General features: G+C 38.5%; 1 long non-coding RNA gene across 1 annotated transcript; it reads right to left on the bottom strand.

Annotated features, from left to right (window-relative positions):
- Positions 1–9,484: 9,484 nt before the first annotated feature.
- Positions 9,485–10,722, bottom strand: LOC111915786 (uncharacterized). Its single transcript, XR_002858283.2, has 4 exons — positions 10,562–10,722; positions 10,324–10,411; positions 10,065–10,224; positions 9,485–9,669 (listed from the first exon to the last, which is right to left on the bottom strand). It is a non-coding gene; the product is annotated as an uncharacterized LOC111915786 (long non-coding RNA).
- Positions 10,723–144,179: the final 133,457 nt, after the last annotated feature.

The following is a 144,179-nucleotide window of genomic DNA, read 5'->3' as shown; positions in this document are numbered from 1 at the left end:
GCGATGGTTTGGGAACCTTTATAACCTAGTTTAGTGAGGGGTTGTTGTGAATAAAAAGGTTTTGGGTGAATTACAAGTGTAAATCCTTGGATCTTGGGTTATGAGTAAAGTATCGAGTTGGTTCTTAGTGGGAAACCACGTTGGGAATCACAGGTATTTGTGTGCAAGGTCTTCATTTCAGTGGAATATGAATTAAGGAATATGTATACCAAGGGTTTCGGTTGAAGGGTTCAAGGTTAAAGGATGGTTTCAGTTTTGATAGTAGATCAGGCTCTTATGATTGTGTTTTGGTTTGGTTCTATCTGCGTGGGGATCAGGCTAGTATGGGGTTTCAGAATTTCAGCAGCAGTATGTTGGTTCGGCAGTTCAAGGAAGCAATTTCTTGTTCAGCACTAGAAGGTTTATCTTCCATTTTGTATTGCGTGCTGATTATAGTCATGGGATTGTTATCATCAGGATGAGCCTCTCTCAAAGGAATATCTAATCCCTTTTTTCAAGTGAAAGGTTGTCAACAGAAATGTATGATATGTGATTCTGTTTCTAGTGGGAACCTCAGGTAATCAGCAATTGAGTAACCAGTTGGGAGATAAGTGAAATGCAATTAGCAACGGTTTAGTGCGGGCGGTCTGTCAGGGAGTCAGACCAATTCAAGAATTCCGATTTTAGGTTTAATAGATGCTGCTCTTCTGCATGGGATTGATTTAGGCCAGGAAGGATTTGTTCATTTTCGAATTTTGAGAGCCCTGCTAGGGCTGGGCTTGGTTGCCTTAGGGAAGGGTGTTGTGTATTTGGAATTGTGGTTGTGTTGCTCAAGTCGTCTGGTGCCTGGGATAACAAGGAATGATTTCGAGGATGAAATATAATTTAAGTGAGGGAGAGTTATAACGCTCTGTCTCAAATCGTTTCCCATTTGGGTGTGGGTAATGTAATTTAGATGATCCGGGTGTTCGGTTTGCGTTTCGGAGCCAAGGGGTTTTTCAGTAATGTGTCAGCTCGGGCTCTTATGGAAACTAGATTTTTTCAGGAAATCTTAATGCGCGTAGGAGTTGATAAAGTCGTAGAGATGCTCGTTACCTTTTCATGGATATAAAGATCATTAAAAGCGGATTTATAATGAAGAAGTTATGGCCTTCAGAGTATTTTAGGGTTTAAGGGAAATTCTAGTACACGGGGAGTACATAGGGAGTACGCGGGGCTTACTAGTGCGATGCTGAGTATGCGGGTCATACACTAGTGTGCGCTAAGCATAACAAGAAGGATGGATCATGAAGCCTCGGCCTTGTACGTTGGGCATACGAGGAGTATGTGTTGGATTTGGTGTCTAAGCCCGTAACTATAACTGGGATGTACTTGACCCAATTGTAGCATGGTCCTTTTTGGGTTGCCTTCACCAGTGCAACTTGATAGGATGGATTTTGAGAATAAGGTTGTTTATGGTTTATTAATATATTACAAGTATAATATATTAATATGAAACCATATTATTTAATTAGTATCGATTAAGAATTGATTTGGAATTAATTTTGTGATCAAAAGAGACTAATTAAATATAGGGGTTGATTATGTAAATTAATCATTCTTGTAGTCTGGGCCAACGATCCATGATCATGTAGGTAGGCTAAACTAATCCATTGATATTCCATGGAGGTTAAACCCATGGAGCATGAGAATGTGGAAAGTCATGGGTTATTAGGGTTTGCAAAGTGTAACCCTAGCATGTGCAAACCTATAAATAGAGCCCCTCTAGAGCCAAAACCGGCTACACTATATCTTGGAGATAACCAACTTATTCTCTAAAGCCTCCTTTTGAATTTTGGTGTTTGTGAACCAATAGAGGCATCTCACTTGAGGTGCTAAAGCTTCCAAAGGTCAAGAACTCTACCCCTACTCCAGAGATAAGTATCCAAACTAAAGTTTTATATTATATAGCTTCAATTGTATGCTATCTAGGAGAATGCTTTGGAAAAAAAATGCATGTATAATTAGAGAAAACATAGATCCAAAGCATTTAGGGTTGCATGTGCACCATATGAGTGTTATAGTGCTCAAAACCCAACAGTGGTATTAGAGCCTACGATTGTTTTCTATTATATTTGATGCTTACTAGTTTCTCAAAGCTGAAAAATCGAATTTTTTGCATCTTACTGATGGACTCGCCGAGTCTACTCGCTGACTCACCGAGTCCACTCAGAAACAGCCCAACTCGGCGAGTCCAGTTCATGTAATCTACGAATTGGTGCCCCTGTGTGCAAAATTTTGAGTTTCTTGGCCTGGTTTGGATTGGGAACACCACCACAAACTGTTTTGGATCATTGGAAATGTTTTTAATGATATGGTGGTGCTTGTTCTCATCCAACCACAAGATAATTGTCAACGTTTTAAAATAATTGTTGTTTTTATATGATAAACAAAATTGCTTTCAAAATTGTTGACTTGAAATTATCTTGATTATGAGTTTAGTTAGATCATAAATTATGTGCTAATTCTAGTTGTTAGAAAATGATCTAAAAGAATTTTAATGACCTCCGTAACTTTTCCTCAAGTTATGGAAAATGAAAAGTCTCATACATTAAATTGACATTAAACTCATAAGTTTTGGAAATGAAAGGAAAATTGTCATATATTAAGATAATAGGTTAATTATTTGTATTATTTGATATGAATTGCCTTACTATATGAGTTAGATTATATCAGCAAAATATTATATGATAATTTTACTTGTTAGAATTGATCTAAATATTCTTTTATGAGTTCCCTAATTTTTCCTCAAGTTATGGAACATGAAAAGTCTTCTCATAAATGGTTTTAATGAACTCCATAACTTGTCCTCAAGTTATGGATTATCAAGAGTTTTTTCATAAAACCCACATTAACTCATATGTTAAAGAATTGAAGAGTTTTGACAAGGTTCAAAACTTGCCCTCAAGTTTTGGAATTTGTAAAGTCTCACTTTTGAATCATTTAAATTACAAACCTGAGAATTTTAAAAGTTAAAATTCAACCCTTATACTTTATAATATTAAAAGTTAATATATATATACATATATATATATATATATATATATATATATATATATATATATATATATATATATATATATATATATATATATATATATATATAAGACAAGTCTGTCTTACCGTTAGTAGGTCTCATTCACAAAGTTGGTCTATAAAGTGGGTATAAGGTTACTGCCTATAAAATGGAGGTTTAATGGGTGTCCACTCTCACCCACCGCTTCCTTGACTGGTGGAGGGTCGTTAGTCGAACGTGTAGGATACAGACATTAATTCTCCCTCATTAAAAGTATAATGATAAATATAAAGTAACTAAACTTTTATTAAATTCCCAATCTTAGTTACTTTAGGAAAAATATGAAAGATGTGAAAATCCATGAAATTACACTTTGCACAATTTTTAAGTCGTTAGTGGAGCGTGTGTGGTCAACCGTAACACTAATCCAGAACTGACAATGTGTGAAAAGGGTAACTTGGTGTTAATCATAGATCAATGGAGCGTGTGTGGTTAACCGGCACATTGATTAGGTGATTTGTAACATTAGGTGTACCAAGCTAATTTGCATGGTTATTCACACCTTGTTTATGATCCTCGGTGTCCCAATCAAAAGGATTGATGGATGTAGTACATGTTGATATGGACTATTCAGATCCACCACAAAGGACGATAATTCTATTCGTCATGATTTTCTGATGTTTCTGTAAATATGGTTGTGTTAATAAGATTAAGCATAATTTTGTTGCTTTGAAAAGATTCAAAGAGTAGTAGAACAAATAGAAGAATCGATTAGTCAGAAAGACAAAAGTTTCTCCAATATTTAAGGAAAGGAGAATACTTTAGTGTCATGTTTTATGACCGTCTTAATGATTTTGGAACTATATTCAATTGATCCTCGAAGAACATATTAGTGCGATTGTATGACTAAGAAGATGAATCAGATATTGTTGAAATTGTTCAATCAAGAAATGATTCATACTTCATTTCCAATCAAGTTTTAGAGTCATACTCTAGTAACTACAATTCATATAGTAAACTCCTTTCAAATTAATAAGGTTGAAAACACCTCGAAATGTGGAGTAAAATGTTTTCTTACTATAGCACATATAGAATTGGAGTTGTGATGTTTTTGTTAATCAAGAAACAAATGATAAATTGATACCTATTCTATGAAGTGTTTTCTTGTCGGGAATCTACACAAACTTTTGAATATTTGTTTTAGCTTTTCAAGGAATGTCCCTTGAGAGAAAACTCATATGTCAAGAATTTAGTGAGATTCGTATTGATCTTGAGACTTTCAAGAGTCAACCGACAATAAACCTTTTAGTTATCACTAGCATGCAACCTGAGGTTGATAACTTATCGTGTTTGGTTGACAAATTCTTATTTATATGAACCTTCTAGTTCAGTTGGCAATGCTTATGAGTTCTACGTTTTTCATTTAACTGCAAAAAGAAAATCATGTTGGTCAGTGAAAGTACATTGATCAATATGGGTGAGTTGCTTAATAACACAGAAGCACTAGCAGGCCCTTGTGCTATCAGAGGGAAAGAAATTTAGAATAACAAAGTTTAGTCCATGAAGGATGCACTAGTAGGCCCTTGTGCAATCGGATATAATGAGTCGATTCCTGTATGCTTCATGTATATGATCGATTACATATGCTATAATATTTACTTATTCTTATTTTTCCAATTGCCTTGAGCATTGAGAGGAAAAGGATTAGAATTTTTTTGTAACTAGAGTTGTTAAACAACTATCAAGACTAGTTTGATGTTTACTGAAAATTGGATGCTTATGGACAGTTGGAAGTATGGTTTTTTTGGGAGGACCATAGTGACATGTTTTAGATTGAGATGATTCTTGTTCAAAATTGACAGTCATGTGGGAATATGGAAACGTTTCCATAGTGTGAGTTGGTTATTAAGTCTACATCTAAATTAGAAACTTTAATGCAAGAGAAGTGTTCAAGGAGTGTACCTTCAATTTGAAACTTCATTATCATGGACTTGTATCTAGTAATGAAGTTCCAATGGAACATTCTGTAATATTATTGGCCCAGTCTCTGTGATTTTGTTGCCTCGACATCACAGAAGGTTAATGCATGTAAAGTTGGAATTCCAATACATTTTAGATATTGACAGGAATTTGGAATTGTGAATAAGCATCATTGGAATAATGTCCAATTGATCTGTTAATAAAGGAAGTAGCATAGAGAGGATAGTATGCATGTTCATAACATGACATGACATGACTGATGTTATTTAATTCAAGTGGTTGGTTGATTGCTCGAAACATTATACAATAAATAAAGTTGTAATTATTATGGTGATTATTTAATAGAGATTATTTATATTCAATAGGTTTGAGATCGTAGTTAATTAGTTTATTATTGTGTTTCACTTTGAATGTTTTACTTTCTGAATAATTTGATTATTTAAATTCCATAGTCGCTTATACTTTAAGAAGTAAGTAGTGAATTAAGAATGTCATGAATTGGATTGTAGAGTGTCTAAGGATTTTAGACATAGCAATCGTATTGCTACAACACTCATGAGTACTTAAAATGGAGATTTAAGTAACAGATAAATCCAGGCTTAGAGAATTACTTCATGGATTCTTTCACGGGAAATTCTGAAAGGATAATATCTTATATTCTTAAAGCAGAGACATGTTAGTTGTAATTTAGAATTTGGTTCTGCATTGGCATTGCAAAAATGCATCAGTAATGTGATGTTATAAAATGTAGTGTCATGCATGATTTAATGAGTAAATGATACATGCATATGATTCGAAGTTTATTCGTTCCTTTTGACTTAACAGTAAAAGGCGATATCTTTGGTCCCGTTGATGATTTGATATTGAAATTCATGTGCAAGGCCTTTCCTGGACTGTGTTTATTTGTTTAATTAGTAGTATGAATCTAGTCGTCATAAAACAGAAATCGAGAAATAGAATCTTGGATTAAGAGATTGATTATGATCCATGACTCACATCCATATGAAATCTTGCAGAACGAATGAATATTTGATCACTTATATTATAGTCCTAGCCCTAGGGTATATTCCAACCCAATATACAATCATGGGCCTAGCCTTCGAGTTTCTTTCAACCCATAATATACCATTGCGCCCAACCCTGGGGTTTATTTCAATCCAATCATAAAATAATGGGCCCAACCCTAGGTTCTATTTCAACCCAGTCATACAAACATGTATGAGTCACATAACATTTATCATTCTACATAAACAATTTGGTGGGCCTGTATTGGTGCCTTCGACCCACAGGCACAGTGAGAAGACTCACCTCTAACTTAAGATAATTGAATCACACACTCGAGTTGCTGCTATCACGGCTCCTCGCACTAATTAAAACCCAAAGACAACCCTAATTAATAACCAATGTTTAACAAATAATTAATGGTCAAACCCATATTTTATCTTACCAAGGGAAAAGACCAATTTTTCCCTTCCCATGCATGACTCAATAAACAAGGCCCAAAACCCCTAACGACCCAAGGCCCAAAAATGGCCCAAGTGGGTTCTCTGGAAGTACGCCCTGTATACTATTAATTACGCCCAACATACCACTTTCCCTTGAAGGATTACGGGGCAACAACCCTCTATGCCCAACGTACCTAGGGTTACGCCCAACGTGCCCTTCAAAAGGCCAAACTCTCTATTAAGATCTTAATGCTTAAAGACCTATCGGCTAAACTTTAGATCTACTCCTAATAAACTTCTAAAGTCATAAAGTTGAAACCTTTATGACTTTGCTTGGCTAGAAGGATATCAAAACTAAAACACTAACTTATATTGCCATCTAAAACCCCATAACTCTTGCATGGATGAATACAAAGGACCAAGCTTGCATTTTTATGTCAGCAAACACCAAAAATGTCTGAAAGGAAACCTCAAATGGTCACCAAACCTTGGTCTTGTTAGGTTGCTAGTTATGACCTTTTGTCCCAAAAACCTTGGTCTAATGAGTATGGTATGGAGTAGACCATACTCATTAGACCAAGGTTTTTTGGGATAAAAAGGTCAGAACTTGCAATCTAATAAGATCTCACAAGGCCAGCATCAAGATTTGAATTTTATACCTCCTGAAGATGCACAAAGATGAGTAGATTCTGGACCCCTGGAGTATAACACCACTTCTCCAAAGATCTTCCTTGACCACCAAGAATAACAAAATATCACTCAAGAGCCTCAAAACTCACAAACAAAAAATAGGGTTTCGAGATGGGGGTTAAGAGGGATGGAGGCTGGAGGTAAGGAAGGGTTTATGGCCATAAAGTCCTTTAAATAGGGTCCAAACCCTAAAATTTAGGGTTTTCCCTCTGCATGAGTATGCCCATAGTACACATGTGTACGTCCAACGTACGTGAGGAAACCTGCAATCATTCTTAATGACTTACGCCTGATGTACCTATCTTGTACGCCCAACGTAGGGACCAGCTTTGCAAACTTTTAATGAATCATGCTAAATATGAAAGATACCTAGAACACTGTCGTTACAATAACAAGAGGATACCTTAGGCCGGTCGACATATTGTATCCTCACGCTCTAGCACGAACTCTTTTATTTATAATATTGAGAACCATCTCCCTCTAGCTCTCTCTCTCTCTCTCTCTGATTTTAATTGGGGAATTACATCTTAACTAATAGACTGTCGCGCCGTGATAAATGTCGCATGTCTCACCTATATGCCAAATGCTATGTACTACTGCCATGTGTCCCACCCTCTTGACATGTGTCTTCCTGACTCAGCACGTTTCCAACATCAAACACCTCCTGATGCTGTGATATTTGCTACTCACACCATGAAGTCTCCTGCTGCCACGTGTCCCACCCTCTTGACACATGTCTTTCCCACTTAACACGTGTCCAACACCGGACACCTCATCACGTCGTGATATTTATTACTCGTGTGGCGGCATGATCATTGAAACATGTTGACCACAACTTCGTCCATTGCGTCATGCCATCTACACAGTCGATACTCTACATTCCAGAAATAACAACATACATTTCGAATGACCGTAACTTCTTCATACGAATTCCATTTTCGACAAACTTTATATCTAAAAAAATCTCTCCATGTGAACTAAAACTTTCTTTAAAAATATGCTGTTAAACATCAATACACAACTTAAGGCATCTACATGACTTATTTCACATACTTGTCTTATAAACAACTTAATACCCCTTTCGGGATAATACATGTTACAATAATGGGTATTACACATGCTTATGACATGTGAGTCTTGTCTTTATAGGGAGTTTTCGGCGGTGTCAGCAAGATCCTATATCGACGAGAAGTCTTTTCCGTTTTCTTCGATTTCGACTAGATGTCATAGCTTGGTGCCTATGAAGGTTATTGTGTTTGCATGGCGTATATCTTTGGATAGGCTTATTACTCAGAATAACCATGATTTTAGAGGTTTGGATGCCCCTTCCTTGTAGTGCCCTCTTTGTGATATGGAGATTAAAAACAATTACCATTTGTTTCTTACTTCTCGGTTTTCAATGGAACTTTGGTTGCGATTATTTAGATGACGGGAACTTAATGATCACTTTATTTCTTCTTATGAATACTAATTGGTTTGATTTTTCTCTCTTCATTACTATCGTATGGTGAAAGCTTGGTTGGAGGGTTTTTCTTTTCTCTTTGGTAGCACATTTGGAATTTCAGAAATATTTGGGTTTTTTCTTCTTCGATTCCAAGGGCGGCACACCTATTCAATACATTTGTTACTCAAACTTTTTTCTTGGTGTAATGCTAGGCTAAGAAAAGCATTAGCTAGGTTGGGTGGCTTGAAAACCTCCAGTTGGCTATTACCTGATGGTTATTTGTGTTGACTAGTTTCTTAGTAGTCTTTTTAGTTATGTTTTAATAAAATTTTGGGTTCTAAAATAAGATGAAAATCTATTTTATAACAAATAACATATTTTTTTTTAATATTTCGTTTTGTATAAAATTTTAGTTAGGACTTGTAACTTTAGCAACGACTTTAAAGGATTATTTATGCGATTTTACTTTATAATGGTAAAAATGAAAGCTAATAATTTTATTAATGTTTTTAGTTGAACAATATAATCAGGGCCGGTCCATTGATTTTTGATACCCAGGGCGAAATAATTTTTTTATGCCCTTATATAGAAAACTCATAAAGAAAAAATTTTATAAACAAAAATGCAATAAAACTTTATAATAAAACAAATTATTCAACAAAAACCTACAACTTATATCTTGTTTTATTAATATTAAACTTGATAATTAGTGGATTGGGTTTATAAAAAAAATCAAATCGGTTAGTTTTCTAAAATAACAATATGTTGTTCTTTTATGATCTCAACCGAAGAATAAGAAACTAACAACAAACTTTTGCTTTGCAGTTTTTTTAGGATTATAATATAAAAACTTATGTCTATTTTTTTACATAACTAATCAATCCACCAAAATCAAACAAAGTTGTTTTTAAAACAAAACAATCCTACATGGAATTAGATCACACCAAAGCAACCTTGACAACAAATACAAGCAACTAGGATCGAAAACAATGCCCCTTAAACTACATGTGATGGGGTGTCCCTAAATAGCTCCTTCAACTTTCTTTTACTTGTGAGATGCCCTTGAAACAAGTCCTCTACAATCAGATTCAGATTCAGATTCAGAAAGAATGTTTATCTTCACATCACATAAACAATAACATAAAATTTAGAAAGATTGTTTTATACAACAAATAATGAACAGTGAACACAAACAAATTTCAAAATTAAACTCATCAAATTCTTAAAATCTGATTTCTAAAACAATATATACAAATATGATTGTTGAAAGAATAAAGAAATCAGATACAAATCTGATTTCGGAGCTCAAACTTGGAGAAAACAATACAAAAATCACCTAAATCTGATTTCAAAACAATTGAGAAATTAGAGACAAAAACCAATAAGTCTTAGAGAAGAAATCAGATATATATGAAATTAATCAGATTTCTGAAAGAAACTTACATAAAAAAGATTTCGAGTTTAAACTTACCCAAATATGATTTGATGATTTCTGAAACAACAACATCGAGCACAAACACAAACACAAACAGAGGAGAAATTTGATTTGATTTCTGAAAGACTGAAACAGAAATATGACTTATGAAATAGAAAACTTAGAATGAACTCTTTGCGACTTTAACTATTTTTTCCTGTAATGAAATAGAGAAGAAATCAGATCATCAGATGAATAATAAATCAAGTAGATACTAAAACAAACCAAAATAAACACAAGTTTCGATTAAACTCACCTAAATCTGATTTCTTAAATAACCAACAAGAAACGAATCACACCCAAATCAGTGAACTACGAAATCAGAAATTCAGAATCACCTTTTGCTGTATCAAATTAGAGAAAACCAGACCAAATTAGAGAAATCGTTGCTTTATCGGACGAAAGGTCGACTGATGATGATTAAATTGATATTTGAGAGGTATATAATATCGATTATTCGATCGGAAGGAAACAAAAGAGAAATTCGTTCTTACTTTTTATTTATGAGAGACGTTCTAGGTAGGCATTGATTTCTAGCATCGACAGCAACACCAGCGGGATTTTAGCCTTCTAGGCACGGGCGATGTTTGATTTATCTATGAGCAAATCGATGATTGCTTGGAATTGGCATGTCTTCCCTAGCTTTCTTTCTCACGTCGGTAAACAGATCATCACCATAGGCTAAGTTTTTGAGCCAATTTTATATACATATACAACTAGCTGGACTATTTTTGATGCCCTCTGCCTGAGCCCAAGTCGCCCATGTATGGGGCCGGGTCTGAATATAATCGTAAGAGGAACATTGCCCACTGGCAGCTCATGAATTTCAACTAATCCCATCCATGAACACCGGCAGCTCATGAATTTCTAGTGATATCATTAATAGAGTATTTTTTTTCGGTTTTGCGATTATTTCGGTGTGGTTTCGGTTTTTAACCGCAAAATGAGTTGATACGGTTTTGCGGTAAAATGGTGCAGTTTTTAATGTCTAGATCAGATTTTTGTTGAATATAATTAAAAATTATAAATAATTTTGTTAACTTTCATTTATTGACTTTTGTTACAAATAATCACCATTTTGTTCCATTTTATTTTTCAACTTAGTCACTAATTTTCTAACTCAACTAAAGAAAGCATGTGGTTAAGTAGCAACTGGTTGTAGGCTAAAACAAGGCTTCATGCAACACTTTCTGTGTGATGCGCATATATGGAGCTATTGTAAATCATCCACCCTTTATATTCATTCACCGGTGATGTGGGACAAGTTCCCAACCTAAATGCTGGAAACCATTCTTCTTTCATTCTTTTTTCCCTTATCTATATTATTTATGTTTTTTTAATTAATTACACAAACATATATACATCACCTAATTAAATAATTACACAGAATCCTCCCATTTATATCTTTTAATTGGTTTTATGCTTTTAATCATAGCTATCCTTCAAGATAAAATATGTTATGGATTATTCAACAAAAGAATTTATACATTTATTAGTTTGAGATACTTATCATCTATTTCATTAATAAAAGAATAGTTTTATTTTTCTTTTAACATGTGTCATTTTATTAGGCCTTCTAATTAATTATATATTTTTTTGTCATGTGTCATCATCCTAATTAATACATACTACTTGTCAACCTATTGATTTTTCATTTCAAATTTCAAATTTCAAATTTCAGATTTTTCACTCTAATTACATTAAATTAATAACATTATAATAAAAATTAAAATAAAATTAATACAAATAATAAAGTGATATAGTTTCACATATTTATTTAAATCAATGATTATAATTTTATATAACTAAAAAATCTCTTAATTAATAATTTATTTAAAATAATTTATTAAATTTTTTTGAGATTTTACTATAAAAGTTTAATTAATTCTATAACCGTGATTCTCACAGATTATAAAATAGTTTTAGAATAAATAAACTAAATAAAGCATATATAAGGAGTTAAAATTATATATGGGGTGCGGTTCGGTTTTTTGCGGTTTTTGCAAAACTAAAAACCGCACCGCACAGAAAGTCAACGTCAGTTTTTCTTTCGGTTTCGGTTTTTCGATTTTAGTTAATGTGGTTTTTTCGGTTTGTGGTTACCCCTATTTATAGTTTACCTTATTATTATAAATAAGTAAATTACCGATCATAATAATATTATAATTTCAAATTACAAATAAAATTGTTGGATGAGGTAGATTTATAAATGGGCTAATATTCAAGGTAGTGGACATTTGGAATCAAGGTAGTGTGGTAGATTTATAAATGGTCCAATATTTAAAAACCAACAAAAATTGTAGGGTGAGGCAATGGGTGGACTTAGAAAAAAAAAACTAAAGGGTTGTACAGATTTTTTAGAGGTTGTATATTAACGGATACTTAATTCCATTATCATTTTTAAAAGGGTTTATAAACATTGCTCTGTGGCAAATTCATCCCTAAACCATTATTTATGGATTACCAACAAATTATCAAGGATTTATATTAAATTTTTATAACGAAAAATATTTGAAAGATGATTTGTGTTACTATGTGTGCTCTATATTAGGTACGTTCCATGCTACCGTCTCATGAAGTGTTGCACACTTGCCATCTAATTGCACATTGGCAACTCATGAACAATTGCACATTATCTTTTTATATAATGAGATTTTAAAATCACCTTTACATAATTACTATATCACTTTTGTTGAAAAATAAAGTCTTCCAAAATATCCATCACTAACCAATAATATGGTAGGGATCATCTGATCACAATACATACTACTAAAACACCACACATCATTATTTTAATTAAAGTTAAAAAAGTAAAATAAAAACATAGATTTTTTAAGAACTGTTTTGCATTCAACAAAAAACAAACTACATTAATTTAAAAAAAATACGTTAATAAAAAAAATTACCATAAAACATAAAAATTTCAAACATAAAACACTGCCCCTTATTCATATATTTTGCTCGGATGGATTCTTTCAGAGCAATTTTTTTTTCCAAATATTCGCCCTCGTAGTCGTCCACTTTTATTTTCAATATCTCAAAATTATTTTTTGTTTAAAACGTCATTTATGCCTCTTGAAATGATGTTTGTGCTTCTAGCATTTTTTGTTCTACCCGACTCATCATCACTGTCTTGCTCTCTTGTAGTTGGACATATCAACCAATTCTAATTTTTCCAAAATGATCGATAATGCTAGATCCCGAAGCGGACGAAGCCATTTTTGTTGTATTATTTCTTCCTATTGGACGACGAAGAGGTTGTTCATCTTCTAGACCTATCGGATCATCATTGATGTCGATGTGTGTTTGGTCGTCCAATTATTGTGACTTTCCATTGGGGTTATACTTGAACGCTTTGAATCGGAAGAGGTTTGTGAAGTCCCTTTCTGATAACTCTTCCCATTTTGGAGCATCCTTCTATTTTACCCAAGGTTTGAGGTATGGAAAAGGTTTGTGGGGTGCCTTTATTTTTTCAAATTGATCCATAACCGCCTTAAACACATTGAAATTGCTTGACTCGCTTTTGTGAAGGTTGCTAAGATTGTTGTAAATTCCACCAAGTTCACCACATTTTAGCCTCAAATCGCCGTACTTTGAATTGATTTGGTTCGTATTTCGACTTTCACTTCCCATTAAACCGTAGAACACACTTCAAACTTTCCCCCCTAAACAATTAAAGGTTTATCTATCTCCTTCTATGGAGTATTGGGAAGCTGAAACTCATGCTTGTGCTAACTTATCTTCTTCCTCTTTTGTCCAATTCACCCTTTCGCTTTGATTGGTATGAGTGGTTTTAACGAGTTTTTCCTTTCTTTTTTTTGGTTGGGGTGGTGACGAAGGCTGTGTTTCGGCTACAAAATCCAATGAATTATGGGGTGAAAAACACGGTTGTGAAGGTTGTAGTTGGAAAGGTTGTTGGTATACAAAAAGGTTTTGGAATTATTATGGAAAGAGTTGTTGATAGGATGGGAAAACTTGACAGGTTTGTTGAAAAAGTTAAGTTTGTTGGATATGTGAACCACTTTGGAGCAAATTCATAAAACCACCTTGAAGTGATTAAATGGTCGGGTATTTGCAAGGAGTTGTATCTAACGCATAAGTGTTACCGGGCTTGTAGTTTCGATAGTTTGGTGGGGTATTTTGATTAGGATCCATGGTATTCAGATTCTAAACAATATAAAGTTGTGTATGTAAATAGATGAAGAGAAGAATGGTGTGAAAAATATGGTTGTATATAGTGATATTTATAGGTAAATGTATTAAAATAATTAATTATTTGAAAGTGACTGTTCTACAACTAGTCTTCGAAGGTCAAAGAGTAGATGAAATTGATTGGTCGTTGTAACTTGTCGTTGGCACCACAAATCACCATGCCCACGGGTCACAACAAACACTCAGGGTGGTGTTTGTGTTAGTGGTTCGTGGCCAACTAGACTACGACGATATAAATTATCTATATATCGGATGGTCTAATATTCTCCACTCATACATTATCAATTATTCTATATTTTTTAAAAAATATTTTAATTACACATAAACAATGATTATCCATTAACATAATAATTATTACAATAAATTTAATAAAAAAATATATTAACTGAATAAAAAAGAAACTTAACGTTTAGAGAGGATGAGTTGAGCCCAACAGTGAGTAACATTTTGATTGGCCTTGCCTTGCTAATATTGTTGGAAGGGTCATGTCACACCCTAAAACCAAGAACAGCGGAAGCGTTCTAGGGCAGAGGACGTCGTGTATAGTATCACAACACATAAATATAGTAAACAAGCAAACAACATCATCCATTGCATTAATAATGTATTTTAATACAAGTGTGTTTTGTACAGTTATAGAAACCAAAAATATGAAGCAAAATAAAAGTTGAGTCTTGTAAATGCTCCATCTTCTCAAAAGCTAGCATCGGTACCTGTCTACTGATGATCTGAGAATACAAGTTATTTGAAAGAGTTTATCAGCATTAAAGCTGGTGAGTCCATAAGTATTTAGTGATATGTTTTGTATGAAAAATGTTTGTAAGTGTTAGAATGTAAGAGTATGTAAAATGTTTGTAGTGACTGTTTGTATTTCCTAGAAAACCCTATCTTTTCCATTAAAAGCAGCCTTCTACCAAGGCATCAAGTGTAATGTATGTTTGTTCATTGTAAAAGTGTGTATCCTTGCAAAATGTGACTATTATTAGAAACTATAGTTTTTACATTACCCTTTATGTGAGGAGATCACAAAGTAGATGTAAAGGGAAAATGATGAAGTACTGTAGTATTATGATATTATAACTACTATTGTACTAACTACCTTAATCCAATTGTTAATTAAGGTAAATGTGATGTAATTGTAACCATACTTGATCGACCTAGTGAAACACGACGCTCGAAGACGTCGAGATGTTATGACATTCATCACCTGAAGACCTGCAGGTCCCATTGTAGCTAGCAGCAAGGTGGAGGACGGTCAGTCCAGTATAGATCTATACACGAATTCACGCTCTCCCTTCAGAAGACTCTGGATACAAGACGAGCCATGACAAAGATGTCGTGCCCCAAAGTAGTGCCTCACATATTGCATAGTGTGTATATAGTGTATGTAATAGTGGAATGTATGTCTTTCCTGATCCCCATCATAGTGAGTTCTCTATTGTAGTATATAGTGTGTATGAATAGTATGTATTAGTGTATGTTCTCTCTGACTCTCATTATAATGTGTTCAGTTGTATAGTGTAGTGTATTGTTTACAGTATGTATTGACTCATGTATGTACTGACTCATTGTATGTTACATTGTACTAGAAGTAGTAAGTAGTATATCACCAAACTATACCTATTATAGTTTACTAGTAAGATCATTTGTATAGCTGAGTGTATTGAAATAAGACAGGAAGCTTTTATGTCTATACATATACACATGATATATAACTAAGGATCAAACGACACTCATACAAACAATAGGGGACTCTAAGTCCACAACCAAACAAGGAACATGAAATAGAGCGTATTATCAATCCCAAGTCCTTCAAACCTTACTTATATAACCATATATGTATTGGACATGATTTGATAGTATATAAGTTTAAACAGTTTTGAAAGTAATGAATTGGAAACTAAAACTAAGTTTTATAAAGAGTTTAATATGTAAAAGTGTTCGAAAATCATTTGAAACAGTTTTGTTGACAAGATAGTTTAAAGCATAGTAAATCCATTTGTAAGCTAGTTATTAATCACATGTGATTGATGTAATAACTAGTATAGTTGAATTTGTATACCCCCTGTAAAAGCATTTAAAAACATAATAAAGGTTAATTAAGGGGTATGAACTCACCTGTAGTGAGTGATTTGGATGAACGGATGGTATATGATGCTAAGTGTCAAGTGAAGACTTGAACACACACACACACAGATCCTAATTAACATATAAAAACACATGTATGTATCCAATTAGTTATTTAACAACTAATTAACTAAGTTAAGACAGCCTAGTACATGAAAACACTTTGATTCAAGTGCGATTGATACCAAAGGGTCGCATCTAAGGGTTGCATGGCATGGCATTGGAGTTTATGGCCTAAAGACCACTCCTTAAGGAGTTTACGGCCTAAGGTCATTTCCCCCATGAGTTTACGGTCATAAACTCATGGTACTTAGTGCCATTTGGTGGTTTAAGATCTTATAAGTCAAGATTGAGCATCCTACGATCAAGTCCATGCCTTAAAGACGCATTAGGGGAACAATATTACCTTATTATAGAGTTTACGGCCTACGGACCATTTCCATATGAGTTTACGGCCATAAAATATATTAGGACTTGGTTTATTTGATGTTTAAGGTCCTAAACACTTCAAGGAAGTGATCCAGACTAGTGTCCAAGGCTTAGGAAGGGACTAGGGTGCAGTTTACCCCACTTATAAGGGTTTACGGCCCAAGAACATTCATTGGCCGTAAACACCTTTGATCTTATGATTCATTGTGTTTTCTAGGTGTAAACAAGTTCATATCAAGTGTATAACAAGGTAGCATAAGTGTACTTACAATCTAGAAGCTTGATTGGGTGTTTAAGGTCCAAGAACACTAGTGTGTGTTCTTGGTGTTTTGAAGAACACTTGAAGATCTAAGTGAAAATCAAGAATGTATGGATGAAATGATGTATAACAACTAGATGTAAGGTTATAATAACAAATCAAGTGAAGAAACACTTACGTTTTCGGAAGGTCGGGAGAAGAGTGGGATGATATTTGAGAGAGAATGGTGAGAGTTCTTGAGGTGGGAAGTTGGGAAATGAAAGAATGGAGAGTAAACTCATGCCTAAGGCATGATTTTGCGGCCTTAAGGGAGTTCACGGCCCAAACCCTCTTTGTTTGGCCGTGAACACCTAACTAAGGTGTTGATTGTTCCATTTATACCCCGTTATCCTAGAAATTTCTTCCTTTTATCCATTCGTTTCAAGAATAATTATTAAAAATACTCAAACGGACTTTAAACCGGCTAAAAATTAGCAGAAAAGTATTTAATTTTTTATTGAAGTGCTTGACTGTAGAGTTTGTACGAATGAAAATTTCGGGTTGTCACAGTTCATGACCTTGCTAAATGTTGAGTTCGAATTTAGTAGTGAGGTGTCGAAGTCATTTGTAGGTTGTTAAGATTCAAAGTCTGTATGATAGATTCAAATGTATGTATTTCGTAAGGGTTGTTTAGATTTCTAAGCTTCCATGTTTACGCCCTTATGTATTTTTTGCTTACTTCTGTCATTCCTATAAATAAGGATAGGTACTAGAGATAAAGTAACTTTTGGGACTTCGTGTTCTTTACTCTACAACACTCTTGTATCTTTCAGAAGTATCAATTGAGCCAAACAGATTTTATTTACATCTGGTGTTTTAGATTCAACTCATACTCTGATTTCATTTCGTTTACTCGATTCGTATGAATTACATTTGGTATCAGAGTAGGATTCTAACAATTGATTTATGATTTTCTCTTTGTTTCAAAAGTTTTTGAGTCGCTATTCTAGATTCAAAAATATTCCACACTTTTGATCAAGAAAATCATTTCTATTCAATTGTTTTGATTTGATTCTGTTGTTCGTTTGATAAATTGAGTGTTCAGTGATTGATTTCTAAAAGATTCATTCCTTAGATTTCTTTTTCTGAAGCTTTTTGTCATTTGTATCCCTACAACAATGGCGAACTTCAACATGAACACGATGACTAGTTTTTCCATCTTCTTGCTTCTTCAACCAAAATTTCAATGTTGATACCTAGATGCTATGAACAACGGGCTGATATGATGGAAGATTATCTGAATGGGATTGATAAAGATCTATGGCGTTGTGTCAAGAGTGGAAACTTTCGTCCATCAATGCTTGTAGAAATTGGAACTGTTGGTTCATCTATTGATGTTACACATCAAGGAGACAAACAGAAAGCAAACAATAAGAGATGTTTGAGAGAACTTTGCGGTGCTCTTCCACCAGTGGTATATAATTACGTTCGTAGTTGTAAAACTGCTAAGGAGATATGGGGTACTTTGAAAGAGAAGTATCAAGGAAGTGAGAAGACTAGAAAAAGTTCTATTAAGAAATGTCTGCTTGAATTAGGTGAATTCAAACAGAAGGATATGGAGACCATTGAAATGTACTATGATCATCTGAATGAATTAATCTACAAGTGCAGTCATTATGGAGTTAATCATTTGACTATGGAGTACAATCTTTCCTAATGAGACTTCGAAAGGAATGGAGTAATATTAGTTTGATGATCAAGACGCAACAAAGCTTCGACAACTTTTCACGTGGTGATCTTTATAATGTTCCGAAAGCCCATGAGAATGAGATTAACGAGATTGCTGAAGAAGGAAAACTGAGTTTGGGCGGTCATGTTTCACTGGTTTAACAAGTCTCTGGAAAAGAAACTAAAATTGAATCTGTTGGTGTTGATGATTCTGATAATGAAGGTTTTATCATGAACTCAGATGATGAAGTTATGGCATATTATTCGAATAATAAAGTCAAGAAGTTTTACAAAAATCCATTCAATCTGAAGTTTAAAGGAAATGATTTCATGGGAAACTCATATGGGAAGAATGTGAGAGAGGAAATGAAGGTGGAGAAGAAAGAAAAAAAGTCTGAGGTTGAGAAGCTAGAAAAGAAATTAAAGGGCGATTCTGGTTTCGATTGTCATTACTGTAATGCTGCAAACCATATGGCAATCGATTGTATATTGAGGAAGAGAGAAGAGAAGAAGGAAAGAGTGAAGGAAGAAGCCTATTATGTTGAAAGGCTAGAAGACATGAGAGTTAGGAAAAAAGGATGTCTCTAGTTGCAAAAGGAAGTTGCGAAGGAGATGGTACTTACCAAATCTGGTCATCTGGATCAGATGATGAGGAAATGCGAAACCCCATACATGGAGCCATGTAGGGGTGCCAATTGATGACACGACACGAAAAAATACATGACACGAAACGAAATTGAGACGAAATTGAAATTTGAATATGTTTTCATGTCGTGTTCGTGTTAATTGTAAAAAAACACGACATCATGTTGTGTCATGTTCGTGTTTATAATTTGACACAAAATTGATGCGATTTAACATTTTTTTGTCGTGCTTTTCGTGTTATGTATGAATAAATATTAATTAAATACTTTCATTGTTATTTCATGTTATCTTTTCATGTCGTGTCGTGTTTGTCGTTTTTTAATTGGATCGTTTTCGTGTTAGATTAAAAAAAACCTAAGATCGTGTCGTGTCGTGTTCGTTTTACATAAAAATGTGTCGTGTCGTGTCATGTCAGACAAAAACACAAAACGCTGGCCCGATTTTCCACCCCTAGAGTCATGTATGCAAGATTTGAAGAGGGAAGTGGGGATGAGGAAAATGTGATAGGAAAGTGCTTCGTTTCTACTGGTGTTGACAAGTCCCCAATGACTTCGAAGGTACGTTCTCTTCTTGAATCCTTTAATATTCTTGCTAGTTTTTATGATTATGTTATATCTGATTTTGATGAGACTATTATGTATGTTAATGACTTGCTTATTTTTGTTAGCAATGATGCTAAGAAATCAAAATCTTTACTACTAGAATCACATAAAAGGTTGGAGTCGAAGCGTAGTAGAATAAATAATCTTGAATTATAGTTAACAAATGTTACTTGTGATAGGGATAATATGAGAATCGATATTTGTACTTTGTTAAAACAATGTAAAATTTACTGTGATTCATCCAAAAGACTTTATGCTAAATTGACATATTTACATCATTCATCTGAAATAAGTAAGGAACAGCATAAGAAACTTTTTCCCTTCTTGACATTCGAAAGGGAGAAAATAGATTTGACTTCCCATGACTGTGAGAAAAAGATTTATGAATTTGATAAGGTCCCAAATGTTTCATATGCATATGGTATTGTTAAACTAGATTAATGTTTGGATGCTAAGTATTTGGTTCATATTGTGAATGAGACCTTGACCAAAAATGAACAAATAAAGATTCTGAAATTGACTGAGAATTCGACATCTGACTCTCAACACAATTTTGCTAATATCGAAGATGATTCTGACAATATCAATGAAATCTAGGCTGAAGAAGTTGTTGATTATTCTCAATTATCTCTCATTAATGTCACTTCATTGGAAAAGGTTAATATTGACCAACCCTCAACTTCGAAAGTTCATGACCCTGATCATGTGATTATCAAAGATAGTCAAACTGATAGTGATAGTAATGATGAAGCAGACATTTTAAAAAGAACTCATCCAATTTTCAAAGGAAAAAACCAAAACGAAATTGGGAAGTTAATAAAGAAAAAGCAAATGTGGTTGAACAAACAAATCAATAAGTTTCTCAAAAACAAAACACAAAAGCTCAAATTTTCTATGAAAAAATTCAAAAGATTTCAAACGAAGAAGGAATTTCGACGTCGAAAGCCCGAAATAAGGTGTATTGGCAAAATGTCGAGTCTCGTAAGAAACAAAAAGTTTTGTCAACAAAATTGTCTAAAAAGAAAAAAGGCTGAACAAGTTAAGACTTCTTCACAAAATAAGTCTTTTGTTTAGAACAAAGCCGCCCAAAAACAAAATAATTTATCAAAAAGTCATTCAAGAGTTTCTATTCCAATTTAAAAAACCGAATGTTCAAAAACCAAGAAATGGGAATTTTGTTCAAAATCAACCACAAAAGAATTTTGTTCCTAATCATCAAAATACAAGGTTTTCACAAAACAATTTTCATCGAAATGGTTTTCATCAAAATGAGCAAATAAATTTTCATCAATTTCAATATCAAAGACGTTTTTCGAATGGACAACAAGTTTATAATCGAACATCTGCTGGTTATAACAAATTTATCCAAAATCGTTTTCAACCTCATATTAAACCATCATTTCCAAAAAGAGATTTTGAAAAATTGACTGTTTAAAGCACTAGAAAAGAATGTTTTACACCTAAACAACCTAAATTTCCTAATCCTGTTTCGAAGCAGCCAGTCAAAGCTTCATTCGTAAAAGGGAAGTCTGACACAAAGAACATCAATCATTGGGTTTAAGGAAAAGGAAACCCTTATCAATCTGGAAAGTTTTCTAAAGAGGAAATCAAGTCTACTTACGAAAGCTACTTGAATGAGTCCCAGACTGGAAGTTCTTCATCAAAGGAGTCGAATACTTATGTTCGACAGTGGAAAGCTTTTTCCTAAAGCAAAAGTAGAAGTCAAACGAACTTTTGAGGATAAAGGGAAAGTTAATGTCAAACCTAAACCAATGAATGATTTCATTTCGATAGCAAAGTCCATAGAAGTTGACTTCATCGATAGTTTGAAATCTAAAGTTCAGAATTAGGTGCTAGGTTCTTCATTCCATAATGCATTTCACTCTAATAACCAAGGACCCAAAAAGCCTTGCGGACCTAAATTCTTTAATTGATCACATGTGTTAAGTGACGAGAAATACAATGAACACTTGTACATCGACAGTGGTTGCTATTGTCACATGACAATTCGAAAGGAAAATATGCAAGATTATCGAAGTTTGAAAAATGTTGGAGTGGTAAAATTTGGAAATAATCAGAAGTGTAAGGTTAAAGGCTATGGGAAAGTTACAAATAAGAAAGTTCACAGTAAATCAAGTGGCACACATCGAAGGTCTTAAACACAACTTGGTAAGTGTTTCACAACTTGTTGTGGGCACTGGTAATCAAATCATTTTCGATGAGGAAGGAAGTGTCATTTTGAACAAAGAAACCAATGAATTTTTGCTCAAGTCTAAGAGGAAAGCAGATATGTTTAGCCTTGACATCAAGCCGATTGTTAGGGTTCCCACTGTCTGTTTATTTTCGAAGGTGTCATCTGATTTGAGTTGGCTATGGCATTGAAGGCTATCTCATTTGAATTTCAAATATTTGAACAAATTGGTGGTAAGTTATCTTGTTCGAGGCATGCCTGTTTTAAAATTTAATAAGGATTCGTTCTGTGCAGCGTGTGAACAGGGGAAGCAACATCATCAAGGTTATCCAATTGTTATCGATTCAAAGATCATTGAACCTTTGGAACTTCTTCACATTGACCTTTGTGGACATTCAACTGTTGAAACTCTCAAAAAGAAGAAATACATATTGGTTATTGTAGATGATTTTTTACGGTTTACTTGGATTTTCTTTCTTTGTCATAAGTCTGAAACAAATCTAGTAATGATTGATTTTATCAAGCACATTGAACTTAGTTTGAGGAAGAAAGTCAGAAAAATCAAAAGTGATAATAGATCTGAATTCAAGAATCATGTTCTTGATTCATTTTTGGCGGATCGTGGGATTACACAAAATTTGTCATCTCCCTACACACCACAACAAAATGGTGTTGTCGAAAGGAGAAACAAGTATTTATGCGAAGCAGCAAGGACAGTGCTCACTTATACGAATCTTCCACAGTATCTCTAGTTGAGGTTTCGACAACATGTTTCACTCAAAACCGATCATTTATTCATCATCGTTTTAATATCACCCCATATGAAATCATTAACAATCGAAAACCAAATGTGAATTTTTTTTTTGTGTTTTTGGTTGTAGGTGCTTCATAATTAATCTCAAAGATAACCTTTCAAAATTTCAGTCCAAAGCTGATGAGGGGATATTCGATCAACTCAGTTGCATATAGGGTGTTGAACAAGAGAACAAGGAAGTTTGAAGAAACTTTTTATCAAATGTTTGACGATCATTATGTCCAATGTGTCGAAAAGTCTTTTCAACAAAAGCTAATCATCACTAAAACGAATGATGAGTCACAAATTATGATTTTTTTGGATTTTGATTATGACTTAATCTTTAGTGTTCCTAACAGGGCAATAGATGTAGAAGTCAATGCTGATGTTAATCAGATTCCTGAAGCATCGAAGCATTCTAATGATTCGAAAATCACTCAGGACAATGCTGATTTACATTCTACATCAAACTCTCTGATACATGTTGACAAATAATCGAAGATGCAAGGTGAACAAGTTGAGGGGGAGCATCAAAATTTGAATGTTGATGTCGAGGGGGAGTATGGATGTTCGACTACTGATGTTGAGGGGAAGCATCAACATATCAATCCAATTGTCGAGGGGGGGGGGGGGGAATTGGATTTTGTTCCTTCTAATTCGAATGATCAAACTGATGTTTTTCATGATATGACTGATAATGTGTCTAATGCAGGTGAAGGTTCGGAAACAGATGAAATGTTTGAAGATCCACCTTTGGATTTCGATCGTGCATATCCACCAATGGACAGATGGACACGAAATCATCCAAAAGAACAAGTTCTAGGTGATCCTACAGCTAGAGTGTTGACAAGAGCTCATCTTCGTGCTAAAAATGAGGTATTGAATCTACATCAAGAATTTTGTATGTTTTAGTGTTTTCATTTCGACAATTGAACCAAAGTCAGTAAAGGTTTCTTTGGAAAATCCGTATTGGATTGTTTCCATGCAATCTGAACTTGCTGAATTAAAAAGAAACAAGGTTTGGAGACTAGTTCTAAAACCTGATGATGTTTCAGTTATAGGCTTAAAATGGATTTTTGAAAATTAAAACGATAAAGAAGGTAAGGTGGTTCGAAACATAGAAAGGTTGGTTATTAAGGGATATTCGCAACAATAAGGTATTTACTATGATGGAGCATTTGCCCCTATTGAAAGACTCGAGGTTGTTAGAATATTTCTTGCTTATGCAGTTGACAAAGACTTCGATGTTTATCAGATGGATGTCAAGTCTGCTTTTGTCAACGGAGAGTTAGAAGAGATTGTATATGTGGAACAACCACCAGGTTTCGTAAATGATAAATTTCTTCATCATTTCTATATTCTCGATAAAGTTGTTTATGGTTTAAAACAAGCACCTCGAGCCTAGTATGCAAGTCTTACCAATTTCTTAAAACTCTCAAAATTTAAACAAGGATCTTTTGATCCTACTCTATTTTGAAAGAAAGTGGGGGATGACTTGATGCTTGTTCAAATTTATGTTGATGATATTATTTTTGGTTCAACTGATCCTTTATTGTCTAGTAAATTTGAGAATATGATGAGAAGTCAATTCGAGATGAGTATAACGGGTAAGATCAATAATTTTCTAAGGTTAAATATTTGTCAAAGAAGAGATGGAATTTTAATAAATCAAGAGAAGTATTCTCATAATCTGCTTGAAAAGTTTGGAATGACGAATAGTTCAAAATTGCGAGTACCAATGGCTGTTGTCAAAGAAGAGTTGGACAAGCCTACTTTCGATATTACTTTGTACAGGAGCATGATCGGTCCGTTAGTATACTTAACTGCTATTCGAACTGACATTATATTTGTTGTTTGTAATTGTGCCAGGTATCAATCGAATCCCAGGGAACCACACCTAACATATGTAAAGAATATTTTTCGCCATCTCAAATGGACAGTTTCGATGGGCTTATGGTACCCTTCAAAAACAAGTTTCTTTATTCAAGCTTTTTCCGATGCAGAACTTGGTGGATGCCAACTTGACCAAAAAAGCACTAGTGGCGGATCCCAACTTTTGTACGGGAAGCTAGTTAGATGACAATCAAAGAAACAAACTTGTGTTTTAATTTCCATAGCAGAAGCAAAATATGTTGCTACTGCATCTTGCACTTCTCAAGTCATTTGGATACAAAGCCAACTTTGTGATTATGCTATTAATCAACATGCAAAAGATACCTTTATATTGCGATTCACAAAGTGCAATATGTATCTACCATAATTCGGTTCAACATTTGACTACCAAACATATTACACTTCGATATCATTTCATTAAGGATCATGTCGAGGATGGAAATATGGAGGTTCACTTAGTGTAAACAATAGATCAAATTGATGACATCTTTACCAAACCTTTGGATGAAAAGTCTTTTATTAGGATCTTGTCTGGATTAGGAATGATTGATGCAACTGATGTTCCCAATTTAACCTCGTCATGAAATAAAGAAGAATCAAAACATCGTTGAATGATTCAAAAGTTATTGTTCATGATTCAGAGTTTGACATGCTTCGTTTTCGACATTCCTCAGAATGGTTCAAAACACACTTTGTTGTATGAGCAGTCCTGATGTTTCAAAGTCCATGTCTCAATGTCGATGATCTTCATTTCGTTTGTTTGGTAACAATTTTTTTTTTATTTTCCTAATTTGTTCATCAAATCAAAATACCAAAAGGATTTTCTTATTTGGATACAAAGCCAACTTTGTGATTATGCTATTAATCAACATGCAAAAGATACCTTTATATTGCGATTCACAAAGTGCAATATGTATCTACCATAATTCGGTTCAACATTTGACTACCAAACATATTACACTTCGATATCATTTCATTAAGGATCATGTCGAGGATGGAAATATGGAGGTTCACTTAGTGTAAACAATAGATCAAATTGATGACATCTTTACCAAACCTTTGGATGAAAAGTCTTTTATTAGGATCTTGTCTGGATTAGGAATGATTGATGCAACTGATGTTCCCAATTTAACCTCGTCATGAAATAAAGAAGAATCAAAACATCGTTGAATGATTCAAAAGTTATTGTTCATGATTCAGAGTTTGACATGCTTCGTTTTCGACATTCCTCAGAATGGTTCAAAACACACTTTGTTGTATGAGCAGTCCTGATGTTTCAAAGTCCATGTCTCAATGTCGATGATCTTCATTTCGTTTGTTTGGTAACAATTTTTTTTTTTTTCCTAATTTGTTCATCAAATCAAAATACCAAAAGGATTTTCTTATTTTTGTCCTTTTCATTTCAAAATCAAAATTCCAAAAAGATTTTCTTATTTTCTTCTTCTCATTTCAAAAACAAAAATTCCAAAAAGATTTTCTTATTTTTGTACTTTTCATTTCAAAACAAAAATCCAAAAATATTTTTTTGTCATTTTGTGTGCTTACTAATTGTTTGTGTAGTGTTCAATCGACATACTTTGGTGGATTTTGCTTCGTGATAATGAAGGAGGTATGGTTTCGAATCTTTGCACTAGTTAGGTGTCCCTAGAAGCATGCTGCTGTATGTCGACCTAAGCCTCATAGACTTAATGTGTTTTGAAGTCTTAATGGATACCTCAATATGAGTCTTCCTTCCTAACTAGGCTATATTCGCATTAGTCGAAGAGCTAGCTTTCTCTTCTCATGTTAAGTTAAGAGATTTCTGCATAAGTCCTTATCATTTGCAGAGGCACACTTTGATTCTTAACCAATATTTTTCATCAACATAATTCTTCACGGTTCACATATTTCACTTGCGAATCCTCAACATCTCTGATATAAACCGATCAAAATGTAGATACTGCACAAGTCTGTTTTAATGATCTTGATTCATGAGTCTGTGATGATAGTGAAACCCGAAATTCCCAACTTGTGAGGGAATTAATGGTGAACTTTATGTTCAAGATTCTAATGAAACACTTGTTTTAATACCACACTTTGATACTCAAAATCATATTCTTTCGATTATGAGTGGTCTTGATAAAATGTTATATACCCAAGACATTTATGCCCAACAAGGTCCAGTGTTTCATTTTTTTTTATGAATATGATTTTCGTCTGAATACTCATTTGATCTTTAGGTACTTTTAAAGTTTGTCTAACCACACTTGTCTCTGACTACACTTGTCATACAAGTAATTTTCTTCACATTTACTCACACTTATGTTAAGTTGTGGTAATGAACAAAATTGTGCCTACCTTCGAAGCCTATATACAAGAAGCCCTTCGAGATTCCTTTATGAATATTCGATTGTAATTCACGGGATACCACATAAGCTTTTCGACATCTCTCTTGAAGTAGAACGAAGTTATCTTTGCCCGGGGCCTTACTCCTTTTATGTTAATTCTTTAATTGACATCACAAAACAATTTTTTTTTATTTGCTCTCATCTCATTCTTTGGCGCACATTTGCACAAGAAATCGAGTACTACCAACTTAAACCTAGATTTTGAAACTCTGGCCTTGCCTCGAAATGAAGGGTCAGTGCCAACTCTTATCCTCTTGGGGAAAGCGAAACAACTGATTGATGTGATGGTTTGGTTACTTCACAGTTTTCCAGGAAAAAGTGATGATTACTTTTCAGACATGGCGATTTTTACGACTATAGGCCCATTTTTCAAGGATACACATGGCATGATTTTATTGATAACCGATTCAAATTTAAAATGATATACCAAGTATAAAAGGATTTTGGGGGTAATGAATTCAAACTTTACGTATCTTGATTGTAGATTTTCCCTAAATTCTCTTTCCTAATACTTATATTTTGTCACACCCCAAAACCAAGAACGGCGGAAACGTTTTGGGGTGGAGGATGTCATGTAAAGTATCACAATACAGTATAACAGTAAATAAGCAAACAACATCATCCATTGCATTAAATATATAATTTTAATACAAGTGTTCTGAACAGTTATAGACACCAAAAAGTAAATCAAAATAATAAGATGAGTCTTGGATGCGCTCTATCTTCTCAAAAGCTGGCCTCGGTACCTGTCTACTGTCGACCTGAGAATACAAGTTATTTTGAAAGAGTTTATCAGCATTAAACTGGTGAATTCATAACTAATTTAGTGTTGGTGTTTGTATCAAAACGTTTGAACGTGGTTTTAAACATGAGTTTGTAAACATTGGTGATAAAAGTATGTAAGTGTTTGCAATAGTCTGAATCTCTCAGAAAAACCTATATTTTCTATTAAAAGTAGCCTAACTGTTTAGTACGTTCGTTTATCGTAAAAGTGTGAAATTTTCCCAAGTGTAACTATCATTAACAAATATAGTTTGTACATTAATGTTTAAGTGAAATGATCATTAAATGTATATAAAGGGTAAATTACTATAGTACTATAGTGTTCTATTATAGGAACTACTGCTGTACTAACTACCTTAAACCGGATTTATATTAAGGTATCATGTGATTAATTGTACTATACTATCGACTAGGTAACAACGACGAATGTAGGTCGTAAAAAGGTATGACGTTTGGCACCCGCAGACCTGCAGGTCCGGCTATAGCTAGCAGCAAGGTGTAGGATAGTCAATCCAGTATAGATCTATACACAAACTCACGCTCTCCCTCCAAGAGACTTTGGCTACAACTCGGGCCATGACGTTTAAGGCATGCTCCGATACAGTGGATCACAATTTTGTCAACGTATTTATATATATATGTAATGTATTGTTACTTGTTCTAGTATCGTTGTATATGTTCTCTCTCTAGTATAGTTGTATATGTTCTTCCTCTAGTATAGTTGTATATGTTCTTCTTCTAGTATAGTTGTATATATTCTTCCTCTAGTATAGTTGTATATGTTCTTCTCCTAGTATAGTTGTATATGTTCTCATAGTAATGTAATGTATATGTTCTCATAGTAATAAGTATCGACTCATGAATGAACTGACTCATTGATCTAGCAATAGTATAAGTATGATCCTGTGCTACCCCGATGGTAACTTACTTATGATGTAACTAGTACGCATGAATATGGAAGCACATTTATGTCTATATATGTACACATGATATATAATTAATATTGAAACGACTTTCGGACGACTACCCAATATCCCACCAGACCACATCTCAAGCGCGAAAAGGAAATAGGGCGGATGGCCTTCCTAAGCCTTTTAAACATTGCTTATATAACTATACATATACGGGCATGTAATTTATAATAAGTGTAACAAAGTTTAAGTAAAAGTATTTGATAAGTAAAAGAGTTTGTAAAGCAGTTTGAAGTAGAACTGTTTGAACAGTAAGAAAATCATTGGTTTTATAGTTATTAATCACATGTGATTGATGTAATAACTATAAGTATTCAACTTGTACCCCCCCCCCCCAATTAAAGCATTTAAAACATTTAAAAGTATTTCAAAGGTTAGTTAAGGGGTATGAACTCACTTGTGGTGAGTGGATTGGATTGAAGTGTCGGGTACGGTGCTAGGTGACAAATGAAGACTTGTACACACGTACGAGCCTAGTTATCATAAAATGAACATATATATATATATATATATATATATATATATATATAACTAATTAGCCAAATTATACAAATAAAATAAGTTGGGACACTCTAGAACTTGAAAACACTTTGATTCAAGTGTTAAAGATCACAAGGATTGCATCCAAGTGTTGGTAGGGCAAAGCTAGGGTGTTTAGGGTTCAAGGGTAAACTCCCTTGCAGTTTACGGTTATGATGGTCATAAGTCAAGGATTTTACAGCAGTAAACTCTAGAGTTTACAGTCATAAACTCTAGTCCTAATGACCAAGTGTTGTTTTGTGGTTTAACAAGCCCTTTGAAGCATTTCTACTAAGTGGTTTGGTCTTTGGAAGGAACTAGGGCAACAAAACAACTCCTTTGTGGAGTTTACGGCCTCATGGCATTTCCCTTTGGGTTTACTACCGTAAACCCTCATGGGGAAGGGTATTGCCATGTTTTCAAGTCCTTAACACAACAAGGTAATTATCTAAGCTAGTTTTTAAGCCTAAGGAAGGAAAATAACCCATTTATACACACTTTAGGTGTTTACGGTTTTGGGAGATCCCCAAACCGTAAACACCTAATAATGTTGGATTTTGGTGTTTTTCAAGGCTTAAATACATCAAAGGAAGGTTTAAACATACCAAGGAAGGCTTAGACATCAAACTAGGGCTTAGATAAGGACTTAGGCACACTTTGGTGCGCTTTATGGTGTTTACGGCCCAAGCATCTCCTTGGACCGTGAACACCTCAACCCTTGTGTTCTTGGCATAATTTCTTGATGTATAAATGTAATACTAGCTTAATAACACTCAAGGATGGAAGTACTTACTATAATGAAGCTTGATTTGAGCTAAAAGGCCAAGAACACTTAGTGTGTGTTCTTGGTGTTTTGGAAATCTAGACAAAATACATAAATGAATGGATGAATAGATGTACAAACACTAGATTAAGTGTTTTACTAACTTGACATGGTTAGAACACTTACAACTTTAAAGATTTTGAATTAAATCTAGGATGATACTTGAAAGAGTTTTTGGAGTTTACTCTTTTGTGAACTTGGGGAGTAAACACAAATGACTAACTTTTGGGGAGTAAACTCATACATAGGTATGAGTTCACGGTTTTTGGGTGATTTTTCAACCCAAACATAAAAGTTTGGTCGGGAATTTCTAAGACGCGAAGTGTTTGTTGTTTTTTTTTAAATTCAAAACACAAGACGACACTTTCTTTCACACGTTCGTTTAAAAATAATATTAAAATAATCAAACGAACTTTATATTTCTTAAAAATAAGAAATAATGACATTAATTTATGATACAAAGTGATTGACTTTTAGGGTTTGACCGAATGGAAATTTTGGGTTGTCACATCATCCCCCTGTTAAAGGGAATTTCCTCCCGAAATTAAAGTCTAGACAAATAAAGTAGTTACAAATAACTAAGCAAAAAGATGGGGATATTTCAGTTTCATCTGATCCTCACGCTGCCAAGTGAATTCCGATCCTCTCTTGGCATTCCAGCGAACTTTCACAATCGAGATACGGCTTTGCTTCGTCTGCTTGACTTCTCGGTCCATGATCTCTACTGGTTTTTCCACGAAGTTGAGGCTCTCGTTGAACTCGATCTCGTCGAGTGGGATTACAAGAGTCTCATCGGATAAACACTTTTTCAAGTTAGATACGTGGAATGTAGAATGTACATTACGAAGTTCGCCGGGTAGATTGAGTTTGTAAGCTACATGGCCGATTCTTGCGAGAATCTCGAAGGGTCCTATATATCTCAGATTAAGCTTCCCACGCTTACCGAAGCGTATTAAGCCCTTCCAGGGTGAGACTTTAAGAAGGAATCGGTCTCCCACCTGGAATTCCAAAGGTTTCCTTTGCTTATCAGCGTAGCTCTTCTGTCGGTCTCTAGAGGCTTTCAATCGTTCACGGATCTGAACAATCTTCTCTGTCGTTTCCCGAATGATTTCCAGACCTGTGAGAGTACTGTCAGAAACTTGCCCCCTAGCTAATTGGGTATCACCCACTTCAGCCCAGCATAGAGGGGATCTGCACTTTCGGCCATAGAGGGCTTCAAATGGAGCAGCCTTGATGCTCGTGTGATAACTGTTGTAGGAAAACTCGACAAGGGGTAAGTGAGTATCCCATTTCTTTCCAAAGTCAATCACATAGGTTCTCAACATATCTTCCAGTGTTTAGATGGTCCTCTCACTTTGTCCGTCGGTCTGTGGATGGTAGGCCGTGCTCATGTCTGACCTTGTTCCCAGGGAATGTTGTAGCGATTGCCAGAATCTTGAGGTGAACCTACTATTTCTATCAGAGATAATGGATATAGGTACACCATGTAGTCATACGATTTCCCAAATGTATGTTCTCGTAAGCTTCTCCATCTTGTCAGTTTCTTTGATAGGTAGGAAGTGTGCAGACTTGGTCAATCTATCGACGATGACCCATATGGTATGAAGTCCACCCGTTGTCTTGGGCAACTTGGTTATGAAATCCATAGTGATTCGCTCCCACTTCCATTCTGGAATCTCTGGTTGTTGTAATAAACTAGAGGGCTTCTGGTACTCAACCTTAACCTTTGCGCAAGTAAGGCATTTACATACGAAGGTAGCAATCTCTGCTTTCATATTAAGGTAGCAACCTTAACCTAGGTGGACGGAATACCGAGTGTTGTGTGCCTCGGTCATGACCAAGTCTCGGAAACCACCGAGTTTCGGTGTCCAGATCCGGTTCATGAAATATAAGGCTCCGCCACCCTTGGCTTCTAAATTTTTATCCATTCCTCTAAGGGATTCACTCGTCATGTTTTCAGGTTTCATGGCTTCAAGCTGGGCCACCTGAATTTTCTTAGACAAGTGTGAATGGATAGTCATTGTCAACAACTTGACTCTTTGACCAGAATATTCCTTCCGACTTAGGGCGTCCGCTACTACGCTGGCTTTACCCGGATGATAACGAATTTCACATTCGTAGTCACTGAGTAGTTCGACCCACCGTCGTTGTCTCATGTTGAGCTCCTTCTGATCGAATATGTGTTGCAAACTCTTGTGGTCGGTAAAGATAGTGCTTTTCGTTCCGTACAAGTAATGTCACTAGATCTTCAGAGCAAACACAACTGCTCCTTGCTCAAGATCGTGGGTCATGTAGTTAACTTCATGTGTCTTCAATTGTCTCAACGCGTAGGCGATGACCTTACCTCGCTGCATCAGAACACACCCGAGCCCTTGATTCGACGCATCACAATAGACTATGAAGTCTTCTATCCCTTCGGGGAGGGATAGTATTGGTGCGGTACACAAGGCTCGCTTGAGCGTTTGGAATGCTCTCTCCTGTTTCTCTTCCCAGTCAAAGGCCACTCCTTTCTGGGTCAGTGGTATAAGAGGTTTCACAATTCGGGAGAAGTTCTGTATGAACCTGTGGTAGTAACCAGCGAGACCTAAAAATTGGCGAATTTCAGTAGGCGTCTTCGGTGCTGACCAGTTCTCAATGGCCTTAATTTTTTATGGGTCCACATGGATCCCCTCTTCGCTTACCACGTGTCCTAAGAATTTGACTCTTCGGATCCAAAATTCACATTTAGAGAACTTCGCATAGAGCTTCTCCGCTCGTAAAGTTCCTAGAACTCGTCGTAGATGATCGCCATGCTCTTCCTTACTTCGGGAGTAGATCAGGATGTCATCGATGAAGACAATGAGGAACTGATCCAAGTAAGGTCGGCATACTATATTCATCAGATCCATGAAAACTGTGGGCGCATTGGTCAATCCGAATGGCATCACCACGAACTCGTAGTGTCCGTAACGAGTTGGGAAGGCTGTCTTTGGAACATCCTCTTCTAGCACTCGTAACTGGTGATATCCGGATCTTAGATCAATTTTGGAAAAGTAGTTCTCCCCTTGCAGTTGGTCAAATAGATCGTCTATGTTAGGCAGAGGGTAACGATTTTTGACCGTCAGTTTGTTGAGTACTCTGTAGTCGATGCACATACGGAATGATCCGTCTTTCTTCTTAACAAACAAGACCGGTGCTCCCCAAGGCGAGAAACTTGGTCTTATAAATCCCTTATTGAGCAGTTCGTTAAGTTGACCAGATAGTTCCTGCATCTCTGCTGGTGCTAATCGGTAGGGCGACTTGGCTACTAGGGTAGCTCCTGGGACTAAGTCGATTCTGAACTCGACCTGTCGCTGCGGAGGTAATCCTGGTAGCTCTTCAGGGAAGATGTCAGGAAAGTTGCTCACTACTGGGATTTTCTTTAGTTCTTTCGTTTCGAGGCTCGTATCGACAACGTGAGCAAGGAATGCATGGTATTCTTTTCGTAGATACTTCTGTGCTTGAATACTTGATATAATACGAAGACTCGCACCGGGTTTGTCGCCGTAGACGATAAGAGTTTCGCTAGACGGGAGGTTTAGACAGACTGCTTTCTCATAACACATGATGTCGGCGCGATGAAGACTTAACCAATCCATGCTGATGATAACATCAAAGGTTTTAATCGAGACCGCCATAAGGTCGATTGGGAATGAATGGTTATCTAGAGTTAGGGTACAACCTAAGTATATGCTATTCGTGCTTTCTATTTTTCCATTATCCATTTCTACTGTGAATTGTTCTTTAAGTGTGTGTGGTTGTTGTTTAAGCATGCGAGCAAATTTATGATTCACGAAGCTTCGCTCCACTCCACTATCGAACAGAATGCATGCATAGGAGTTATCAAGGAGGAACGTAGCAGTCACCACCGTCGGGTCAGCAACTGCTTCCACATGGCCTATTGCTAGTACCCTCCCTGCTCCGCCAACATTCTTTGCTTTGGGACAGTCCCTCTTATAGTGGCCTGGTTCACCACATCCATAGTAGGTCGGGCTCACGCCAGAGCCGGGGACTTGGGCGATCGGCCTCGCCAGAGATTTACAGGAGCGAACTGTGTGTCCTTTCCTGTTGCTGTTAGAGCACTGCATTTCACGGCAGGGGCCGTTGTGGTGGTAGTTGCATTTGTTGCACTTAGGCAAACTTCCAGCATACTGTCCCACCGAAGCAGTAGCAGCAGCAGGTGTTATTGCGGCATGCACTGCCACAATTTGCTGCTTTTTGGCAGCTCGCCGTTTCTTCTTCTTTTCCTCCCAAAACTTCCGAATAGTGTCATCGGGTTTGGAGGGTTCCGAGATGGCTAGGGTTGTTGTTGCTGCTGGGGCTTTGACTCCATGGTCGATGAGTCGCTGTGCCAGTCGCTTGGCACTGTCGAAGGTAGCAGGGTTTGATGATAGGACATTCCCCTGATACGGAGGCACTAGCCCCCATATGTACCTCTCCATCTTTTTCCCTTCAGTGGGAACCATATTGGGGCAGAGGGCCACCAGTTCGCTGAACCTGGTGGTATATGAGACTACGTCGGAGCCCTTCATGGTTAGGCTCCACAGCTCCTGCTCCAATTTATGGATTTCGCCCCTCGGGCAGTATTCCACAATCATGAGGTCCTTCATGGTTTCCCAACCCATGTCATTCGCCACTACGAGAGTTAGCGCTTTAACATGGCCGTTCCACCACGTCAGGGCTTTTCCTTCAAAGCTGCATGCGACATATTTGACATTGCTCGCCGCAGGGCACGAACAAATTTCGAAGACTGTTTCAGTCTTCTCGAACCATTGCGAGAGGGCAATGACTCCGCTGGTTCCATGAAAGGACTTCGGCTTGCAGTTGGTGAAATCCTTGTAGGAGCACTCTCTCGAGCGCACAGGGATTTCAATAGGAATTGAGTCAACAAGGGTTCCACCTCTGCTGGCATAAGTAGAGTGATACTGAGCCATGGCAGTTGCCACTGCTGTAGCCACGGCAGCATTCAGGGCTGCAGTATCGATGACCGGAGGAGGAGGAGGTGGTGGAGGTGCAGGGTTATTCCTGGGAGATTTGCGAGGAGGCATCTTTCAGCTATAAGTTAATAAAGATAAACAAAATGGTAAGAATCAATTGTAAGTGGGGTGAGAGTGACACATGGACTAACTAGCCATAGCCCAACAGTTGAATGAGTGTTTGAGATCACAACAAAGAAGATTAGTAGGAAAACACAAGTGTACAGATTTTTCCCACAGATTAGGTAGTTGTTAATAATACTGGTATTACTGATGTAATAAGTTCAGGGAAAATTGACCTAACAGTACGTCTTACATCATACCATACAAAAAGTTTGACAGTTCCTAGATTCCTAGTTAGGGTACTGAAAGTTAGGAATATTTTACAGACAAGTGCTACTTAGAGCACAGAAATTAAAGGCTATTCCTTAACCAAAAGACAAAGATGTACTAGGCATCTTCTAACGACAATGGGAATTCCTTGGGCGAACCTTGAGGTCTGCCACTTGACGAACCACCTCTTGAAGGTGTCGCTCATGAGCCCTCTGATGGGCTCGAAGTTCCATGACTTCGGCTCGGGAGGCAGCCAGCTGTTGCTGCAGGGTTTCATTGGTTCTCCTGGTCCGTTCCATTTCTTCCTCAAGACGGCGGATGCGGACTGTGTTGACACCAGTGTTGGCATCAATCTCCATGACCCGGTCGATGGTTGCTCGACCTTGCTCAATATTACGAGCTATTTTGCGGATAATGACGAGCAGAGCTCGATCCGCAGAGCCACCTTCGCTGACGTTGTAAAAGCTTCGGTCCCCAAAGTAAGGTAAGGGTTAACCCTGTTCGTCACTCCAGCGATTCAAGTTGGTTGCCCACAAGGGAGTGGGACCTGGGAAAGCTGGTCGAGGGTTGTTGTTCGGGGCTTGACCTACTGGCGGTAGGTTGTTGAATTCAGGCTCAGAGTCAGATCCATTTGAAAAGCCTTCTGCGAGGTAATCATGCAAAGGGATTGGATGCTCATCTTCGGGCTCTTCTTTGATCCACTCCGCGTTGCCTTCATTTGGGAAGTACGGGTCGCCATGATGGAATCCAGCCATTTTAAATCTACGCGAGAAGAGAGGTATAAGAATATAATATATAAGTAGCTTGTAGTAGCACAAAATACCCCTATAGTATTTTAAGTTTAGGTTCTACTGATCTCCTTGTGGTATTGTTGGTAAGTTTTTTTAGACTTGTTAACATATCACAACCATTCTAGGGCATATGCTAATCACTCCTCGGACCAACATAGTCGATCAGGCTAAGCCATTCCCAGGACTGACCATACATCCCCGAGCTCACTTGTGATATTTAACAATCGTAATACTTTTGTTCTTGACATTGTGACACTGATTTTAGTATGAATGCAGACTAGTATACTTAATTAAATATTTTAATATTTAAAGTATAGACCCTTGGTCAGAGTGTTTAAATCCCAAATGGGTTTATAGTTAGTATATGTCACACCCCGAAAACCGAAGGCGGAAACATTTTCGGGGTTGACTCCACGTTGAGTATCAAATCCAATGCACATAGTAAGTAAAGTAAACAACCATTACATTACATATATAAAAGTTTACATTTGTTTCAAAAATAAAGTTGTACAAGTGATACATAGTATATATATATATATATATATATATATATATATATATATATATATATATATATATATATATATATATATATATATATATATATATATATATATATATATATATATATATATATATATGAACAAAATAAGACATATCTTCTGCGCACTCCGTCTTCGCCAAACGGAATCATCGGGTACCTGTCTAATGCGGACCTGAGAATACAAGCGGTTTGAAAATTAGCATAACGCTGGTGAGTTCATAAGCGGTTTTGTTTTCTGAAAATGTACTGGTTCCTTTCTGTTTCTGAAAATGACACACACCAAGAAAATCCCATATTTTCTTAAAAGTTTGTTATTGAATCCCAAAATGTAATGTGAAGATGTACACTGAAAACATGTTTACCCTTGTGAAATGTAAAGTTAGGTTATCTGGTTTGTTACACTGTTCTAGTTATGTACAAATGTTTCCCCAGGAAAATCCCATATTTTCCTGAATGTTGGTTACCAAATGTGAAAGATGTAAACTGAAAACCCGGTTATCCTTGTGGAATGTATTAGTTTTAACACGTATATAAAACTAATATATACAAAGTAAATTAATTACTTTATTCATTATTACTATTAAGTAAATCTCTGTTATCCTAATTGCGTGTTCCATAACCATACAATAGACTAGATATGGGAATAAGTAGTCCACATCACCTTATGACTTTCATCACCCTTGAACCATTTCGGTTCGGCTGTAGCTAGCAACCAGGTGCGAGGTAGTCAGCCCCGTATAGATCTATACACTCAAGTCACGCTCCCTATCTAAGAGATCTTGGTTACGGGTGCGGTCCTCCACTCGCGTATCTCTGTGGAGTGTTCACCGAGGACGTGTCTCCAATTATATAGGATTAACAAATTTACTAGTAATAATATGATGATCCTCCTCTCGCGTATCACTGTGGAGTGTTACCGAGGACAATACAGTGTACTAACTTTTATGTTGAAGGCTCAAATGTAATGCTTTTAACTGATAAAATATGGAAAACCATTTGTGAAATAAATAAAACATAACAATTTATAATCCATTTCACAAATAATATGTTAACGTGATCTGCATGTTCAAACGATTATCAGTTGCGAATATCAGTGTTAAAAGCATATGAAATATGAAACACAATCATGTAAAACAAGTTTTTGAGTACAAGTATCCCTTGTATTTTGCTTGTATTCCCCCCTGAAAATAGTGAAAAACAGTGAAAAAGGGTAGGGGTATGAACTCACCAGACGAGAAAACGCGACATTTGGAATGCTAAGCGTTGGTTCGGGGCTTGATAACATGCGAGGTTCCTATGTAATATGAAATAATAACCAAATGTGTCTAATTATATTTTTAAAACACTAATTAGATAGGATAATACACTCCAATGAGCGAAAACACTTCAAAATAAGTGTTTGGAGTGACTCGGGTAACATCTACGGACATGTGGGATTTGTGAAATGAGCTTAATCTTCAAGAGTAAACTCTTTATGGAGTTTACGGCTCTATACACCACACACACATGAGTTCACGGCCGTGAACTCATGTTTGGGGGCTTTATGGTGCTAAATGGATTGAATAACACTTGCGAAATGTTGGGATGAATTTATCTAAGGCTTTGGAATGGAGTAAACTCACTTAAGGACCATTTATTGGAGTTTACGGCCGTAAACTCCCCCATGCTCGATCCTTAATTTATTTGGTGAAGCTTGGACAATCACATGTGATTCAAACTATTTTTCCAAGCCTTGGGATGAATTTTGTCACCATTTGACATATGTAAAGGAGTTTACGGCCCTGGAACTTGTTCTTGGGGATTCATGGCCGTAAACACTAAAAAGGAAGGTATTTATCATGTTTAAGGTCCCCAAACTAACTTTGGTTGGTTCTAGGATTTATTCCAAGGCTAATGGTGTGTTTACATGGCTTTTTAACACTTGAAAATGAGTTTACTCTCCATGGATGAGGAGTTTACGGCCCAAGCATGTTCTTGGGCAGTAAACTCAAGTTTGCTCCTCAAAATTCATGTTTAGGGTGTTCTAAGTCCGAATTGGTAAGCCATATAGTCGTATCTAAGTCCTAAAGTTGGTTTGGAGGGGTTTTAATGCATCAAAACCCAACTTACTTGAGTTTACGTCCCAAGCATGCTCTATGGCCGTAAACTCATGATAATGGTCCTTTTTCAATGTTTAAACACGAATTTGAAGGCCTAAGAGGTTGAACAACAAGTTAGGGATGTTACCTCAAAGATTTGGAGCCTTAAATCAATGTTTTGGACCTTGAATCTTGGTTGAGGAAAGAGGTTAGAGAGAGAGTAGTGAGAGAGAGAGAGAGCCAAAAGCTTCAAATGAAAGCTTGGATCACTTTAAATAGTGTCTAAGATTTGGACACGGTGGAATTGTACGCGATACCGATGCTAGACGGGGCTTTTGATCGCACCCGATTAAGTTGCCGTAACCCGACATGGTTAATTCTAAAAATTTTCCGATTACTAGAATGGGGTGTTAAAATGAGTTCTAAATGTGTTGGAACACCCATTAAGTAATAATCATAATTTCAAATTAATGACTTAATTTAATTATGTAAACAGAAACAAAATGAAAACGGCGAATGGATTAACGCAAAAAGGGTTACGAAAAGGGTTACAAATAATGGTACGAACTTCGGGTTGTTACATTATCCCCCCGTTAGAGGGAATTTCGTCTCGAAATTCAAAATTAAGATACAAATCATGGATCTGGAAAGAGATGCGGATACTTTTGTTTCATCGAGTCTTCACGCTCCGAAGTGAACTCCGGTCCCCGCTTGGCATTCCAGCGAACGTTCACTATCGGGATGTGGCGTTGCTTTGTGCGTTTGATCTCTTGATTCATGATTTCAATCGGTTCGTCCATGAAGTTGAGGTTTTCATTGATCTCGATCTCGTCTAAGGGAATCACTAGGGTTTCATCGGATGAGCACTTCTTGAGATTTGAAACATGGAAGACGGGATGGATGTTGCTGAGCTCATGAGGTAATCGAAGTTTATAGGCTACCAGACCGTCCTGGCGAGGATCTCGAAGGGTCCAGTGTACCGCGGATTAAGTTTACCACACTTTCCAAAGCGTACCATGCCTTTCCATGGCGAGACCTTCAACAGGACACGATCTCCAACCTGAAACTCTAGAGGTTTCCGTCAGTTATCAGCGTAACTCTTTTGGCAATCTCATGAAGCTTTCAATCGTTCTCGGATTTGGATGATCTTCTTGGTGGTTTCGTGGATGATTTCAGGACCAGTGAGAGCACTGTCGGGGACTCGACTCTTGGCTAGCTGCGTGTCCCCTAGCTCGGCCCAGCACAGAGGGGATCTGCACTTGCGATCGTAGAGGGCCTCAAATGGAGCAACTTTGATGCTGATGTGGTAACTGTTGTTGTACGAGAACTCGATCAAAGGTAGATGTGTGTCCCACGACTTTCCGAAATCAATTACACATGCTCTAAGCATGTCTTCCAGGGTTTGGATTGTTCTCTCATACTGTCCATCGGTCTAAGGATGATAGGCCGTGGTCATGTCTAGTATGGTTCCAAGAGCCTTCTGGAGAGACTGCCAGAATCTGGAGGTAAACCTGCTATCTCGATCAGAGATAATGGACGCAGGTACACCGTGCAGCCGGACTACCTGTTGGATGTAAATTCATGCAAGTCTTTCCATGTTGAATGATTCTTTGATCCGAATGAAGTGAGCGGACTTTGTCAAACGATCGACAATTACCCAAATGGTATCGTATCCACTAGGACACTTGGGTAACTTGGTGATGAAATCCATGGTAATCATCTCCCATTTCCATTCGGGTATCTCAGGCTGCTGGAGCAGACCCGAGGGTTTCTGGTACTCGACTTTCACCTTGGCGCAAGTCAGACACTTGCCCACGAACGTAGCTATCTCAGCTTTGATGTTTGGCCACCAGTATTGTTTCTTGAGATCCAGGTACATCTTATCCGAACATGGGTGAACAGAGTATCTAGTCTTGTGTGCTTCCTCCATGACAATCTCCCTGAATCCTCCGGACTTTGGAATCCAGATTCGATCCATGAAACAGTAGACTCCGTCACCTCTGATCTCAAGTGTCTTATCCATTCCCCTCAAGGCTTCGATCGACAGGTTCTCTGGTTTAAGGGCTTCTAACTGGGTTTCTCGGATTTGCATGGATAGGTGGGAATCGATAGTCATAGTCAGGGTCTTCACTTTTTGGCTTGTACTCTCCTTTCGGCTAAGGGCATCTGCTACCACATTGGCCTTGCCGGGATGGTAACGGATTTCACACTCATAATCACTGAGTAGTTCTACCCATCTCCGTTGCCTCATGTTCAAGTCTTTCTGATCAAAGATGTGTTGCAGGCTCTTATGGTCTGTGAAGATCGTACACTTGGTCCCGTAGAGATAATGTCTCCAAATCTCCAGTGCAAAGACTACGGTTCCTAACTCCAAGTAATGCGTGGTATAGTTAACCTCATGTGCTTTCACCTGTCTAGAGGCATAAGCAATTACTTTTCCTTTTTGCATAAGCACACAACCTAAGCCTTGATTAGACGCATCGCAGTAGACAACGAAGTACTCTGTCCCTTCGGGTAGGGACAGAACAGGCGCGCTGCACAAGGCTTGCTTTAATGTCTGGAATGCGGTTTCTTGCTTTTCACTCCAAGAAAAGGGTACACCTTTCTGTGTTATAGTGGTTAAGGTTTTGGCGATTCTGGAAAAGTTCTGGATGAATCTCCGATAATAGCCAGCGAGACCCAAGAATTGTCGGATTTCTGTGGGTGTTTTCGGTGCCGACCAATTCTCTATCGCATTAATCTTGGAAGGATCCACATGAATACCCTCCTCGTTTACCACGTGACCGAGGAAAGTTACCTTCCGAATCTAGAATTCACACTTGGAGAATTTCGCGTACAACTTCTCGGATCTAAGAGTTTCCAACACTAGCCTCAGGTGTTGTTTGTGACCATCTTCGCTCCTGGAGTAGACAAGTATGTCATCAATGAACACAATGACAAACTTGTCCAGATAAGGATGACACACCCGGTTCATCAGGTCCATGAACACATCCGGTGCGTTGGTTAGACCGAAGGGCATCACTACGAACTCATAGTGTCCATACCGAGTCCTGAAAGCTGTTTTGGAAACATCGCTCTCATGAAATCATAGCTGATGGTACCTTGACCGAAGGTCTATCTTGGAAAAGTAACTGGCTCCCTGGAGTTGATCAAAGAGATCATCTATTCGCGGAAGGGGATATCGGTTTTTGACAGTCAACTTGTTCAGCTCACGATAATCGATACACATCCGAAAGGATCCATCTTTCTTCTTTACAAACAATACCGGAGCTCCCCTAGGCGAGGAATTCGGTATAATGAATCCTTTATTGAGCAACTCATTGAGTTGACTGGATAACTCCTGCATTTTTGCTGGAGCTAGGCGATACGGAGATTTCACTACGGGGGTGGCTCCAGGAATTAGGTCAATGCGGAATTCGACCTGACGTTCAGGAGGAATTCCTGGAAGCTCTTCGGGAAACACATCAGGAAAGTTAAAGACTTCGGGGATGCTCGCGAGGTCTTTAATTTCCTGTTTCTCATTGATTACATGGGCTAGGAATGCTTGGCATTCCTTTCGCAAGAGTTTCTGAGCTTTGATGTAGGAAATGATGCGAAGGTTGGAGCTGAGTTTATTGCCATAGGTAATGAGAGTCTAACCCGAAGGAAGGTTGAGACGAATGGCTTTTTTGAAACAGAGGATATCAACATGATTGGGACTCAACCAATCCATTCCAATGATGACATCAAAGCTATTTATGGAAACTGGCATAAGATCGATGGGAAATGAATGGTCATTCAGGGTAAGGGTACAACCTACAAACACCTCGTTAGTGCTTTCTTTCTCACCGTTAGCCATCTCGACGGTAAACGTTTCAGTTAATGATTGGCGATTAGGTTTAAGATTATGTTTAAACGCATGACTAACAAAGCTTCTTTCAGCACCCAAATCGAAAATAATACTAGCATATGAGTTGTCGAGAAGGAACGTACCCGAAACAACGGTGGGATCGGCGACTGCCTCCTCCCGTCCCATGGCTAGGACTCTTCCAGTATTTTCAGCTGTAATCTTTCTGGGGCAGTTCCTTTTGAAATGCCCGACCTCTCTACAATTATAGCAGGCTTGACCAATGCCTGCTCCAGAAGATTGGTTTGCAGATTGGGCTGGTGCCTTGTAGAATCGGACCGTGTGCCCCTTCTTACCACAATTGGTACATGACAGTTCGTGGCAGGGGCCGGGGTTGTGGTGGTATTTGCACTTGTCACACAGGGGAGTATTACCAGCATACATGCTAGTAGGAGTTTGAGCTGTAGATCCCACAACAGAAGCAGCAAAAACGGGGGTAGTAGCAGCATGGACTGATACAGTCTGCTGTTTCTTTGAGGATCCTTGGGAAGATTGACCCTTCTTCTTCTTCCAAAATTTTCTTTTCTAACCACTCCTCTTAGTTAGCTCAGGAGTGGTAGTTGTTTCCTCAACATCGTCACTATGATCAATCAGGGTCTGGGCTAAACTCTTGGCGCTCTCATACGTATCCGACCTTGCAGCTAAGACGTTTCCCTTGGTTGGCTGGGTCAGCCCCCAAATGAACCTCTCTATCTTCTTACTTTCTGGGGTAACCAATCCCGGGCAGAGGAGTGCAAGATCATCGAATCTAGAAGTGTATGGGGGAGTATCGAAACCTTTCATCTTTAAGTTCCAGAGCTCGTGCTCTAATTTCTGCATTTCGCCCCGAGGGCAGTATTCAACTAGGAGGAGTTCTTTCATGGCTTCCCAACCCATGGCATTGGCTACAGGTAGGGTCAAGGATTTGAATCGGCCGTTCCACCAAGTCAGGGCTTTATCGAGAAAGGTACAGGCTGCGAACTTTACTTTATCTGATTCCAAACAGGCACAGATTTCAAAGATAGATTCGATCTTCTCGAACCATCTGGAAAGGGAAATGACACCTCCAGTGCCATCGAAGGATGTAGGTTTTGCATTCATGAAATCCTTATAGAAACCCTCCTTTCGGTGTTCCTAACTATTTTCTTGGTTCTGAGTTTGAGTACCACCTCCCGAACCACCGGAACCACCGGTGTTCAATTGAGACATAGCAACTGCCACCGCGGCGGTAACAGCTGCCTGAAATACCACAGGGTCAATTTCAGGAGGAGGTGGTGGCGGAGGGTTGTTGGTCTTTGATCTGGGTCTCTTTCTTGGAGGCATCTTGATCTAATAAGATCAAGAAAGAGAGGATGGTAAGTCCTCTGAATCGAATCAAGAGATATGACAGATATACATATATATATATATATATATATATATATATATATATATATATATATATATATATATTCCGAATAAGCGATAAAGCAGGAAAGAGTTATCGAAGTAGATAAATTATCGCTAAAGGAATGATCAAGGAACAATGGGTGAACGAGGATTTCTACAAAGGATTGGCTCGTGAAATACTCCCATAGTATTTCATGATTCGCTACGACACTGGCTCGATGTTCGTGGTATTAGGGTAAGTTTTTATGCATGCAGCATACCACAGTCACTCCCAAGCACATGTTGGTCGTGTCTCGAATGAATATAGTTGGCCAGACTATATTGATCCTAGACACGACTACATAACTACCCAGGTTTAACTGTAGTACACCACACCCATTTACTTATGTTTTGTTCTACTTGTAGTTACGGATCTCAACGGTTCGGTATACTTGTATACTTTTGAAAATACTTATATTTTGAAGGATACTTTTAGTTCATAGAACTTAGGCCCTTTAGTGTTTATAGTTTTATACCATGTAAGGTTTGGTATACTTTATTCTCTATAAACAAGGGCTCTAATACTAATCTGTCAAACCCCGAAAACCGAAGGCGGAAACATTTCCGGGGTTGACTCCACGTTGAGTATCAAATCCAATGCACATAGTAAGTAAAGTAAACAACCATTACATTACATATATAAAAGTTTACATTTGTTTCAAAAGTAAAGTTGTACAAGTGATACATAGTATATATATGAACAAAATAAGACATGTCTTCTGCGCACTCCATCTTCGCCAAAAGGAATCATCGGGTACCTGTCTAATGCGGACTTGAGAATACAAGCGGTTTGAAAATCAGCATAATGCTGGTGAGTTCATAAGCGGTTTTGTTTTGTGAAAATGTACTCGTTCCTTTTTGTTTCTGAAAATGATACACTCCAAGAAAATCCCATACTTTCTTAAAAGTTGGTTATTAAATCCCAAAATGTAATGTGAAGATGTACACTGAAAAACATGTTTACCCTTGTGAAATGTAAAGTTAGGTTATCTGGTTTGTTACACTGTTCTAGTTATGTACAAATGTTTCCCCAGGAAAATCCCATATTTTCCTGAATGTTGGTTACCAAATGTGAAAGATGTAAACTGAAAACTCGGTTATCCTTGTGGAATGTATTAGTTTTAACACGTATATAAAACTAATATATACAAAGTAAATTAATTACTTTATTCATTATTACTATTAAGTAAATCTCTGTTATCCTAATTGCGTGTTCTATAACCATACAATAGACTAGATATGGGAATAAGTAGTCCACATCACCTTATGACTTTCATCACCCTTGAACCATTTCGGTTCGGCTGTAGCTAGCAACCAGGTGCGAGGTAGTCAGCCCCGTATAGATCTATACACTCAAGTCACGCTCCCTATCTAAGAGATCTTGGTTACGGGTGCGGTCCTCCACTCGCGTATCTCTGTGGAGTGTTCACCGAGGACCTGTCTCCAATTATATAGGATTAACAAATTTACTAGTAATAATATGATGATCCTCCTCTCGCGTATCTCTGTGGAGTGTTACCGAGGACAATACAGTGTACTAACTTTTATGTTAAAGGTTCAAATGTCATGCTTTTAACTGATAAAATATGGAAAACCATTTGTGAAATAAATAAAACATAACAGTTTATAATCCATTTCACAAATAATATGTTTACCTGATCTGCATGTTCAAACGGTTATCAGTTGCGAATATCAGTGTTAAAAGCATATGCAATATGAAACACAAACATGTACAACAAGTTTTCGAGCACAAGTATCCCTTGTACTTTGCTTGTATTCTCCCCTGAAAACAGTGAAAAACAGTGAAAAAGGGTAGGGGTATGAACTCACCAGACGAGAAAACGCGACGTTTGGAATGCTAAGCGTTGGTTCGGGGCTTGATAACATGTGAGGTTGCTACGTAATATGAAATAATATCCAAATGTGTCTAATTAGATTTTTAAAACACTAATTAGATAGGATAATACACTCCAATGAGCGAAAACACTTCAAAACAAGTGTTTAGAGTGACCCGGGTAACATCTACGGACGTGTGGGATTTGTGAAATGAGTTTACTCTTCAAGAGTAAACTCCTTATGGAGTTTATGGCCCTATACACCACACACATATGAGTTCACGGCCGTGAACTTATGTTTGGGGGTTTTATGGTGCTAAATGGCTTGAATAACACTTGGGAAATGTTGGGATGAATTTATCTAAGGCTTTAGAATGGAGTAAACTCACTTAAGGACCATTTATTGGAGTTTATGACAGTAAACTTGGAGTTTACGGCTGTAAACTCCCCCATGCTCAATCCTTAATTTATTTGGTGAGGCTAGGATAATCACATGTGATTCAAACTATTTTTCCAAGCCTTGGGATGAATTTTGGTCACCGTTTGACATATGTAAAGGAGTTTACGGCCCTGGAACTTGTTCTTTGAGAGTCATGGCCGTAAACACTAAAAAGGAAGGTATTTATCATGTTTAAGGTCCCCAAACTAATTTTGGTTGGTTCTAGGATTTATTCTAAGGCTAATGGTGTGTTTACATGGCTTTTTAACACTTGAAAATGAGTTTACTCTCCATGAGTGAAGAGTTTACGGCCCAAGCATGTTCTTGGGCATTAAACTCATGTTTGCTCCTCAAAATTCATGTTTAGGGTGTTCTAAGTCCGAATTGGTAAGCCATATAGTCGTATCTAAGTCCCAAAGTTGGTTTGGAGGGGTTTTAATGCATAAAAACCCAACCTACTTGAGTTTACGGCCCAAGCATGCTCTATGGCCGTAAACTCATGATAATGGTCCTTTGTCAATGTTTAAACACGAATTTGAAGGCCTAAGAGGTTGAACAACAAGTTAGGGATGTTACCTCAAAGATTTGGAGCCTTAAATCAATGTTTTGGACCTTGAATCTTGGTTGAGGAAAGAGGTTAGAGAGAGAGTAGTGAGAGAAAGAGAGCAAAAAGCTTCAAATGAAAGCTTGGATCACTTAAATAGTGTCTAAGATTTGGACACAGTGAAATTCTACCCAATACCGATGCTAGACGGGGCTTTTGATCGCACCCGATCAAGTTGCCGTAACCCGACATGGTTAATTCTAAAAAATTTCCGATTACTAGAATGGGGTGTTAAAATGAGTTCTAAATGTGTTGGAACACCCATTAAGTCATAATCATAATTTCAAATTAATGACTTAATTTAATTACGTAAACGAAAACAAAATGAAAACGACGAATGGATTAACGCAAAAAGGGTTATGAAAAGGGTTACAAATATTGGTACGAACTTCGGGTTGTTTCAGTATATCTTTTATGGGTTGATATACTCAATTCACTATAAACAATGCTTTGATACCAATCTATCACACCCCAAAACCAAGAACGGCGGAAACGTTCTGGTGTGGAGGACGTCATGTAAAGTATCACAACATAGTATAACAGTAAATAAGCAAACAACATCATCCATTGCATTAAATATATAATTTTAATACAAGTGTTCTGAACAGTTATAGACACCAAAAGTAAATCAAAATAATAAGATGATTCTTGGATGCGCTCCATCTTCTCAAAAGGTGGCCTCGGTACCTGTCTACTGTCGACCTGAGAATACAAATTATTTTGAAAGAGTTTATCAACATTAAGCTGGTGAGTTCATAAGTAATTTATTGTCGGTGTTTGTATCAAAATGTTTGAATGTGGTTTTAAACATGAGTTTGTAAACATTGGTGATAAAAGTATGTGAATGTTAGTAAGTGTTTGTAATAGTCTGAATCTCTCAGAAAAACCTATATTTTCTATTAAAAGTAGCCTTCTACCAAGGCGTAACTGTTTAGTAGGTTCGTTTTTCGTAAAAGTGTGAAATTTTCCCAAGTGTAACTATCATTAACAAATATAGTTTGTACATTAATGTTTAAGTGAAATGATCACTAAATGTATATAATGGGTAAATTACTGTAGTACTGTAGTGTTGTATTATAGGAACTACTGCTGTACTAACTACCTTAAACCGGATTTATACTAAGGTATCATGTGATTAATTGTACCATACTATCGACTAGGTAACAACGACGAATGTAGGTCGTAAAAAGGTATGATGTTTAGCACCCGCAGACCTGCAAGTCCGGCTGTAGCTAGCAGCAAGGTGTAGGATAGTCAATCCAGTATAGATCTATACGCAAACTCACGCTCTCCCTCCAAGAGACTTTGGCTACAACTCGGGCCATGACGTTTAAGGCATGCTCCGATACAGTGGATCACAATTTTGTCAACATATTTATATATATGTAATGTATTGTTACTTGTTCTAGTATCGTTGTATATGTTCTCTCTCTAGTATAGTTGTATATGTTCTTCTTCTAGTATAGTTGTATATGTTCTTCCTCTAGTATAGTTGTATATGTTCTTCTCCTAGTATAGTTATATATGTTCTCATAGTAATGTAATGTATATGTTCTCATAGTAATAAGTATCGACTCATGAATGAACTGACTCATTGATCTAGCAATAGTATAAGTATGATCCTGTGCTACCCCGGTGGTAACTTACTAATGATGTAACTAATACGCATGAATATGGAAGCACTTTTATGTCTATATATGTACACATGATATATAATTAATATTGAAATGACTTTCAGACGGCTACCCGATATCCCACCAGACCACATCTCAAGCGCGAAAAGGAAATAGGGCGGATGGCCTTCCTAAGCCTTTTAAACATTGCTTATATAACTATACATATACGGGCATGTAATTTATAATAAGTTTAACAAAGTTTAAGTAAAAGTATTTGATAAATAAAAGAGTTTGTAAAGCAGTTTGAAGTAGAACAGTTTGATAAACAGTTTGAACAGTAAGAAAATCATTGGTTTTATAGTTATTAATCACATGTGATTGATGTAATAACTATAAGTATTCAACTTGTATCCCACCCCTCCCATTAAAGCATTTAAAACATTTAAAAGTATTTCAAAGGTTAGTTAAGGGGTATGAACTCACTTGTGGTGAGTGGATTGGATTGAAGTGTCGGGTACGGTGCTAGGTGACAAATGAAGACTTGTGCACACGCACGAGCCTAGTTATCATATAATGAACATATATATATATATATATATATATATATATATATATATATATATATATATATATATATATATATAACTAATTAGCCAAATTATACTAATAAAATAAGTTGGGACACTCTAGAACATGAAAACACTTTGATTCAAGTGTTAAAGATCACAAGGATTGCATCCAAGTGTTGGTAGGGCAAAGCTAGGGTGTTTAGGGTTCAAGGGTAAACTCCCTTGGAGGTTACGGTTTTGATGGTCATAACTTAAGGAGTTTACGGCAGTAAACTCTAGAGTTTACGGCAGTAAACTCTAGTCCTAATGACCAAGTGTTGTTTTGTGGTTTAACAAGCCCTTTGAAGCATTTCTACTAAGTGGTTTGGTCTTTGGAAGGAACTAGGGCAACAAAACACCTCCTTTGAGGAGTTTACGGCCTCATGGCATTTCCCTTTGGGTTTACTACTGTAAACCCTCATGAGGAAGGGTATTGCCATGTTTTCAAGTCCTTAACACAACATGGTAATTATCTAAGCTAGTTTTTAATCCTAAGGAAGGAAAATAACCCATTTATACACATTTTAGGGTGTTTACGGTTTTGGGAGATCCCCAAACTGTAAACACCTAATAATGTTGGATTTTGGTGTTTTTCAAGGCTTAAATACAGCAAAGGAATGTTTAAACATATCAAGGAAGGCTTAGACATCAAACTAGGGCTTAGATAAGGACTTAGGCACACTTTGGTGCCCTTTATGGTGTTTACGGCCCAAGCATCTCCTTGGACCGTGAACACCACAACCCTTGTGTTCTTGGCATAATTTTTGATGTATAAATGTAATACTAGCTTAATAACACTCAAGGATGGAAGTACTTACTATAATGAAGCTTGATTTGAGCTAAAAGGCCAAGAACACTTAGTGTGTGTTCTTGGTGTTCTTGGTGTTTTGGAAATCTAGACAAAATACATAAATGAATGGATGAATAGATGTACAAACACTAGATTAAGTGTTTTACTAACTTGAAATGGTTAGAACACTTACAACTTTGAAGATTTGGAATTAAATCTAGGATGATACTTGAAAGAGTTTTTGGAGTTACTCTTTTGTGAACTTGGGGAGTAAAATCATACATAGGTATGAGTTCACGGTTTTTGGGTGATTTTTCAACCCAAACAAAAAAGTTTGGTCGGAAATTTCTAAGACGCGAAGTGTTTGCGGTTTTTTTTAAAATTCAAAACCCGAGACGACACTTTCTTTCACCCGTTCGTTTAAAAATAATATTAAAATAATCAAATGAACTTTATTTTCTTAAAACTAAGAAATAATGACATTAATTTATGATACGAAGTGGTTGACTTTTAGGGTTTGACTGAATGGAAATTTCGGGTTGTCACATATTTTCTCTCAAACCTTCAAACCCTAACAATGGCGGCAACCAATGTTCATGTTGATCCTTCTCAAACCACTTATGATGCTTCATCCCAACCTGTTTTGAAGATCCAAAGTTCCAACTATAGGGTTCAACCAGATGTTTTGAAATAACCTGAAGAACTATGGATGTTGATTGTTTCTTTTAATAATTTTGCTCTTTCCACTGTGATGACTGCTTCTTTCTCAATTCCGATGACATGGCTATAGTTGGTTGGTTCTATAATTATGTTTAACAAAACTTCAAAATTGGTCACCTTCCAGTTAACCAACGACAAGAAGTATAAGCTCATGAAGAAATACTTCTCTTAAATCTTGAACATTCCAACTATTGGACCTTTCTATGAGGTTACCAATGAACAAGTGATTCACATGTTCAATGAGATGGATCATCAACCCACTCACTAAACTCAATCAATTTAAAAAGTCTTCTTTACTGTGTGTGTGGAACATTCTATTTGGGATATTTCTTCGATGCTTGATAGATCGAAGTGTTGGTTTGGATAAAGCTAAACTTGAAGTTTATGCTATGATTGTTGGATTATATTATGATATGACCATTGATTATGCTACTCAATTATGGGAGGACTTTGGTGATAGCATTTCACACATCAATGTGGCCAATGGTGTGTCGTGTGCTAGATATTGGAGTTTGATTCTGCAACAAGTGTACGAGAAGGAAGGGATTCTAGTTCCAACTGATGTTCCAAAAGCTAAATTTGGGATTTATCAACATCCGAAGAATGTTTCAGATGACTTGGAGATTTTTCCTAATGTTGCACGAATTCCGTATGCTATGCTTCGAAAAGTAGATCTAAAGAACCCTGTTCTTGTTGCTTATCTTGCCATAATCAACCCTACAGTCGAAAATAGGGGTGTTGTTACCAAAGGGCATTGCAGGAACTTCAAAAAGTAGTAAAAGCTCCAAGAAATCATCAAGGGTTGAAAACCCTAAATCTGTTCCGGAGATAGTCGAGAATGAGGTAACGCAGCCTATTGTTCAAGAACCTATTGTTCATAATGTTCCAAAGGAATTGGTGTCATCGAAAATTGGCGTTTTAAAAAGAACGAAGAAGCCAACTAATCAACCTCATCATTCACCTAAAAGGAGGACTATTATCGAATTTCTTCCTGAGAAGTCTATTTCATCGCTTAAGGAGGTATTTGTTTCTAAATCAAAGAGGATTCGCAAACCACAGTTAAGTCGAAAGGGGGTGGTTATTCGCGAAATGTCAGCTGCAGTTTCTCCGGCTTCCAAGAAATGAAGAACTCATGCCATGGTAAATAAGCTCAAGAAGAAGCAACATATATTACAAGATCCATTGGATGAAGTTGTGGTTGAGACAGAATTCAAAGATGACAGTGATCAGTCCCCACTTCGCAATGATGACATTGGCTTCGATTCAACTCCATCCATCCCTAATCAGAAAAGTGTCATACCACCCGAAGTCTCGATTTCCAAATCCGTTTTAGAGGAGGTGCGAACTTCAAGCATCACTATGGACATATCTAATTTGGACAACAATGTCAACATGGGTAATGGGATGTTGAGTCATGAACCCCAAGGTACTTCGCATGTTTTAACTTCAACTGTTCCTGTTTCTCTTATCTTATCCTCTACCATTGAAACAAACATCATAGACACTTCTACTTCCTTTTGGGTTAAGTGTCTAAGCCCATAACTATAATTGGTATGTACTTGACCCGAGAGTAGCATGGTCCATTTGGGTTGCCTTCACCAGAACAATCTGATAGGATGGATATTTGAGAAAGAGTTTAATTATGATTTATGAATATATTACAAGTATAATATATTAATTGTAAAATCATATTATTTAATTAGTATTGATCAAGAATTAATTTGGAATTAATTTAGTGATCAAAAGAGACTAATTAAATTAACGGGGACTGATTATGTAAATCGATATATATATATATATATATATATATATATATATATATATATATATATATATATATATATATATATATATATATATAGTGTTTGGGCTATTGATCCATGATTGGCTAAGTTTATGTAAGTATCCATGAAGAGTTAGCCCACATGAGATAGTGATCATAACCTAAGTGTATGGATTAGCGTTTACCCATGACTTTTGGAATCCTACACTATATAAATGTTACCCTTTAGCCAAAATAGAAACCTAATAAGTTCTAAGAGAAGCATAACCAATTTTGTGTGCTCCATACTCTTTCTCAAAGTCCTCCGTCGTTCATGGTGTTTTTGAACCATTTGAGGCATCACACTTGAGGTGCTAAGCTCTTGAAAGGCCAAAACTACAAGCTACAATAAAGCGGTATTATTGTAACTAGTTTTATGATTCATGTACCAAATTTTTATGCTAGTTGTAGGCTTCATGCTTTGGAAATTTTATTGCATGTATAACTAGAGAAAACTTAGATCCAAAGTTATTACGGTTGTATGTGCACCATAGGAGTGTTATAATACACAAAACCCAATAGTGGTATCAGAGCCATAGATAGTTTTCTGTTATATAGTTGCATTGTTCATTGTTCAAAGTTGAAGCAAAATAAAAATAGCCTTCTGCCAGGCTGAACTCGCCGAGTCCATAGATGAACTCGACGAGTCCAAAGACTGGCTCGACAAGTTGCACTGGCAGATGGCTGATTTTCGGGTTTTTTTGGCCTACATTGGATTGGGATCACTACCACAAACTGTTTTGTATCATAAAATTTGTTTTTTTATATGGTAGTGATTATACTCATCCAATGAAAAGATAATTGTCAAAGTTTTAAGATAACTGTTGGTTATATGATAAACAAAGTTACTTGTAAATCGTTGATTTGATATTATCTTGTTATATGAGTTTAGTTAGATCAATCATGATTTATATGATAATTTTATTTGTTAGAATTGATCTAAATGGTTTTAATGAGTTCCATAACTTATCCTCAAGTTACAGAACATGAAATGACTCATCCATTAAAATGACATTAAACTCATAAGTTATGGAAATGTAAAGGTTTTCAAGAGTTACAAAACTTGCTCTCACGTTTTGGTATTTGAAAGGTTTCAAATTATGAAAACATTAACTCTTGTAATTGAAAGGTTTCAAAAGATGTAACTATTGGGTTCATAACTTCAAAATTAATTAAATAGTTTTAATTTTAAATTTTTAATAACATAGTGTCTTTTGAATAGTTCAAATTACCTCTTATGGATTTCATTAAGTTAGTTAAATGTTTAATTAAAAGAGAGGTTAATAAATCCATAATTACATGGTTCAAGTTTAATTAAATTAACAATATAGTTTAATCAATAGACTAAACAATAAAGTATTTTAAAAGGTTAAAATACACCCTTATACTATATAAAATTAAAAAGTTTAATATATTATATGTATAAGTGAAAGGTCAGTCTTACCCTTAGTAGGCCTCATTCACGAAGCTGGTCTATAAGGGGGTATAAGGTTACTGCCTATAAAAGGGTGGTTTAATGGGTGTCCACTCTCACCCACCGCTTCCTTGACTGGTGGAGGGTCGTTAGCCAAACGGGTAGGATAAGAAATTAATTCTCATTAAAAGTATAATGAAATACCATGTAACTAAATACTTTTATAAATTCTCAATCTTAGTTACCTAGGAAAAATATGAAATTGATGCTAACCCAGGAAATTGCACATTGCACCTTATTGGTCGCTAGTGGAGCGTGTGTGGTTAACCGGCACACTAATATGGGACTAATGAAGGATGGCAATAGGTAGTTCGATGTTAATCATGGATCAATGGAGCGTGTGTGGTTAACCGATACATTGATTGGATGATTTGTAACATTAAGTGTACCGAGCGAATTTGCATGGTTATTCACACCTTGTTTGTGATCCTCGGCATCTCAGTCATAAAATTGAAAGGCATAATCGAGATTTAAACATGCCATTGAAAAGTTCAATGAATATCAAAGAATCTAGGAATTTCAGTTCATTTAAAACCTAAAATTCATTTTCGTTTTTCATGGTGGAAATTAGTAAATCATCATTACCTACCTTCAAATATTGTCCAATTGGATTACGACATCCCTCTTCTGAAGTGTAGAATATTGTGTTGGGTCCTAGCCTTAATATTTCATTTGGGTGTTATATTAAGGACATAAATCAACTAACTTGAATTTCTCCCATTATAGATGTCATGGTTAGACAACTATGGTCTTTCAAAATCTTTTGGAAAAAGCTTTCCTCATGAAGATGATATTTCACAAGACAATCAAGGTGAAAGATTAATCCCTTTTTCGTGCTGTAGTGGAACTTCACTTCCTCCCCCTCCTCCAATAGTTCTCCCTAACCTATAAGTTCAAAGACTTGAAAAGTTCAAGGTCACTCAAGCCCTATTCGCAAGCTAACACCAAGATGGAAGGTCTGTGTGTGCATATGTCTTGGAGATGAAGTCACACATTGACAGACTGGGAATGTTAGGAGTCATTGTTGCAAGGAAGCTGGTTGTTGACTTGGTTCTTTAGTGACTTCCCGAGTCATATTGTCAGGTTGTTAAAGACTACTATATGACAGACCGTGAAGTGACACTTCTTGATCTTACCTATTTGCTAATTGGTGCTGAATCAACAATGATTTGGCGCAATGGTAATGAAAATTTGATTGGATCTAGTTCCCAAACCTCCATGGACATTGACAATCGCAACATTGGATGTCCAGAAAAGTCTTCTCATCCCAATGGGAAAGAATCAAAGAGAAAGGCTAAGTCTGTGATTGTCACGTGTACCATTTGAAAGGAGTCTATTTGTTTCTATTGCCAAGAAAATGGACATTGGAAGCAAAGCTGCCCTGACTACCTAAGAGATCTTAGAGATGGTAGAATCAAATTGTTTGGTTCCACTTCAGGTAAGCTCATTATCTAACTCTATTAAGTTCCCATTTATTGATTCTTATTACATGATGTAAAGTTATATTTTGATGCTTTGCAGAATCAAAGAGAAATAAGGAAGCTTAAAGGAAATAGTAAGCTATATCTGATCACAAAGAGATGGATTTCGATTGCATGGTTCCATGATCGGATTTTTGAGCTGATGTTAGGAGTTATGATAAATTGCTTAGAAATATGTAGTAACATAGTTTTCATTTGTAATTGCATTCTAAGGAAAAGTTTTTCCGCATCTTATAAATAAAGAAATTTTTTCAAATTTATCTTGTTTTATATTTCCTTGCAATGGCATTTGTGAAAAATTGATGTTTATATGTTTGTTTTTTTAGCAATACGGATTTGATTCTTTCGTTTGTGGTAGTGTCGTAATTTACCAAATAAGGAAAGATTATCATCACCCAAGTTTCAATTGATAGAAACTTGGAATCATGCAACTTGTATTGTATGATGAATGAGAACCTTTGACTTTGGGAAATTAAGACTAATTTTGTGTTCACATGCATATGTGAGTCAAGTGAAGGACTAGGGGATCGGGTACACTTGGTTGTGTGCTGGTCAGGTCCACCACAAAGAACGATAAGACTATTCGTCATGATTTACTAAATTTTAGTAAATATGGTTATGCTTACAAGATTAAGTATAATTCTGAGTCACTGGGAAAGTTTCAATGTATAGCAGTACGAATAAGAAGAATCAAATTAGGCAGAAAGATAGAAGTTTCTCTAACCTGAAAAGAAGGGAGAGTACTTGAGTATCGTGTTTTATGATTATCTTAGTGATTATAAAACCATGTCACAATTGATCCTCTTAGGACATCTTAGTGGACATGTAAAAAGAGGAATCATGAATTGTTGAAATGGTTAAATCAAACAGATGAATCATACTTCGTTTCAAAATCAAATCTTAGAGTCATACTCCAAGATTGTGCCTTGAGTGACATAATCTTAAGAAAGGTTTATAACACTTATCAAATGTAGAGTAAAATGTTTTCTTACTCTAGTAAATTTTAATTTGGTAAGTTGCGGTGTTTTGGATAAAACAAAGATCAACTAAGACCGATTGTCAGAAGTGTTTGTCTTGATAAGAAACCGAACGAACGCTTGAATATTTGTTTGTCAAGTAACGTTTCTTGACAAAGAGAATCTTATATGTCAAGAGGTCAGTGGGAGTCTTAAAAGATCTTGAAAAGTTCAATAACTAATCAAGAGTAAATCTATTGTTAATCACTAGCACACAACTTGAGGTTTGTAACCTATCGTGTTGACATATTCTTGTTTCTGTGCCCATTACAGTTAAAAGTTGACTATGCATGTGAGTTTTATGAGTTCTCAGTCGTTAGCATAAGGCAATGCATCTCGCTCAATGAAAGTTCATTAATCAGTAAGGGTGAACTACTTAACAACTTGGAAACAATGGTAGGCCCTTTATGCTGCCAAGTGGCAAGAAATTAAGATTGAACAAGTTCAGTCCATATGAGTTTGGATTTTTCTCTAACCTTGTCTTGTGATTATGGTTATGATAAATTCACATGGATAGAAACACATACACCATTAAATCTAAGTGTCATAAGGTTTCTCTCTGCTTCATGAAAATGATTGTGAGGAAACACTTTCACTAAGTAGATTTTAAAGAGTTAGCAATTGTGATATTTGCATTCTCAAATTCGATTATGATTACGGCATCCCTGTTCATAGTTGGAATTGTGAGAAATGGAAAAAGGTCTAAACATTTGAGACATATTTCTGTAAGTTTTAAAATTGTTTAGACACACATGTGAGCTATCTAAGGAAAGGTGTATGAGTTTGAGAAGCCTAGATAAAGTCTTATCGAAACATCTTGTCTCAGAAATCTGAACTTTGGTAAGAATGTCAACAAGTATTGATTTCTAGAAGTCCAGCTTATTTCTAGGTACATGTTAAAGCTAGTGGGAGCATAAGTGTTATGTTATTAAGGAAAAAATTGTTATGCTAGTGGGAGCATAATCATTATGGTAAGTGTTGCAGGTTAGCAATGTTAATTATGGAAAACAAAGGTTTCAATTTGCAAAGTGCAGGGTTTGAAAAGTTGTTTTGCTATAATTAAGGGAGAAGAACTTTTACTTCGAATCTAAAAGCTTAGATTGAGATCTTAATTAAATTTAGTCAAGGATATATATGAATGTTATGTTGGAATAGTTCAACATAAGGAAATTCAGTATATGAAAATGTTATAGCAAGAGATTGGTAAAGTATCAAATCTGTATGTAAGAAACTGTCACACCCCAAAACCACGAACGGCGGAAACGTTCAGGGGTGGAGGACGTCATGTACAGTATCACAACAGTGTAATATAATAAACAAGCAACAACATCATCCGTTGCATTATAAGTAGAGTTTCAATACATGTGTGTTCTTTCATAATGTACAACAATAAAATGAATAATCAAAATAAGGCGAGTCTCGTCTGTGCTCCATCTTCTCAAAAACCTGACCACCACACCTGTCTAACTGATGACCTGAGAATACAAGTTATTTTGAAAGCGAGTATCAGCTTTAAAGATGGTGAATTCATAAGAAATTAAGTGTCGTTGTCTTGCTTATGAAAATCTGTTATGAAGGCCATGTAAACCTTTAAATGAAAATGTTGAGGTAAGTATGAAATCCCTAGAAAAACCCTTATTTTCTATAAGTATGAAATGTAGTCTTCTACCAAGACCCGAATGTTTTGTAAGTAAAATGATAGTTTTCCTTTGGTTGTTTAGTACTAAAGTACTTAGTCTAACTCATCGTTTATGTGAATATATCACAAAATAAAGTAAAATAGGAAAATGATATGATAGTCTTCTACCAAGACCCTAATGTTCTGTTATGACTAAGTAGTCTTCTACCAAGACTCGAATGTTCTGTTATGACTAAGTAGTCTTCTACCAAGACCCGAATGTTTTGTAATGACTAGGTAGTCTTCTACCAAGACCCGAATGTTTTGTAAGTAATATGATAGATTTTCCTTTCTATTGACTAGTACTAGAGTACTTAGTCTAGCTCATCGTTTATGTGAAAGTATCACAAAATAAAGTAGACAGGAAAAATATAATCATGTAAGTGTTAGCCGGAGGTATTGGTGCTAACAAGACGAATGTAACTATTATCCCGAGGTACTAGGGCTAACATAATACATATAACCTAATGAACATCCAAAGATTGTCCACTCATCCTCTATAGCGGCAGCAGGATGGAGGGAGGGTTAGTCCCCGCATAGATCTCTTAATACAGATCGTCAACCTAATGATCCTCCGAAGGTTCACATCTCATCCACTGTTGCAACAGTGGACAGAGGGATGGTTAGTCCGGTCACTGACTACTAAATAACTGACAACCGTAAACATCCGTAGATATTCATTGACCACTGGTGCTAATCAGTAGGATTCGGAATGGTCAGTCCCGCCGAATTATCCAATTGAACTGGGGTAGGAAAGATAATTTACACAGTAAATACTAATAAATCATCATCGTAGTTCTATGTACAAGTATCCAGGCAAGTAAATACAGGATAATTCACCTAAGTAACAGTCTTCCTGTATGGTATTCATGTAAGTGTGTTCATGTAACAGGTAAGTATATGTAAACATATTCATGTATAGGTAATCCTAAGTAAGTGTACTCATGTATCGTGTAAGGTATTGGTATGGACTCATGAATGAACTGACTCTTGTGTGATTCCTTGTAATAGTAATAATGTTTGATATCTTCTGACTATCCCTATGATAGCTAACTGGAAGGTAATTGGTTGTTTATGTAGGTTTATGCACTCTTGCTACCCAAACGTATTGGAAACTAAATGAAGGGTGAAAACTATAATCTCTAACATATATATAAACATATGCGCATAAGTATAGTTTGATTCAAAAAGGTAAAACAATGGTTTTGCAAGATATCTAGGAGTTTTGAACAATAATTAAGAATGACTTGATGTCATTTTAATAAACATTTCAAAACTAATACTTTTGCTATCAAGGTATTTTAAGATAGAAAACCACTTCATGTGTCACCTTTTGAAATATGTGAAATCTACGGAGTGAAAACACAGTTATAAAATACATAAGATAGATTTAATAACATACTGTTTTCTACTTGTATTCCCCCCCCATTAAAACATTTAAAATCATTTAAAACATTGATTAAGGGGTATGAACTCACCTGTTGTTGGTAGTTCGGATGAACTGGACGGCGTAGGATTGCTAGGTGTCAAGTGAGGACTTGTACACACACTACGATCCTAATGAAAATATATTCACACATATATGCACTCGATTAGTCTCAAATCACTAATTAATAATGTTAAGACATCCTAGACAAAATAAACACTTTACATAAGTGTTTTAAGCCCTAAGGATTGCATCTAAGCTATTGTGGGACAAGGAACTTGTGTTTAGGGTTCCAAAGGACCCCATATATGAGTTTACTCCTCATACACCAACACACATCGAGTTTACGGTTGTAAACTCTTGAGTTTACGGCCGTAAGCTCCCAACCATGGGTGTTTTGTGTGTTTTGAAGTTCCAAATGATTCCTAGAGTTATTCTAACTTGGTGGTTAAATTCTTGGAAGGGTTTAAGGTCTAGAAACACTCCATTTAGGAGTTTACGGCCCTAAGGCCATTCCCCTTATAGTTTACGGCCGTAAACTCTAAGTATGGTGTGTTTTTGATGCTTTCAAGTCTCTTGCACTTGTGGTATAGGTTCTAGACTTTTATTCCAAGCATATGAAGACCGTTGACACACTTTGGTGCCCCTTTAATGAGTTTACGACCCATGAACCATGTCATGGCCGTAAAATCCCTTTGAAATGTGATTTTGATGTGCTTTGGTCCTTAGATTAAGTGGGGAACAATTCCATGTAAAGGTCTAGGGCTTTAGGTGTCTTAATAACACCCTTTAGTCCATTTCTATGGAGTTTACAGCCTAAGAAACACTTGGGCCGTAAACTCTCACTTGTTTATGTTCTTTGATGTGCTTAAGGCCTTAGATTAAATGGGACCTAGTCTTGATAAAAGTCTTAAAGCTTTTGTGGCCTTAAAACATCATTTTGAGTTCGAAAAGGGAGTTTACGGCCTAAGCAACTCTAGGGTCGTGAACTCCCAAACTTGGGTGATTTATGGTTGTTTTCTTGTCCCTAACACACATACATATGAGTCTAAGGCAGTTGTATAACACAAGGGTCAGTTTTGGCTTTGTTTCGGGAGTTTACCGCCCAAGAACACCTTGGGGAGTAAACTTTTAGATCTAATGATTTAGCCATCTAAATCATGTTATAAGCACATAATAAGCACTCTAACCCTAATAGAAAGAGTTACTCAGGTTTTGGTATAAAAACCCGAAGATCCGTGAGAGAGAAAATGGCTTTTCTCTAGTTGGAAATGTGAATAATGAATGAATTTGGTTTAGAAATTTATTTATAGTCCTGAAATATTTTTGGCACAAAATATTTTTATTTCTGAAATGACCTCTAATATAATAGAGTGTTGGAATAATAGTGTTGCACAAAACGTTAGTGCAACCACCCTCCTGATATCTCCTTAAGTGTAAATCTTGAAAATTGCCAAACTTATACCCGAAGTCTGGAATTTCCCTGAAACTGTTCTAAGCTCTATTGTCTTGATATGGGTAGTTCAGAATGGAAATTTCGGGTTGTCACATCATCCCCCTGTTAAAGGGAATTTTTTCCCGAAATTAGAATTTAGATAATGAAGTAGGTATAAATGATCGAGTCGTTATGTGAACTTCCTATCGATTGGTTCTCGCACTCCTAAGGGAAATCGGGTTCTCGGTTGGCTTCCCAACGAACCTTCACTAACGGGCGACGGCGTTGCTTCGTCCGCTTGACCACTCGGTCGAGGGTCACTACGGTTCTAATACGAAAGCAAGGATCTCGTAAATCTCGATCTCGTCGAGAGGGATTACGAAGGTCCTAATGGAAGGATACTGCTTCAAGTTCGAGATGTGAAGGGGAAAATGTACGTTACTGAGTTCGCGGGGTAGGTCTAGTTTGTGAAATGCAGGACCGATTCTAGTAAGAATCTCGGAGGTGCTAACCATATTGAATTTTAGCTTTCCACGCTTTACGAAGCGTATTAAGCCGTTCCCAGAGTGAGGTTTCCTAAAGAATTTGGTCTCTCACTTGGAATTCCAAATGTTCTTTCTCTCGCTTACTTCCCAGTCAAGGGACATCCCTTGCTGGGTCAAAGTCTAAAGGGTTTCTGAAATTTGTGGGGAGTTCCAAATGGACTATGATAGTAGGTCTGTAAGACCTAGAATTCGGCGAATTTTCCCGATCAATTTGTCTATGCGAGGCAGGGACAACGATTTCTAAAGGAAATCTAAATGAAGTCTCCGGTTGTCGAGGTACATAGAATGTACTCCGTCGACTTCTGGTAAGAATAAGGTCGGAGCTCTCAAGGGTGAGAAGCCTGATCTTCTAATTCTATGGTTGAGTAGTTCGTTGTGTTGTCCGGGTTGTTCCTATATCTTCCGTAGGTGTTTAGACTGAATGTGATCTGGTTATAAGAGTCATACTGGGTTCTATGTTTGTTTCTATGCCAAAGCAATTACTCGTTCTCCTGGACAGTCTCCGTCCTGAAGTTCATATTAGAATTCATACATGATTCAATGATCACAATTTCGTGTATACGAGTCGTATATAATTAAGACTGAAAAGGTAGTCGAATTACTGATCCTTCCTTAATCTCACAACCCATCGAGGAAAAAGAAGTTAAAGTGGAATCATCAATTCTAAACCTATAAAACATTGATTATATATCACTCTCATGTATACATTCCTCAGTGATAGATCAACCATATGAATCCTGGAATTGAACTTGACGTACTGCACGAGTAATATTGTGGGGATTCCTTCGAAAAGGAAAAGAACTATAAGGTACTCCTTGTATGAGTACTTCGGTGTTCTGATATAACGGCTTTGCTAAAAGACGATTTCTGAGAAAGAGATGTACGTATGGAGCTGGTATTTCGAGGATTAATTTACTCGAGTCGTATGATAAAGTCGGAAACATATGGAAACTAAAGACATTAGATTTGAACATAAGGCATTACAGACAAAACACAACAGTGCAACCATTAACAGAGTTACTGTACTTTGGATTTATTACAAGACTATTGCTGCGAAACAAGGTATACTACAAAAGACAAGTATACGCAGCCCGAGAGTCCCTTAATGGACTGAATCTCGCAAAAGATAAGACTCTGGTTGCACTAGTTTTAAACATGTTTTTGTACATATTAAATACTGATGATTTGGAGGGAACATGTACTATATTAGGTTCCTTAACTGCCTTTTCGCATTCTGAGGAAAAACTCATCCGAATTTGCCATTGTCCTTCTCCGATGGAGAGTCCCTCTTGAAGTGTCCCATGACGCCACATAGATGGCATATGTGAGAGGTTTGGACATTGGTGGTTGATGAAATGTGTTGGATCTAGATCCTGCAGTGACTAGCAGTATGTCCATTCCTGTTGCAGTGTGAGCACTGCATCTCCCTACAAGGTCCATGGTGGTGATAATTGCATTTGATGCATTTTGGGAGTTTTCCAGCATAAAGTTTGGCTGGTTTGGGGACCATTGGGACGCCTGAAGGGATGGTAGTAGGAGGTACTGACATCGTAGCTGTGAAGGTTGTTACTGGTGGTTGTTTCTTGTTCGCCCTTCGAAGCGACTTGTCCTTAGAGTTAGTCCAAGACTTTCGCTTGATACTTAGATTGGAATGATTGTTAACAATCCCGCTAACACTTGCGTCGTTAGCGTTCAGGTGGGTCAGAATAGTTGACACGGCAGCCGAGACTGCAGCTTGAAAGGTAGCTGCATCAATCTGAAGAGTTGGTGTTTGGTTGATGGGCTGATCGTTCTTCTTGGGAGCCATGATTCTGTTACTGAAAGAAAATGAATTTGTGAGCGAAAATGATTGAATCTGAACGTAGTTCGATCGCTCATGAAAAGAATAGAAGTATGTTCTCTAATGTTCGAACTACATCCCTATGATGCATTCCTAGTATGGAATGGAAGTATGTTCAGGAAAGTTCAACCTACATCCTTATGATGCAGTCCTAGTAAAGATCAGAAGTAAGTTCATGCGATGGTCTTAAGATGTTTGTCATTCTAGCCGAGGTATTTCTGGTTGGCTAATAACGTGATTCAACCATTACTAGAGACTTGGAGATGTCTCCGGAGTTAAATGGCTATAGTCCAATGACTTGACTAGAGCATGTTTCAAATAGACTCTAAAGAAAATCTGATAAGAGTATTCGAATAAACAACGACACAGAAGTTAGCCGACTGTCAATATCTTTGATATTCATGACGTACAAGTTTGGGAAAATGACCTTATAAAAAGGTCTTACATCATAACCAGAGAAGATAGTTCCTGACAGTAAAAAGACCTAACCAAAGTACTTACAGTAAAAGATAGTTTCATAGAAAATGCCACATCGTGCCTAGAGAGGAACACGATTCCTTTCTAGCAAGGAATATAATGTAACGCATCTACTACTGGCGGCAGTCATCCCTCTGGTGAACTCTCAATTCAGCCAGTTGGTGTTTGACATCAAGTAGGTGTCTTTCGTACACTCTCTGGCGCACCCGAAGTTCCATGACTTCGGCTCGTGATTCAGCCAGTGCTTGCAGCAGGGTTTCATGGTCTCTCTCAGACCTCTCACGAGCATGTTCAAGGCGACTGGTGCGAAACATGTGCATTACTCCATTTGTATCAACTTCTGCGATACGTTGTAGAGCTGTCCTGCCCTGAATTTCATTTTGGGCAACTCTTCGGATTAGAATTGGCATGCTTCTTTCTGCTGAGCCCCCATTGCTCAGGTCATAGAGGCTTCGGTCACCATTAAATGGCATGGGCTGATCTTGTCCTTGGCTCCACGTTTCCAAACATTCCACCCACTCAGGCGTCGGGCCATGAAAAGCCGGACGAGGGTTAGGAATTGGAAAGGGAGCTGCCTGGGGTAGGTTCTCAACCTCGGGTTCGAAGATGGCATCGTTTGAAAGGTCTTCAGCATGGTGATCATTCAGAGGGATTGGATGATCATTATCTGGTTCTTCTCCAAACCATCTAGCAATAACCGCGTTCAGAAGGAACGGGTTGTCGTGGGGATGGAATTCAGCCATGTTATCTATGCGAGAATTTGGGGATATAAGAAATAGCTACATAGACGAACTGACTAAGATAATTACAGTAAGACCAAATACCCTTATGGTATTCCTTTATGGTTGTGTTGGAAAGTTTTTAGACTTGTTACCATATCACAACCATTCTTGGGCATATGCTAATCACTCCTCGGACCAGCATAGTTGATCAGGCTATGCCATTCCCAAGATTGACCATATATCCCCAGGCTTACTTGTGATATTCAACAATCGTAATACTTTTGTTCTTGTCGTTGTGACATTGATTTTAGTATGAATGCAGGCACGTATACTTGGTTAAATATTCTATTATTTATAAGTATAAACTCTTAGACAGAGTGTTTTAATCCCAATGTGTCTATAGTTAGTATATCTTTTATCGGTTGATATACTTAATTCACTATAAACAATGCTCTCATACCAATCTGTCACACCCCAAAACCACAAACAGCGGAAACGTTCAGGGGTGGACGACGTCATGTACAGTATCACAACAGTGTAATATAATAAACAAGCAATAACATCATCCATTATAAGTAGACTTTCAATACATATGTGTTCTTTCATAATGTACAACAATAAAATGAATAATCAAAATAAGGCGAGTCTTGTCTGTGCTCCATCTTCTCAAAAACCTGACCACCGCACCTGTCTAACTGATGACCTGAGAATACAAGTTATTTTGAAAGCGAGTATCAGCTTTAAAGCTGGTGAATTCATAAGAAATTAAGTGTCGTTGTCTTGCTTATGAAAATATGTTATGAAGGCCATGTAAACCTTTAAATGAAAATATTGAGGTAAGTATGAAATCCCTAGAAAAACCCTTATTTTCTATAAGTATGAAATGTAGTCTTCTACCAAGACCCGAATGTTTTGTAAGTAAAATGATAGTTTTCCTTTGGTTGTTTAGTACTAAAGTACTTAGTCTAACTCATCGTTTATGTGAATATATCACAAAATAAAGTAAAATAGGAAAATGATATGATAGTCTTCTACCAAGACCCTAATGCTCTGTTATGACTAAGTAGTCTTCTACCAAGACTCAAATGTTCTGTTATGACTAAGTAGTCTTCTACCAAGACCCGAATGTTTTGTAATGACTAGGTAGTCTTCTACCAAGACCCGAATGTTTTGTAAGTAAAATGATAGCTTTTCCTTTCTATTGAATAGTACTAGAGTACTTAGTCTAACTCATCGTTTATGTGAAAGTATCACAAAATAAAGTAAACAGGAAAAATATAATCATGTAAGTGTTAGCCGGAGGTACTAGTGCTAACAAGACGAATGTAACTGTTATCCCAAGGTACTAGGGCTAACATAATACATATAACCTAATGAACATCCAAAGATTGTCCACTCATCCTCTATAGCGGCAGCAGGATGGAGGGAGGGTTAGTCCCCGCATCGATCTCTTAATACAGATCGTCAACCTAATGATCCTCCAAAGGTTCACATCTCATCCACTGTTGCAACAGTGGACAGAGGGATGGTTAGTCCGGTCACTGACTACTAAATAACTGACAACCGTAAACATCCGTAGATATTCATTGACCACTGGTGCTAATCATTGGGATTCGGAATGGTCAGTCCCGCCGAATTATCCAATTGAACTGGGGTAGGAAAGATAATTTACACAGTAAATACTAATAAATCATCCTCGTAGTTCTAAGTACAAGTATCCAGGTAAGTAAATACAGGATAATTCACCTAAGTAACAGTCTTCCTGTATGGTATTCATGTAAGTGTGTTCATGTAACAGGTAAGTATATGTAAACATATTCATGTATAGGTAATCCTAAGTAAGTGTACTCATGTATCGTGTAAGGTATTGGTATGGACTCATGAATGAACTGACTCTTGTGTGATTCCTTGTAATAGTAATAATGTTTGATATCTTCTGACTATCCCTATGATAGCTAACTGGAAGGTAATTGGTTGTTTATGTAGGTTTATGCACTCTTGCTACCCAAGCGTATTGGAAACTAAATGAAGGGTGAAAACTATAATCTCTAACATATATATAAACATATGCGCATAAGTATAGTTTGATTCAAAAAGGTAAAATAATGGTTTTGCAAGATATCTAGGAGTTTTGAACAATAATTAAGAATGACTTGATGTCATTTTAATAAACATTTCAAAACTAATACTTTTGCTATCAAGGTATTTTAAGATAGAAAACCACTTCATGTGTCACCTTTTGAAATATGTGAAATCTACGGAGTGAAAACACAGTTATAAAATACATAAGATAGATTTAATAACATACTGTTTTCTACTTGTATTCCCCCCCCCCCCCATTAAAACATTTAAAATCATTTAAAACATTGATTAAGGGGTATGAACTCACCTGTTGTTGGTAGTTCGGATGAATTGGACGGCGTAGGATTGCTAGGTGTCAAGTGAGGACTTGTACACACACTACGATCCTAATGAACATATATTCACACATATATGCACTCGATTAGTCTCAAATCACTAATTAATAATGTTAAGACATCCTAGACAAAATAAACACTTTACATAAGTGTTTTAAGCCCTAAGGATTGCATCTAAGCTATTGTGGGACAAGGCACTTGTGTTTAGGGTTCCAAAGGACCCCATATATGAGTTTACTCCTCATACACCAACACACATGGAGTTTACGATTGTAAACTCTTGAGTTTATGGCCGTAAACTCCCAACCATGGGTGTTTTGTGTGTTTTGAAGTTCCAAATGATTCCTAGAATTATTCTAACTTGGTGGTTAAATTCTTGGAAGGGTTTAAGATCTAGAAACACTCCATTTAGGAGTTTACGGCCCTAAGCCCATTCCCCTTAGAGTTTACGGCCGTAAACTCTAAGTATCGTGTGTTTTTGATGCTTTCAAGTCTCTTGCACTTGTGGTATAGGTTCTAGACTTTTATTCCAAGCATATGAAGACCATTGACACACTTTGGTGCCCCTTTAATGAGTTTATGGCCCATGAACCATGTCATGGCCGTAAACTCCTTTTGAAATGTGATTTTGATGTGCTTTGGTCCTTAGATTAAGTGGGGAACAATTCCATGTAAAGGTCTAGGGCTTTAGGTGTCTTAATAACACCCTTTAGTCCATTTCTATGGAGTTTACGGCCTAAGAAACACTTGGGCCGTAAACTCTCACTTGTTTGTGTTCTTTGATGTGCTTAAGGCCTTAGATTAAATGGGAACTAGTCTTGATAAAAGTCTTAAAGCTTTTGTGGCCTTAAAACATCATTTTGAGTTCAAAAAGGGAGTTTACGGCCTAAGCAACTCTTGGGCCGTGAACTCCCAAACTTGGGTGATTTATGGTTGTTTTCTTGTCCCTAACAGACATACATATGAGTCTAAGGCAGTTGTATAACACAAGGGTCGGTTTTGGCTTTGTTTCGGGAGTTTACCGCCCAAGAACACCTTGGGGAGTAAACTCTTAGATCTAATGATTTAGCCATCTAAATCATGTTATAAGCACATAATAAGCATTCTAACCCTAATAGAAAGAGTTACTCACGTTTTGGTATAAAAACCCGAAGATCCGTGAGAGAGAAAATGGATTTTCTCTAGTTGGAAATGTGAATAATGAATGAATTTGGTTTAGAAATCTATTTATAGTCTTGAAATTTTTTTGGCAGAAAATATTTTTATTTCTAAAATGAGCTCTAATATAATAGAGTGTTGGAATAATAGTGTTGCACAAAACCCTAGTGCAACCACCCTCCTGATATCTCCTTAAGTGTAAATCCTGAAAACTGCCAAACTTATACCCGAAGTCTGGAATTTCCCTGAAACTGTTCTAAGCTCTTTTGTCTTGATATGGGTAGTTCAGAATGGAAATTTTGGGTTGTCACAGAAACCATGAATCATGTCCCATATGCTTCGGATATTGGATCGATTGCATGTGCTATAATATTCTCATGTTCTAATTTTCCTAATGCCTAGGGCATTAAGAGGGAAAAGGAATAGAACCAGATATGACTAAAATTATTAAACAACCTTCAAGGACGATCTGAGGTTTATGAAGGATTGGTTTCTTGTGGATAGTTGGAAGTATAGTAATGGATGCACCATATTGATATAATTTTGAATAGATAGGATTCTATTAACAATGGATAGTCATATGGCAATTATGGAAAAGTTTCCATAATGGGAGTTGGATATCAAAAATCTATGAGTAAGTTAGAAACTTTTATGCAAGAAGGATGTTCAAATGAGTGTGCATTAAATATGAGACTTCGTATCTATGGAATTGTTTTGTAACAATTTCCAATGGAAAGTTTTGTAATTGGCAAAGTCTCTGTGACTTGTGTACATAGTCATTACAAAAGGATCACTGCATATAAGCTTAGAATCTAACAGATTACAGTAAGTGGGAAGGACTTGGTATTCTTACACTTACAATAAGGATTTGGAATTGTTAAAGGAGTGTCATTAGAAATGTTTACAATTGATCTATTTCACATAGTAAGGACCATAGATAAACATAGTGTACATGCTTGGAGCATGGGATAACTATTGTTTTAATTCAAGTATTAAGTTGAGAAATCGAAGCATTATACAATGAATAATGTCTAATCAATATGGTGATTAAGTAAACGGTGTTTTATTTATATTCAAAAGTCTTGAGACCATATTGGATTCAGTTATTCTTGTGTTTCAATTTGCATGTTTTGACTTCTCGAGTAAGTAGGTTATTCAAACTATCCACAGTTGATCATACTTTGGAAGTATGTATTGAAGTGAGACTGTCATGAATGGGTCTGTAGATTGTCTAAAGGCGTTTAGACATTGCACAAGTTTGTTGTAGTGTTCTTGAGTACTCTTGTAATAAGATTTGAGCATTGGATTAAAGCTACACTCATCTGAATCACTTCATGGATTTTATCATGAGTGATTATGAGACGATAATATCTTATATTCTTGAAACCAAGACATATGTTTTGTAGTTTACAAGTCGGTTGCACATTGACATATGTAAACGCACCAATAACTTGGTGTTATAAAACATATTGTTGTGTGTGATTTGATGATTAAGTACAAGCAAGCATTTGAGTCGAAGTTTATCCGTTCCTTTTACCCAATGCGGATAAAAGTGATATCTATGGGCCCCTGATGATTTAGGGATAACAACCCTAAAGCGCTTGGCCAAGCATGGACTGATTTGATTTGTTCAATCAGTCGGTTGTCATAAATCGGAAATCGGGAAACAACACATGAACATAGAGAATGATTATAATCCATATCTCAGTTCATACAATATCTAGAATGGAGGAATATATGATCCCTTATCTAATGGACGTGTTATTTACTAGGTCAGAGTTTGACAACGGCTTTTGAGAGCTAAGATTGCTAGTCGGGATTTTTGAGTCGTACTTGAAATAATAGTTATTATACTTATCCAAGTGGGAGACTGTTGGACTAGGGGTCTAAGCCCATAACTATACTTGGTATGTACTTGACCCAAGAGTAGCATGGTCCATTTGGGTTGCCTTCACCCGATGAATCTGATATGATGGATATTTGAGAGAGAGGTTATTTATGATTTATTAATATATTACAAGTATAATATATTAATTGTGAAATCATATTATTTAATTAGTATTGATGAAGAATTAATTTAGTGATCAAAAGAGACTAATTAAATTAGTGGGGAAGGATTATGTAAATCAATGATATATATAGTGTTTGGACTATTGATCCAAGATGGGCAAAGTTTATGTAAGTATCCATGAAGAGTTAGACCACATGAGATATCGATCATAACCTAAGTGTATGGATTAGGGTTTACTCATGACTCTTGGAATCCTACAGTATATAAATGTCACCCCTTGGCCAAAATCGAAACCTAATGAGTTCTAAGAGAACTATAGTCGATTTTGTGTGCTCCACACTCTTTCTCAAAGTCCTCCTTTGTTCATGGTGTTTGTGAACCATTTAAGGCATCACATGTGAGGTGTTAACCTCTTGAAAGACCAAAACTACAAGCTATAATAAAGAGGTATTATTCTAACTAGTTTTATAGTAACACCCCGATTCTCAGGTGTTGCTTAAATAAGATTTTTTAGGTTAAGCTCTACTCGGCGAGGTGGTTGACCTACTCGTCGAGTAGCAGTGGGGTGGGATCGCGTGTTAAGTGACCTACTCGATGAGTCCATGCTAGACTCGGCGAGTAGGAGCTAGCAGTGGAAACCCTAAATCCTGGGGTTTGCACCTCTATTTAAAGGAGCCTTAGCCTCCTTTGGCCTCTTTACAGTCTTTGAGATCCCCTTAAAACCCTAATTCGTGTGTGTGCCTTGGTGTGGTGTTTGAAGCTTGGAAAGGAGGATCTTGGAGGAAGAAAGCTAAGAGTGCAAAGGAAATTGAAGCGAGGAAGGAGTGGGAAGCAGGATTTACCTCAGCTAGCATCCTTTGGAGGTATCAAAGTGCCATTCTTACTTCCCTTTTTCCCTTTGTTGAGTTTCTAGGGCTTTTTATGGATTTTCATGTTGGTATGATGAGCTATGGGCTAGATCTGAAGTTGTAACTTTAGATCTGGACCCTCCTTGGATTCTAGAAGCATAAAGTCACAGTCTTGGTTGTGATTAAGGTCCCTCTTGAGCATGAAGTTCCATTAAGAACTTAGAATGGACATTTAGAGCCCTTATAGTCATGCATGCACGTAAAGTTTGAAACTTTACGTGATAAGCATGCATTAGAAGCTTGGATCTATGAGTTAAAGCCATTGCATGTCTTAAAATATGTTTGTATGGAGGAAAAGGACTGAATGGACTCGTCGAGTCGCAAAGTGACTCGACGATTCACATGAAGATGGCTATGAACTCGACGAGTTGGATGAACAACTCGGCGAGTCCGATGAAGATCGCCATAAGACTCAACGAGTTGAAGAAGAACTCGGGGAGTTAGATGAGTTTCCTCTGGGATATGTATGAGTGTGTATCCGTCAAGTTGCAAGGAGGGAACTCGACGGGTGACCTTAAGTTTGATCGATAAGCAAAGGAACTCGACGAGTCACTCCGATGACTCGACGAGTTAGAATGTACTTCAAGGAACTCGACGAGTAGCCAAGGGTACTTGGCAAGTTAAGGTCAACATGGACTGTTGACCTTGACTGAGGACTTTGACTTTGACCAGGGGTTGACTAGTGTGTTATGGAGTACCTTATAAGGTTAAGTACTTATGAGTATGATGTACTATGAGGATAGGTGGTAGAACCTATGCCAAGTGATCCGGAAGTTGGAGTTTACCTTTCGCGTCGACATCTTCGAGGTGAGTTTTCCTCACTATATCGATAGGGTCTACGACACCAAGGCCGACCCTTTAGTTGTTATTGTTATGGTATGCTACATGTGGTTATGATCTTTTAGATCGGAATCGGGGTAGACAGTATGTTATGCAATTATGATCCGTAAGGATTTGTATGTTAGTGACCTACTAGGTCGGTACTCTAGTTACAGGAGAATTCTATGATTGATGATCAGTGTGACAGATATGTTTGATGTTTGTATATGCCTGTATGTGATAGTATGCACACATGGTTATTTGCTGGTGGTTGGGTTGAGGCGGTCATGCTTTATGCTAAAGGCAAATATACCCTATGAATGGTTCGGGGAGACTGTAGGCCGACATGGCGGACGAGTCATGCCGAAGGCTCAGGATAGATTCAGACAGACTGTAGGCCCGGTAGGGCGATCCAGTCAGGCCGATGGCCCAGTATGCATGATGATTGATTGATTATTACTAATATGGTTTTGTCAGTGTGGTATTGGTATTTTGGGGGTAGCTCACTAAGCCCTCGGGCTTACAGTTTTCGGTTTATTGTTTCAGGTACTTTAGGAGATCATGGAAAGGCGAAGGGGTGATCGTACCGCTCCTCATCCTTATGTTTTGATTTTTGTGACACTCTGATGGAAAATGATTTGAAAACATTTTGTAAACAATACTATTGGTTTTTATTTATGATTGAAAAAGTTTAAATTTGGTGCAAAATTTATGGATGTTTCAAGTTGGTATCAGAGCCTTGGTTTGAGTGAATTGAAGGAACACTCGTGTGAATCCAGTCTCAAATCAAGGAGATTTTCAAAACATAAGTTTAAAATGGTTTTCAAAAATAAGGATGGAGGGTACAGAGGGTACGATCAACCGGAGCGTGTAAATGAACCCCAAAATACCATATAGTTATTTGATATTCTAATATGTTAGAACAGCATGCTATTGCTAGGCTAGGGATCTTCAGGAATCGCATGATAGACTTGCCTGATTATATGATGCCTATTTGCCTAGGGTTTCTTGTATATGGAATTGACATCATAACTGTAGATGTTTGGTGCATGCATCACGGCTGTGTATAATCAAGATCTTATAGCCTGAGAATGTCTGATTCGATCTTAGTGTAGGATTAGATATTCGAAAGTCTATGGGGTCACGCGTTACATGCAGCTAGTGTGCACCGTCGCTGCAGGGGATGATGGAAGTTTCATGGATGTGTGAGTTGTGATAAGTGGTTAGACTAGATGCGAGATATTTGGTATTCCCCTAGAAGTGATGGTTGGGCGCATTTCTATGTTGATGATATTGTAAGGGCGTTGTGGTGATACTTGAGACAAATATAGGTAGGTGTGGAAGGTAGTATGGGCGCGTACTACTGAAAGCACAGGACCCATACACGTAGCAATGAAATCACAACCCCTGGGGTTTTTAGGTTTTGGTCTCCCGACATTATGTTATTTATCTGATGACTTGTATATATATTCCAGTATGGTGGTGACGAGACATGTTGCTTCGAGATCCGGATCAGGATTAGGATCAGGATCGGGGTCGGGAGACGGAAGGTTGGAGGTGCCGGTAGCACCTGAGCCCGTGGTTCAGATAGGGACCGAGGAGTTGGATGCCGGGATCAGGAAGATCATGCACGACGAGGTTGATGCTGTGTTCCGAGCGCAGCTGCTAGAGATGTTTGGGTCGATTAAGACTGTGATGGTTGAGTATTTTGATGAGCGATATGCAACTCTAGCAGAGACAGCTGCCACTGCAGACACTTCGGGTGTAACTGCGGCAGTGGTTGGAAGAGGAGCCAGCAGGGCTTTCCAGTACCGGGACTTCGATAACACGAAGTCGTCGACGTTTGATGGTACACAGGATGCGATTAGGACTCTAAGGTGGTTATCTGACGTGGAGGGTTGTTTCTTCATGTGCTCATGTCCTGCTGACCAAAAGGTCAGGTGTGCCTTGAACCTGCTGAGGCTTGGGGCAAAGGACTGGTGGAGGCTGACGACTGGGTTGTATACTGATGATCAGCGGGCTGCTGTTACTTGGGAGCAGTTCAGAGATATGTTCCGCACCCGCTATGTTCCACGCGTTGAGCGAGAGCAGCTTGCACAGGATTTTTTGACATTGAGACAAGATGTGGAGTCTGTGATGGAGATTACCTGTATGTTCACGGAGAGGGCTATGTTTTGCCTGGAGTTTGCTTCAGAGCAGTCTCAGATGAATTGTTATCTGAGTATGCTCAAGACTGATATTCGACAGTTTGTGTATACACAACGATGTGATACCCTTTTGGACCTTCAGGAAGCCGTGCGGCTGCATGAGTTGGAGATAGAGCTGCAGCTGAAGGAGCAGCGTCAAACACCGACACAGTCTCAGCCGGTGCATAAGCGGTCTAAGACCACTGATACACGGTCCAGGGGTCATCAGATCCGCACTTGTGGAAAGTGTGGCAAGGCTCATTCCGGGGTTTGTCGAGCAGGAGGTGGGTGCCACAAATGTGGCAAGGCGGGACACTATGTCAGGGGCTGCTGTCAGTCCGCTCCTCCAGCAGATATGAGGATTTGTTACCATTGTCATCAAGTTGGTCATGTGAAGACCAACTGTCCGCAGTCTGCCACCAAGCCGGCGCAGGGTTCCGCGCCAGCTGCTGTGAGGATTGGAGATGAGAGGCCACTAAAGGTGGAGCCTCCGAAGGCTCAGGGTCACACCTTCCAGCTCACGACCGAGGAGTCCAAGTCAGCATCGGATGTGGTTGCTGGTATGTTTTCTATTCTCTGTATCAGTTATTGTATTCGTGTTATGCTTATTGATTGTACCTTTGATTAGGTACGGTTTTAGTGAATTCTTTGCCCGCTTTGGTATTATTTGACTCGGGGGCGAGTCGATCGTTTGCATCTCAGACCTTCTCTGGAGGGTTCAGTGTGCCGATAGATGATCTTGAGTGTTCGTTGCGAGTTTCGATGGCCAACGAGCACATGGTCTCTGCTTCTTTGGTCTTCCGGGGATGCGAGTTGGAGATTTTCGGGGTGTCCTTCCCGATAGATTTGATTCCTATTCCCATGAGGGATGTATGCGTGATTATAGGGATGGATTAGCTTAGCTGTTTTGGCGCCATGATCGACTGTGAGGGGCAGCAGGTGGTGGTTCGAACCCCAAGTAGGGGAGAACTTGTAGTATATGGTGAGGGGACCAGGTTGGGATCAAGGTTTTGTTCGGCAGCCAGGGCTCGACTGTATATTCAGCACGGGCATGACGGTTATTTGGCGTATGTTGTAGATATGCGGGTTAGAGAGCAGCTTTCAGTTTCTAAGGTCCCAGTAGTGAGGGAGTTTGCTGATGTGTTTCCGGAGGAGTTACCCGGAGTGCCTCCGGAGAGGCAGGTTGAGTTCAAGATTGACCTAGTGCCAGGTGCGGCCCCTATCGCTAAGGTGTCGTACTGACTGGCACCGCCAGAGATGCAGGAGTTGTCATCTCAGTTGCAGGAACTGCTGGCTGGGTAAGCAGTTCATTCGTCCGATTAGTTCACCTTGGGGAGCACCGATCCTTTTCGTCAGGAGGAAGGACGGTTCGCACAGGATGTGCATTGACTATAGGGAGCTGAACAAGTTAATAGTGAAGAACCGTTATCTGCTTCCGAGGATAGACGATCTTTTCGATCAGCTGCAGGGTGCATCTTGGTTTTTCAAGATTGATTTGAAATCAGGATATCAGCAGGTCGGTGTGAGGGAGGAAGACATGGAGAAGACTGTGTTTCAGACTCGTTATGGTCATTACGAGTTCGTGGTGATGCTATTTGGACTTACCAACACGCCAGAAGTGTTCATGGATCTGATGAACCGGGTGTGCAGACCGATGCTCGATCGCTCGGTCATTATGTTTATAGATGATATCTTGGTGTACTCCAAGACTCGAGAGCAGCATGAGGAGCATCTCAAGGAGCTGCTGGAAGTTCTGAGGCGAGAACGGTTGTATGCCAAGTTCTTGAAATGCGAGTTTTGGTTACGGGTGGTCCAGTTCCTTGGACACCTCGTTAACCAGGAGGGGATTTTGGTCGATCTGGCCAAGGTGGAGGCGGTTATGCAGTGGGAGACCCCAAAATCTCCCTCTAACATCAGGAGTTTCTTGGGTTTAGTAGGGTATTATTGAAGATTCATTCGTGAGTTTTCCCAGATTGCCATACCCCTCACTCGTCTAATGAGGAAGGGGGTGGATTTCCAGTGGGGCCTCGAGCAGTAGTGGGCGTTTGAGACCCTCCGACGGTGTTTATGTGAGGCACCGGTGTTGACACTCCCCGAGGGAGTGGAGGATTTGGTGGTATTTCGTGATGCATCCATCACTAGTTTGGAGGTAGTCCTCATGTAGAGAGGACAGGTGGTAGCCTACGCATCACGGCAGCGGAAGCCGCATGAGACGAGGTACCCCACGCACGATCTTGAGTTGGGAGAAGTGGATTTCGCTCTCAAGATTTAAAGGCACTATGTATATGGGGTCCGTTGCACTATATACACGGATCACAAGAGTTTGAGACACATCATGGATCAGTCGAACCTGAACATGAGGCTGCGCAGGTGGCTGGATGTGGTCAAGGACTATGATTGCGAGATCCTTTACCATCCTGGTAAAAATGAATGTGGTTGTGGATGCTCTGAGCCGCAAGTCAGTTGGGTCCTTGACCCCAGCCAGGTGAATGAGGATGGCGGTGGATTCCCCACTGGTGGGTTTGATCAGGGATGCTCATATTGAGGGCATGAGACCAGAGAACTGGATGTTGGAGAGGATTAAGGGCGAAAGCGCCCGATTTGTTCAGGATAGTCGCGGATTGTTGACCAGTTACGGTCGAGTTTGGGTTCCGATGTCTGGAGTGGTTCGGCAGACAGTGATGGAGGAGTCTCATAAGTCTCGTTTTTCGATTCACCATGGTGCCACCAAGATGTATCGTGATTTGAGTTCGAGTTATTGGTGGCCTGGCATGAAGCGAGATATCGCTTGGTTTGTTGAGAGGTTCTTGACCTGTAGGATGGTCAAGGCCGAGCATCAGAGGCCGCATGGTAAGTTGCAGCCTCTGGAGATTCCCATGTGGAAATGGGAACGGATTGTGATGGATTTCATCACGAAGTTGCCAAATATGGAAAGGGGGTTCGATGCTATATGGGTCATCGTGGATTGATGAACCAAGAGTGCCCACTTCCTAGCCATACGGGAGAGTTAGTCGGCAGAGAAGTTGGCTGACATGTACATCAAAGAGGTTGTCTCTCGTCATGGGGTTCCGGTTTCTATAGTTTCCGATCGAGATGCCAGGTTTACTTCCCGTTTTTGGCAGAAGTTCCATGAGGAACTAGGTACACGACTGCATTTTAGTACGGCGTTCCATCCGCAGACTGATGGGCAGAGTGAGCAGACCATTCAGACCCTCGAGGATATGTTGAGGGTGTGCGTTATTGATATTGGTGGGAGTTGGGATTCCCACCTACCATTTGTAGAGTTCACCTACAATAACAACTATCATTCCAGTATTGGCGCCCCGCCTTTGGAGTTGTTGTATAGGAGGAAGTGTATAACCCCAGTCTACTGGGGCGAGGTTGGGCACAAAGTGATGGGTCAGACAGAGTTAGTTCTCCAAAATACCGAGATGATACAACAAATTAGACAGCAACTGCAGACCGCTCAGAGTCGGCAGAAAAGTTATGCCGACCGATGCTGATTTGAGCTGGAATTTCAAGTGGGTGACATGGTTCTCCTGAAGGTCTCACCCTGGAAGGGTGTGACCCGCTTCAGGTCGAGGGGAAAATTGGGTCCCCGTTATATTGGGCCATTCAGGATTATTGCCAGGGTTGGCAGAGTGGCTTATAGGCTAGAGCTTCCGGAGGAGCTTAGCCGGATCCACAACACATTTCATGTTTCGCAATTATGAAAATGCATTATGGACCAGGAGGCAGTGGTATCGTTGGATGACATTCAGGTCGATGAGCGCCTGAACTATGTGGAGAGGCCTTTGGCTATTTTGGAAAGGAAGAAGAAGATTATGCGGAACAAGGAAATACCTTTAGTAAGGGTATAGTGGGATCATCGGAAGGGATCCGAGTGGAAATGGGAGTCGGAGGCGGACTTCTAGGATGAAGTCTAGTTCAAGTGGGGGAGAGTTGTAATGCCCCGATTCTCAGCTATTGCCTAAATAAGATTTTTTGGGTTAAGCTCTACTCAGCGAGTTGGTTGACCTACTCATCGAGTAGCAGCGGGGTGGGATCGCGTGTTAAGTGACCTACTCGACGAGTCCATGCTAGACTCGGCGAGTAGGAGCTGGAAGTGGAAACCCTAAATCCCGGGGTTTGCACCTCTATTTAAAGGAGCATTAGCCTCCTTTGGCCTCTTTACAGTCTTTGAGAGCCCCTTAAAACCCTAATTCATGTGTGTGCCTTGGTTTGGTGTTTGAAGCTTGGAAAAGAGGATCTTGGAGGAAGAAAGCTAAGAGTGCAAAGGAAATTGAAGCAAGGAAGGAGTAGGAAGCAGGATTTAGCTCAGCTAGCATCCTTTGGAGGTATCAAAGTGTCATTCTTACTTCCCTTTTTTCCCTTTGTTGAGTTTCGAAGGCTTTTTATGGATTTCCAAGTTGGTATGATGAGCTATGGGCTAGATCTGAAGTTGTAACTTTAGATCTGGACCCTCCTTGGATTCTAGAAGCATAAAGTCACAGTATTAGTTGTGATTAAGGTCCCTCTTGAGCATGAAGTTCCATTTAGAACTTAGAATAGACATTTAGAGCCTTTATAGTCATGCATGCACGTAAACTTTGCAACTTTACGTGATAAGCATGCCCTAGAAGCTTGGATCTATGAGTTGAAGCCGTTACATGGCTCAAAATATGTCTGTATGGAGGAAAGGGACTGAATGGACTCGACGAGTCACAAAGTGACTCGGCGAGTCACATGAAGATGGCCGTGAAATCGATGAGTTGGATGAACAACTCGGCAAGTCCGATGAAGATCACCATAAGACTCGACGAGTTGAATAACAACTCGGCGAGTTGGATGAGTTCCCTCTGGGATATGTATGAGTGTGTATCCGTCGATTTGCAAGGAGGGAACTCGAAGGGTGACCTTAAGTTTGATCGAGAATCAAAGAAACTTGACGAGTCACTTCGATGACTCGACGAGTTGTAATGTACTTCAAGGAACTTGACGAGTAGCCAAGGGTACTCGGCGAGTTAAGGTCAACATGGACTGTTGACCTTGACTGAGGAATTTGACTTTGACCAGGGGTTGACTAGTGGGTTATGGAGTACCTTATAAGTTTAAGGACTTACGAGTATGATGTACTACGATGATAGGTGGTAGAACATGTGCCAAGTGATCCGGGAGTTGGAGTTTACCTTTTGTGTAGACATCTGCGATGTAAGTTATCCTCACTATATCAATAGGGTCTAAGGCACCATGGCTAGCCCTTTAGTTGTTATTGTTATGGTATGCTACATGTGGTTTTTATATGTTAGATCGGAATCGGGGTAGACAGTATGTTATGCAATTATGATCTGTAGGGATTGGTATGTTAGTGACCTGCTAGGTCGGTACTCTAGTTACAGGAGAATTCTATGATTGATGATCAGTGTGACAGATATGTTTATTGTTTGTATATACATGTATGTGATAGTACACGTACATGGTTATTTGCTGGTGGTTGGGATGAGGTGGTCCTGCTTTGTGCTGAAGGCCAATATACCCTATGAGCGGTCCGGGGAGACTGTAGGCCCACGTGGCGGACCAGTCATGTCGAAGGCTCGGGATAGATTCAGACAAACTGTAGGCCCGGTAGGGCGGTCCAGTCAGGCCGATGGCCTAGTATGCATGATGATTGATTGATTATTATTGATATGGTATTGTCAGTGTGGTATTGGTATTTTGGGGGTAGCTTACAAAGCCCTCGGGCTTACAGTTTTCGGTTTATTCTTTTTGGTACTTCAGGAGATCATGCAAAGGCGAAGGTGTGACCATACCGCTCCTCATCCTTATGTTATGATTTTTGGGACACTCTGATGGAAAATGATTTGAAAACATTTTGTAGACAATATTATTGGTTTTTATTTAATTGAAAAAAGTTTAAATTTGGCGCAAAATTTATGGATGTTTCATTTATGATTCATGTGCCAAATTTGTATGCTAGTTGTAGGCTTCATGATTTGGAAATTTTATTGCATGTATAGCTAGAGAAAACTTAGATCCAAAGCTATTAGGGTTTTATGTGCACCATAGAAGTGTTATAGTAAAAAAAACCTAACACTTTCTTACCACCATTCATTACACCTACACCCACTTCGTTACCAGCTACCACTACTTCACCCACTTATAACAAGATTCTTAATCAACCCATCACATCTCTTTTTCCTTCTCAATCAACCGAATGTGCAAAGTCAACTCCTAAGGCTGATCGTAATGAAGATGTTGTTATGGTTTCCTTTGCTGATATCCAATTCGACTAAGAGGAAGAGCATATTCCTGATCACATGTTAATGTCAGGAAAATAGTTCAAGATATTGAATTGAAAGTTGAAATCCTTACTTTAGATTCAAGCTGACATTGGGAATCGTAATATGGTGTCTAGGATTGAAGTTGATGTTCTATTGAAGTCTCAAGAGCATAGATTGAAGACTGCCATGTATCAAATTGAAACGAAGCACGAAGAACATTTGAAACTTCATGTTGAAAATTTTCAATATGAAGTAAAAGAGCTTCGTGAAGTAGCCAAAGAACGACATACTCTTTTTGTCGAAGAAGTCTAGAAAGTTGAGCAGTCTGTTAATCTCAAAATTGAGTCCCTCAAGTATGAATTTTCGAAGGAGGTGACTAAGATTTAACAAAGTCATTATTTTCTTCATAAAAAGTTGGATATTGTTTCTGAGGCCATTGGCAAACTTCTTGAAAATTTCAATGCATTTTCTACATTGGATACACAAGTGCTCATCAAAATGGACGACTTTTTGGCGAGCTCGAAGGAGTCTATTTCAAAGCTTGAGTCTTCTCCAAAGTCTTCTCTTTCTTAGGAATTATTATCTTAGAAGTTTTCTTCATTGGAGTCAAATTTAAAAGTTGAACTAGCTCCTCTTCTTAAATTGGTGAAGTTGATGCCAACAGATGCTCCACCGGTTAAAAAAGTGGTGCAAGAGGGTGAGAAGGGGGTTGGATCTTGTTCTTCGAAGGATACTTCTGAAGGAAAGGTTGTTGGAAAGGTGATGAGTACGTAAATTTCAACTTATATTGCAACTTCAACATCAACAACCTAAACTACAATCACTTCGAACCCATTGACAAAAGGCACAATCATTGGTTCGAATGTTTGGGGTTCGAGTACTAAGCCACCACCTTCGAATCAAGCAAAAGGTGATCGAGGGAAGGGCATTGTAAAGGAGCTGTCAGAAGAAGAAAAGAAGAAAAATATTGAAAAGGAGATGGAAAAGCAAAGGCAGATCAACAACATTCTAAGACAAAGGAAAAATGATCCTCCATGGATTGAGAAGGGTGATCCACAAAACCATTTTGTTACAAGACTACTGAAGATATAGTTTTCAATGGGATCATGCATGATTTTGAGAAGGTTCCTAAAAAGATCTTTGAGACTAAAAATACCGATTTCAATCAGTTAGATTTTCCTATCAATGAAATGATGTTTATTTCAGCTCAGTATCAGATTGTGCATAAGTTCGAAGAAAAAGAAGAATACAAAAGAGTGAAGTTAAGGCTTCATGCAACTATTGGGAAATGAGAAGAGGATATCTAGTCATTAGTGAAAATAGTGAAAGTTTTCAATATTACGAAGGATGTTTTGTTCGAAGGGGTGTTGCAGAATTATCGATTTCACGTGGTCAGAGCCAACAATGTTGCTTGTGATTTCTCAGTGGTAGATTTTCCCTTAATGAACATGAATGACCTCATTAATGTTGCAAATATTCTAAGATCTGTGGATGTATCAAAATTACAAGTCAATAACAAGGAAGACTTCTTGATTGGACTTGCTCATATCAAGTTGTTTATAGACAAATATTATGATTGTCTAGCCTTGACTGATGTGCAGCTTGCGATAGCAATGGGTTGTCAAGTGAAAGTACCTCTATTGTTGCTAAAAGGTCAAGGAAATTTAAAGGATTTCGATGATGGGTAGATAATTTTGAAGCCTTTGGGTGTGGTTTTTGTTGGGAAGAACAAGAATAACAAGTTGACAAAATTTCTTTTTCATTTATGTGATGCTGAGAGGTATATGAATTCATAGTATACTAATCCAAGAGATATCGCTGAAGTTTGAAAGATAATTGCATGGCATACTGAGATTCGCACAGCTACAAAGTTTGTCACACCCCCAAACCAAGGATGGCGGAAACGTCTGGGGGTGGAGGACTTCACGTATAGTATCATAAAAACAATTACAATATCGATTTAAGCAAACACAACCAACATATATATAATTGAAAGAGTTACATCATTGTAGAAATTACATGTTTCAAAATCAATTACAATATGTTGACAAAATATGAAATGTTTGACGCCTTAACGTCCCATCCTCCAAATGCAATTGATTTCCTATTTAGTGATTTCCTGAGAATACAAGTTGTTTGAAAAAGTGTCAACACAAAGGTTGGTGAGTTCATAAGTTTTTGAGATAAAGAGTTTGGAAACCGTTCTTTGTAATGTGTTGTGTGTCACCAAGAAAAATCCAATATTTTCCTTTAAAAAGTTATGAGGTCCTAAATCCCAGAACCAAGAATGAACAAGTATTTTCCATACTTAATGATATTGTAGAGTCTAAAAGTTGTAAAAACTCGAAGTGTTTGTTTCTTTAGTTTCGCATGTTAGTTATTTTACTAAGTCTTCATTTTGAGCGAAGCGTATTGCTCTAGACTTAGTATATTTTTTGTACACTCAGGTTGCCTATAAATAGGGACTGGGTTAGAAGTAGAAAGAGCTTTTGAACTCAAGTATTCTTTCGGCTTAAAACATTGTAATCAGTTCTTCATCAATATAAGATCTGATTAATATTTACTCTCTGTGTTCTTACTTTTCATTCATTCAATCATAACTGCTTTCGGAATCTCGATATCAATTCACTTCAATTGGTATCAGAGCAGGATTCAAACTGCATTGATCTGATTTTCGTTTGAGAATCATTTGCTTTTTGAGTAGTAACTTTACTCAAAATTTTCCACGCATTTTGGTTTTGAAAATCTTTCTTGATCTTCATATTTGAATCGATTCTGCTTTTGAATTGTTTAGTCGTGTGATCGATTAGCAATCTGTGATCATTTCATTTGATCAATTCTCAAATTCATCAAGTTTTTCAAGCATTCTAAAATTCTCGTGTTCATCAATGGCGAACTTCAACATGAATACTATGACTTCTTTCTCTCACTTACTTGGTTCTTCAACCAAGATTCCGATGTTAATCCCTGAGTACTATGATCAGTGGGCTGATAGAATGGAGGATTACTTAAATGGAATAGATGAAGAACTTTGGAATTATATCAATGGAACAGTTCAAGCTCCTGCAAATGTTCAACCAATTGGACAATCTGCTACAACAGCTGAAGTTGTTGAACAACAAAACCACTTGAAGTAGTCACTACCAAATTAGTTTCTGAGGAGGTACCTACTTCATTACCACCATTTTCTCTTCCAACCAGTACAATCACTACTTTATCAATTTTTGATCATCCTCTACAACATCCATTTACCACCTTATTTCCATCACAATCACCCGAAACTCCTCAACCTTCGCAACCAATGTCTGATGATGAAACTAAAGGAGGAGGTTTTGGAGGGACTTTTGAGGCCCTTCATTTTGATTCAGAGGAGGAGGAGATACCTGATCATATACTTATGTCAGGTAAGCAATTTAAAATTCTAAACCGAAAATTGAATGCCATTATTCAGTCACAAGCTGATTCTGGTACAAACTCATCCTTGTCGGGATTGGAGGTGGAATATCTGATCAAAGAAGCTGAGAAGACAATACTTGAAAAAGTTGATCAATCTGACAAGAACAATGAGCTTCACATTCAAGCTCAAGGACAATCATTTAATGGAGTTGTTTCTGAGTTGAAAACTGTGACAAAAGAACATCATGTTCTTTTTGTGCAGGATGTCAAGAAGGTCAGAGAGGATGTGAATTTTAAGGTTAAAGAATTAAAGAAGGAAATTGAGAAAGAGCTTCAAACCATTAATTCTCAACATTTGGAAGATCAAAAGAAGGTTGATATGGTTTCCACTGATCTTAATAAACTTCTCACTGATTCTCAATCTCCTGCTCCAATTCCCGAAGCCAACCAAAAGGAAAACAAGGAGTAGTTTGATAAATTAATTCAATAGGTGACTGAATTAAAAACATTGGTTTCGCAAACTACTCATTAGACAATTTTGACTCCTGAATTCTTGTCTCTCAAAGTCAGTACCTTGGAGCAAGCTATTCAGAAGGCATTGGCCCTGATTACAAACTTTACTTCTACCGAGGAATGCCCCACCTGTTTTCACAGGGGTGCAAAGGGAGAGAGAAAAGGAAGTAAAGGTGATGATGTGAAGACAGTGGGAAAGGTGATTTCTACTCAACTTAAAACCACTATGCCAGTGTTCACAATGTCGATTTCCTCGACTATAATGACAACAAAACCAATTGACAAAGGAATTTCAATTGGGTCAAAAGAAGGAGGAAGCTCAAGTGCGAAACCTCTAACAAACGATGTTGGTAAAGGGAAAGGGATTGCATATGAAAAAACAAAGGAGGAAAAGAAAGCAGAAGCAGAAGCTGAAATGGAAAGATTGAGACAAGTGCAAAGTATCATGAGGCAAAGAGCAAGTGACGCACCAACAATGAACAAAGGTGATCCTGCGAAGTTATATTCGTATGAAACAATTGAATCCAAAGTGTTGGGGAATCACTTATATGAGTTCGAGAAAAAGCCAAGGAAGAGTTATGATGTTGCAAACTCAGATAGAAGCCAACTTGATTTTCCGATAAACGAAATGATGTTTATTACGGCGCAGTACAAGATATGTGAAAAGTTTGATAATGTTGATGAATACACTTATTTGAAGATAAGATTTCATGATGTACTTGCGAAGGATCAAGAGGAGGTGTGGTCTTTAATGAAGAGCAAGAAAGTTTTAACAATTAACAAGGATGTGATGTTCGAAGACAAGCTTCAAAATTTTCGATATTTTGTGGTTTGAGCAGACAACAAGGCATTCGACTTCACCATTGCTGATTTTCCCTTAATGAATCTAAATGATCTCATTCAAGTGGCATCCATTCTCGAAGACATGCAAGATAACAAGCTGAAAGGACATGATTCTGATGTGTTCAGATTTGGTTTAACACATATCAAAGTATTCATAGATAACTACTATGATTGCTTGGCGTTGACTGATGAAGAACTTGCAGTGGGTCTTGGAAGAAAAGTCACAGTCGCTTGGGAATCAACATTACCTCAAATAGAGTTAAGGAAGTATGCTGATGGAGAAATATGCCTGAAACCCTTTGGAATGGTTTTCGCAGGTAAAGATACGAAAGGGAAGCCCAAAAAATTTTTGTTTGAAGTCTCGGAGATTGAAAGATATACTTCTTCGCAATATACGAATTTTATTGTTCATATGAATAACTGCAAGAAGAACAATGAACGAGACAAGAAGGAGCTTAAGAAGATAATTACTTGGTATTCTGATATTCGAAGAACAGTGCACTCAGCTATTCAACATCTTACAAACTGAATAGTTTCGACTGTTTACAAAGGGGGAGAATGTGGAGTCTAAAAGTTGTAAAAAGTCGAAGTGTTTGTTTCTTGAGTTTCGCATGTTAGTTATTTTACCAAGTCTTCATTTTGTGTGAAGCGTATTGTTGAGAGAAAAACTTGGAGACACACTTGAACAAATGTTAGAACAAGTAAGTTGCAGAATAGTTAATCTCTAAGGATCTAAAGGCTTAACAATAATAAAGTTAGATAGTTAGATAGTTAGTTGCGTAAAGTAAAGAAAGATAAATGAAAAAAGTTATATCAAGAATACACTTAAACTGATTCATAACAAGGAATGCAGTCACTTCAAGTTAGTAAGCGAGATCAAGTTTAGTGATTAAGTCTAGAAGACTTGCTCCGAAGAGAGGTTATGTTCCAGCAGCAGTTTGAGTGTGAAGAGTAACAAGATAGATAACTGATGAAGATGAGAAAGATGATTGAATGAGAAATCTTGTGTATTGAGAAGTTAAGAGTTTTCACACTCACATATATCACCAGTACTTAATACATAAGAAAGAGTCTCCATTTATAGAGTTTAGAAAAGAACTACTCTATGAGCAGCCGTGCAAGGCATGCTGGACAATAAAGTGAATTACATAGTAAAAGGAATAACTAAGACTGCAGATAGGAAAGACTTGAAGACTCCGGATGCTGATATGGTTGTTGAAGGAGAATGGTTACGGTTACAGTTGTAGTGATTGACTCCGGGTGCAGTATTAGCTGTGAGTTCTGAACCGTTGCGGTAGTTAAATTCAAGAGGGTCACTTTTATGTTTCAACAATTTTCCCCTAAGTGACCTCTTTAACTTTGGTTCAGTTATCAAGTTTGAGAAACTTGATCAAAATCCACCAAAATTTTCTAACATTTTCCAGCCACATGATTCTTCTGTAGATCTCAAACTTGACTTCAGCAGTAGTGTGCTTTGATTTTTCTACTGCGGTCTTGCAGATGTCAAGTTGCTTCTTGGGCAGGCGATGCATGGCATTCATCGGAATGAAATATTTGACATTATCTGTCTTCCGTTTGAATATGATGCCAAGTTCTGGGAAGTTGGTTGCACCTAGAGATCTTTCTTCATAACCTTCTGTAAGCATTGACACTAGTTCAAGTGGTGGAAGGTCAAATTTCTTGAGGATGGTGGGGTGGATGGCCGCATCAATCTTCGCAAAGCCACAGACATTGTCCTTAAGGAAGGACTTGGATGTGTCGAGAGCTATCTGCATCTTAGGATGTTTCTCTGCCTTGTTGTGAAAAACTATGGCAATGAGAAATATTTCTTCAGGGTTCATGCAGGGGAAGTCTGCCTGGGTGCGGATGTAATCAAGCTCTCTTCTGTTCAGAGTGAATTGAGCAAAGTCTGCTTTCATGAACTTCCGCATCTTGTAGTTCTTCACTACGGATGGTCTATCGTTAGACTAAATGTTTTCAAATGAAGAGCCATGCTTTGCAAAGAAGCAAGTCAGTCTTTCGAATTCCGTTGGCAGATGGTTGTGATCTGGAAGACTGCGGTCGAAGGAGTCAAAAACAACAAAATACTTGGCATTGGGAGAAATTGGAATATCCCAATAACCATCGGATGGTGGTTCAGCATATGTGAGGTGGGGAGTGTAGTCTTCATCAAGTATCCTGCGGAGAGGATTGACCCATGAGTTGATCAGTGATTCATCAATCATAGTGTCAAAACCGCATTCTCTCCATATAATTTCGGCTAACTTGGTTGCTTTCCAGGCATGTTTCCTTTGGGCAGTAGCAGGAGAGTCTGTAGAGCTTTCTGAAGACATATGTTCCTCAAGATTCTTTAGGTAAGGAGGAGTCTCAGGTCTATTGAGGTTGTTTTTGGGTGATGAGCGGGGAGGTGGAATATTTTGAGATGGTGGAGGTGAGGGCTGCGGAGTGGGAATTTTGTTTGTGGTGATTGGAGGGCACTGACGGATGGATGTATTCGAGCGATCGCCTTCTTTATCATCACTTCCCCCTCTTGAGGAATGCAACCCTGATGCTTCCTCAAGTCATTGTATGAGTCCATAAACTTTGGCACAAACCTCAGCAAAGTGTGCTTTCATCGATTCGGCCAGTTAGGAGTTGTTTGGGATGACAGAGTTGAAGAGTAGCTTGTGAATATCCTTTGTGAGCTGAAATATCTCTGGGCCATGAAAGTTTGATGTGAGAGATTTCTGCATTCGGGCGATTGTGGCATGAAGGACAGAAATAGTGGACTCATAGGTAGTATGAGTTTTGTAACATCCCGAAATATCAAGAGTAGAGTAGAAGGGCTAAAAGAGTAAATTGGGAAAGAGTGACTCGATGAGTCCATGGGTGGACTCGGCGAGTAGAGTCGCGACTGGGTCGCGTGTTAAGTAGCCGACTCGGCGAGTCAGTAAGATGGACTCGGCGAGTAGGTGCTGAGTGGAGAAAACCCTAATTTATGGGGTTGAGCCCAATATAAAGAACATAACATCCCTCTCTCAGCCTCTTTATTCATCCTCAAGTCCAGAAACCCTTAGCCTTCGTGTGTGAGTGATCATATCTCATTTGAGAGCTTGAAGGAGGTGTTTGTTGAAGGAATTTTGGGAGTTTGAAGGCTTGGAGCAAGGGGCTTTGCTTGGATTCGAGTTTCATTGCAGTTGGGGCGTTCCTTGGAGGTAATATCTCGTTCTTGGGCTGTTGTTATGTTGTTTCTTCATTTTGGGGTTTGTGGGGAGCTTGTCTTTGGATGTAATTGGAGTTTAGAGGTTAGATCTGAGGTTGCTACCATAGATTTGGAATGCAGAAGGATCAAAGAGCATGAAAGTCCCTGTGTTGGAGTGTTTAGTGGAGCCATCATGTCCCAAACCCTAGCCCAATGTGCAAAAGGCCTAGATCTCTTTGGATTCACGTAAAGTTTACCACTTTACGTGATGGATGGGTTGTAGGAGGCTAGATCTATGTTTTGGATCAATTGCATGGCCTGGAGTGCTTCTGTATGGATTCAGACTGGTAGTACTCGACGAGTCACATGGGTGGACTCGACGAGTTGCTTGAAGATGAGCTGGAACTCGACGAGTTGGAAGAACAACTCGGCGAGTTGGATGAAGATGGTCTGGAACTCGGTGAGTTGTATGAACAACTCGGCGAGTAGGTTGAAGATAGCCTTAGACTCGGCGAGTCTGTTCTTGGACTCGGTGAGTCTTGTCGAAGAGTCCCAATCTCTTCTGGTTGAGTCGAGAATCGACGAGTCAAGGGATGACTCGGTGAGTTGTGTGCGAGTGGACTTAGAGTTGTTGAACTCGACGAGTCTCGGGGTGACTCGGTGAGTTAGGTCGCGGATTGAGGGAAGTTCTGAGTATGGGGACTCGGCGAGTCATCAGGTTGACTCGGCAAGTAGAGTCAGTCAGGGATTGACTTTGACCTTGTCTTTGACCAAGGGTTGACCAGTGGTTTCCAGGGGCAGTGTGGTAATTATTGATTATTGTTTTGAGTTCAGTGCATTAGTGGTTGGCCAGTGGTGGAGATCGTATCAGTGATCGGAGCAGCTCGGGTTATCTGTTCAGTCGGCAGTTTCGAGGTGAGTTATCCTCACTATATCAACAGGGTCTAAGGCACCAAGGCCGGCCCTTATCGGATTGAGATCCGGTTAGTTGTTATTATGTTACTGCTTTGATATGTTTGCCTCCTGTGAGTTAGGATGGTATATGTTAGAGACCTGATTGAGATCGGTATCCTGAGAGATAGGGAGATGCTGTGCTAGTGACCTGTTAGGTCGGTATCCTGGTTAGGATGATGATATGTTATGTGATCTATTTGACTTGCTTGTTGACTGTGAATTGCTATATGATTGTATGTATATGTGCACATGGTTGTTTGGACTGGAGTTGGGTTGAGGTGGGTCCTGCTGCGTGCTGTAGGTCAAGATACCCAGGGCGGACGGGTTGTCCCGAAGGCCCAGTGAGCGGTCCGGATAGGCTGTAGGCCCGAAAGGGCGGACCAGACGTGCCGAAGGCTCGGAGAGTGGACCAGATAGACTGAAGGCCCGGTGCGGGCGGACCAATCATACTGTAGACTCAGAGAGTGGACCAGCTGGATTGAAGGCCCGGGAGCGGGCGGACCAATCACACTGCAGATTCGATGTATGTGGATAGACTCGGAGGGTGGACTAGGTGGACTGTAGGCCGGTGCGGCGGACCAGTCACACAGTAGACCCGAAGTGCATGGCTGTTCTGTGATCGGATACTTTTTGGCATGTTATGCATGTATGGTATTTATGGTTGGTATTTTGGGGATATCTCACTAAGCGTTCGGGCTTACAGTTGTGGTTTCATGTTTTTCAGGTTCTTCAGGAGACTGTGGCAAGGCGAAGGCGTGATCGTACCGCTCCTCATGATTTCGTAGTATTGTGATTCTGGGAACACGTTAAATATTTGTATTGAAAACCTTTTTCTAAAGATTTAATGGAATCGAGATATTTTTGAAAAAATTAAAATTGGTTGTATTTTTCGGTCGTTACAAGTTGGTATCAGAGCCTTGGTTTGAGTGAATTTGAGGAACATTCGTGTGACTCCAGTCACAAATCGAGGAGAGTTTTCAAAAGACTATTTAAAATGGTTTTCAAAATGAGTAAGGGAGGACGCGGAGGTACGATCAGCCAGAGCCAGTAAGTAACCCCAAAATACCATGCATGATATTTGTTTTTGAGCTTTGATAGAACAGCATGCTTGTGATAGGCTAGGGATCTTCAGGATTTCATGATATGTTGCCTGATTTGTTATGCCTGTAGCCTAGGGTTCCTTATGGGATATTTTCTGTGTTCCTCTAGTGGTGAGGGTTGAGCGTTGCTATGCATGTTTCTCTAGGGTGTTGTGGTAGTACTTCATACAAATATGGGTAGGTGTGGAAGGTAGTATGGTCCCGTACTACTGAAAGCACAGGACCCATACGCGTATCAAGGAAACCATGATCTCTAGGGTTGGGTTGAGAGAGAGTTGGATCCCAGGATGGTGGGAAGAGTCTGAGATTTTGTGTGGTATTTTTTTTTCGGTATGGAGATTCCGAGGCATGATGAGAGTGGATCCGGATCAGGATCGGGAGCTGGAGAGGGAGTTCCGGGCGGATCAGTGCCGCCCAAGGTTATCGGTCAGATGAGCACGAGCGAGTTGGATGCGAGGATTCGTGAGATCCTACATGATGAGATTGCTGAGTTGTTCCGGGCTGAGTTTCCAGAGCTGTTTGGGTCGATTAAGACCGCCATGGTTGAGTATTTTGATGAGCGCTATGCAGCTCTCACTGAGACGGATGTCGCGGCGGCTACAACGGCTGTAGCAGCGGCAGGGGGAGGAGCTAGTCGGGGTTTTCAGTATCGGGACTTTGATAATACGAAGCCTCCCACATTCGATGGAGTTCAGGACCCGATTGTTGCTATGAGGTGGTTATCAGACGTGGAGGGGTGTTTCTTCACGTGTTCATGCCCTGCTGATCAGAGGGTGAGGTGTGCTCGGAACCTGTTGAGGCTCGGGGCGAAGGATTGGTGGAGATTGACCACGGGGTCATATTCGGATACGCAGAGGGTTGCGGAATCATGGGATCAGTTCCGAGAGATGTTCATCACTCGTTATGTTCCGCAGGTTGAGAGGGAAAGATTGGCTCAGGAGTTCCTTGAGCTGAAGCAGTATTCGGAGTCGGTGACTGAGATCACCAGGATGTTCACTGAGGGCGATGTTTTGCCCAGAGTTCGCTTCGGAGCAGGCTCAGATGTCTCGATATATGAGCATGCTCAAGAGGTACATCAGGCAGTTTGTGTCTACGCAGAGGTGCGGGACATTGTTGGAGTTGCAGGAGGCCGCTAGGCGGCGTGAGTTAGAGATTGAGTTGCAGTTGCGTGAGCTGAGGCAGGCTCCGGTGCAGTCGCAGCCGGCGCCGAAACAGTCCAAGACCGTTGATGTTTGAGTGGGGGATCTGAGCAGCCACACTTGTGGGAAGTGTGGGAGGGGTCACACTGGAGTTTGTAGGTCCGGTGGTGCATGCCGCAAGTGCGGAAAGGCGGGGCACTATGCGAGGGATTGTCGGCAGTCAGCGCCAGTTCGAGATTTGAGGATTTGCTATCATTGTCATCAGGTTGAGCATTTGAGGGTCAACTGTCCACAGCTTGTTGCAGGACCGGTGCAGGCTCCAGCACCGACCACTTTGAGGATCACAGGTGGAGGTCAGGGTGGAGCGGAGCCCCCAAGGGCTCAGGGTCGTGCTTTTCAGCTTGTAGCAGAGGAGGTCAGGGCAGTGCCGGATGCAGCTGTGGGTATGTTTCTTTCTTGATGTCTTGTTATCTTGTGATTATTGTGGTGTATTGTTTGTGCTGTTATCCTTGTGTGGTTTTCGATGTGGTATTCGTCATTTTGCGGGTTGTGGTTTGGTTATGGGTTATTGTTTTGGGAATTTCGTTGGTTATCATTCATGAGGGTTATTAGTGGAAACCCGGCATTGGGTTGCAGGCCGGGTAGCATCTGCTTTCTGAGGAGTGGTTAGATGCAGATTGAGTTTCTTTCGAGCAGGTTGATCAGTCTTGATGTGATATCTCGTTGAGGTTATTTATGCTTGTGAGAAGCAGTCCGCGTGTAAGTGTTTTCTTTGTGCAAGAGTTGTTCTGGGAGGTCGGTAATGGCGACCGGTGGTTGATAGTTAGTGCCCAAGTGGGGGAGAATTGGAGAATTCTCCGGGAGATCGATGAGTAATTGAAAGTGCTTAGCTGTTGAGATTCAGCAAGTGTTTTCTCAGCCCAGAGTATAGGCTGATAGGAGTAAGTATCGGGCATGCGGGGCGGGATACAGACCTAGGGCACTTGATTGTGGAGGGCCTGGGAGCAGGCCGGGATCGAGTATGTATGATGGAGTTAGATTTCGGAACCCCTAGAGGGTTAGAATGGTATGCATGGGAGGATTTCCGAGGGGGATAGCTCGGAATGTTGAATGATAGTTGAGCGGTCCGGATAGACTGAAGGCTGGTAGGCGTACCAGTCAGGCCGAAGGCTCAGAGAACGGTCCAGCCAAACTGAAGGCACTGAGAGCGGTCCAGATTGGCTGAAGGTTCTGAGAGAGTGGTCTAGATGGGCTGAAGGCCTGGTGAGGCAGTCCAGTCATGCTGAAGACTCTGCAGGTATTGTTGGATCAGTTTGAGGATATGGGTTGTGTATGTTGCAGTGCGATTGCATTGGAAGGTCTGACCCCGGGTAGTGATCTTGATTAGTGGAGATAGTGCATGGGCTTGAGAGTCCCTGCGATTAGAGTCAGAGTATGTGTGTTAGATGTATAGCGGGTACGCTAAAAAGGGTGGTGTAGCATTGGGCGAGCACTGTGACACTTGTTGGAGTGGCATTATGGCCAAGTGGATTCCTTGGAAAAGGAAGTGAGAGAGGTGTGTAACTCCGAGAGGGAGTGCAAGTTCACGGAAGTGAAAGCGGCAGAGCAGAGTTATGATTAGAGTAATTCGAGTATGGTTTTTGAGCAGCGTGTTTGCGGCAGCGGAATAAAAGCTCATCCAGTTTGGGATGTTTGCTGAAGATCGCGGAGGGAATTCCGTAGATGAAGAGCCAAGATACTCGGAAGGGATGCAGGGAGAGAGTCTTGGGCTCTTAGTGTGATTCTGATCAAGGTATTGGATGTGTATTAGTGGTTCATCCAGGGGGATGTTGGAGGATATCATCAGTGTATCAGGTTTTCCCAACCTGAGGGTGCTGGAGAAAGTTCAGCATGTGTATGTCATTGCAAGAGGAGAACTCGTGGGAGTTGCTCTGAGATTGAGAATGGGTCTTTCCGTCGTCGCAGAATGGATAGAGTGGGATTCGGATCGGGGATCCGATGGTTCATGGCTTTCTAAGCCCTTATGGGTCGAGTGATTGTTGAGATTTGGGGCAATGATGCGTCATGGGTAATTCGCGGTTGTTGAGTGTGATTATCAGAGGGTACAGCCGGTGCCCGGCTCGAGATGGTGGTCAGGACACCGTAAGGAAAGAGAAAGTGTGTTTGAGTTTCGATGCGTATGCCTTGAGGGACTTGGCCCGGTTAAGGCCAGGTGGCGCGTTGTGGGAGTATCGTTGGGATTGAATTGCAGTAGACTTCGAGGACGAAGCCTAATTTAAGTGGGGGAGAATTGTAACATCCCGAAATATCAAGAGTAGAGTAGAAGGGCTAAAAGAGTAAATTAGGAAAGAGTGACTCGGCGAGTCCATGGGTGGACCCGGCGAGTAGAGTCGCGACTGGGTCACGTGTTAAGTAGCCGACTCGGCGAGTCAGTAAGATGGACTCGACGAGTAGGCGCTGAGTGGAGAAAACCCTAATTCTCGGGGTTGAGCCCTATATAAAGAACATAACAGCCCTCTCTCAGCCTCTTTATTCATCCTCAAGTCCAGAAACCCTTAGCCTTCATGTGTGAGTGATCATATCTCATTTGAGAGCTTGAAGGAGGTGTTTATTGAAGGAATTTTGGGAGTTTGAAGGCTTGGAGCAAGGGGCTTTGCTTGGATTCGAGTTTCATTGCAGTTGGGGCGTTCCTTGGAGGTAATATCTCGTTCTTGGGCTGTTGTTATGTTGTTTCTTCATTTTGGGGTTTGTGGGGAGCTTGTGTTTGGATGTAATTGGAGTCTAGAGGTTAGATCTGAGGTTGCTACCTCAGATCTACAATGGAGAAGGAGCAGAGAGCATGAAAGTCCCTGTGTTGGAGTGTTTAGTGGAGCCATCATGTCCCAAACCCTAGCCCAATGTGCAAAAGGCCTAGATCTCTTTGGATTCACGTAAAGTTTGCCACTTTACGTGATGGATGGGTTGTAGGAGGCTAGATCTATGTTTTGGATCAATTGCATGGCCTGGAGTGCTTCTGTATGGATTCAGACCGGTAGTACTCGGCGAGTCACATGGGTGGACTCGACGAGTTGCTTGAAGATGAGCTGGAACTCGACGAGTTGGAAGAACAACTCGGCGAGTTGGATGAAGATCGTCTGGAACTCGGCAAGTTGTATGAACAACTCGGCGAGTAGGTTGAAGATAGCCTTAGACTCGGCGAGTCTGTTCTTGGACTCGGTGAGTCTTATCGAAGAGTCCCAATCTCTTCTGGTTGAGTCGAGAATCGGCGAGTCAAGGGATGACTCGGTGAGTTGTGTGCGAGTGGACTCAGAGTTGTTGAACTCGACGAGTCTCGGGGTGACTTGGCGAGTTAGGTCGCGGATTGAGGGAAGTTCTGAGTATGGGGACTCGGCAAGTCATCGGGTTGACTCGACAAGTAGAGTCAGTCAGGGATTGACTTTGACCTTGTCTTTGACCAAGGGTTGATCAGTGGTTTCCAGGGGCAGTGTGGTAATTGTTGATTATTGTTTTGAGTTCAATGCATTGGTGGTTGGCTAGTGGTGGAGATCGTATCAATGATCGGAGCAGCTCGGGTTATCTGTTCAGTCGGCAGTTTCGAGGTGAGTTATCCTCACTATATCAACAAGGTCTAAGGCACCAAGGCCGGCCCTTATCGGATTGAGATCCGGTTAGTTGTTATTATGTTACTGCTTTGATATGTTTGCCTCCTGTGAGTTAGGATGGTATATGTTAGAGACCTGATTGAGATCGGTATCCTGAGAGATAGGGAGATGCTGTGCTAGTGACCTGTTAGGTCGGTATCCTGGTTAGGATGATGATATGTTATGTGATCTATTTGATCTGCTTGTTGACTGTGAATTGCTATATGATTGTATGTATATGTGCGCATGGTTGTTTGGACTGGAGTTGGGTTGAGGCGGGTCCTGCTGCGTGCTGTAGGCCAAGATACCCAGGGTGGACCAGTTGTCCTGAAGGCCCAGCGAGAGGCCCGGATAGGCTGTAGGCCCGAAAGGGCGGACCAGACATGTCGAAGGCTCGGAGAGTGGACCAGATAGACTGAAGGCCCGGTACGGGCGGACCAGTCATACTGTAGACTCAGAGAGTGGACCAGGTGAATTGAAGACCCGGGAGCGGGCGGACCAATCACACTGCAGATTCGATGTATGTGGATAGACTCAGAGGGTGAACCAAGTGGACTATAGGCCGGTGCGGCGGACCAGTCACACAGTAGACCCGAAGTGCATGGCTGTTCTGTGATTAGATATGTTTTGGCATGTTATGCGTGTATGTTATTTATGGTTGGTATCTTGGGGATATCTCACTAAGCTTTCGGGCTTACAGTTGTGGTTTCATGATTTTCAGGTTCTTCAGGAGACTGTGGCAAGGCGAAGGCGTGATCGTACCGCTCCTCATGATTTCGTAGTATTGTGATTCTGGGAACACGTTAAATGTTTTGTATTGAAAACCTTTTTGTAAAGATTTAATGGAATCGAGATGTTTTTGAAAAAATTAAAATTGGTTGTATTTTTCGGTCGTTACAAGTTTCCTCTATTACCCTTTGGGACTGGGCAGCTTGATCCGCAATGGCTGTTTGTAAGCCTTGTTTGATTGTGGTTACCTCAGTGATGAGGCGTTCTGCTGCGGCCATAAAATCTTGATGGTCGGCCCTGCGGTTGTTGTCGAGAGATCAAGTTTGAGAGAGATGTGCTCAGCGTCCATACGCTCTCTCGTTTCAAGTCGTTTGATGCACTCAATTAAAGATTGTGGACCTGGGATATCTTCTGGTGGACGTTAGGTAGGCTTAACCGCAGCCAAAATTTGATCAACTTTGGCTTGAAGGTTGAGGAATTCTTTGCGAGTAACATCATCTTTCTTCTTTTTCTTCTTCTTTTCTTTAGGCTTTGAAGTGGAGTGCTGAGAACCGCTGGATTCTTCTTCTTCCTCGAACATCATAAGGTCGTCATCTGAAGGATTCAGTTTGTTGACCTCCTGGATGTCTTAATCGTCAAAACCGAAGGTTGGGGCCGAGCTGAGTTCCGTAGTTGGCTCTTCGTCTTGAGATGGGTTCATTGCGGTAGGTGGAACAGGAGTTGAAGTAGGAGGAACATTAAATGTACCTGCGACTGCGGTTGAGGCTTGAGCTTTCAGCATAGTTTCAGCCATTTGGTCCATCCAGGTCTGAACCTTTTGGATTGTGGTAGCAGTGTGGGCGTTGCTGATGGCATTCGCCCAGTACCTGGCCACTGATAGAATTTATTGTTCCTTCTGCTATTGTTGTTTGACCTGCTGCTCCTTGTGGGCTTGGAATGCCCTTTTGAAGGCAGCATACTTCTTGATTTCAGCATCAGTGGTTGGCTGATACCGACTCCAAGAGTCATTTAAGTCTTCATCGTCAATTCCTTGTATTCGCACCAAGGTGTCCCTTGGGTTCACAGATCCTTGCACATTAGGATTTCCTGGGCTTCCTTGGTCTCCTTGACCCGTGGTCAAGTTTGGCCTCGGCCCAGTTCTGGCATGGGCAAAAGAGATACCCTGAGGATGGAGTGGTGTTTGTAGTGTTTGGGATACTTGTAAGAGGATGGAGTCTAACTCCTCAGTAGAAAAGATGCGCAGCCGGGAAGCCCTGGAGACCTTAGGGCGATTACCAATTCTATCTTCTTGAGATACAACTGGGGGGCTGTCTCCATGTTCAGAAGAAGATGATGAGGAAACAATCTCACAAGATGAGGTTGAGTGGTATTCTATAGTGGCATTGAATGGATGTGCGGCCATCCCAAGGACTACCGGAGCCTGTTGAGAGGCTTCAGTATCAGTCCGATCACGCATATGGCTAGTGGTTTTGGTTGTTTTTCTTTTCTTGAGGATAGATATGGGTAGTTTATCTTCTTCAGAGTCACTGCTCGATATAGTGGTGGTTTTGGTTTTGCGTTTCTTGGAGGGTGCGGTTTGTTTTGGGACTTTCTTTTTGGGTGTTGTAGCTTTCTTTTTAGAAGCTACAGATTTTCTCCATTGAGAAATGTTAGAAAGTGTAGTGGCAGAGGGGGCTGCGGTACCCTCAGTAAGAATAGTTGAAGAAGGAAGAGGTGGGGTAGAAAGGTATGGGATAATACCCTCTGTGGCCTCAATATGATCTGAGACATCAACAGTCTCAAGACCAAGTAGTGAAAGAATGTGTGTGGGGAGCCTGCAGATAGGTCCAAAAATAGTTTGATCAGAGGAAGGAGTATACCTTTTGAGATCCTTAGTGACAAAGAAATTGATGTCACTTCCCATGTCGAGACCAGCATCCGCATGCAGATCAGAAATACACAGAGACCAAAAGCGAGCAAAAGTGAGCTCGGTTGGGTTTTCCTTTGGTTGCTCTTTGGGAATGTACTGGAGGAAATCATCCCAAAGAATTTGACCGTAGTTGACATCATGGCCTGTGAAGATGCTCCATACGAGTTCAAGGAGCTTGAGTCCCATGTTGTCAATGCCTCCGGTTCTGCCGGACAGACAGCGGATGACAAAGTGGCATACAAACTGCCAAGTTGCAGGCAGCTGATTCTTTTTAAACTCACCAATCCCTCAGATTGGTTTCTGGTAACCCATTTGGTAGAGTGCGGTAGTAATATCGGATACGGATGGAGTGAAGATCTTGATGGAAGGATGGATTAACAGGTTAATGGAGGTTAAGAATTTTTCTTTGGTCAAGAGGACCAGGGAATCGTTGATGAGATTCAGATACACTTCTTGGGGGTTTTCTAGTGGTCTGTATGCAGACAAAGCACACTTAAAAAGAGTGGAAACGGGAACAACATCAGTGAATGCGTCGAACGGGCCAAATAAGATGTGGTTCTTGAGATGCTTGATCATCAGTTTTGTTGGAGCATTGTAAGATGGATGATCGTCAAACACAACTCTGAAGTTGCTTGAAGCGATTGTTGGTGATGTGGAACCAGTTTGATTTATCGAGTTTGAAGCCTTGGATTGCTTCTTGGATGCACCAGATTTCGCCATTGAGAGTTGTGAGATTGAAGTTCTTGAGAGCTTTTGTGAGTTCTTGGAGAGTTGAGAGAATAATCGATTAACAGAGAGCGTAATCGATTATAGAGAAGAAGGTAGGTTTATAAAGGGGGTAAAAGGATTTTAACCCTAGGTAAAAGATAAAACAAGGTATGAAGTTGAATGGGGTTTTGGGGGAATCAATGATTCTGGGATTGAATCTCAGCCACACGAACATTCAAGGCCAAAGAATTTCCTGCCGCTACCATATAGTATTCATCTCTGCCCGGTATATGAAACAGGTTTTGAAGAGATTTGAGAAATCTTGAAAAGGGTTTTGCATTTAATGGTGGAGTGGACGCATGGTAATACGTCAGGTAATCGTGGGTTGATGAGAGAGAATGTTGTAACTGATTTGACGTGTTTGGGAGAGGAAAGGACAAGTTGAGAAAGGATTGATTTAGGAATCGTTCTTTTTGTCATCATCCCTAAAATAGGTTTGATACGGGGTTTATCAAGAAAGGTAAAGTGACAGTTTCTAAAGGGAATGTTTGTATTTTATTTAATGAAGGATCATTAAATAGCACACAAAGATTCAAGAGTTAATGAATCTATTGGAATTTATTTGAGGTGATTGCGGATGAATTCATAAATGCGATTGAGAGATCCCATTGCGGATGAGAAAAGAGAATTCAGTGAATCTGTGAGACAAACACTTGTACGAAAATTAGAAATAAAGGAACATTAATACCCATGAGAAGTACGTATGACATATGGTTGCAGTACCTATATTGTGGTACCAAAACCATCTATCATATGTAATTATCAGTTAGAACCGCAATGGAGACCAAGGACGGTCTGCGGTAGCTAACACTTCAAAAAGAACTGTGGGTCCGGATTCATCATTCCCAACATTTGTTAGAATAGATTGAGTTTTGTAGAGTCAAGAGCTTTTGTAAAAACATCAGCAATCTCCTCATGAGTAGGAACAAAGATGAGTTCAATATTACCTTTTAGAGTATGATCTTTGATGAAATGGTATCGTAACTCAATGTGTTTCGTCTTGGAGTGATGAATAGGATTATGCGAGATAGCTATAGCACTTTTAGAGTCACAGTAAATTGGTATCTGCAACATTCTATACCCGTAGTCTAGTAATTGTGTCTTCATCCAAAGAACTTGGGAACAGCTGCTGGTTGCGGCCACATATTCTGCTTCTGCGGTAGATAGAGATACACACATTTGTTTTCTTGAGGACCAACTTACATGTCTTCCTCCTAGAAATTGACATCCACCTGAAGTACTTTTTCTATCGAGCTTACAACCTGCATGATCCGCATCGGTGAATGCTTGAAGACTAAAGTCGTTGCCTGCAGGATACCATAAACCCATAGATTTGCTTCCTTTAAGATACCAAAGAATTTGTTTGGCTGCGGTCATGTGAGACACTTTTGGATCAGCCTGGTATCTTGCACATACACCAGTTGCAAAGACAATGTCGGGTCTGCTTGCGGTGAGGTACATTAGTGAACCAATGATGCCTCTATAAGTCTTGTGGTCCACAGATTCACCAGAGGGATCAGCAGAGATCTTATATCCGAAGGCCATAAGGACTTTAGTAGAAGAGCAGTTATCCATTGAGTATTTCTTCAGAAGTTATGTGGTGTATTTTTCTTGATGAATGAAAATTCATTGCTGAATTTGTTTGACTTGAAGACCTAGAAAGAAGTTGATCTTTCTATTCATGCTTATTTTGAATTTGTTGGTCATGAGCTTTGCAAATTCATCTACCATATCTTGATCAGTAGACCCAAAAATGATATCATCCACATATATTTGTACCATCATAAGGTGGTCACCATTTGCTTTTCTGAATAATGTGGGATTAATCACTCCTCTTTTGTACCTGGATGAGACAAGAAAATTAGAGAGTGTCTCATACCAAGCCCTTGGAGCTTGTTTCAGGCCATAGACTGCTTTTTCGAGCTTATAGCAGTGGTCTGGAAATTCATCATTTTCAAATCCTGGAGGTTGCTGAAGATAAACTTCTTCTTTTAGTTCACCATTGAGGAAAGCACTCTTAACGTCCATTTGGTGTACTTTTAAATTTTTGTGGGCTGCGTATGCTAGAAAGATCCGGATGGCTTCCATTCGTGCTACCGGAGCATACGTTTCATCGTAGTCAATGCGTTCTAGTTGGCTATATCCCTTGGCAACAAGTCTTGCCTTGTTTCGGATGACTGAGCCAGATTCGTCTAGCTTGTTCTTGAAAACCCATCTTGTACCAACAATAGTATGACCTTGTGGAAGAGGAACAAGTTGCCATACTTTGTTTCTTTCAAATTCTTCTAATTCTTCTTGCATTGCAGCTATCCAGTCTGGTTCAAGCAAAGCTTCTTTGATCATTCTAGGTTCAACCGAAGACATAAATGCTGCATAATGGCAGTGGTCAGATAAGTCCTTGGAAGACCGAGTCTGGATACCTGCGGATGGATTGCCAATAATTTGACCTAGTGGATGGTCTCTTGTCCATACATGAAGACGTGGAATTAGATGATCAGCAGCTGCGGTAGAAGGATTGTCTTGGATGTCAGAGGAATCTGCACTTAGAGATGGTAGTTCGCCCTGGATTTGAGAGCATCCTGCTGAAACATCTTGATCTATTGAAGCAAAGTTTTCTTGAGGAATTGGCAGTGGTTGAGGTTCCCCCTGGATTGTGGATGGGAGTTCCTCTGGAACCTGAGAAGGTTCCCCCTGGAATGCAGATGAAAGAGTGATAATTGTAGGATCGGATCTAGTGTCAATATTCTCTAAGAGTTCGTCATCTGAGTCGTCCGAAGGTTCGTTTGATGGTGAGACTTCACTTCGGGCAGGAATGTAAGCAGCATCAGGTACTGGAACCTCAACGGTTGCAACAATATCTGGAGTAGAGCTTTCCCCCTCAACCAGAGAGGTGGAAGTATTGAGCGATACTACTTCAGATAGAGATGGTCCAGATACGTCGGCATGTTGTTGGTGAGCCGCGGATGACACTAGGACTTCGGATAGTTTCACCGTTTCAATGGGATGAAATAGATCATCATAGTTGATTTCAACTAGATTTAGAGGTCCAGAAGTGGCTGGAATGTCACTTTCCATGATTGCAGTTGTTTCTGTAGACGGAGGTGCACTGCGGATATGAGAGTCATCAAATTTCACATCAAAGCTTTCAATGATCAACCTTGTTCTTCTGATGAGCACTCGATATGCAACCTTGTTAGTGGAATAACCAAGGAAGATACCTTCGTCAGACTTTGGTGCAAACTTGTTGAGTTAATCTATATTGTTGATCACAAGCATCTACATCCAAAGATATGAATAAAACGAACATTGGGTTCGTGATTGCTGAGCCCTTCATATGGCGTTTTATTGAGACGCTTGCACACAATACTTCAGTTTTGAACAAAGCATGCGGTTGCTACTGCTTCGGCCTAGAAATAGAGAGGAAGTTGGGCGAAGTTAAGCATGGATCTGGCTGCTTCAACGAGTGTGCGATTTCTTCTCTCTACTACACCATTTTGCTGCGGTGTATAGGGTGCTGAAAAATTGTGAGCGATGCCTTTGGAAACTAGGAAACTGTTCATAAGATGATTATTGTCACTGCGGATGCGTCTGACTAGAAGCTTGATTTGAAGTTCGATTTCTTTGATGAAGTTAATGAAGATTTGCAGTGTCTTTGATTTGAGTCTGAGAAAGAAGACCCATGTGAAGCGTGTATAGTCATAACCAATAACCAATATATACTTTTTGTGGTGAAGACTAGCTACGGTTGAGGGACCGCAGAGATCGATGTGTAATAGCTTTAGTGGTTCAGAGATATAAGAATCCATTATCAGAGGATGACTTGCTTTGGATTGTTTACCGCATTCGCACGCTGGACAAAGAGTATCGTTGCTGTATTTGAGTATGGGGAGACCACAGACTAGTTCTCCTGTGACGAGATTGTTGATGTAGCGAAAGTTGAGATGAGCTAGCTTGCGGTGCCACAGCCAGTAGACTTCAGATACAACTTTAGACAGAAAGCACAACTGCAGTTTACCAATGATGAGAGAAACATCTAGAGGATACATAGTGCCTTCGGAGCGAGACTTGATTAAGCAGGTGCTGCGATCACTCGTCATTATGTAACAGAATTGATTGTCAAATTCAACTCGATGTCCTGATCTACATAGTTGGCCAACACTGATAAGATTGTGTTTAAGACCTTCTACATAAGCAACCTTTTGAATGGAAAAGTTACCTGTAGTGAGAACACCGTAACCTCGGATGACACCATTTGCATTGTTGCCAAACGTGACATTTCCACCATTGCATATAGGCCTGAAATCCCGAAGGTACTCTATCCTTCCGGTCATGTGCAAGGAGCAGGCACTGTGAATTAACCATTCTTCTTCTTGTTCCTCCTTGCACAAAGCCTGAGAATTAAACGGTTAGTTTAGGAATCCAAACAAGTTTGGAGCCAGGGACGATTGAAGTATTCTTAAATGATGCATGGTCCGAGGTTGCATGGACAGGTCTGTTGTCATCTTTCAGACCGAGTCTTGGGTGTTTGTTCAGATTTGGATTGTTATGAGTTTTCCAAAAAGTACGAGATTTGTTACTTTGATTTGACTTGATACGAGATAAAAACCTTTGACAGCTGCACTGACATTTGCAAAAAGAAGGTTTGTCATTGAATCTGACATTTTGCTTGGTCAGCGGTTTGTGGGGTGTATTGGACATTAAATCAGTCCGAGGTGGGTAACTTTTGAAAGATTTGACGTTTGAGTTCTGAAAATGTTTGTTTTGAAAGAGATTTCGCACGTGTAAATCTTTGAGTTGCTCTAGGTGGATTTGATAAAATTCCTTTCCATTTGTTTTGATTTGATTTTAAAAGTGTTGGAGTGGGTAAAATTTCTTTCCACTTCGGGTCATTTGAAGAGTAGATCTGAAAAACATAGTTTCTAACAAGTTTGACACCTTTTTGGGTTGTGTCAGAAGTAGCAGGAGTGGCTTGTGAGACTGAACTTTCCTTTTTGTTTGTTTTTATGGAAGAGGAATTTTCTGAACTCTTGGATTTTGGAATTTTCTTAATTTTTGAAAAATTTGGCCTACTTTTGTTTCAAGATCTAATTTCTTCTTTGAAAGCTCTTTTTGCCAAAAATTTTGGTGAGCCGTAGTCATTGTTATTCAACTGCGGTTTACTGGAACCTTTTGAATTATTTTGAAAGTGTGGGCTAGAATCATCAGAACTTGAAGATTCTGGAATTTGAGAGCATTGAACTACCTCAAAATTTTCTATAGGCAATTCGTGAAAAATCGGTTGAAGAGTTGTAGTTCGTTGAACTGAAGAGTTGCAGTCATTGTTTTTAACAGCGGTGAAGATGATTTGACTATCGCAGAGTAGGTTTTAGATGAGACTGCGGTGGGACATTTCTGGGACAGTTGACTATGGTCTGAGGTCAAAGATGGAAAGTCCTCTGAGATTTCGGGACCTTCAACAACAATTTCTTCATCAACTTCGGATGAAGCTTGAGAATTGGAGTGAGTTGTGCCACTGATGGAAGTTTGATCACATATGTGACTTGAATCCTCGGGCACAATTTCCTCAATGACACAATTATTGCTCAAACTGTTTATTCTACCGAAGTGAGTTTTGATATCTTCGGGAAAAGTCTTGTCATTAACAGGGAAATGAAATTTTCTATCAGGAGGGACATACACTCTGTCTTTGTTGAACTAGGGTGAGGAATCCATTGTGGTAGGATATCCATTTGACCAACCCCCAATTATATGTACTGTCTACGGTTCCATTGTTTACCAAATTTTTAATAGCCTCACTTTCATTAAACAATTTTTCAATTAAAAGATTCAAGCGTACATTTTCTCTCTGAGCTAAATATTTTTGATTCAAGGCTATTTCTAATTGAGTTTCACTTAACATTCTAGCATCTTTCTCTAACTCTAGATCCCTCTCTAACATTGCCATCTTATGTCTCCTGTTATCCAGTCTTCCTCTCGCGTGGAACATTTCTTGGGACGTAATGTTCTTCTCATCTAAGGCTTTGTTATAGTTTGAAAGGACGGCAGCAAAAGTGTCATTAAGATCATCTATGTAGGGTTGACAATCATGCATGCTATAATTTAAAGTTTGGATCATGAGTTTTACCTGTTCAACGATGCTTAGAGTCCCATCTTTCGCCATGTAGCAATAGTTTTTGTTCAACATTGCTGACCCATCATCATCCTCAGTGGCCAGCATGCAGATTTTCCCTTTTCCTTTAACACTGTTGATGGTCTCTTCTTCATCACCTGATGACCAAACTTGATGGTCTCTTTTGACTTGAGCCACATATGCCCTTGCCTTTTCCTTTTCTTCCAATTCTTGAGCCATTCGAAGATAGAATGCTCTATCCTTGACTACATTTGCCTTAAAATCTTTTGCGAAGTGATTTCCTTTATTGCATTTGTGACAAATCACAACATCATTTTTGTCTTCTGATTGAGTACCAGAGTCATTGTTCTGAGGAGACTGCGGTACCTTCTTAGGTTGATTGTTCTGAGACACTTTAGGATACCGAGAGTTGTTGTTCTGAGGACCGAAGTTACGGTTGAATGGTGGCTTGTTGAATTGTTGATTCTTGCGGAAAGAGGAAGGTGGTATGCGGTTGAACTGTTGGCTAACTAGAGCAATAGCCTTCTAAAAATCTTCTTCATCATCATACTCAGAATCTGTTTCGTATGACTGTGGTGGGGTGTCATATGAGGAAGAGTAGGGTGACTGCGGTGGAGCTTGTGCTATGAGAGCAAGCGGTCCTCCAAAGTCACCACAGTCTTTGACTACGGTGGATTCTTGTGCTTGAAGTTCTCCATAGAGTTTGTAGAGTGATAAAGAGTGAATCTTTTTGTCACCTTGGACTATCATTTTGGCCGTAGTCCAATGTCTTCCTAGACCATTAAGGAACTGAAGATTGGTTTCATGGTTGCTGCGGATGGTACCAGCATTTGATAACTTTGTGACTATCAGGTTGAATCTTTTGAAGGAGTCTTCCAAACTTTCACCAGCATGAGCTTTGAAGTTGTTGAAGTCGTTGAGTGCGGTTGTGAGCTTCTTATCTTGTGCTTGTTCTGAGCCTTCGTACAGGTTTTTGATTACATCCCAGATCTCTTTTGCTGACTTGCCGTTTATGATAATATCAAAGTTGTCAGGAGCAACACCACACAAAATTTCATAAAAAGCAACAACATCATTTTCCATTTTATCGAGATCATCTTTGGTAGGACGGCTCATAGTTGGTTGACCTCCTCCTAGTCTGGTTGCAGCACCGTCAGTTTAGATTGGTGTGAGGACTGGAACATGTGGTCCTTCTTCCACGGATCTCCATACATCTCTACCCAATCTTCTTAAATACCTCTCCATTCTTTGTGACCAGTGATGATATTCATTTGCTACTAGTATTAGGGCTCTGTTAGAACCACCAACACTATTGGAGACATTCAGAGATAACGATTGTGCCATTTTTTTGTTTTGAGAAATGAGCTTTAGTGGTATAGAAGGCTTAATGAGAAAATCAGAGTTCCGATGTCCAAAAAGCAACCACTTTGGCTCTGATACCAATTGTTGAGAGAAAAACTCGGAGACACACTTGAACAAACGTTAGAACAAGTAAGTTGTGAAATAGTTAATCTCTAAGGATCTAAAAGCTCAACAATAATAAAGTTAGATAGTTAGTTGCGAAAACTAAAGAAAGATAAATGACAAAAGTTATATCAAGAATACACTTAAACTGATTCATAACAAGGAATGCAGTCACTCCAAGTTAGTAAGCGAGATCAAGTTTAGTGATTAAGTCTAGAAGACTTGCTCCGAAGAGAGGTTATGTTCCAGCAGCAGTTTGAGTATGAAGAGTAACAAGATGGATAACTGATGAAGATGAGAAAAATGATTGAATGAGAAATCTTGTGTATTGAGAAGTTAAGAGTTTTCACACTCACATATATCACCAGTACTTAATACGTAAGAAAGAGTCTCTATTTATAGAGTTTAGAAAAGAACTACTCTATGAGCAGCCGTGCAAGGCATGTTGGACAATAGAGTGAATTACATAGTAAAAGGAATAACTAAGACTGCGGATAGGAAAGACTTGAAGACTCCAGATGCTGATATGGTTGTTGAAGGAGAATGGTTGCGGTTACAGTTGTAGTGATTGACTCCGGGTGCAGTCTTGGCTGTGACTTTTGAACCGTTGCGGTAGTTAAGTTCAAGAGGGTCACTTTTATGTTTCAACACATATTGCTCTAGACTTAGTATATTTTTTGTACACTCAGGTTGCCTATAAATAGGGACTGAGGTTAGAAGTAGAAAGAGCTTTTAAACTCAAGTATTCTTTCTGCTTAAAACACTGTAATCAGTTCTTCATCAATATAAGATCTGATTAATACTTACTCTCTGTGTTCTTACTTTTCGTTCATTCAATCATAATTGCTTTCGGAATCATAAGAATGTTAGGGTGCAAATTCATGCTTGGATGTAGTGTTTTAGGCTTTCCTCTTTGTATGTGTAAATGGGTTGAGTCTTTCCTATAAATAGGAAGTGAGTGACTCCCATTATGTAAGAGAACCATTTGGAGTGTTAGACTAGAGAGAGAAAATTTGTACAAACCCATTTGCATATTCTTTCTAGATCTAATAAGAGCTTACAAAGATTTATTTACTCCTTGTGTTGTTGATTTTACATGATGATTCACTAGATCTTTCTAATTCCGCACATGCCATCATAATCAACACCACTACAATTGGTATCAGAGCGGGTGTTCTTGATTTAATCAAGAATTGATCCTTGATGGCGATTTTGATTTAGTGATTCATTTTATGATCTTGGATCTTCGTGGTTTAGAGTGTTTTTGAATTCTAGAAATCGAATTCATCTTTGATTCTATTCATAATTCGATTTTCTTCACTAGAATTCAAGTGATTTTTACTTTCTCTCTCTAGAAAACCCATTCAAAATCATTTTCTCTCTCTAGAAATCTTCAAGTTTTTGTGATCATGGTGAATTTGCCTTACAATTCTTGGATTGTGATCGTTAAAGATGTTAAATACAAAGTAAATGAAGATCAGTTCTATGGGTTGGTGTTAAGCAAATTGATTTCATGGGGTAATTTGGTTTCTTATGGAGGTTTGAAGGATGATCATGGAAGCTTGGTATATCAACCAATTTGTAAGATTGCATGGTTGAATAAAATTGCCTTGTCCATATTAGTTCATAGTAGAAATCAAAAGGAAGGAGAAGAAAGAGATTTGTTCAATAAGAAATACATTTCTCTAATTGAGAACCCAAATGATCTTCGTGCTCCTAAGTTTGTTGAAGTTCTTGACAATGGAGTTCAATGTGATGTTCTTGATGTTCAAGAAAAAGGAGTTCAAGTTGATTCTCATGATGAAAAAGTTTTTTGCTCGATTGGAGTTCAAACCGATGATATGGTGTGTTCTTGTGATTCGTTTGAAGGAATGATTCCGTATCGGAAGCCGGTGATACAAGAAATTCAAAAGTATCAAACTCCAAAAGATTTGATTCAAACTCAAAATGTTCATGTTGTTAAAAGTGGGTTTGTTCATGAAGTCAAGTCTTCAAGATGCAAAAAGATGAGAAAGAAAAAGAAGAAGAAGATGAATCGGAAGAACAAGCGGGTTTAGTCACAAAAATTGTCAAATGTTGTGAAGCCAAAATCCGTGAAACAAATTGGGTTCCAAAACAACAATCTCCAAAGGTTGAATTGAATTTGAAGTCAAAACCCAAAAGTGTTGGTGGTTCTTTTGATGATGTTCTTGGATCGTTGAAGAACACGAAGAACTCGAAGAACGATTTGTACATCTCGCATGGTGGGTGGTACAATGTTCGATTTGGAGATTTTCTCATTCCGACAAAAGAACCAAGATCTTCCAAATTTGATTCGTTCGTTGAAAACGGAACTCGATTCGTCAAAAAAGTATCTCAAATTCCTAAATGGATTCCAAAACGTCCGTCCATGATTTCGATTCATATTTTTCGTTTTTCATTTTTGATCGATTTGCTTCGTTGGATCTAATCCGTTTTAACCCCATTGATGATCCAATATTTTTTTTTGATCAAATCCCAATCCAATCCTATTTGTTTGTTTGATCCGTTTTTAAATTGAAACTGATCATTTGAATCGAATTTTAAGCCAAATTTCATTTGCTTGTCACCGATCATTAAAATTGAGCCCAACTTTATTTCAATTCGATATTTTCTTTGGTTCTCTACTGACTCGTACACTCTGAAGTTATTTTTTTAATTTTCGATCGACTTGTTCTTGATTCTTGTTTTCATTTCATCTCTAATAATCGACTGATACTGTGAATCGATATTGTATTGTTTGTTGGATATCGAGTCGATCTTGGTTTTGTTGATGTATAGAAAATCTTCAATCGAAATCTTGATTTTGAAGAATTTGATAAAGAAATGTTGAATATGTTGAAGAACAAGTTGAATATTCTCTGTTTGATCTGAAAATCGTTGATAGATTCATAGAATTGTGTTTGTCAACTGAAGAATTCTTAAATTCAAAGCTAAAAGTCAAAATCGGTTTCTTGATGAATCTGGAATTGATTTCGCTTTTGATGTTTTTGTTTTGAGTCATTTGAGAAATCGAACAGGAAAGCGATATTAGAGTCGAACCTGATTTCAAAATTTTGACTTGGAATTGCAATTTTGATATCGAAAAGTCGATGTTGGTTTATTGCTTAATATGATTGGGTTAATCGATTTTGGAAGTTTATTGTTGATGTTTTGGTTTGAATGAAAAAGCGATTCCAGGGGTTATCAATTGTTTATTTCTTTGGGTTGCGAATGTCGATGGTTTTTGGAATCGATGTGAATTCGTTTTGGGTTGAATGAAAAATGAACTATTGTTTTTGAAGTCATAATCGACTGGTAAGAGTCAATGTTCAAAGTCTGGTCTATATTGATTAATGTTGGTACCAAGGAAATGGTTTGGGAATCAATCTCGCTTTGGAATCTTTATTTGGTGAATATCGATTGTTTTGACATATCGACGTAGGTGTATGGAATGGTTTGATAAATAGATTGATGTTGAATAAAAAGCAAAGTGTATTTTGATTTCAAAATGGGGACGATGAAACGTAGTCTGCGAAATTGATATTGGGAAGTGACGATGAACGAAGAACAAAGATTTTGAAATCGATTGTAATTGATATCGATTTTGGGGAGTCGATAGTTTTGAAATGAACTGGAAAGATTTTGGAGTCGACATTTGAAGAATTGAATGATTTTTATATGATATTGGTTCGATAGTTGACTGGAACCAAAAGAAATTTTGATGTCGATTGTTGATTCTTCAAACATGATTTCGCATTTGGTTAACTAGTTTGAAGGCCAAGAATATTTGCATCTGGGTCTCAATTAATTTCGCATATGAGGTTGTATGGATTGGGGTTAAAGATGCGAAGGTGATTAAGGTTGAAATTTAGTTCGCATTTGGTTAAATTGGGTTAAGATGCGAAGTATTTTCATCCATGGTTCGCATTCATGTTTCACGTGCGAAGAATTAAAAATGCGAAGTATTTCACTGTATAACGTGAATTGGGTAAGAAAACAAATAGTTTCGAATTTGGCCCCTTATATTTTTATGAAATGGCAAAATTTGCCCAGTTTCGCAAGTTTGAAGAAAATGCAAATATTTTCAAAATGAGTATCTGCAGTTTCTGATTTTTGGCAACAAGTACCCAACTTCGCATATGGGTAATAAAAGCTGAGAAATTGCAGAATTTTCAGTTCTGGTCCTTGCAGTTTGTGCGAATTTATGCTTTATGCCCGGTTTCGCAAATGGGCTAGAGTTTTGCATATTTGACTGTTTTTGGCACAACGGGTCCCTGCAAGTTTCAGAAAGTGACAATTTCTACCCGGTTTTTGAAAAATCTTGCAACTTTCACCCAAAAAGTCAAAAATTTTCATAAATTGGAATTTTTTGTGGCTTTTTCGTGATTGTTTTTCCGTGCAAGAGTTTTGGTGATTGATTTTTGGTACACATCAAGGGGGAGTATTGTGAAGTTTATTCCTCGGGCGCTTCTCATCCTTAGTGGGTTTTATAATCATTTTTTGATTATAAAAAGGGGGAGAATGATGGGTATTCGAAGCTTCTCGGGTTTGTCGAATATTCATTTGCGGATTTGAAAACCGGTGTAACTTTGAGGGGGAGTTTGGTCTTGATCGTGCTAGCTCGTTGGAGATTGAAGTCGGACATCCAATCCTAGCTTTGAGGGGGAGAATGTTAGGGTGCAAAGTCATGCTTGGATGTAGTGTTTTAGGCTTTCCTCTTTGTATGTGTAAATGGGTTGAGTCTTTCCTATAAATAGGAAGTGAGTGACTCCCATTATGTAAGAGAACCATTTAGAGTGTTAGACTAGAGAGAGAAACTTTATTCAAACCCATTTGTATATTCTTTCTAGATCTAATAAGAGCTTACAAAGATTTATTTACTCCTTGTGTTCTTGATTTTACATGATGATTCATTAGATCTTTCTAATTCCGCACATGCCATCATAATCAACACCACTACAGATATAACTATGGTTTTAAATCGGCATAAAACCCTTTTTTATATGAAAGCATACAAGTATTTTTCCATACTTAAAGTAATTTCAGTGAGCTAAATCGACATAACTCGCTAATTTGAAGTTAGAACCCGTAAATCTTATGATTTGTTAATACCACATGTGAGCTATCATTACCATACTTGACATAGACGGCCTCGTAATACAACGTTCTTCAGGCGTCATCGTTAAATGGCACTTGTCACCACAGACCTGCCGGTCTAGTTGTTGCAAGCAGCTTAGGTGTGGGTTTGTCAAACCCAATATAGATCTATACACAACTATCACGTTCTCCCTACAAGAGACTCTGGTTAATTTACAAGACTTTTTGACTTTGTTACTTTGGAAGTAACCCGAAGTGAATGACTCATAAATTTATTCATTAACAGATTTACGTGAACTAAACTGAAAACCTTTGATAAATAAGTTTGAGAAGTAAATGATACATAAACTATACCTATTATAGTTTATCCGAAATGTTTGTAATGTATAAGTACTCTTTTATGAAAACACATTAGTGTTATAAATCCATAAATTATGCTTATTATAACTTAATATATGTGTTCTAAATGAATGAATAATCTTATCATGAATGACTAAGTTTCAGTTTATGATCATAAACTAACAAGGAAACACATTCAATATTTAGAACTCATGGTTGTACACTTTGCTCAACATAATAAAAAGTGTCATGAAGGTTATAAGCTGTTAACAAGTTTTTAACCTTTCTGCATCGTTTTAGAAAAGTCATAGAAAAATCATACGAAGTCAAAAACTAAATCTGTAAATTCTTAGAGTTCTTAAAATGTGTCTAGTTTATTCATAATTTTTATCATGATTTTTCAGGACCTCCAACTTGTGTGAAAAAGTCCATAATCACAGACTGGTCCGGATTGGTGATTGAAATGATAGGCAGTTTTGTAAAAATCACCGTAAATCGTAGAAAAATCGTGTGGAGATGTTCAAGTAGTCATTTAGAAGCTAAGAACTGGAACTACTTGAACCTAAAACAGTTTTGAAAACAAAAATGTTTAAGTTGCCCAAAATAGTCCGTGAATGGAGTCCAACTTTTCTGATGAAAGCTGTTAGAAAAGTTTAATTATGTTCTTAGTGTTTTAACTTGTATTCCCCCCCCCCCCCCCCCCCCCCCCTAAAACTTAAGAAAACATGAAAATGTTGGGGTATGAACTCACCTTGAGTGATTTCAATAGATCATTGTTGAATAATGGAAGTGTTCAACTCAAGAACACTTGAAGATGCCTTGAAGATTTTCGAGAATCTAACATTAAAGTGATGGAGTTTGTGTAAGCAATCGATGATTGGAGTAGAATGAAGTGTAATAATCACAAGGAGGATGAATTATACTTACCAAGAGAAGAATAAAGCTTCAAGATCAGCCTTGGAATCTTGAAATAGAGAGAAAAAGTTTGAGAGCAAAGTTGTGTTTGATTTTTGGTGAAATGAGAGCAAGTGAAAGAAAATGAGGAGAGAGGTTGAGTGACCAGCTCTAAAAACGTGGGAGTAACTTGTGAGAGAGGTAAAAAGTACAAGAAAGTGACAAGGTATGGTGCGGAGGAGTGTGGGTTAGTCATCGAGTGGGTATGGGGGTTGCTTGTGTCATAATACAAAGAAAAGTCAACACTCAACCTTTGTACTTCACCCACTCTTCTTGGATAAGGTTTTATCCTCAAAAGCGTGATTAATCAATAATTAGGGAGCCTTATATGTTAAAATAAAGTTTTGGGTGAAAATCCCGCGTTAAAACAATGAAAAACGAAGCTAAAATGAAGTCGTAGTCGAAAACCAGGAAGAAATGGGCTTCCCTGCGAGACCTCTCGGTCCTGGCCGAGGTTCGGTCCCTTCTGATCATGAGCCAAAGGCGAAATGGGGCGAACGGAGTAAGACGCGAAATGGAGCGAAATAGACCGAAATGGACCGAAGGTTCGGTCCGAAAGGGAGGGTTCGGTCCTTATGCGTGGATCGGTCCGAAGGGACGGTTCGCTTCTGATGCCTTCCCTTCTGACAAGTTCGGTTCCTAAGAGGGGTTTCGGGTCCTTAACAGGGTTCGGCTCCTTAAGAGGGTTTTCGGGTCCTTAAGTCCTTTTAATCCGTTTTTACCCCGTTTTTAGCGGTTTTTGACCCGGTTAAGGGTCGGGATGGCCCGAAAGACTACAAAAATTTTAAGGAACTTTTTGAGAGAGATTTGATATTCTTGGAGAGATTTCACATATGGAGAGAGATTTGGGAGAGATTTGACATTCTTGGAGAGATTTCACATACGGAGAGAGATTTGGGAGAGATTTTACATTCTTGGAGAGATTTCACATACAGAGAGAGATTTGGGAGAGATTTGACATTCTTGGAGAGATTTAGGAGAGATTTCTAGATAAAAAGATATAGAGTGATAACGATTGAGAGAGGTTTCGCGAGTGACATTTGTGAGTGTTTGGCTCCGTAACACAAGGTCCGTAAACCCCATTAAGCCAGGTTTTAGGATCTTACACACTCCCGATGAGTATGCAACATTATTTTATCGTTTTTGTTCATTGCTTAGTACTAAGGCTAAGGAAAATTAAACACAATATTTTTTTTCAAGTGATGTTTTCTCATTAAAATAGTGAGTTATACAGTAATTACATAACACAAACCCTAATATACAAGGTTTAATTGAGTTGACCGGTTTGACTCGATGACTTCGTTCGACTTGACTTGACCCGAAATTGACTATTGTCACAAAGTTGTTAATGACTTAAGTTCAAAACTTCTCACAAAGAGGGAGAATGTTGAGTTCGAATTTAGTAGTGAGGTGTCAAATTCAGTTGTAGCTTGTTAATATTCGAAGTTTATAAGTTAGATTCCAATGTATGTATTTTGTAAGGGTTGTTTAGATTTTGAAGTTTTCATGTTTACGCCCTTATGTATTTTTGCTTACTTCTGTCGTTCCTATAAATAGGGATAGGTACTAGAGATAGAGTAACTTTTGGCACTTCGTGTTCTTTACTCTAAAACACTATTGTATCTTTCAGAAGTATCAATTGAGCCAAACAGATTTTATTTACATCTTGTATTTTAGATTCAACTCATACTATGATTTCATTTCGTTTATACACGATTCATACGAACTACACTAAAACCATTTGCAAGTGGCTTTGTCAACAGATGTGGTTACTCTAATTAATCATAATATTTGAGTACACCATCTACAATTAAACTATGCAATTTTCTAAAAAATTTATCACATTTATTTGGCATTTTACAAGATTATGTATTCTGTTAAATATCAAAATCCATCTCACAACTTATTCTTTGATAAAAAATAAACTAACTTGTAACGTCCCAAAATACAAGGTAAAATTTTCATTCTTAAATCAACCAAATTATTCATTCGTTAATTCTAAAAGATAGTCAGAGTATCGAAAGATGTTTCAAGATAATATCAGAGTAATAATAAACCATAAGTGTGAAATCTCCAATGTATGCGATGCAGTTATATGGAACCCTTCCCTTTGGAACCAGTAGTACATGAAAATTTTAAATATAAAATTGTAAGTATAAAGTTTAGTGAGTTTCCCAAAATATCATATAACATATATAATGTGTGGATGGTGTGGTTCTCCCACATTCTTACAATTACTAATTGTTGCAGTCCTCCTAAAGTCTTTATTGCTATGGTCCTCTCATAGTCTTTCGTATGGCTTTCATGACCCTCCCATGATCTTTCATACAAGTGTCATGGTCCTTCAATGCTCTTTCATGCAAAAGTCACAAAGACAGTCTAGCAGCCTACATAGTATAGTGAGAAGACTCACCTCACAAACGTAGTTGACAACTAACTAGCTCACACAGTCAAGAAGTGGGTGCTACACACCACCTATTAAATCACATATAGTAAAACCTTTAGTATACTTTCTAAAACTAGCAATTTGGCTAAAAGTGAACTAGGTCAAAAAGTCAATGGTCAAAGTCAACTCCAATTGACCTCCACGTCATGGCCAACGAATGGCCACATCGTGGTCATCTAACTTGATCCCGATTAAAATCCACTATAACGCCATGGTAGGCATGCCACCACGCTACGGTAGAGTCCACTCTAAACAACCGTGACCAAATCAACCTCCACATCGTTGCAAGAAAGATGCCAAATCATGGAAACTGTATAAAGACAGCTTAATGGATTTGGCTCTCAATCTGCTAAGCCTTCAACTCTAACTTTACAGGAAGCTTCTTGGGACCTTAATGGTCGAGAAAAATAAAAACTTTATGGATGTGAATGTCCTTCGCCCAACTAGGTCAAAATATGAGGAAGTGACCCAAAACCACATGCATGACTCCAAAAACTCAACCAACTTTTAGATCCAGAATGTATTAAGGTCAATGGACCTTTATAAGTCATAAAGTTGTAGACTTTATCTCATCCCATCATTTAAACTTCATTAATAGACAAAAACATGCTAAGAAGGCTTGATCTACAAGAAATGAATCAACAATGTGGAACCTTGAGGACTTACGAACAGTTCAGAGAGTGGCACCAAGGATGGGGAGGAGTTTCTTGCTTGATTCTTGCATGAAAACCTTCTTCATCTTCCTTCAAAGTGCACCAAACACACCAAAATGATCTCAAAGCTTGCAAAGAGGCTAGGGTTTGCTCAAGAACACTTTAGGAGGTGATGGAGGACGAGGGTCGGGGAAACCTAGCCATCACTTCCTTTAAATATGGCCTTGAGCCTAAAAATTAGGCTTTTGCACATCCATTTGCACCACATCGTGGACCTTGCATGACCATGTCGTGGCGTCTAAATGAAACACGTGTTTCATGCATAAATGCCACGTCGTAGTGATCTGTTCACCATGTCGTGGCCAACCAAGTTTTATCAAAATAACAATTGAAACTCATACCTAAAACCCGACATTACACAACTCCCTATATATATATATATATATATATATATATATATATATATATATATATATATATATATATATATATATATATATATATATATATATATATATATATATATATATATATAATCGTAGGCGCATGTACATGTAATTTTTTTGTTTGAACGACATAAATATATATAAAAAAAATTTATAACTGAACATTCGTCAAACAACACATCCTTATTACGCTTATCCACTCCATAAATAAGTTTGTTCTGAAAGTTCCATAGAGACGAAAACATGAAGACAATAACTTCATCAAAAACCTTCTTACTAAAATCCAAAATATTATTATTCATCCAAATAACAAAGAATAAATAGACTGATTAGTCGGAATGGGAAACCCCACCAACGAGCAATTTGATCCAAAATAGGAGTAAGAAGAGGACATAAAATAAAATTTTGAGAAATAGATTCTCGAACTTGAGAACCCACTAGAAGAAGCATGAAATATAAGTCAATACCTCTATCTCTCAGGTTCAATCCGGTGGGAATTCTATCTAAGGAAATCATCCAAAGAATAACATTGAACTTTATAGGCACAAAGTTATTCCACCGGGTAGGCCTTCCTGACTACAAAAGGAATACTTTATTAAAAAAGTTACATGTACAAGATACTATAAAATATCATATTTCATATCCCATAATAAACGATCCTTATTAGTGGAGAATGTGTATTCCTGTAAACAAGCAAGTAATCCATCCCACTGAGTAGACTCGGTATCACTTCACGGAGCTCCTACTCAGATTTCCAATCCACCACAATCGGATCTTCCTATCTGTCTAGCACAAACACCTTAGGAAACCGATCCTTTAAGGATCAATCACCAAGACAAATGTCAAACCAAATCTAGCAACCAAGCCAACACCAACATTGAACTTACAAAAGTCTTTACGAAGAACACCTTTGACAACAAGATGATCAATAGCATAATCAATAGAAATCCACATACTGTTTCCTTTTAATATACTTTGAAGCTGACCCTGTCCCCATTCTGACCATGCATAGCTTTTATGAATCTTACCAAAAGAGCATACGATTGTTCAAAAAACTTCTATTGCCATTTAAATAGTAACACTCTACTAAAAGTGGGAAAGCACCCAACACCGAGACCCTTGAGCTCCTTACTAGAAAGCACACACTTCCAAACCACCTAATGTAACTTATGCTCCCAATATTTGCAACCCAAAAAAAACCTTGCCCTAATCGTTTCCAAAAGTTTCAACACCACCTCCAAAACATGAAAATAAACATGTAATAGATGCAAGTGCTTCCTAACACCAACTTGATGAGAGTCAACCTTCCTCCTTTAGATAAAATTTTTCCTTCCAAGAAGAGTTCTTTGAAACTAATCTAGAAATAATTAGCTTCCACGAGTCAATGTGGGTCATATTAGAAGCCACCAAGACCCCAAGATAAATAAAAGTTAACCGAATCACACTACATCCAATAAAAGTAGCTACTTCTTGGACTACAAAAAATTCCACTTCACTCCAATCAACATAGTCTTAAATAGATTAATTTTCAGACCCGAAGCCAACTGAAAAACCTAAAGAAACGAACTATATGGCGAGCATTGTCCAAATCCCAATCACATAATAAGATAGCATCATTAGCATACAAAAACTGAAAAACCTCCAAACCTATCTCTTTTATAGTAACCCCACAAAAGTGTTGGATATAGTGTCTAAGTCCATAACTTTTATTGGTATGTACTTGATCCGACCCGGCATGGTCCATTTGGGTTGCATGGCATTGCAATACTTGGATAGACTAAATGAGAGAATATGGCACTTATGATTATTAATATATTATAAGTTCTAATATATTAATAATAGTATTATTTAATTAGTATTTGATCAAGTATTAATCTAGTATTAATTTGGTGATCAAAGTGAGACTAATTAAATATATAGGGTTGATTATGACAATCATCAAATCTTTTATGGTGGATTAATGATCCATGGTTTATGGGTTATGGATGTAACCATTTGGAGCTCCATGGATAGTCCATGGGAGTTACAAACCCATGGGTCATGAGAAATGAAGAGTCATGACAATTATGGGTCTTCTTAATGAAACCCTAATTGTGACACCACTATAAAAGGAACCCTTTGGCTAGTAAAATTGGACCTAGTAAGGTTACTAGAGAGGGCATAACTGATTTTGAGTGCTAGAAGTATACTCTCAAGTTATTCCAAGTTTTGTGGTGTTGTGTGAAGCATTTGAGGCACAACATTTGGGGTGCTAGGCTCACAAAGTCTTGAAGGAATCCAAGCAACAACAAGGTATGTATTTCTACTAGTTTTATGCGTTATGTAATCCCCATGCCATGCTAGTTAGGATATAACCTTGAAAAAGAAATTTGCATGTATATAGAGAAAACATAGATTCAAGTTTATTAGGGTTGCATGTACACTTAGGAAGTGTTAGAATGCTCAAAACCCATCAGTGGTATCAGAGCCTAGGATTGTTTTCTGTATACTTGATGCAAAACTGCTTGAAAATCGAAAAAACTGCTCAGTGTCGACTGGACTCGCCGAGTTCATGGGGCGGACTCGCCGAGTCCATGTACAAACTCATCCTACTCGTCGAGTAGGATCATGCACTCGACGAGTAGGTGCGTGATGGGCAGTCTTTTCCTGTTTTGTTGCTGGAAATGGATTAGAATCATTATCCTAATCTGTTTTGGACTTGTAAAATCTGTTTTTCAAAAAATGATAATGATTATGTTAATCCATTTTACATGACTTTTAACAATTTCAAAGTATTATATACGCTTATATGATTCTTGAAATTGCTTGACATGAAATTGTGTTCTTATGAGTTTTTAGAAGATCATAGGAATTATGTGTAACCACCATGTGTGTTTAATTCTTGATCTTAATTGCATTGATGGTGTCCATAACTTGTCCTCAAGTTATGGATAACCAAAAGTCACTTCTTTTAATTGTGATTAAAGAACTAAAGAGGTTTCATAAAATGAAGAGTCTTCATTTTTATGAACCATTAAAACTCATAAGTTACAAATTGAAGAGACTTGGAATAGTTTCAATTCTTGCCTTCAAGTTTTGGAATTTGAAAAGTCTTACACTCTAATACTTTAATTCCAAATTAAACCTTAGATTTTTAAAAAGTTTAAAAATCAACACTTATACTATTATTATAATTTTATTATATAGATATGTATAAGAATATGTCGTTCTTACCGTTAGTAGGCTTCATTCACGAAGCCGGTCTATAAGGGAGCTTAAGGTTGTTGCCTATAAAATGGTGACTTAATGGGTGTCCACTCAAACCACTGCTTCCTTGATCGGTGGAGGGTCGTTAGCCGAACGGGTAGGATATGACTTTAAATTCTCATTAAAAGTATAATGAATTATAAAGTAACTATACATTATAAATTCCCAATCTTAGTTACTTTAGGAAAATGTGAATTTGGTGCTAGCCCATAAAATTACAATTTGTACCTTACCAACTCATTAGTGGAGCGTGTGTGGTTCACCGGCACACTAACATGGACTAGTAAGAGTGGAAAAGGGTAACTTGACTTTATTATAGATCGGTGGAGCATGTGTGGTTAACCGGCACATCGATTAGGTAATATTGATAAGGGTACCAAGTCAATTTGTATGGTTATTCACACCTTGTTTGTGATCCTCGGCATCCCAGTCACAAACTTGAGAGGGCACATTCGAGATTCAAACATGTCATTGAAAAGTTCAATGTATCTCAAAAGATCTAGGAGTTTCAAAACCAATAAAACCTAATAATAAAATATTTCGTCTTATGGTGGAAATTGGTAAATCTTCATTTACCTACCTTCAAATATTTTATAGTGTGGATTACGGCATCCCTCTTCCACCTATAAATAGTTTGTTGGATCCTAGCCTTAATATTTCATTTGGGTGACTTATTAAGGATTCTTAATCTAATGAAACTTATCTTCCTTTTATTCCAGGTGTCTTCCAATAACGTTGTTGGCTCAAACTCTACAGGCTCCTTTTCCCTTATGAACTTGTGTGGTAAGGTCATCTTTGATGGATCCAACTTTAATGAGTGGATCAGAAACATCAAGATGATTACCTGCTATGAGGACAAAGAATATGTCCTTGACAGGGAGCTTAAGGTTGTTAATGAAGCCACTGCTACTCCTAAAAAGCTTGCGGAGTTCATTGCGCATGAGAAGGATGCCACCAAGGTGTCCTGCATCATGATGGCCACAACGACTCCGGAACTCCAAAAATCTTATGAAGATTTCTACCCCTATGAGATGCACCTAGATCTGATGGAAAGGTACCATCAGAGCGCGCGTCAAGAGAGGTATGAAATCATTTCCTCCATGATAACCGCAAGGATGAAGGATGGTGAACCCATCACCGGTCACTTGCAGAAGATGCAGAGGTTCGTTGACCGGTTGCTAAAGCTTAATGTTGACTTCCCTGAGGAATTGGCGATTGACATCATTCTCCATTCCTTACCTCCAAGTTATGATCAGTTTCGTATGACTTATCATATGAACAAGGAGGAAGTCACACTTAGCAAACTTCAAGGACTCTTAAGGACAGCTGAAAATGGCCTTAAGAGTAAAGCGGTTGCTACTTCTACTCCTTTAACAGCCCATGTTCTTGCAATTGGGCAAGGGAAGGGTAAGAAGAGGAAAAGCCCTTGAAAGGGTACCAAGGGTAAGACTCTTGATGGTTCCTCTGCAAGTGGGACAAAGAAAGGTCCCATTACTCCTTCTTCGAACCCAAAGGAAGCACAGTGCTTCTATTGCCAAGATAAGGGACACTTCAAGCAAAGCTGCGCCAAATATCTTCAAGATGTAATGGATGGGAAGGTTAAACCCACCCATGCAGGTATTTACACAATATTGTCTAACAACTCATCTAATGCTAATTCTTGGGTGCTTGATACAGGGTGTGGTATTCACATTTGTACTGATTTGCAGGCACTAAGAAGAAGTGAGCAAGTGGAGCATGGGAAGATAAACTTAGTCATGGGCAACAGGAAAGACATCACCTGTTACCAAGATATGAGTTTATTCTTTATTGCTTAATAATGGGTTAATGTTAGATTTGAATAAGTATTGTTACTCGCCCGAAATGGCGAGAAATATTATTTCTTTTCATGGCTTGTATAAACAAGGTTTTACATTTTCATTTGATAATAAAAATGGTGCTATTAATGTTTATTAATGTTTATTTCTTTTCATGGCTTGTACAAACAAGGTTTTACATTTTCATTTGATAATAAAAATGGTGCTATTAATGTTTATTACAATGATGTATTTTACTTTAAAGCAATACCTTGTGATGGTGTATATGAAGCTGTGAATGTTGTAGACAATTTAGGACATAATGTGTTGTATATTGATTCTTCTGATAGCTTGGACAAAGCGTCCTTGTGGCATTGTCGTCTTGGACATGTTAACAAGAAGTGCATAGGCCAACTCCAAAAGGCTGGAGTCTTGGAATCATTTGACCTCAAGTCAGATGATAGTTGCGAGTCTTGTTTACTTGGAAAAATGACAAAGTCGCCCTTCACAGGTACTTGTGATAGGGGTGAAGGTTTGTTGGACCTTGTACACACGGATGTGTGTGGGCCCTTCAGAGTTGCTACAAGGGATGCTAATCGTTATTATGTGACTTTTACTGATGATTACAGTAGATATGGATATATTTACTTAATCAAGCATAAGTCAGAAACCTTTGAAAAGTTCAAAGAGTTTAAGCAGGAAGTTGAGAATCAATTGGGCAGGAACATCAAGATGCTCCGATCCGATTGGGGAGGAGAGTATCTTAGCATTGAGTTCCTCGACTATCTTAAGGAATGTGGGATTGTCTCACAATTGACACCTCCCAGGACACCACAGTTGAATGGTGTGGCTGAGAGGCGCAATCGAACCTTGTTGGATATTGTTCGTTCCATGATGAGTCGAGCTTCGTTACCAATCTCTTTCTAGGGGTATGCCTTAGAGACTGCCGCCCATATCCTTAATCTAGTCCCTACTAAAAGGGTTACCAAAACACCTCACGAGATGTGGACTGGGAAAGTACCCAATTTGGACCACATCAAGATTTGGGGTTGTGAAGCTTTTGTGAGGCGTGAGACTCATGACAAGCTTGAACCCCGAAGCGAGAGGTGTATTTTCATCGGCTACCCACAAAGATCCTTTGGTTACCTCTTCTACAGACCCAGTGATAATGTGGTCTTTGTAGCAAGAAGAGGAGTCTTTCGTGAGAGAGAATTCATAAGCCAAGGGGACAGTGGGAGGCAAATTGACCTTGAAGAGCTTAAAGAGTCAAGTGGTGAAGGAACCTCAAATGCTGTCAGCCAACCTGAGGAGGAAACTCCTGTTGAGCCGATAGATGAGTCTATACCTCCAAGACGTTCCACTAGGGTGAGGAACACACCTGAATTTTATTATGGTTATCACATCACCACTGAAGGTGATACATTTATCAGTGATAGTACACTGATAGATTTGGATGAACCAAATAATTATAAGGGAGCCATGGCAGGCCCTGAGTCTGCGAAATGGAAGGAGGCTATGGACAACGAGATTCAGTCCATGTATGATAATCAAGTTTAGAACTTGGTTGACAATGTACCAGGTCGTAAGACAGTTGGGTGCAAATGGATCTTCAAGAAGAAGACCGACATGGATGGGAAAGTACACACTTATAAAATGCGACTGGTTGCGAAGGGCTTTACTCAAACTCCGGGAGTTGACTATGATGAGACCTTCTCACCAGTAGCTAAGATTAAGTCTATTAGAGTGTTGTTAGCCATAGCTGCATTTCATGACTGTGAAATATGGCAAATGGATGTCAAAACCGCTTTCCTTAATGGGAAGTTGGCTGAGGATGTTTACATGGCTCAGCCAGAGGGTTTTGTCGATCCAAAATACCCTAATAGAGTGTGTAAGCTTGAAAAATCCATTTATGGATTGAAACAAGCATCTCGCAGGTGGAATCTTTGCTTTGATGAGAAAATCAAAGAGTTTGGCTTTTTTAGGAGTGAGGATGAGTCTTGTGTGTATGTCAGGGCTAGTGAGAGCATAGTTAGCTTCTTGGTGTTGTATGTGGATGACATACTTCTCATAGGAAATGACATCCCAACTTTGCAGGAGGTTAAGGCCTGGCTTGGGAAGTGTTTTGCTATGAAGGACCTTGGGAAGCTGCCTATATCCTAGGGATAAGGATATTGAGAGATAGGATTAAGAGACTAATTGAACTTAGTCAAAGTACTTATGTGGATAAGATACTAAAGAGGTTCAGTATGCAAGATTCCAATAAAGGAGAGTTACCAATCCAGAGTAATGCCAAGCTAAGTAAGACTCAGAGTCCGAGTACAGAGGCTGAGATAGCTGAGATGAGTCAGATACCATATGCCTCCGCTGTGGGCTCGATCATGTATGCTATGACTTGTACTCGCCCTGATGTGGCTTTTTCTTTGAGCATGGTCAGTAGATGTTAAGGGAACCCTGGCAAGGCACACTGGACAGCGGTAAAGAACATTCTCAAGTATTTGCGGAGGACTAAGGACTGGGTCCTAACCCTCGGAGGCAGTGATGACTTGAGAGTGGAAGGATATAGTGATGCTAGCTTTCAAACTGATAGGGATAATTTCCGCTCTCAGTCAAGTTGGGTCTTTATCCTAAATGGAGGAGCAATTACTTGGAAAAGTTCCAAGCGGGAGATAGTAGCTGATTCGACTTGTGAATCAGAGTACATAGCAGCAAGCGAGGCAAAAAAAGAGGCGATATGGCAGAAGAACTTCATCGGAGACCTTGGAGTTATGCCAGCTATAAAGGAGCCAATGGAAAATTTCTGTGACAGTGAAAGTGCGGTTGCTTTGGCGAAAGAACCAAGAGATCACAGGAGATCTAGGCACATTGACAAAAAATACCATTTCATCAGACATAGAATAGAAGAAGGACTCCTCGTGGCAAAGAGGGTATCATCAGATGAGAACCCGGCAGATCCCCTCACGAAGGGACTGAGCAGGGTTAAGCATTGACAGCATGCAAGGCGCATTGGGCTGAAGGATGATATTAGTTTCAGTAATTAGATTCCTGAAACTTGTAAAATGTAATTGACATTTGATGATAAATAAAAGTTGTTATTTATTTATGAGTAAGGTGTTACTATCTTGTGTTGATTGTTTACTATGTTTCAATTTTGCATGTTTTTACTTCCAGAATAATCATGTTATTATTCAAACCATCCACAGTCGGTCAAACTTTGGAAGTAAGTATTGATTCAAGACTGTCATGAATTTGGATTGTATTATTTGTCTAAAGTGCTTTAGACATTGCAATGGTTGCTACAACATTCATGAGTACTCATAAGGGCTGAGTATTGGATTCAACCCACGCTCACTTGCATCACGTCATGGAATTTATCTCGAGTGATCGTGAGACGGTAATATCATATAAATCTTCAAACCTAGAGATATGAGTTGTTGACTATGAGTTGGTTATTCATTGATTGTACGAAAACACATTGGTAACTCGATGTTATAGAACGTGCCTTTGTGAGTAATTCAACGAGTAGTTAGTACAAGCATATCAGTCGAAGTTTATCTGTTCCTTCTAGAAATAGAAGCAATATCTGGGCCCCTCGATGATTTGGTTTTGACCTATGTACCGGGCCCAGTCAGAACCTAATTGATGTGTTCAATTTAGTTCAATGTCGAAACAAATCAGAGATCGAGAAACAAATGTTGGACAATAAGTAAGACCATGTTCCATGTGTGTTGTCCGGATGATATCTGTTGGGTTTTGAGCATTCTAACACTCCTAAGTGTACATGCAACCCTAAATACCTTGGATCTATGTTTTCTCTATTATACATGCAAATAAGAACTTCCAAGGTATTATCCTAATCTAGCATACAAAACAATAACTATAGCAAGATAGAATACATACCTCTTTGATGTAGAAAGTCTTCATGAAGCTTGAGTGCCTAGTGCCCCAAGTGTGACACCTCAAATGGAATCACAATCATCATGACACTTAGAATAGCTTGAGAGAATTCTACACTTCATGAAATCGGCTAGCCCTCTCTAGAATAATACTAGTCCCGATTTTGCCAAGAATAATATCTTTATATAGTGTTACAATTAGGGTAAACTCTTAATTGTCATGGCTTTCTATTTCCTTGGATCCATGGGTTCAAATACACCATGGAGCATCCATGAACCATCCTATGGGTTTTAGCCCAACTTGATTATCCATGGAGCATTAGCCCACTATACAAGTATGGATGATTTACACAATCAACCCATATATTTAATTAGTCTTCTTTTGATCAATTAATTAATCCTAGATTAATTCTTGATCAATACTAATTAAATAATCTTATTATTCTTATTATTAATATACTAGAACTTATAATATATTAAAAACCATAAGTGTCTTATTTCTCTCATTATAGTCTATCCAAGTGCATGATGGTATGCAACCCAAATGGACCATGCCGGGTCGGGTCAAATCTTACCAATTATAGTTATGGACTTAGACATTAATCCAACAGTCTCCCACTTGGATAAGTCTAAAACTATTATTGCGTATGACTTCAAGAACCGACTGGCAATCGTAGCTCTCAAAAGCTTCTGTCGAACTCTGACCTTGTAGATGAACTCTAACCTTTGTCATTGACTTGTCCATTAGATAAGGGATCATATATTCCTCCGTTCTAGATATCATATGGACTGAGACATGGATTATAGATCATTCTCTCTGTCCATTTGTTGTTTCCCGATTTCGAATTTATAACGACTGACTAATTGAACAAATCAAATCAGTCCTGGCCCGGCCGAGCACTTCCATTTGTCATCATCAAATCATCGAGGGGCCCACAGATATCGCTTTTATCCCGAAGGTAAAAGGAATGGATAAACTTCGAATCATATGGCTTGTTCTACTACTTGTTGAATCATACACAAAGGCACGTTTTATAACATCGAGTTACCAATGCGTTTTCGTGCAATCAATGTACTATCAACTCATAGTAACAACTCATATCTCTAGGTTTGAAGAATATAAGATATTATCATCTCATGATCACTCGTGATAAAATCCATGAAGTGATTCCAATGAGCGCGGGTTGAATCCAATTCTCAGAACTTATGAGCACTCATGAGTGTTGTAGCCCTTTGTCCAACACCTTAGACCTCTACAAGCCAACTCATGACAGTCTTAATTCATATCTACTTCCAACATATGACCGACTGTGGATAGTTTGAATAACTTAGTCATTCCAAAAGAATAACCCAGTTTATTCGGGAAGTCAAAACATGCAAAGTGAAACACAATAATAATTGAATCCAATATGGTATCAACCCTTTGAACATAAATAAACACCTTTTATTTATCACCATATGATTACACATTATTCATTGTATACTGTTTCAGCTATCAACTTTATTCTTGAATTTAAAACAATAGTTGTCCCATGCTCCAAGCATGTACACTATGTTTTCTAAACACTAGTCATGCCATACACCAAGTATGCATACTATGTTTGTCTATGATCTTTACTTTGTGAACTAGATCAATTGAACATAACTTCAATGATTCTCTTTTCACACTCCCAAATCCTTCCTGCAAATGCAAGAATTCCAAATTCATGCCATTTACCGAAATCTGTTAGATTCTAAACTTATATGCATTGATCCTCTTGTAACGATTATGCACAAACTCACAAAGACTTGGCAACAATCATTACAGAGTATTCCAAAGGAGATCAACTCCTTGGAAATATCCTTCTTGCATTAAGTTTCCTAAATCTTACACAGATTGAAAATTCTAACTTTGAAACATTCCCAGATTCCATTTTGACTATCACTTCTGAACAAGAGTTGCCTCCTTACAGATTATGTCAATATGGTCCTTCCAGAATTATCACTATACTTCCAACTGTCCTTGAGCAACCAATCTTTGGTAAGCCTCAGATTGTTCTCGACAATTGTTTAATCCTTTTAGTCATATCCAGTTCTAAACCTTTTCCCTTCTTAATGCCCCAGGCATTTGGAAAATTTTAGAAAGGATGAATATAGCACATGTAATCGATCCTATATCCGAAGCATATGGGACACGATTCATGATGTCTCACATAAAGACTAAACCAGTCTTTTGCTATGACATTTCCATTTCAATTTGCCAAGTTCTCATAATTCAGATTATGAAAAGGGATGCCGTAATCATAATCGAATTTTAGAACGCAAATAATGGACTCATATACAGAATTTCCTTATGTTGAGCCATTCCAACATGAAATTCATATATATATATATCCTTGACTAAATGATTAAAACCTCACGATCTAAGCTTATAGATTTGAGATGAAGCATAATTTCCTCTCCCTTAATTATAGAAAAACAACCTTTTCCCAATTGAAACCTTTTGTTTTCTATAATTAACATTGCTAGCTTGCAATACTTATCATAATTATCATGCTCCCACTAACATGATGATTATTAACATAACACCTATGCTCCCACTAACTTTGACATGTACTCAGAAATCAACTGGACTTCTAGATATCAATACTTCATTGACTTTCTTACCAAAGTTCAGATTTCTGATACTAGATTGTTTTGATAAGACTTTATCAAAATCATACACCGTCCCTTAGATAGCACACTTGTGAGTCTAAACAATTATGAAGAGGTATGCCGTAATGATAATGGTTAGACGTTTTTGCCACGTCTCACAAGTCCATATTAGTGTGCCGGTTAACCACACGCGCTCCACTAACGACTTTGAGAATGCGAATATCACAATTGCTATCTAGATAAAATCTACTTAGTGAAAGTGTTTCCTCACCATCATTTTCATGAATCGGAGAGAAACCTTATGACACTTAGATTTACTAGTGTATGTGTTCTTATCCATGTGAATGGTCAAAATCATAGTCACAAGACAAGGATAATGACAAACCCAAACTCATATGGATTGAACTTAATCTTAATTTCTTGCCACCTGGCAGCTCTAGGGCCTACCATTGCTTCCAAGTTGTTATGCAACCAATTGAGAACTCTAAGAACTCATATGAAAAGCCAACTTTAACTGGAATGGGCACAGAATATGTCAACACGATAGGTTATGAACCTCAAGTTGTGTTCTAGTGAAGAACTTTAGGTTTTATTCTTGATTAGTTCTTGAGACTTTCAAGACCTTTAAGACTCCCACTGTCCTCTTGACCTATAAGACTCCCTTGTCAAACATCCAAGAGATAGTGCGGATTCTAATCAAGACAAACACTTCACAACATTGGCCTTAGTTGGTCTTCGTTTTATCCAAAACATCACAACTTACCAATTTCAAATGTCCAAGAGTAGAAAACTTTTACTCTTACATTTGACAAGTGTTTTAAACCTTCTTTAAGACATGTCACTCAAATTACAATCTTGGAGTATGACTCTAAGACTTGTATTGGAACGAAGTATGACTCATCTTCTTGATTTAACCATTTCAACAATTCAAGTTCCTCTCCTTAGTCATAAGAATGCACTAAGATTTCCTTTGAGAAATAATTTTGATATGGTTTCTTAATCATTAAGATGATCACAAAACTGATACTAAAGTACTCTCCCATCTTTTCAGATTTGAGAAACTTTTATCCTTCTGCCTAATTTGATTCTTTTTATTCGCTCTGCCATACATTGGAACCTTTTCCAATGTCTCAGAGTTACACTTAAGCTTGTAAGTATAATCATATTTACTGAACTTTAGTTAACTATGACAAATAGTCTTATCAATCTTTTGTGGTGGACTTAACCAGTGCACAAGACTATGTACTCGATCCCTTAGTCCATTACTTGACTCACACATCCATGTGAATAAGTAATTAGTCTTAATTTTCCAAAACTTGAAAGTTCTCATTCATCATGCTATACAACTTGCATGATTCCAAGTTCCGGTCCAATTGAAACTTGGGTGATGAAAATCTTTCCTTATTTGGTAAATCTAGACATTACCACAAATGAAAGAATCAATTTCATATTTCCACTCTTGCTATTATTGGAATCATATAAGCAACAATTTTTTCTCAAATGCCATTGTAAGGATATTTTAAAATAAATAAAATCAAAAATTTTCTATTATTTTAACACTTTGCGGAAAACTTATCCTTACAATCCATATGAAAACTTGTTGTTATCTATTCCTAAGCAATATCTAATAACTCCTGAGAAGTAGCTCAAGAACCCGATCTTCAAACTATGCGATAGAAATCCATCTATGCAATCAGATTCAGCATATTCTTTCTTTAAGTTTCTTCACTTTTCTTTGATTCTTAAAACATCACCATGCGACCCGGTCACATCATGTATCAAGAATCTCAGAATAGAAACTTAACAGAGTTAGATAGTGGACTTTACCTAAAGTAGAGTCATACTTATTGACTTTAACATCCTTAGGTAAATTTGGCAGCTTCGCAACCAATGCCCCTTCCTTTGGCAATATAAACATACGGACCCTTTGATAATGGTACACGAGACTATCACAGACTTAGCTTTTCTCTTTACCATTTGGTCAACCGAGTTGACTATGGCCGATCCCTTTCCACCGGGAAGAGAGAGCTTTACTAGATATCCAATGTCATCATTGTCAATGTCCATAAAGTTTTAGGAAGTTGATCTTAACAAATAGATAAGATCATTAAGGGTCTTGTCATAGTCTGTTTCATAGGTGTCCTAAAGGAACTCACTATGTGACTTAGAAAGTGATTGAACCACCAACTTTCTCAAGACGTTGACACCCAACTCTCCCGGCTTGTCAATATGTGATTACATCTCCAAGATGTGACCACACCTTGACCTTGCCTTGCCAATAGGGCTTGAGTGACCTTAAACTTTTTCAAGAACTTGTGGGTTAGGGAGAATAATTGGAGGAGGAGAAAGAAGTATAATATCCATGGGACATCATCTTCATTAGGAAACCTTGTTTCAAGAGATTTGGGAAGATCATAGGTGTCTAAACCAGACATCTTTTGGGAGATATTCAAGATAGTTGATTTTAAGTCCTTAATATGACACCCAATATGAAATATTAAGGCTAGGACCCAACAAACTATTTTATAACTTAGAAGAGGTGTGCCGTAATCCAAGCTATAAAATATTTGAAGGTAGGTGAATGACAATTCACCAATTTCCACCAAGATAAACGAAATGTATTATTAGAATGAGCTTGAAGACTTTAACTCTTTGTGAAGCTTGAAGTTATTCTTGAGAGAAAATGGGAATGGACAGGAGGTAAAATGACAAGAGGCGGTAGAGCTTTTTGGAAGGAAGTCGTCCAAATATAGGGAGTATGAAAGTTTGATGTAATATTCAACATGGATGCATGTTGAATATTAAAGTACATGGGGAAGTGGGGAAAAGTGTCTAATCATCAAAGCCAACACTCTTATCCTTAACTTATTCACATCTTATGATTTAAAATAATATCTTTAGAAATCTTAAATATTATTTTAAATGATCAAATTTGGCTTAAAATGGGGGTTTAAGGGGTCTAAGTTACGAAAAAATACGAGTTTAGTGGGATCCACGACATCAAAATACCTTAAAATGATGAAATGATCTTAAAGGGTCCAAAACCTGGAGTCAAATGGTGAATTCCAAAGTCAAACCATGAGTTCCGAAGCTCTTCTTAGATTCCAGAGTGGGTTCACGAGGTTCTGGAGTCAAACCTCAAATTCCGGAGTGCCTTCTTCCAAGGTGCGAAGGGCTCCGGTGCGAGATGGATCGGTGGCTGATCCTTCTGGAGTGATATGAGACCTTCCGAAGTCAACAGTTCTGGATCAGCAGGTCGTCTGGAGCGAGATTGTCCGAGTGAAGGGATTCCGGAGCCAAATCCGAAGGTTCCGAAGTGGGAGGGTCCAAAGTGCGAAGCTGTCCGGTGCGGTTAGGAGGTTCCGAACTGGGCTTGCTCCTTAAAGTTTTCTCCTTTCATTTAGAGTAGGTTTTGACTTAGGAAACTACATTGGGGGATTAGGGAGAGATTTGAGATACATGGAGATATTTGGGAGAGATTTGTGAGACATATATGTTTTGCATTATAACAATACATGGCTCATTAGGAATCATAATGTAAACCTTAGCGTTCCCCAGTGAATTTCCGGTCCACCAAATTCTCCTTAAAAGCTCAAATGCACATTAATGGAGGCTAAGAGTCGATTAAGGGTTTTAGGAGGCCTGGGCGTGTTGAAGAGGCTAGCCCTAAGGACTTAGATGCTTAAATAGGGAACACACACTTAAAATTAGGGTTTTCACTGCTCCTTGTACGCCCCACTTAATCATCGTACACCCAGCGTACGAGGCCTCTCATTCCCGATACATTCTTTGCAGTACACTAAGCGTACTCCAAAGTACGCCTCGCGTTCTACACTTCGCAACAGTACGCCCTGCGTACTTCCTATGTACGCCCCGCGTACTTGGGTTCCCTCTTAAGCCCTAGAATACTCTGAAGGCCATAACTTCTTTGTTACAAATCCGATTCTGACGATGCTTATATCCATGAAAAGGTAGCAAGAAGCTCTACGCTTTTATCAACTCATACCTGCCATGAAAGTTTCTAAACAAGGATTCAATTCCATAAAACCCGAACTGACACTTTACCAAAATACTACTTGGCTCCAAAACACAAACCGACCACCTGGATAATCCAAATTACATGACCCGCCTCCAAATGAGAAACAATTTGGAATAGGGAGTTTCATTTTGAATACCAATTTATAGAAAGTAAAATCATATTACCCTTTGTGAAATCATAAAATGTCAAATTATACTCTTGAAACCTTGTATAAGCGTTCATATAGTTTGTGTGTAAAACTATTAAGTTTTAAATTTATAAACCTTGTAAATTCGTGTCGCGTTATTAATTATGTGTTATCTTACTTAACTTAGGAACCGACACCTAACCAGTGGGGCGAACTCCTCCCCCATAGTTATAGTGTTTTCATATACAAACAAAGGGTTTATTTAAATAACTTATTTAATGTAAGTTAATAAGTCATGTCCAGTCATGTCATGATATTAATAAAGTGTTATATGACTTTCTTAATTCCTAGTATTGACACTTATCTCTTTGACTCACAAGATATCCCACTACATACAGTCTCTTTCAACTAGTATAAGTGGACAAAATATCTGTATATATCCTATTTCAATCCTATACAGTAACATAAATACATTCGGGGTCTAAAATGAGCTCATAATCGAACTGTGACGAACACCTCTACACTAACACTTGGAAATTTTTGTGCTGAAAGTCCACACCCACGTTTATTTACTGTCGTGCACTTTATAGTTTAGGAAAGACAATGCTTATTTTGACTCTTCTGGTGATGGTTGTAGCTAGCAATTAATGGTAGGATGTCAACCCATATAAGTTTATCATACCAAACTGATACCTAGCGTTCCTCGTTCCATACTGATTAACGGTTATGACATAGAGGAATTTATGCTAAGATGTACGGTCTTAGTGTTGTTACAAAGTAGCCCATATATCTTAGGAAATGATCCTAACTCATATGGCTTTAGAAATGAACGTAGCTTCTACAAAGAGACTCGGGAGTGTTGGATCCTAACAATGAGTCTAGGCATCCAAATCCTAAACTCTCCGTTATTAGTATATCAAACACCTATAATTATTTGATGTTTGGGAATAATTCTTGATTGAAGTCTTATGGTATTTGAGATTGGTAACACTTAATGGATTTTCAAATTTCTATTGTCTGTGATGGCGAAATTTGGACAACATAACGTCTACTTCTACAACATTTTCCAAGTTTCAACCAACGTTAAACCAACAATTCCAATAATATTTAATAAATTGCATAACCAATACGATATATTATTTATTTGGTAACAATTCTTAAAATCCGAAAATCAATTATGTGATAATATAAGATGGATTTCATAATACAGTAAAAATGATTTATAGTTTTATAATAATTATAAAAATATAATATATCGTTTACTTAAAATCATTTCTACGTGATGATCGAGAGTAAATAACAATAACTGATTTTTATATATTTTCAATTAATTATTATGTATTTGTTAAAACGTCATTCATCAACCATTTAAGGTAATGTACATTTTTTTTGTTCATAATTATGTTGAATAACATATTTGTTCGTATGTACAATGTATTTCCATGCTTTCTCAACATATTCGTTCATATATACCACAAGGCTTTCAATTTAAGTTTCATCAAATATACTTATATCCCACCGAGCTTTCCAAGGTGAATAAGTTTTCTAATGGACTACCAACGGACTTTGGTTCTATGGTCAAACAAGCAACCACATTGAAAGTCATTATCTGCGCATCAAGGAATGTTGAGACTCAGATAAGGGAGAACGACTAGGAAAAAGTTGAGGTAGGAGAGAAGAGGAAGCTAGAGGGATCTTCAAGATCTTATAAGAAAGGAAAATTCTCGAATTCCAAACTGTATGAAAAAAAAATTAGGGGTAGTGGTGCAGCCAAGTTGTGTGAGAAGTGCAAGAAGAACCACTTTAGGAGATTAGATGGAGAAGTGACTTGTTATAAGTGTAGGAGGATCGGTCACTATTCCAACAATTATATGTTTAATGACAAGTTACACTACGGAAGTGGAGGCAAGCGGAATATATCGAAAGATTGCCCGAAGAAAAACAAAGCAGCAAAGCCAAATATTCTACCAAACCAAAAGGCGAGGGCATATTTTATGGGACTTGATGAGGAAACAAGAGGGCGAGAATTTGGACCTGATTTTCTAGAGTACTTGAGAGAAGGATAGAAATGATTAGTACTAGGGTATATGGCATGATGTAATAGGCATATAACGCAAATAAATCTTGTTACCGTTTTCGGAGATAATGCAATTTCCTAAATTATGTTATGTGCTTTCTATGAGATTTCCTTTTTGTTATTACTTAGTGTACTGCGAGACAATACTTGGGATGAGTATGAGTGGGTGTGAAAGGTAGAAGAGGCCTATACTATCTGAAGAACAAACTCACAGTTGGATCAAGAAAAGTCATAAGGTTACTAAGATACTAGCAGGTAATATATTTTGTTCATTTCTATCATTACCTTTGTTTCAGTAAGGAGTATGAAGATAAGTATTATGACCTTAACCGTCATATCGAATCGAGTCCGACTAATCCATGAAGTAAGTGATGGTTTTTGAGCATTCTAACACTTCCTAAGTGTACATGCAACTCTAATAACCTTGGATCTATGTTTGTCTAATTATCATGAAAAGTTGAAAGCCAAGGTTATATTCCTATCTAGCATACATGGGGAACATTTTTTAACTTGAATGAAAGATAGAATAACATACCTTGTTGTTGATTATGATCCTTCAAACCTTGTGAGCCTAGCACCCCAAGTGTGATGCCTCAAATGCTTCACACAACACCTAATGCAAAGGAGTAAACTTTGAAAGAATCTTACACTTGCAAAATCGGCTCTAGCCCTCTTGTTTCTTAGTGTGTAACCGATTTTGGTGGAGGAGATGGTCTTTATATAGTGTGACACATCTAGGGTTACACCATGTAAACCCTAATGTGTCATGGCTCTTCATTTCCATGACCCATGGGTTTGTATCTCCCATGGAGCATCCTATGGGTTTAACCCAACTTGATCACCCATGGAGCCTATTAGCCCACTATACAAGTTATGGATGATTTATATAATCAACCTATATATTTAATTAGTTATCTTTTGATCACTTAATTAACTCTAAATTAATTATTGATCAAACTAATTAAATAATATTATTAATATATTAGAACTTATAATATATTAATAAACCATAAGTGTTACTTCTCTCATTTTAGTTTATCCAATTGCATGGGGCCATGCAACCCAAATGGACCATGCCGGGTTGGGTCAAGTACATACCAGAAATAGTTATGGACTTAGACACCTTATCCAAAGTTTCCCACTTGGATAAGTTTAATAACTATAACTGTAAGTATGACTTCAGGAATCGATCAGCAATCGTAGCTCTTTCAAGGTTTCTCGAAACTGAGAAGATGATGATATGCCATTTAAGATAAGTGATCATGTAATCCTCTGTTCTAGATATCAGCCAGACAAATACATGGAACAATGTCTTACGTATTGTCCAGCAGTTTGTTTCTCGATTTCCGATTTGTTTGACAAAGAACTTAATTGAACACATCAACTTAGTTCTGACCGGGCCCGGTACATAGGTCAAAACAAAATCATCAAGGGGCCCAGATATTAGCTTCTAATCCAAGAAGGAACAGATAAACTTCGACTCATATGTTTGTTCTACTACTCGTTGAATTATGCACACGAGCACGTTTTATAACATCGAGTTACCAATGCGTTTTCGTACAATCAATGCATAACCAACTCATAAGTAATAAGTCATATCTCTAGGTTTGAAGAATTATATGATATTACCGTCTCACGATCACTAGGGATAAATTCCATGAAGGGATTCCAGTGAGCTGGGTTGAGTCGAATGCTCAGAACTTATAAGCACTCATGAGTGTTGTAGCCATGTCCAACAACTTATACCTCTGCAACCAATCATGACAGTCTTGATTCATACCTACTTCCGACATATGACCGACTGTGTAGGTTCGAATAATATGATATACCAAACATAATTATTCTGGAAGTCAAAACATGCAAAAGAAATATAGTAACCGATCGACAAAAGATAGCAACACTTTACTCATAAATAAAACACCTTTTATTCATCATCTAATGTCAATTACACTTTACAAATTTCAAGGTTATCTAACTACTAAATCTAATATCATCCTTCAGCCCTACGCTCCGAGCATGTTGGAGATGCTTAACCCGAGTCAGTCCCTTCGTGAGGGGATCTGTTGGATACTCATCTGATGATACCCTCTTTGCCACGAGGAGTCCTTCTTCTATTCGATGTCTGATGAAATGGTATTTTCTATCGATGTGTCTGGATCTCCCGTGATCCCTTGGTTCCTTGGCTAAGGCAACTGCACTTTCACTATCAGAGAAAATTTCCATTGGCTCCTTTATAGCTGGTACAACTCCAAGGTCTCCAATGAAGTTCTTCATCCATATCGCCTCCTTTTCTGCCTTGCTTGCTGCTATATACTCTGATTTGCAAGTTGAATCAGCCACTGTTTCTTGCTTGGAACTCTTCCAAGAAATTGCTCCTCCGTTTAAGGTAAAGACCCAGCCTGACTGAGAGCGGAAATTATCCCTATCAGTCTGAAAGATAGCATCACTATACCCTACAACTCTCAAGTCATCACTCCCACTGAGGGTAAGAGCCCAGTCCTTAGTCCTTCGTAGGTACTTGAGGATATTCTTTACCGCATTCTAGTGTGCCTTGTCAAGGTTCCCCTGATACCTGCTAACCATGCTCAAGGAAAAGGCTACATCAGGTCGAGTACACGTCATAACATACATGATAGATCCTACATCCGAAGCATAAGGTATTCGACTCATTTCTGCTATCTCAGCCTCAGTACTAGGCCTTTGTGTCTTACTCAATCTGGCGTTACTCTGGATGGGTAACTCTCCTTTCTTAGAGTCTTGCATGTCGAATCTCTTCAGCACCTTATCCGAGTAGGTACTCTGACTAATTCCAATTAGTCTTTTACTCCGGTCTCTCAAGATCCTTATCCCTAGAAAATAGGCAGCTTCTCCTAGGTCCTTCATAGAGAAACACTTCCCAAGTCAGGACTTAACTTCCTGCAAAGTTGGGATGTCGTTTCCTATGAGTAGTATGTGATCCACATACAATACCAAAAAGCTAGCTATACTCCCACTAGCCTTGACATATACCCAAGATTCATCTTCACTCTTAGAAAAGCCAAATTCTTTGACTTTCTCATCAAAGCAAAGATTCCATCTGCAAGGTGCTTGCTTTAACCCATAAATTGATTTCTCAAGCTTACACACTCTATTAGGGTACTCTGTGTTGACAAAACCCTCTAGCTGACTCATGTAAACATCCTCAGCCAACTTTCCATTAAGGAAAGCGGTTTTGACATCCATTTGCCATATTTCATAGTCATGAAATGCGGTTATTGCTAACAGAACCCTAATAGACTTAATCTTGGCTACTGGAGAAAAGGTCTCATCATAATCAACTCCCGGAGTTTGTGAGAAACCATTTGCAACCAGTCGTGCCTTATAAGTGTGTACATTACCATCCATGTCGGTCTTCTTCTTGAAGATCCATTTGCACCCTACAGTCTTACGACCTGGTACATTCTCAACAAAGTTCCAAACTTGATTGTCATACATGGACTGTATCTCGTTGTCCATTGCCTCTTTCCACTTGGCTGACTTAGGGACTGCCATGGCTTCCGTGTAACTATTAGGATCATCCATACCTATCAATGTCCCATCACTGATAAGTGTATCACCTTTCGCGGTAATATGGAATCCATAGTAATGCTCAGGTGCATTCCTAACTCTCGTGGAACGCCTCATAGGTACAGACTTGTCAATTGGCTCAACAGGAGTTTCCTCCTCAAGTTGAGTGCTTGGGTTTGAAGTTCCTTCACCACTTGACTCTTGAATTTCTTCATGGTCAACTTTCCTCCCACTATTTCCTTGGCTTATGAACTCTCTCTCTCGGAAGATAGCCCTCCTAGATACAAACACCACATTTTCACTAGGACTGTAGAAGAGGTAACCAAAGGATTTTTGTGGGTAGCCGATGAAAATACACCTCTCACTTTGAGGTTCGAGCTTATCATGAGTCTCGTGTCTCACGAAAGCCTCGCAACCCCAAATCTTGATATGGTCTAGTTTGGGTACTTTACCAGTCCACATCTCATGAGGAGTTTTGGCAACTTTCTGTGTAGGGACTAGATTAAGGATATGGGCGGCAGTCTCTAAGGCATAACCCCAAAATGAGATTGGTAGCGAAGCTCGGCTCATCATGGAACGAACCATATCCTACAAGGTTCGATTATTCCTCTCAGCTACATCATTTAACTGAGGTGTCCTGGGAGGTTTCAATTGTGAGACTATCCCACATTCCCTTAGATAGTCAAGGAACTCTGAACTAAGATACTCACCACCACGATCGGATCGAAGCATCTTAATGTTCCTGCCCAATTGATTCTCGAATTCCTGTTTAAATTCCTTAAACCTTTTGAAAGTCTCTGACTTATGCTTGATCAAGTAGACATATCCATATCTACTGTAATCATCAGTAAAAGTCAAATAATAACAATTAGCATCCCTTGTGGTATGTTTGAATGGTCCACACACATCCGTGTGTATAAGGTCCAACAAACCTTCACCCCTCTCACACGAGCCTGTGAAGGGTGACTTTGTCATTTTTCCAAGTAAGCATGATTCACAACTATCATCTGACTTTAGGTCAAATGACTCCAAGACTCCATCCTTTTGGAGTTGGCCTATGCATTTCTTGCTTATATGTCCAAGACGACAGTGCCATAATGATGCTTTATCCAAGTTATTATCATTAACAGAATCAATACACAATACATTATTTCCTAAGTTATCAACCACAGATACAGTTTCATACACACCATCATAAGGTAATGCTTTAAAATAAAGAACATTATGAAAGAAACCATTAATCGAACCAACTTCATTATCAAATGAAAAGGTAAAACCTTGTTTGTACAATGCATGAAAGGAAATAATATTTCTTGCCATTTCTAGTGAAGAACAACATTTATTCAAATCTAAATTAAACCCACTGCTTAGCGATAAAGTTTAAACTCCAATATTGGTGACAGGTAAAGTTTTCATATTTCCCATGATTAAGTTTATTCTTCCATGCTCCACATTCTCACTTCTTCGTAGCCCCTGCAAATCAGAACAGATATGAATACCACAACCGGTATCAAGGACCCAAGAGTAAGAATGGGGTGAGTTATTAGATAAGATAGTGTAGATACCTGCATGGTTGGGTTTAACTTTCCCATCCTTCACATCTTGTTGGTACTTTAAGCAGTTCCACTTCCAATGTGACTTTTCATGGCAATAGAAACATTCAACCTCTTTTGGGTCAGAAGAAGGAGTGACGAAACATTTCTTAGTTCCACTTGAAGAAGAGCCACCAAGGGTCCTAGCCTTGGTACCCTTCAAAGAGCTCTTCCTCTTCTTCCCTCGACCTTTCCCGATTGCCAAAACCGGGGCGGAGTTTGGAGTAGGAGTGTTGACAACCGACTTACCCTTAAGACCTGTTTCTGCACTCTTGAGAAGTCCCTGATGGGAAGTTCACATTAAGCTTCAGCAATCGATCCACATACCTTTGCATTTTTTGCATGTGACTCGTGACGGATTCCCCGTCCTTCATCATGGTTGTTATGATGGAGCAAATGATTTCATACCTCTCTTGTCATGCACTTTGATGGTACCTTTCCATCAGATCTTGGTGCATTTCAAAAGGGTAGAAGTCCTCATAGGACTTTTGGAGTTCCGCTGTCGTGGTGGCCAACATGATGCATGCCACTTTTGTAGCATCCCTTTCATGTGCCCGGAAGTCAGCAATCTCCTGGGGATTTTGCAGTGGTCTCATCAATCTCCTTAAGCTCCTTGTCAAGGACATATTCTTTGTCCTCGTAGCGGGTAATCATCCTGATGTTTCTGATCTATTCATTGAAGTTGGATCCATCAAAAGTGACTTTCTCACACAAGTTCATAAGGGTAAAGGAGTCATTAGGATTAGAGCCAGAAGCATCATTGTTTGAAGACATCTGAAAGAAGAGAACAAGATTAGTTTAGATATTAAGAGAGTCCTTAATAAAACACCCAAATGTAATATTAAGGCTAGGATCCAATCACATTATATTATAATCTAGAAGAGGTATGCCGTAATCCAAGCTATAACATATTTGAAAGGTAGATGAATAACGATTCACCAATTTCCACCATGAAAAACGAAATATAGATATTAGGTTTTTTAATTGGTTCTTAAAAATTCCTAGATTCTTTTGAGATTCAATGAACTTTTCAAAGGCATGTTTCAATCTTGAGCATGCCCTCCAAGTTTTGTGACTGGAATACCAAGGATCACAAAATGAGGTGTGAAGTAACCATGCAAATCACATGGTTCCTTAGCTGGTTACCACAAAACGAGGCATATTTGTTCGTATGTACAATGTCTTTCCATGCTTTCTCAACATATTCGTTCATATATACCACAAGGCTTTCAATTTAAGTTTCATCAAATATACTTATATCCCACCGAGCTTCCCAAGGTGAATAAGTTTTCTAACGGACTACCAACGGACTTTAGTTCTATGGTCAAACAAGCAACCACATTGAAAGTCGTTATCTGGGCATCAAGGAATATTGAGACTCAGATAAGGGAGAATGACCAAGAAAAAGCTGAGGTAGGAGAGAAGAGGAAGCTAGAGGGATCTTCAAGATCTTATAAGAAAGGAAAATTCTCGAATTCCAACCTATATGAAAAAAAATTAAGGGAAGTGGTGGATCCAAGTTGTGTGAGAAGTGCAAGAAGAAGCACTTTGGGAGATTAGATGGAAAAGTGACTTGTTATAAGTGTAGGAGGATCAGTCACTATTCCAAGGATTATATGTTTAATGACAAGGTACACTACGGAAGTGGAGGCAAGGGGAATGTATCGAAAGATTGCCCAAAGAAAAACAAAGCAGCAAAGCCAAATATTCTGCCAAACCAAAAGGCGAGGGCATATTTTATGGGACTTGATGAGGAAACAAGAGGGCGAGAATTTGGACCTGATTTTCTAGAGTACTTGAGAGAAGGATAGAAATGATTATACTAGGGTATATGGCATGATGTAATAGGCATATAACGCAAATAAATCTTGTTACCGTTTTCGGAGAAAATGAAATTTCCTAAATTATGTTATGTGCTTTCTATGATATTTCCTTTTTGTTATTACTTAGTGTACTGCGAGACAATACTTGGGACGAGTATGAGTAGGTGTGAAAGGTAGAAGAGGCCTATACTATCGGAAGAACGGACTCACAGTTGGATCAAGAAAAGTCATAAGGTTACTAAGATACTAGCAGGTAATATATTTTGTTCATTTCTATCATTACCTTTGTTTCAGTAAGGACTATGAAGATAAATATTATGATCTTAACTGTCATATCGAATCGAGTCCAACTAATCTATGAAGTAAGTGATGGTTTTGAGCATTCTAACACATCCTAAGTGTACATGCAACCCTAATAACCTTGGATCTATGTTTGTCTAATTATCATGCAAAGTTGAATTCCAAGGTTATATTCCTATCTAGCATACATGGGGAACATTTTTTAACTTGAATGAAAGATAGAATAACATACCTTGTTGTTGATTATTATCCTTGAAACCTTGTGAGCCTAGCACCCCAAGTGTGATACCTCAAATGCTTCACACAACACCAAATGCAAAGGAGTAAACTTTGAGAGAATCTTACACTTGCAAAATCGGCCCTAGCCCTCTTGTTTCTTAGTGTGTAATCGATTTTGGTGGAGGAGATGGTCTTTATATAGTGTCACACATCTAGGGTTACACCATGTAAATGAAGAGAATTGTTATCGAGATTATGAAAGCAATTATGATTTGAATGATTGAAATGTAAGAACATGAAGAGTAAATATTAATCAGATCTTATATTGATGAAGACTGATTACAATGCATAAGCATAAAGAATACTCGAGTTCCAAAAGTTTTTTTTTACTTCTATCCTCAGTCCCTATTTATAGGAAACCTGGGTGTACAAAAAATATACTAAGTCTATTACAATACGCTTCGCATAAAACTGTGACTTAGTAAAATAACTAATATGCAAAACCAAAAGAAACAACCACTTCGAATTTTACAATACATAGACTCTACGATCTCCCCCTTTGTAAACAGTCGAAGCTATTCAGTCCATAAGTCTCTGAATAGCTAAGTAAATTGTCATTCGCACTTCAGCATACTAAGTAATCATCTTCTTAAGCTCCTTCTTGTCTCCTTCGTTATTCTTCTTGTAGTTATTCATACGAACAATAAAATTCGTATATTGCGAAGAAGTATATCTTTCAATCTCCAAGACCTTGAGCAAAAATTTCTTGGGCTTCCCCTTCGTATCTCTCCCTGAAAATACCATGCCAAAAGGTTTCAGGCATATTTCACCATCAGCATACTTAGACAATGCTGACTGGGTCAAGGTATTTTCCCAAGGGACATTCACTTCCCTTCCCAAGGTCGTTGCGAGTTCTTCATCGGTTAATGCCAAACAGTCAAAGTAGTTATCAATAAAAACCTTGACATGTGCGAAACCGATTCTAAACACTTCAGTATCAAATCCTTTGAGCTTGTGGTCTTGAATATGTTTCAAAATAATAGCCACTTGGATAAGATCATTACAATTCATCAGAGGGAAGTCAGCTATTGTGAAGTCATAGTGTTTGTCATCAGCTCGAATGACAAAATATCGAAAGTTCTGAAGCATGTCTTCAAACATCGAATCCTTCTTAATCATCAACACCTTTTTAGTCTTCATCAAGGACCATACTTCATCTGGATTCTTTCCCAATACAGCATGAAATTTGATTTTCATGTGTATGTAGTCATCAGTATTATCAAACTTTTCGCTTATCTTGTACTGAGCTGTAATGAATAGCATTTCATTAATCGGAAAATCTAACTGGCATTTGTCTGAATTGGATATATCATAGCGTCTTTTTGGCTTTTTCTCAAACTCGTGCATCTCACTCCCCACCACTTTCGATTCTATAGTTTCATAAGAATAAAGCTTCGCAGGATCTCCTTTATTCATTGTTGGTGGATCACTTGCCCTTTGCCTCATTATGCTCTGAACTTGCCTCAGCCTTTCCATTTCAGCCTCTGCTTCAGCTTTCTTCTCCTCCTTCGACTTTTCATACACAATCCCTTTCCCTTTTCCCACATCATCAGTTGGAGGTTTCGCACTAGAACTTCCTCCTTCTTTTGACCCAATAGATATTCCTTTGGCTATTGGTCTCGTGGTCATAATTGTTGAGGAAATCGGCATAGTGAATATCGGAAGAGTAGTTTTGAACTGAGTTGATATCACTTTCCCCACAATTTTCGCATCATCCTATTTACTTGTATTCTTCTCTCCCCCTTGCACCCTTGTGAAAGCAGGTGGGGAATTCTTCGGTAGTAAAGAGGTAAAGTTGGATTGACTTTGAGAGACAAGAATTCAGGAGTAAGAATCGTTTGAGATGTAGGTTGCGAAACCAAGGTTTTCAAACCAGTCACCAATTGAATCAACTTATCAAATTTCTCCTTGGTTTCTTTCTGATTGGCTTCAAGAATCGGAGCAGGAGATTGAAAATCATTGATAATCGGGCAGAATACCATATGTCACATATACACAGCCTGTCATATCTGTTTTATGAAATTGTAATTGTTATAACCCTTCGCATGGAGGCTAGGCTCGTTCACTTTTGGGATGAGAAGCGAAGTCATATGCCAGACTTGCGAAATCTTCAGCCTAAGTTGGTATTACTTAGAACCTCAAGTATTTTGTGAGTGCATGTGAGTCAAAGAAATAAGATGAGAAGCAAGCCAAAAAAAATTTGGAATTTTGTGATGTCAAAAATACAATTTGACACAAAGGCAGTAAAACCCCAGGAAAAGGTTGCTTCATTAATCATCAAGAGAGATGATCAACAGCTTGTGTATGTTCCCGTGAATTACAATCGAATACTTTTTGATAAGTATTAAAGGGCTTCTTTTAAAAAGTGAGTGTTGGGTTGGTTTAAAATTTCATTAC

The sequence above is a fragment of the Lactuca sativa genome, chromosome 3, assembly GCF_002870075.4.
Source record: "Lactuca sativa cultivar Salinas chromosome 3, Lsat_Salinas_v11, whole genome shotgun sequence".
NCBI lineage: Eukaryota > Viridiplantae > Streptophyta > Magnoliopsida > Asterales > Asteraceae > Lactuca > Lactuca sativa.
Note: the sequence above shows the minus strand (reverse complement) of the source record. Positions and strands in the feature narration are given on the sequence as shown.